General features: G+C 55.6%; 8 protein-coding genes and 1 non-coding gene across 12 annotated transcripts; 5 read left to right on the top strand and 4 right to left on the bottom strand.

Moving 5' to 3' along the window:
• Nucleotides 1-2,648: 2,648 nt before the first annotated feature.
• On the bottom strand, nucleotides 2,649-6,982 carry LOC114484900 (transmembrane protein 143-like; the record flags this gene model as incomplete). The annotated part of the gene is made up of 4 exons (XM_028484245.2): nucleotides 6,910-6,982; nucleotides 6,304-6,544; nucleotides 4,819-4,946; nucleotides 2,649-2,795 (listed from the first exon to the last, which is right to left on the bottom strand). Coding segments are annotated over exons 1-4 (539 nt in total), but the record flags the coding sequence as incomplete, so codon positions are not given.
• On the top strand, nucleotides 6,281-16,407 carry SYNGR4 (synaptogyrin 4). Of its 4 annotated transcripts, XM_028484241.1 has the most exons (6): nucleotides 6,281-6,357; nucleotides 6,915-6,994; nucleotides 8,334-8,534; nucleotides 14,220-14,457; nucleotides 15,740-15,879; nucleotides 16,122-16,407. In XM_028484241.1, the coding sequence occupies exons 2-6, from the start codon at nucleotides 6,947-6,949 to the stop codon at nucleotides 16,347-16,349; spliced, it is 855 nt and encodes a 284-aa protein (XP_028340042.1). In that variant the 5' UTR covers nucleotides 6,281-6,357; nucleotides 6,915-6,946; the 3' UTR covers nucleotides 16,350-16,407. The 4 variants fall into 4 exon arrangements, with proteins under 4 accessions (XP_028340042.1, XP_023988222.1, XP_028340043.1 ...); XM_024132454.2 differs by lacking the exon at nucleotides 6,915-6,994 and having other exon boundaries at nucleotides 6,285-6,357; XM_028484242.1 differs by lacking the exon at nucleotides 6,915-6,994 and having other exon boundaries at nucleotides 6,328-6,405; nucleotides 8,337-8,534.
• Nucleotides 16,408-19,198: 2,791 nt separating this feature from the next.
• KDELR1 (KDEL endoplasmic reticulum protein retention receptor 1) lies at nucleotides 19,199-26,967 on the bottom strand. Its single transcript, XM_007112364.3, has 5 exons — nucleotides 26,667-26,967; nucleotides 25,899-25,999; nucleotides 25,482-25,640; nucleotides 21,009-21,261; nucleotides 19,199-19,957 (listed from the first exon to the last, which is right to left on the bottom strand). The coding sequence occupies exons 1-5, from the start codon at nucleotides 26,755-26,757 to the stop codon at nucleotides 19,923-19,925; spliced, it is 639 nt and encodes a 212-aa protein (XP_007112426.1). The 5' UTR covers nucleotides 26,758-26,967; the 3' UTR covers nucleotides 19,199-19,922.
• Nucleotides 26,968-33,396: 6,429 nt separating this feature from the next.
• On the top strand, nucleotides 33,397-61,482 carry GRIN2D (glutamate ionotropic receptor NMDA type subunit 2D). Its single transcript, XM_024132647.1, has 12 exons — nucleotides 33,397-33,867; nucleotides 37,361-37,980; nucleotides 41,772-41,886; nucleotides 42,286-42,497; nucleotides 42,767-42,935; nucleotides 43,500-43,653; nucleotides 46,106-46,231; nucleotides 46,432-46,661; nucleotides 47,861-48,021; nucleotides 59,374-59,561; nucleotides 59,749-59,981; nucleotides 60,151-61,482. The coding sequence occupies exons 1-12, from the start codon at nucleotides 33,397-33,399 to the stop codon at nucleotides 61,480-61,482; spliced, it is 4,011 nt and encodes a 1,336-aa protein (XP_023988415.1).
• On the bottom strand, nucleotides 41,290-41,362 carry TRNAA-UGC (transfer RNA alanine (anticodon UGC)). Its single transcript has one exon. It is a non-coding gene; the product is annotated as a tRNA-Ala (tRNA).
• A 2,102-nt stretch (nucleotides 61,483-63,584) lies between the features above and the next one.
• GRWD1 (glutamate rich WD repeat containing 1) lies at nucleotides 63,585-69,546 on the top strand. Its single transcript, XM_007112365.4, has 7 exons — nucleotides 63,585-63,790; nucleotides 63,993-64,110; nucleotides 64,264-64,426; nucleotides 66,556-66,769; nucleotides 66,900-67,042; nucleotides 67,197-67,394; nucleotides 68,538-69,546. Exons 1-7 carry the CDS (start codon nucleotides 63,604-63,606, stop codon nucleotides 68,853-68,855), a joined length of 1,341 nt encoding a protein of 446 aa, XP_007112427.2. The 5' UTR covers nucleotides 63,585-63,603; the 3' UTR covers nucleotides 68,856-69,546.
• Nucleotides 69,547-75,733: 6,187 nt separating this feature from the next.
• KCNJ14 (potassium inwardly rectifying channel subfamily J member 14) lies at nucleotides 75,734-78,881 on the top strand. The gene is made up of 2 exons (XM_007112366.3): nucleotides 75,734-76,441; nucleotides 78,233-78,881. Exons 1-2 carry the CDS (start codon nucleotides 75,734-75,736, stop codon nucleotides 78,827-78,829), a joined length of 1,305 nt encoding a protein of 434 aa, XP_007112428.2. The 3' UTR covers nucleotides 78,830-78,881.
• A 3,709-nt stretch (nucleotides 78,882-82,590) lies between these two features.
• CYTH2 (cytohesin 2) lies at nucleotides 82,591-91,556 on the top strand. The gene is made up of 12 exons (XM_007112368.4): nucleotides 82,591-82,815; nucleotides 83,629-83,776; nucleotides 83,875-83,941; nucleotides 84,984-85,102; nucleotides 86,291-86,371; nucleotides 86,851-86,963; nucleotides 87,074-87,222; nucleotides 87,770-87,881; nucleotides 90,690-90,766; nucleotides 90,879-90,950; nucleotides 91,049-91,203; nucleotides 91,293-91,556. The coding sequence occupies exons 1-12, from the start codon at nucleotides 82,797-82,799 to the stop codon at nucleotides 91,378-91,380; spliced, it is 1,200 nt and encodes a 399-aa protein (XP_007112430.1). The 5' UTR covers nucleotides 82,591-82,796; the 3' UTR covers nucleotides 91,381-91,556.
• Nucleotides 91,557-94,612: 3,056 nt separating this feature from the next.
• Nucleotides 94,613-104,336, bottom strand: LMTK3 (lemur tyrosine kinase 3; the record flags this gene model as incomplete). The annotated part of the gene is made up of 5 exons (XM_028484244.1): nucleotides 94,613-95,930; nucleotides 99,237-99,374; nucleotides 99,538-99,673; nucleotides 101,063-101,478; nucleotides 104,201-104,336. Coding segments are annotated over 5 exons (843 nt in total), but the record flags the coding sequence as incomplete, so codon positions are not given.
• Between the last annotated feature and the right edge of the window lie 8 nt (nucleotides 104,337-104,344).

Raw genomic sequence — 104,344 nt, 5'->3', positions numbered from 1 at the left:
GATGGAAACATCTCCATGTGCACCATCCAATAGGTTGCCGCTGGCCACAGATGGCCACTGGGCACTTGAAACGTGGTGAATGTAATTGAGGAATGGGATTTTAAATTGTTATTTAATTTCAATTATCTCAAATTTACACAGCCATGTGTAGATAGCGACTATCATATTAGACAGCCCCAGGCTAGGGTAAGGAGTGCTTTCTTCTAATTTGCACACAGACCCTGGTACAGACATCAAAGTCAGCGTGGACATCCACTCACACAGACCCTCGCCTTCACAGTCTGAATTCATCCCTGCACAGGGGGGAGAGCGTCTGACTCACGACCGTCCCCACCACCCCCCTCTCAAGCCCTCTATGTCCCACACTGGGGTCCTGAAACTCCTCCCCAAGCCTGCTCCCTCCCCAATTCCCCCTCCCACTCCACCCCACGGCGCCCCCCATCTTCTCCATCTCAGAAGAGGCCAAGCCCATCCTTCCAGGTGCTCAGGCCCAAAGCCTTGGGTCATCCTGGACTCCTCTCTTTCTCCAGCCCATCAGCAAATCCTGATGGCACCACATTCGGAATATTGATAGATCCAGCATCTGACCACTTCTCACCCCCTGGACTGCTGTGGTGGCCTCAGCGCGGGACTCCCAGCTCCCAGCTCCCATCCTCACCCCCAGTCTGTTCCCGGTACGGCCACCAGAGGGCGCCTGTTGTCATCGAAATCTGCTCACGCCTATTCTCTGCACAGAACCCTCCCCTCACTGTGTCCCACAAGGCCCTGCAGGATCTGGCCCCGGGTCCCCTCTTTGACTTCATCTTCAGCCCTGTCCCCCTTGGGCACTCAGCTCTAGCCCCACCAGCCACCTTGCTGTTCCTCCTTACACACCATGCACACCCCTGCCACAGGGCCTTTGCACTTACCGTTCCCACAGATCTCCATATGGCTCACTCTAGCCTCCTTCAGGTCGCTACTCAAATGTCACCCCCTCACTGAGGCCTTCCCTGACTACCCTACCTAAAATTGCAAAAATACCTCTGATTTCTTTTTCTTCTTAATTAGGGTTACCAGATTTAGCCAAAAAGAAATAAAATGCAGGACATCAAGTTAAATTGGATTTTCAGATCAACAACAAATAATTTTTTAGTTTAAGTATGTCCTATGCAATATATAAGGATTATATTACATGGACATAATTATACTTAAAAAAAAAACTATTCATAGCTTATCTGAAATTCAAATTTAACTGGGTATAGAAGGTTGAATAGTATCCCCTAAATATTCATGTCCCCTTGGAACCTCAGAATACGACCTTGGGCTTCCCTGGTGGCGCAGTGGTTGAGAATCCGCCTGCCAGTGCAGGGGACACGGGTTTGAGCCCTGGTCTGGGAAGATCCCACATGCCACGGAACAACTAATCCCCTGTGCTACAACTACTGAGCCTGTGCTCCAGAGCCCACGAGCCACAACAACTGAGCCCGCATGCCACAACTACTGAAGCCCGCATGCCTAGAGCCCGTGCTCCGTAACAAGAGAAGCCACAGCAATGAGAAGCCCGCGCACCGCAATGAAGAGTGGCCACCACTCGCCACAGCTAGAGATAGCCCGCATGCGGCAACAAAGACCAAATGCAGCCAAAAATAAAATAAAATAAATTAAAAAAAAAAAAGAATATGACCTCATTTGGAAATAGGGTCTTTGCAGGTATAATTAAGGTAAGGATCAAAGTGAGATCATACTGGATTAGGGTGGGCCCTAAATCCAATGAGAGTGTCCTTATAAGAGACGGAAAAGGACACACAGAGAAGAAGGCAATGTGAAGATGGAGACGGAGATTGGAGTGATGTGTCCACAAGCCAAGGATTGCCGGCACCCACCAGCAGCTGGGAGAGAAGCATAGGATGGTTCCCTTCCTCCAAGCCTCCAGAAGAAACCAACCCTGCCAACGGCTTGATTTTGGACTTCCAGCCTCCTGAGCTCTGAGAGAATAAATCTCTTGTTTTATGCCACCCAGTTGATGGTAATTTGCTATGGCAGCAGTAGGAAATGAGTAAACTGGGCGTTCTGTACTTCATCTGGCACCCCTATCCATGGCACTTAGCACCTCTTAACATATTTTACTTCTTTACCTTGTCAAGAGTCTGTCTCCCTCACTAGAACATGACGCCATGAGGCAGATACACACGTCTCAGGCTCACCGCTGTGTCCTGGGGGCTGGAACCATTCGGGGGACACAGTAGGTGCTCAGTAAATATCTAGTGAGTCAACTCAATGAAAAAATGCGTAGGAGGAAGGAGGAGCAGAGAGGGGTCACCTACCAAGGTCACCCGCATGCCTAGTGAACGACAAAGCTGGCGCCTGAACTGGGGCTCTTCTTGTTCTTTGCCTGGTTCCTCAGCGGACTTAGGTCACCAGCCAAGGGTCACCCAGTGTGTCTCACTCACCTTTGGCGCTTCTACCCAACCCTCTCAGTGTCTCCGTTTAAAATCTGCTGCCTCAGTGAGAATGTCTGTCTTCACTGTATATTCTTTCTGTTTCAATATATTTAGATGTTTATATAGTAATATATTTTTAAATAACTTTAAAAAGTGCCCCAAAGAAGAGCTTGGAGGCCAGGAGGCAGGGGGGTAAATCCTAGCTCTGCCACTTGGGGCCTGTATGACCTTGGGCACATCTGGGCCCTCTTGGAGCTACAGTTTCTGCTTCTGCAAATGGGGCTGGTGGCAGCTGCTCCTTGGTTCTGCAGGAAGGAGTTGATGAGCCTGGCACAGAGGGGCCGATGTTGCCCCTCGTCGAAGCAAAGAGGAGAGCTATGGGGGGCAGGAGCGGTAAAGGGTTAACTCGGCAGGCCTGGGTTGTCCAAACCCTGCACGTTCCAGAGAACTGGTGGGCTCCTGGGAGGGAACCTCTAAGCCCTTGGACTATCCTGCCTGATGAGAGTATCTTGGTTTACCAGGGGCTTGGGCCACATCCGATAGTCTGTGCTAACAATGTGATTCATGGTGGGGCCACGAAGTAGCAGTGTGACCTCTGGAGGGGCTGGAGACTAAGTAACTAAGATCAGCCACGCCTGCCTGACCACCCACCATTAAAAACCCTGGACACCGGGCTTCCCCGGTGGCGCAGTGGCTGCGCGTCCGCCCGCCGATGCAGGGGAACCGGGTTCGCGCCCCGGTCCGGGAGGATCCCGCGTGCCGCGGAGCGGCTGGGCCCGTGAGCCGCGGCCGCTGAGCCTGCGCGTCCGGAGCCTGTGCTCCGCGACGGGAGGGGCCACAACAGAGGGAGGCCCGCGTACCGCAAAAAAAAAAACAAACAACAAAAAACCCTGGACACCAAGGCTCAGGTGAGCTTCCCTGATGGGTGATACCCTGCGTGTTGTCATGCATCACTGATGAATTAAGCACTGTTCCTGTGGCTCTGCTGGGAGAGGACAACCGGAAGCTCTCACCTGGTCTCTCCTGGACCCCGTCCCCTTGCCTTTTTCCTTTGTGATTTTGTCTGTTCTCCTTTTGCTGTAATAAACTAGTACTGGGAGCATAACAGCTTTTCTGAGCTCCGTGAGCCCCTCGTGAAAATCAGTGAATCTGAGGGTGGTCTTGGAGACACCCAACACAAGATCCTGGAGGAGGAGGAGGAGGATGCTGAGAATTTGGCTTCCACCATTTCCTGGAGTTTTACTTCTCTCTCACTGCTCCTTGTCCAGCCCCCTCACTGGTTCCAGTTCCCCTTCCCGACCTCAGGACTGGCACTCACTCCTCAGGACTAATCCCCCTGGTGGTTGCATGTAGTACCATCTAGATGCTTCCAGGGTTATTTCTTAGCCCAGCCCCTTCCCTTGACCTCCAGCCTGTGGACATTCAAGTCCCTCTCTCTACCGGGCTGTCCAATAGGCAGCTCAAATTTCTGAGTCCAAAACTGAGCTCTCAATCTTCCCCACAGACCTGTCTCCTGCCCCCCACTCTGTCTTCCACGTCTCAGTAAGTGGCAGCTGCATCCTTCGGGAGGAGCAGGCCCGAAACGCTGGAGGCCCCCTTGACTCCTCTCTCTCTCAAGGCCCCGCCCACACAGCTGAATGCTGATGCCTTCGGACCATTAGCAGCGTCTGACCACTTTTCACCACTTCCATTGCTATTACCCTTGTGGGAGCTGCCATTATCTCTCACTTGGACAAACATAATAGACTCTTTAATAGATCTCCCTGCCTCTGACCGTCTGTTCCCTACATGGCAGCCAGAAGGATCCTATTGACACCTGAATCAGCTCATGACCCTCCTCTGCTCAGAGCCCACCTGCGGCGGCTCCCAGCTCACTTAGCATAAAAGCCAAGTCCTCTGCATAGCCCACAAGGCCAGGCACAATTTTCCCCCACTTCCTCTCTGCTCTCACCTCCTGCCCTCTCTCCCTCCAGCCAGTGGTCCCATTGCCATTCCCCCAACACTCCAGGCCCTCTCTCACCTCAGGGCCTTTGCACGTGCTTTTCGCTCTGCCTGGAATGTCCTTCCCCAGACACCCATCAGGCTCGCTGCATCGCTTCACTCAGGTCTTAGCTCACCTGTCACCTCCTCAGAGAAGGCTTCCTTGACCACCCTGTCTAAAACAGGTGCCCTTCTCGTCCCTCTCTATTCCACCTTCAGTAGCACTTACAACTCCTGGGTATCATATTTTACAATTATTGATTTCTCATCTCCCCAATTGGAATGTCACCTCCACAAGGGCATGGCTTCATCTGTTCTGCTCACTGCTGCATTGCCAGTGCTTAGAACAGGGCCAGGCTCCAAGTAAGCGCTCAGAGAATTTTTGCTTAATGAATGGATAAGCAAACAAGGATGGCACGGCCAGAGGGACCCTGTCCTCACCTGCAGCTGGGCCAGGATGTGATGGTAGTGGAACAAGGTGCAAAAGTTCACGTGGGTCACGAAGTCCTCCAAAGCCGCCTTCTCTGCAGGACTGGAATGGAACTCCTGTTACCTCGGGAAGCAAAACTTCTCTTTAGGCCTCTCCCTACTTCCTCATGGGGAGGAATTCTTTCCTGGGCAGCCCAGACAGACAATCAGAGCTCTGGGCTCTTTAAAATTTGGGCGTTTTTTAGAAGGGACAAGGGTTGATCAATTTCACTGGCCAAGAAACTGAGGTAGCTCCAGAGAGTGACAAACAGATGACTTGAAGAGCTAGATGTTCAAGTTCCCGCTTTGACACTTACTGGCCAGGAGTCACTCCTTATTTGTGTGCCAGGCACCGTTTGCTGGCATGACATCATCCTCTAGAGGATGCAAGGAGGTTGATGGAATTATAACCCTCATTATTCAGAGGGGACACTTAGATTCAGAGAAGTCACTTGCTGAGGGCTACACTGTCTGTATAAAGAAAAGCTGAGACTCCAATCCAGGCCTATCTGACTCCAGAGCACACATATTTAACCACTTTTTTATGCTTCCTATCTCGGTGCCCGGGGTGAATGTCATCACTTCTCTGAGCCTGTTTCCTTATCGGCAACAGAGGCTCATACCCTCTTTCTCAAAAAAGCAATGGTGAGAATGTGATGTGATTATCTGTGTCCGTATATATACATGTGTGTTTATGTGTTTGTATATATACTTTTCTGTATGGATAAAGCCCAGCACAGGACTTAGTCCATATAGGTGTTTAATCAATAATTATTAAATGAATGAAAGATAATACAGAATAATCACAAGTATGATGGCAATAGCGGGGTAAGCTGTTAGGGTCGAGCAAGTGCCTACTTGCCTCACCCTTGTCCCCACCCTGCTGTGGAGTCAGACCACTTTGGTTCAAATCTGGGCCACTAGTCATGACCTTGGGTGAGTCATTGCCCTTTTCCTGATTCAGTTACCTCATTTGTAAAATGGGAATGATGGTGGTACCTCTCTTACTGGGTTGTTCAATAATTCAGTAATATGTGGGAAATGTGTAGCACAGTGCCATATAATAAGAGCTCTGTGTGTATCATTATAATTATAGCTTCGTGGGTATAATAATTATTATTAGGCAGTAGTAATAGTAATGATGAGGATGATTATTATACCCATTTCGTAGAGGGGAAAACCATGCCCCAGTGAGTGCTTGTTCCAGCCCCAAGAACAAGCTAGAGTCTGGAACTGCTGCTGCATCTATCTGCATCTCAAAGGTCAGTCCCCCGCATTCCGACTCACCCCACGCCCACCCGGGCCTAGAAAGGGAACAGGAACTACAACTCCCAGGGGGCGCCAAGGCATCCCTCTATAGCATGAAGGGCTGTACCGCCGCTAGGCCTGCCGGGATTCGTAGTTCCCAGGCTCTTGGACCCGGGACGGGCGGTACCTTTATCAGGAGGCGGAGCAGCTGCTCTTTGGAGAACGGGATGAACCGCTCGCGGTACTGCTGGGCCCAGTCGCGGGGCTCCGTGGGGTTCCACATCTTGCGGTACTCCCCCATCTTGGCCTCCAGCGATGACAGGGCCCGGGGGTGGCCGAGGAGCGCGGGCAACAGGGGCCGTACTCGGACCCTGGATCCCCAGACCCCTCGGGTCACATGCAGCATGGCCAGACCCTTTCCCCGCAGCCTAAACGAGGGAAATGGGCATAAGTCAAAGTCATCTGGGGGTAAAGGCGCCCTCTCCACCTCCGTGTCCCAACTTCCAGGGGCCGTTTCTACCCCAGGAAGGGCGCAGAGCCCATCCGCCCGCCTCGTAGGCCCTCCTGTCCGTCCCCTCCCACACTGCTCAGTTGGCCTGAGTCCTAGGCAGGGGTCAGAGGTCTTCAAGTCCTGGAGCGTATTGCGGGCCCAGAAGCCCTGTGGTGGCACAACTAGTCTCTGCGGGGTCTGGGCGGCAGGTGGATCTTAAGCGCATAGGATATGCTCGGAAGGCTACATAGGGGTGCAGGGCCGCCCACCCCCGGCCAGGCAATCCTTCACCATTTCCCTCACCTTAGCCAACGTTCGACTGTCATTGAACCTCCTGCGCATGTGCAGAAAAGCGTCCTGGTCCTTCGAGGTTCGGCTTCAGTCCGCAGTAAGACGCATGCGCAATGCCTGGGTCATTGAGCGGGGTCCATTTCCTTCTTCTAACGCCCTGTGTCGACTGCGCACGCGCAATCTGCCTGCCTTGCTCCACAACTCGCTTTCCTTGGACTCGGCGCATGCGCTGCAGAAGTATCTCCTTGTCCAAGCGCTTCAAAGGGAAAGGGGCGGGGCGGACGCCAGACTCCCGGGACTTCTGGGACGGTGCAGGGCTTCCGCGCGCAGCCGGCCAACGGCGGGCGGCCCAACGTCCGCTGAGGCCACGCCCCTGCTCCTGTCAGCTCCAGAGTAGGTGGGGAAAGATAGGGGGCGTGGCTTTGGTGCAGCCAATCAGCTCCAGCAGAGGAGCGAAAAGGCGGGAAAAAGAGGAACCAAAAGGAGGCTGAAGTGGTGCCAGGACCAGGAGGGGAAGGTGGGCCGAAGGAAGAGCGGGCCTCCAGGTGACGTTGACCCGGCCTCCAGAGTAGGGGTGCCGCTTTGTCAAGCAGCATCACCCCCAAGTGTCACCACCCCCATTCCACGTCCTTAAAGGGAAGACCCCGACTCTCTGAAGGTAGCTTAGTGCCGGGGGCACGGCCTCCTCATTCTGAGGGGACAGCTGAGTTCTGAGCCCGTGTTCCCTACACATCTGAGGTCCAGACCCCCGACTTGAGGAAATGCACTTTTATGAAGATGGCCTTGAACTCTAGGGGGAGGCCTTGATTCTAAGGCAATCACCCGCAATCACGAGGACAGCCTAAAATCTACCCTGAGCTGCTTGGGGTCTCCACTACGGGTGGTGTCACCCCAAAGCCTGAAAGGGATTCCGCCTGTTTCAGACCTCCCCGGGGTTCTGATCGCCATTCCAGCACCCCTAGTCCCTCGAAAATCCCATTAACACAGTCCTTAAAATGGGCCCTCTGGCTCCTGTGTCAGGGCATCACCCCGGTATCCTGCCTGCTCCCCGCTCCTTCTCCCTGGCCTGGCATCTCCCCACCCTGCACCTCCACCTCTGGGGCCCTCCTCAGGCTGCATTCCTGACTCCTAGGACCCCAGCAGCTCCCTCCCCCTGTGCCCCTACCTCTGGAATTCTCAGAAGCCCCCTCCCCCGGCACCCCAATTCATGGGACCATCAGCCGCCCTCTCACCCTGCGCCCCCATCTCTAGGACCCCTACCCCAGCATCTCCTTCACCCATGCACCGACTCCTAAGAACCCTCACCCTATATAACCCCATCCTGGGACTACCAGGACCCTCCCATCCCCTGCCCCCTACTCCTGGGACCCCTGGCAGCCCCTTTACCCCGCACCTTGGACTCTAACCATCCCCCCACCATCCCTCTTGTCTCGCAGCAGCTGAGCCCCGGGGTGGGCCTGGCGTCTCCGGACGGCAGTGCCCAGCAGGCAGCTCCCAGCATCCCTGCTCCGGCCTCTCAGGGCCTGGGCAGCAGAACAGCAGTCATGCGAATCCCAGAAAGCCTCCAGGACCTGGCCGACAGTGAAGCCGTGCAGTTTCTCAAGAGGCCAAAGACGATCGTGCGGATCTTTGCAGGGGTGAGGCCCTCCTGTGGCCCGGCTGCCCCATGGGTGACAGGAAACAGGTGTCCCACCTCCCAGACCCAGTGCAGAGAGAGTGGGGGGGGAAAGAAGGGGTCAGATGGGGAAAATGAAGCCAAAGGGAGCTCACAATGGAAGTCACCCTTTACTGAGCGTCTAACTATAGGCCCTGCGCTATTCTGAGCACCTATTAACTCTCCTGGGAAGAAACGACCCTGCAAAGTGGGTGCTATGGAGCCCCATTTTTGAGAGAAGAAAACTGAGGATCAGAGAAAGTTAAATAATTTTTTTAAGGCTGTGCTGTCCAATTTGGTAACCACAAGCCACGTGTGGCTATTCTAATCTAAACTAAATAAAATAAAATATTCAGGGAATTCCCTGGCAGTCCAGTGGTTAGGACTCCACACTTCCACTGCTGCAGGCAGCCCGGGTTCGATCCCTGGTGGAGAAACTAAGATCCCACAAGCTGCATGGTACGGCCAAAAAAAAAAAAAAAAAAGGAATTCATTCCTCAGTCACAGTGGCCACATTTCAGCCTGGCGGCTCTCATATTGGACAGTAAGGATCTAGAACATTTCCATCATGGTGGAAGGTTCCATTGGACAGCATTGGCTAAGGTCACGCAGTAAGAGGCAGGGAATCGGACCGGGGTCTGTGAGATGCCAGAGCCCATTCATTTCCACCTCTCAGACAAGGGACCAGAAGAGGAGCAGGGGCTGGGGCCGCTGGGGGGAAAGATGCACAGAGTTAGGAAGAGAATAATAATATGTAATGTAGACCTCAGATGCCAGAGGGTAGGTGGTCACTATGTGCCAGGCACGGTGCCAAGCAAGGGATTTACCTGCACTCGTTTCGTCATTACCGCTTTCGCAAAGAGTCAAGACACCTGGGGTCAGATCCTCATTCGCCCCCGACTTTGCTGTGTGACCTTGAGCCGATCACTGCTCCTCTCTGGACCTCAGTCCTTGAGGGGTTAAAGCTGTGACTGTGGGCTTTACCCTGTGCAGCCTCCACAGCACTCCTCTGACAGAGTTGGGAACCGAGGCCCAGGGAGATGATGAGATTTGATCGGGGTCAGGAGAGTAGGTGGGATGCCCGGGATTGAATGCAGGGTCCTATTCCAGAAGGATCGATCCGGCCTGACTGAGAATCCTGGTTCGGCCACATGGTCTCCACGTAGAGCGACATCCTCCCCTGCTTGCCTGGGTTGGTCCTGGCGTAATTATCAGCGGCACCTCCTTTGATTCTCAAAAGTGCCCCGTTTTATTTGATAACTTCCCTGGTCACCCCAGGTCTGTGTGACCTTGAGCGAGTGACTTGATGTGTCTGAACCTCCACACCCTCCCACGTGTAGTCCTTCCCGCTCACCAGGAAAGACTGTGTGTGAAAATGAAATCAAGGCCCCTAAACTGATTAGCGTGCGCCTGGCAAGTAGCCATCTTTCCTTCGATAGCGATTATTATTGGGACCAACTTGTGATCGAGGAGAGAGCGATGGGTTTGGGGGGCGTAGGGTGGTGGGGACTCGTGTCCATCTGAAAAACGCATTCCACATCCCAGTTCCAAGCCCCTCGCTGGCCTTCGCTCTTGCACGCCTCACTACGACCCTATGACGTGAGCGTCATTACACCTGTTGGACCCAAGGGGAAACCGAGGCTCACAGAGGTTGAGCGACTTGCCCAAGGACGTCACCCAGCTGGAGAGCGAGTCAGAAGGATGCACGGGCTTGGCTTCCGACGCTTCAGGAGGAAGGGCGGGTGGCGGGGGAGAAGGGGGTGGGGAAGGGCTGGGGGGAAGGGCCTCTGACTGTGCCAGACGTTTCAGTCACGGACCTTGCCTGCCACCTCCCTCCTCCCTTCCGCCCGCCCTCTCCTCCTTCCCCCCTGGCCCAGCTCCTCGGCAGGGAGTCTCGGGGCAGCTGGTCCTCCTGTCCTTCGTCCTTCTCACGGCTGCCTGCCAGCTGGTGCCATAACTAATGAATCTTCACTCCCTCCCTGGGGACAGGCCAGGAGGGGTGTGGAAGGAGATCGGCCTCGGGCTTCAGAGGCTTAGGGTCCCTCCGGCCCAGCCAAGCCCCCTTCTTGCGTGTCCAAGGTTTTTGGGGTCAGTGGACAGACAGCCCGCGGGCCTGGAAGTCAGGGGGGCTGGATTCCAAACCCCTCCCCCCATGACTAACCTTGAGAGGACGCTTCCCCTCTCTGGCCAGTCATGAGAATTACCATCAGGGCCGGGCGTCCGCGTCTTTGCAGCACCGAGGCAGACTGGGAAACTGAGGCTCCAAGAGGTGAGCAGTTTGCCCAAGGCCAGCCACACAGCTGTGGGAGTCAGACGCGGCTGGCTCTTTCCACTGCACAGTCACGGCTTTCGATTTATCACCTGTGAAAGGGCGATGGTTTAGTAACCGCGACCACGCGGGGCCCCCGGGGCTGCAGGGAGGGGGCGCAGGTGAAATGAATCCGGGGTCAAAAATGATCAATGGGCCTTCCCGTCCTTGACCTGGCTCTGCCTTGGACCGGCAGGGCAAGACGCTCCCCTTCTGCAGACTCAGTGCTGCAGCCCTGGAACGGAACGGATGTGAATACCCTCCCTTAATGCTAAAGTGCTGGGACAAAAAGAGGGACTAGTCATTATTATTATTTGTTCTCTTTATTCAGAGAAGGCAATTAAGGCAAAGGAGAGAGGAGAATGGACAGAGGCTGAAGAGTTTAGGGGTCCATCCTCTGCCTCTCCCGTCCCCACTCTGAAGGGCAGGGCAGGAGCAAAGAAGAAGGGCCAAAGTCGTTCACTCTTTCAACACATTCGCAGAGGTCCAGTCTGCTGCTGGGTGCTGGGTGTAGAGAGAAGGGGCCCACATGCACCCTGTCCAGGAGGAGTTCAAATTCTGATGAATTACCTTCCCCTTGTCTCCTCCCTCCCTCCTGTCCCCAACACTACCACGTCCAATCGATCACCAAGTCCAGTGTTGCGTCCTAAATATCGCCGGCTTCCCCGGAGCCCTGGCCTCAGCTTTTCTGCCTGGGCCCTCCCATCCATCATGACCAGGGAGATTTTCTCTAACTCCCTGTCTGACGCTGACCATCCTCTGTTCAGAACCCTTCCATGCATAAAATTAAGTCCAAGCTAGAAAATTAATTTTTGCCAGGGCTCCCAAGTCCAGGCCCCTCGGTGTGGTGTTCAAGGCCTCAGAGGGTCTGGTCCCCGCCTGTGTTTCCAGCCTCACCTCACACCAGATCCCCCAGATGAGGAGCTCCACTCTGCAGCATCTGGCTTCTGCACACATGGTTTGGCCTGCCTGGAATGCCCTTCCTCCTGTCTGCCTGCAAAACTCCTCATTTTTTTTTTTTTAAGTTTTATTGGAGTATAGTTGATTATAGTTGATGTTGTGTTAGTTTCAGGTGTACAGCAAAATGAATCAGTTATACCTATACATATATCCACTCTTTTTTAGATTCTTTTCCCATATAGGCCATTACAGTCTATGAGTAGAGTTCCCTGTGCTATACAATAGGTCCTTATTATCTATTTTATATATAGTAGTGTGTATATGCCAATCCCAAACTCCCAATTTATCACTCCCCAAAACTCCCCCATTCTTTAAGGTACAATTCAGATCTCACCTTACCTCTTCCTAAATCCGGCCTCCTGACTTCAGTTCCTGCTCAAACCTTGACTCTCTCCCTGAGCGTAGGCCCCAGCCTCCTCCCCAGACTCCCAGCCTCCAGTCCACCTCTGCATGGCCCCACAGGGGTCTTCAGAGCTGACCCTGCCCCTCCCCTGCTCTCAGCCATTCCATGGCTCCCTACTGACCCCCAGACTCCCAGTAGCCTGGAAGGCCACTCCGTAGCCTTTCTCACCCTGCAGCGTCCCTTACAGGCCTCACCACATCCAGAAAGCCCTCCTGGACCAGCTCCCACCCCCCATCACATACACACACCGGTTCCTTCCATACCCGGTGTGGCCCCTCCCACGCTGCATTGTGACCATCCGGGACAAATCACTGGGGCTTCAGATCGTCACTGAATCTCATTGATGGGAAGCCCTGCCCTCAGGGCTTCTGGTCCGGCCGGTGGCAGCATATACAGCAGGGGTTAAAGCAGATTCAGGAGCCAGACAACTTGGGTTCAAATCCAGGCACTGCCTCTCACTAGCTGACTGACTTTGGGCCACTCTTCACCCTCTCTGTGCCTCAGCTCCATTATCTAAAAAATCAAGGGTGTTAATAGTGCCCACATCCCAGGGTGGTTGTAAGGATGACACAGGCTAGTGCTTGTGGAGTACATCGGTGGTTTCATAAATGAACAGGGTTAGATGGACAGTGGTACCCCGATGTGCTGTATGCAGTGTGTGCACAGACAAAGGTGACAGGGCTAGCATATCGGTGAGGCTGCATTTGCTTTTTTTTTAAATTTATTTATTTAATTTATTTATTTTTGGCCGTGTTGGGTCTTCGTTGCTGTGTGTGAAGACCTAGTTTCTCTAGTTGTGGAGAGCAGGGGCTACTCTTCGTTGCGGTCACAGGCTTCTCATTGCGGCATCTTCTCTTGTTGCGGAGCCCGGGCTCTAGAGCGCAGGCTCACTAGTTGTGGCGCACGGGCTTAGTTGCTCCACAGCATGTGGGATCTTCCCGGACCAGGGCTCGAACCCGTGTCCCCTGCATTGGCAGGTGGATTCTTAACCACTGTGCCACCAGGGAAACCCTGCATTTGCTTTTTTTTTTTTTCTTTTTTTCTTTTTTTTTTGGCTGCGCCGTGTGGCATGTGGGATCCTAGTTCCCCAACCAGGGATCGAACCCGTGCCCCCTGCAGTGGAAGTGCGGAGTCACCACTGGACTGCCAGGGAAGTCCCAAAGCCTTGGGAGTTCCGTGGTGGCCTAGCGGTTAGAGTTCAGCTCTTTCACTACCGTGGCCCAGGTTTGATCCCTGGTCGGGGAACTGAGAATCCCACAAGCTGTGTGGCGTGGCCAAAATATATTAAAAAAAAAAAAAAAAAAAAGCCTTGAAGCAAAAGGTGAATGTTTGTTAGGTACTGAGTGTTTATTACACTTCTCTCTGTACGTTTCTGTGTCTTTGGAATATTTCACAAATTCCTTTTTTAAAATGGAGAGGAATTAGTGGAGCCGGGAGAGAGGAGGAAGAAGTGGCGGCCACAGGGAAAGACGTGAAGGCAGAGAGAACCAACAGGACAGCAGACACTTATTGCCCTCTCTTCCCGTATCCCGGGCACGGTGCATTTCATATTGGTACTTGGGTTTGGGGGCAGAAGGCGAGCGTGAGCGAGGCAGGGGTGAGGGGGGGGAGATGAGGGGCTGGGACTCTGTCCTGGAGGTGCTAGGGAGCCATGGGGGTGCGGGGCTGGGAGCTGGGAGGGGCAGAGTGTGGAAAGAGCCCCTGGGGGCCGTGTGGGGAGACTTGGAGTCAGGGAGGCCGGGGAAGAGGCTGGGGCAAGGGCCCGGCGGGGAGGACGAGGCCTGAGCCGGGATGGAGGAGAGGGGCCAGGGGGCAGCAGGAGGATGGCTCTGGGAAGCTCTGAGGATGTGACGGGGGGGGAGGGGTCGGAACCACCGGGAGGGTGTACGGCAGGGCCCCCACGCCCAGTGACGGGGACCCGCCCGGGAGGATGAGCCGGTCTGGGGAGACGCTGAGCTCTGCTCCGGCCCCTGGGAACCCCCGTCCTGCACCCACAGGTCTTCTCCCTCATCGTCTTCTCCTCCCTGCTGACTGATGGCTACCAGAACAAGACCAACTCTTCGCAGCTCCACTGCGTCCTCAACGGCAACAACGCGGGCTGCAGCTTCGCCGTGGGAGCCGGCCTCCTGGCCTTCCTCAGCTGCCTGGCCTTCCTCGCCCTGGACGCCCATGAGGGCCGCGTCGCCAGCAGCCGCTTCAGGAGGGCCTTCCAGCTCCTGGACTTCATCCTGGCCGGTGAGCCCCCCGGGCACTGCCCTTGACCACCCAGCCGGCCCCGACCGTCCTCCACAGGTGACCCAAAGCTTCGTCCCTCACTTCTCAAAGCTCTTCTGCGCCCGCTGTTTCCTCCCGGGGAATCATTGCCCATCCCTTAGACTCAGGGTAAGGGTCATCTCTTCTGACCCCCAGACTAATTCTAGAAGCCTCTCTCCTGCCCAGCTTTTTCCTCGCATTCACCTCCCTTCTTCACAACCTTTCTTGAAAAGCCACCGGTGGCAGTGGCCAGAGGTAGGGTGCAGAGCACAGAGTCAGACAGACCCAGGTTTGAAATCTCACCTCTGGCGCCTCCTCAGTGTGTGAGTTTTCTCCCCTCTCTAAGCTTCTGTAGAAGCTGGGATGAAGACTCCCACCTTCAGGGTTTTTCTGAGGAGGAAACTGGAGAAAGGACTCCTGCAGTGATGCTGATATTTCCCGGGCGTATCCCACGTGTCAGGCGCCGCTTCAAGAGGTCCCCATGCCTGTCTCATTTCTTCCTCAGAACCACCCAAGGAGGGAAGTCCTGTTCAGATTCCTATTTCACAGAGGAAACTGAGGCTTGAGGAGGTCGTGTAACGGCTGCCGAGTGGCAGATCCAGGCTTCCAAGCCAGGCCTGGCCTCCTAACCAATGCCGAGCGCCCTAGATAGAGCCCGGCACACAGTAAGCGCCAAATAAATGCTCGTTCCTTTTCCTCAGGCCCCAGGCTCCTTCCTCTCCTTTTCTGCACCTGCCCAGTTCCAGCAACTTAGGGCTGGGAGGGCCCCTAAAGGTCACCGAGTCCAGCGCCGTCCAAGAGAAGGTTCTGTGAGGACGGGAATGTTCTGTGCCTGGACTCCCCAACACGGGAGCCACGGGCCACGTGTGGCCACCGAGCACTTGAAGTGTGGCCAGTGCCACCAAGGGGTGGCATTTTTTTTAATTCTATTTTAATCGATTGGAATTTTTTTTTTTTTTGCGGTACGCGGGCCTCTCACTGCTGTGGCCTCTCCCGTTGTGGAGCACAGGCTCCGGACGCGCAGGCTCAGCGGCCACGGCTCACGGGCCTCGATTGGAGTTTTTGATTGAGTGAAACATAAAAAGCCGCAAGTGGCTGGCGAACCCTGTAGTGGACGGCACACCCCGCTCCACGGGGTGTTTTGCGGCCGGCTGGGAGGGAGAGGCCGCAGCAAGATCCGAGGCCCCGGCCCCAGCCACCCTTCCTGAGCCCTCTCGCCCCACCTCACGCCCCCCAACCCCTCTTCTCTCCCTCGACCCCCCAGTCCTCTGGGCAGGCATTTGGTCCGTGGGATTCTGCTTCCTGGCCAATCAGTGGCAGCGTTCACCGCCCAGACAATTCCTTCTGGGGAGCAGTAGCGCCAAGGCCGCCGTCACCTTCGCTTTCTTCTCCATCCTCGTCTGGGTGAGGAGCCTCCTCCCTGCAGGGCGGGTTGGTGTGAGCTAAGAGGGCTAGAACCTTCCACCCAGCTCCCCAGGGCCTCCGCAAGCCCCTTTCGTGACTTTGGGCAAAGAGGGAAGAAGGCGCCCCTTCCTCCCAGCACACGCAGCCCAGCCGTGGGCGTCATCCAGTGAGCTGTGGCACAGCTCCCGCCCGGGGCCAACCCCACCCAAGCCAGCCTCCAGCTCGCCCTCCTCTGCCCACAGATACTCCAGGCCTACCTGGCCCTCCAGGACCTCCGAAATGATGCTCCAGTCCCCTACAAGCGCTCCCTGGACGAAGGCGGCGTGGCGCTGACCTCCCCGCCGTCCGCCGCCAGCCCTGTCAACACGCCCACCACCGGTCCCCACAGGCTGAGCTACACCAGCTCCGCCCTGTTCCCCCATCTGACCACTCTGAAGGCCCCCCGCCTCACTATGATGCCCAACACCTAGACAGCCTCATCCACACCAGTAAAGAGAGACTCCTCCCTCCAGAAGGGTTTCTGAAAACTGCCCTCTGTCCTTCTCCTATCTGTTTCTCTCCGGTCCCTCGAGTGGCCAGGGGAGGGGGGAAATCCTATGGGGTCTCCTCAGGGGTCTCTGTAGTGGGTCCCATTTCCAGCCCACCTCCTGGATTCTCCCTCTGGGCACCACCTTGATAGCTAGGGGCAGCGACGGAAGGGAAACCCTTTTTTCAGGCCTGTGACACAGCGAGCCCTTTACTCCTTGCACTGGCCGCGGGAGGGAGGCACGAGATGCCCCACTGTACAGCCGAGGAAGCTCAAGTTCAGAGACAAGATGCTTCCGCCCGTGGAGAGGGCTCTAAGGAGAACCAGGGCCAACGCTGGGACCGGCCCTGTCTCCGAGGCCCACATCCTTTAACTCACGCCAGATGACAAGGGACCCACTCAGACCCATGCCGTGGGAGGAGTGGTTAAAGGAACAGGGGATGGCAAGTCCATGACTGAGATCAGGGGAGATCCTTGTCTTCAAATATTTGAAAGCTTGTCTTAGGGAACCCCAGAACTAATCGGGGACTCGTGCTTGGGCCACAGAACGCTCCTGCCTGCAGGGACCCAGCAGGTAACTCCAGTGGGTGAAGTACCCGTGAAGCAAGTGGTGGGGCAGGGGCCGAGTCTGGGAAGGGGTAGCCTTCACTCAGCACCCAGCGTTCAGTACCACAGCCCGGGGGTGTCCAGAGCAGCGCTGTCCAGGACTTTCCTAGTGGCCTGGCGGTTAGGACTCCACGCTTCCACTGCAGGGGGCACAGTTCGATCCCTGGTTGGGGAACTAAGATCCCACATGCCATGATGCAGCCAAAAAAAAAAAAAAAGAAAAATGATAGAGCAGCGCTGTCCAATGGAAACAAAGTATGAGCCATGGGGGGCAGCATTTAAACTTGTCAGCTGGCCACGCGAAGAAAAGTAGAATGAAACAAGTGCAATGAATTCTCATATATTTTATTTAACCCAGTATATCCAAAATAGGATCATTTCAACATGTCATCAGTATAAAAAATTACTAGCCAGGTAGCTTACATTCTACTGCACTAAGTTTTTGAAATCCTTCGCCTATTTTACAAGGACAGCACATCCCCATTTGGGGTCGCCACATTTCAAGTGCTAATGGTCACTGTACTGGATAGGGCCGCTCTAGAACCTTCTAGTTTTTCTAGAACAACCGGACATCCATTTCTTTTTATGTGGAATTAGTTGGCAAGGAATACAAAAAAAAAGCTTAATGTTATGCTGGCCAAACCAGACACACCCACACAGGGGCCACGGTGGCTGCAGAGCATTCATTTCCAAACTGGGAAAAGCAATGTGAGTTGTGGGGAGGCAAATGTGGGCTCCATGGTCCCCTTTTTTGGTTTCCTGTGTGTCAGTGCTCAGTGCTTAGGGTGCAGAAAGAAGTAGGCCGTGGTCCCTGTGGGCACCTGGAGGAAACGGCAGCCATGCGGTGGAGTGGGCAGGTTTCCGGCACGGGAAACGGGAGGACCCAGAGCTCTGGTCCTCACTCCGTCAATAGCTGCATCACCTGGGCCGTGTCACTTAATCTCTCTGGGCCTGAGCGGGGCTGGCTGTCAAACTAGAGACTTGGACCAGATTTAGATTGATGGTTTGAGGGCTGCGGTCAAAGAGGTGCCCCCTCCCGACCCTGAATCAACCCAAGCAGCCCTGCTCCTGCATTTTCCATATGAGGCTTCTGGACAAATTCCTCTAAACAGAAGGTCCGTTGCCTTAGCTTACAAGGAAGAGAGAAAGAAACCTTTGAAAAACCCCACAGCAGTGGCTAAACATACAGGATCCAGCGGCAGGAAGCCAGGGTACCAACCCCACCTCTGGTGCTCACCCGGCTAAGCCTCGATTTCCTAAGCAACGAAGTGAGCGTGCTCTGAGGGTCCCACAAGCTCACCCGTGTAACGCAAATTGCCTGGCGCTTATGAAACGCTCGGAAACGCCAGCTACCTGCCTCCTGAAGCTTCCAGAGCCATCCTACGGGAGAACTGGAGGCGGCTAAGGAAGGTTTCAGCAGACATGTAGGGCATTTGGCGAAATCGGGGCAAAACTCCGAAAGGTTACAAGGGCCAAGCAAGTAAACCAAATGAAGGAAACAGGCCAGGTGTGAAGCCAATCTGGAGGGAAACATGGAAAAGATTTGACTTTCCTTTGAACGTCACAAAACCACAAAACAACAGCGTCAGCCCAGTAAGAGATGGTATCAACCCCTCAGCCAAGTCCTGGGGACTTGGTGGTGGAGGGAGGGGAAGCTCATGTCCCAGCCATTCACTCCAGCCACCTGCTGCCACCCAGACACGAGGACCCGGCATTGTCAGACTGACGGGGTTTTCTTCAAGAGAAGCCAGAAACCCCGATTTTAATGTGAAAATCTGGTTTTTAAAGGCTGGCAACCAATTCCATTTTTTTTTTTTTTTTAAAGAAAACATAAAGCAGTTCAATACAATACAAAATAATGGGGGGTCGGGGGCTGTCCCTTGGTGACTTCCAAATCACAGGCTCTTGGAGGTTGTCCTCTGCAACCCTTAGATTAGGGAGAGTTGTCAGGGAAGTTCTGTGCCAAGATAAGAAGAATCTTCGAGATTTTTTTCCTCCAAAACCTCTTCCCTGGTGGAGTCATGAGGAGTCAGGGTGCAGCTCAGAGTCTCAGGAAGCCCAGTTTCTCATCTTCCTGCTCCTCCCAGGCCTGGATCGCCTGCGGATGGTAGACGGGATAAAGCAGAAGCAGAGAGAGGGGCCGGGGTGCTGGGCGGACCCCACAAACACCAGAGAGAGGGCAAGGAGTAGCAAAAGAGAGGCATCGTTTTCCTCAGTTTATTTCAAGAGAACAAAGAATCAACCATCAATTCTGTACAAAAACGTGACCATAGAGCCACGGTGACCCTCGGGCCAACCCCCTTCCCATGCGCCCCTAAATTGCCAAAAAACAAGGACATGACCAAAAAACCCAAACTCTGGAAAATATTATGAAAAATCAGGGGAGAACTTCCCTCCCCTCTTCCCTCTCCCCAATGCAGAAGTTTGGGGGGGGGATGGGGGTTGTGTCCATGGCAACGGTGGGAGGTCTGGCAGGCGGGTGTCGGCAGATTTAGTGTTTGGCAACGGGTGGGGCTGAGGGGTTAGGATCCAGAAGGAAGCCAAGGGGCTCGGGGGAGGGAAAAGATCTCCAGCCCCGCCGTGCCCCACAGGACACTCGAAAACAGTTTATAAAAATTGGGGGCAGAGAGTAGAAAAGAAAGGAGTCATCAGAATCAAAACCTAAATAGTGGAAAGATTTTTTTTTTTTTTTTCCTTCTCTAAAAGGCAAAAAAACTACAAACAGCCCAGGTCCTGAGCTCCCCCAAGACTTGGGTCCTCCACTGCCCCCTGAAACCCGGCAGGAGCAGGGCTGGGGAGTACCGAGAGGTGGGTTCTTAAAAAAGTTCCCCTGGATGGGAAGGCTCTTCGTCTTTCGTCGCCTTCCTCTGCCTCTCGCAGCTGCCCCGGAGAGGGATGGCGAGGACCAGGGCTACGCCGGCAAACTCAGCTTCTTCCCCTTGAGGACTGGGAGGAGAGAAAGGGGGGTGGGCATGACCAAGGGGTCCCTCGCGGAGGGGACAGCCTCCCACGCCCACAGCAGGGGCTTGGATGCTGGGCTGGGCAGAGATGCAGCGGGGCAGCCCCAGGACTCCGGATTATCAGCTGGGGGTGGGGCCGGGGACCAGGCTCCCGGCCTAGGGGCTGAGCCATGGAGCCCCGGAGGAGGCCCCATTTCTCCTAATGCTGGCTGCTCTTCTTCCACCCTGGAAGGGCTGGAGGCCTTGGCTCTCGGGGCGCGCTGGGGTCAGAGGGCCTGGCAGGGCTGGCTGGGCGAGACCACCCGCTTCTGCCCTCCCAGCCTTAATCCTCAGGGGGCGCGGCTGCCTTCAGGCCTCTGTCCTCCTGTCTCCTCTTCCCTTCACACTGACGGACTGAACTTCAAAGGTCTTTGCTTTTAATCATCATCTCTAAAAGGCCTCCCCCGACCACACCCCCTCCATGTAAAGTAACCCCCTCACCCTCCACCATTGTTCACCAACACATCCCTGGTTTCTTTCTGTCACTGCCCTTCTCACTGTCGGCGATCATCTCTCTAGTTTATTCACCACCTCCCCGACTACAATACAAAGGGAGGGGAGGGCCTTGTCCATCTTTTCTCCGAAGGTTGTATCCCCAGAGCCTAGCCCAGGCCAGGGACATAGAGAGTGCTCCATACATTTGTTGGTTGAATGAATGAATGAATCTTGGTGGGCCTGAGTCCCTGAGGGTAAGGACAGAGGTCCATGAGTAGAGAGGAGGCCCTCCCTTCTCTGAGCGCTGCCGGGGCCTGGGAGACGGGAATTCTGGATCTGTTACGGGTGTGAGACTGAAAGACTGTGGATCTGGAACCTTGGGGCAGGAGGAGGGCTTAGGACACATTCCAAGAGAGGAAAAGTCAGAGGCCACCCCTGCCCCTCTCTTTGTCCTATCTTCCCTCGCGGGATACAGGGCTGGGGAGATGAAGCTGGGGCCCCAGGGAGGGTGGGAGCTGGGGAAGGAGCAGGCTCCCTACCAGCCGGCCCCCCACGCTGGCTACCTTTGGTGATGTAGAGGTAGAAGAAATCACAGTAGAGGACCGTCTGGACCAGGCCTGCCACGATGGCGATGAGGTCGAAGAAGCCTTCGAAGTGGTAGCGCCAGATCCAGTTGAAGAGATAGAGCGTGCGGTAGACACCCAGCGCAAACAAGTAGTGGCTGGTGATGGTCTCCGCCTCGCCTGTCTTGCTCACCATGAACAGCTGCGGCAGGATGGCCACGGACTCCAGGTAGATGGAGAAGGTCCAGAGGATCTGCGGGGAGGCCGGGGCGTGGGAGCAGAGAGCAGGACGAGGCGGGAGGGGACAGGGCAGAAGAGAAGGGTGAGGATGGCAGACATCGTGGTTACAGGCGCAGTGATGTTGGAGAGTGGGTGACAGGTACCACGACGCCTGCCGGGCACTCGCTGTGTGCCAGACGCCGCTTTCCTGCGCCACCTGTACTCTCTCATTTAATCCCCACGATGACCCCATGAGGGAGGTACTGTTATCAGCCTCCCCCTTTTTTTGTTGTTTTGTTTTTTGGTTGTGCCGCAAAGCTTGAGCGATCTTAGTTCCCCGACCAGGGAGGGAACCTGGGCCCCGGCAGTGAAAACACCAAGTCCTCACCACTGGAACACCAGGGAATTCCCAGCATCCCCTTCCACCGATGAGGAAACTGAGGCCCAGAGAGGGTAAGAGACTTGCCCAGGACGTGGCTAGGAGGCGGCAGAGATGGGATTCGAACCAAGGCTTCTGAGCCAGTGTTTGTGAGCACTGTGCAATTACGCCTCTCCCAAGGGCGGCCCAGGTTGGGATCTGGGCTGTGAGATGTCCCTTCTATGAGATCTTGGGCAAGAGACCCAGATTCTCGGAGCCTCTGCTTCCTCATCTCTAAAATGGGGAAGATTTTGGGAATTCCTTGGCGGTCCAGTGGTGAGGGCTCCGTATTTTCACTGCTGAGGGCCCGGGTTCAATCCCCGTTTGGGGAACTAAGATCCCACAAACCACGTGGCACAGCCACCCCCCCCCGCCAAAAAAAGGGATGATTTTCCTGCCCTGGTAGGGGCGACATTCAATGTGCAATCTTTAGAGACAGAAATCAGACTGTGTCACTCCCTGGCTTAAAACCCTCTTGTAGCTACTTCTTATCACATCCAGAATAAAACCCAAGTTCCTAACCTTGGCCTTCAAGGCCCTCCTCGATCCAGCTTCATCTTCTACTCCCTCCCCTCGCCCTCCAGGCTACAACTACCTGGGCCTTCCATCTGGTCCTCCAACACACCATGCTCCTTCCTGCCCCAGGGCCTTTGCACTTGCTGTTCCTTCAGCTCTTCCCCCAGACAGTCACATTCTGCCTCTTCCACCTCCTTCCAACCTCAGCTCATCAGTCGCCTCCTGAGAGAGGTCCTCCCTGACCATCCTTCCCCCTGGATGGTCACATCCCCTGTCTTATCTTCTTCCTGGCAGCTCTGACCAGACTGTGAGCTCCACGAGGCCCAGGAGCCTACATCTTGGGCACCCTGTGGGCCCAGCGCCTGGCACAGTGCCTGGCACATATTCGATGCCTGGATGAATGCATCTGCGATTGGAAGCAAGGTCCCCAAGTGCTTGTCACAGGCCACCATTTAGGGAGCAATAACAAGCATCATTCGTGAGCAGGACAGGGCATCACAGGAGGGAGAGACGAAGAGATGGCAGACAGCTGTCGGCCCCTTTTCAGTCCTCAGCTCCCTGAAAGTCCCACCTGGGGTGACTTGTGATCTGTAGACCCACCGAAACCTCCGCTCAGACAACAAAGCCAGCTGGCAGGTGTGGTTCCTCCTGGGTTGTTTTGGTTTGTGGGAAGGAAGTGGGGACCATCAGGATGTACTCCTAAGAACTGACGTTTATATAGCATTTTTTTTTTTTTTTTTTTTTTTTTTTGGGATGCGGTGCTCCCCCTGCTGCGGGCCCTCCCCTTTCGGAGCACAGGCTCCGGACGCGCAGGCTCAGCGGCCATGGCTCACGGGCCCAGCTGCTCTGCGGCACGTGGGATCTTCCCGTACCGGGGCACGAACCCATGTCCCCTGCATTGGTAGGCGGATTCTCAACCACTGAGCCACCAGGGAAGTCCAAAGATGATTTTTTTTTTTTTTTTGTGTTATGCGGGCCTTCCTTTGTTGTGGCCTCTCCCGTTGCGGAGCACAGGCTCTGGACGCGCAGACCCAGCGGCCATGGCTCACGGGCCCAGCCGCTCCGCGGCACGTGGGATCCTCCCGGACCGGGGCGCGAACCCGGTTCCCCTGCATCGGCAGGCGGACGCGCAACCACTGCGCCACCAGGGAAGCCCCTATATAGCATTTACTACATCCAAGGCACTGTTCTATGCACCTTATGGGTATTAACTGGCTAATGCCTTAACCCTATGAGGTAAGTCCTATTGTTATCCCCCTTATACAGATGAGGAAACTGAGGCCCACGGGATCAGTAACTCGTCCAAGGCCACACAGCTAAGATGTGGGAAACAGATTCCCACCCAGGCAGCTAGACTTCAGGGCTTGTTCCCATAATTACTCAGAATCCACCAGCGAGGTTCTTAGTATATCAGGTTAGTTGAGGCTCTCGGGAAACATACCCATTAAATTGATACATGCTGATTGTTAGCCTTGGGGAGTAGAATCATGACATAAGAGGAGAGAGAAGGTCTGTTGCATTTTACTTTATCTTTTTGTGACGTCTGAATTTTTAAAGAATTGTTTCCTTCTATGATTAAAAAATAATTTTTCAGCATGCACCTATTCATAGCATGGGCTTCGAAAGCAGGCAGACCTGGGTTCAAATTCTGTGAGGTCTCCCCTCTGAGCCTCACCTCAGTCCTCCAAGAAATAGGGATAAGGATGTCCACTTCCCCAGGAGGCCGAGGGATCAGACGGGATGATGACGGATTTGGAATGGCCAGCTCAGAGTAGGACACACAATCGGTGCCAATACTTTGCACAAGTGACCTCCCCCGCTCTGAATGAGGGAACCACACAAGCTGGAGTCAAGAATCTTGGGTCAAAAAAAAAAATAAAAAAATTTAAAAATTTAAAAAATTAAAAAATAAAGAATCTTGGGTCCTGGTCCGGCCTCCTCCACCTGGAGCAAGCCCCACTGCCTTCCCCCAGCCTCGGTCTCCCCATCTGCAAAATGGGCCCAGCTCCGTGGGTGCTCCATGCAAGGTGATGCTGATGATAAATTTGCAAAGTCCAGGCCCTGCAGCCAAGCTTGGGTTTCCTGCCATAGTGCAGTGCAGCCTCCCTCTGACATTTCTGGGACCCCTGCGTCAAAGTCACCCTCAGTCAGATTTGTCTAGCCTGCAGGGTGCTTTTAGAAATAGATCTGGAATCTGTAGCCAAAATTGTAAAGTGAGATCCCTCAGGAAAACTCCTGAATTGTGGCTTGTGTTGAAAACATCATCACATCTGGCTGCTCAGTGGCGGCTTGCAGAATCTTAGTTCCCCGACCAGGGATCGAACCCGTGCCCCCTGCCTTGGAAGTGTGTAGTCTTAATCACTGGACTGCCAGGGAAGTCCCAGGGCCAGCTTCTCACAAGGCAGGAGTGAGTGGTCCTGGGGGAGGAAAGACTGCTCTGAATTTGATTCCTACCAGCCCCAGGAGGCAGATCACAGATTTAGCAAAGGCCCTCTCAAAATTCCTCCCAGGAATTTGTACAGGTCCCACTAAAATGCCATGCGATAAAAACCATGACAGCTAACGTTTAGGAGTAAAAGGATCCACATGGTCCTAAACACTGCAGGCACTGAACAAACAAGGACCGCACTTCCTACTTACTGCCAGACACTGTGCTTTACCAATATTAACCCCTCATCAAAGCCTATGAAGTAGGAACTGATTATCCCCATTTCACAGATGAGAAAACTGAGGCACAGAGAAATTACATGACTTGCCCAAAGTCTCACAGCTGCTAAGTGGGCTTCAAACCCCAGTTCTCTGGTTCTGGAGTCTCTGTGTCTAACCACTGGGTGATGCTCTCTAATCTCAGTAAATCCTCACAGTGACCTGATCTCGACTTTACAAATAGGGAAACTGAGGCACAGAAAGGTCAAGTTCCATGCTCAAGGTCATGTTAATAGAAAGTAACAGATCCAAACCCAAGTAGCCTGGCCCCCCAGAGCCCCGTTCCCAACTCCTGAAACTATTCATTAGGCCAGTGACTTTGGAAGAGTCATTTCAACTCCCTAAGCCTCAGTTTTCTCATCTATAAAATGGGGCTGCTGTGAAAAGTAATGAGTTAATGTATGTGAAATGCTGAGAGCAGCGTCTGGCACATAGTGAGTGCTGCCGCTGTTACATTACTATCATCTGACTCCAGAGCCCCTGTTTTGAACTTTATGTCCTAAAAGAAGGAAGTCTGAGCAAACCCTACAGAAGGAAGCCTCTGAGTGGGTCCACTGTCAGCTGCTGTTCTCCCACAGCCCACCCCACCACTACAGACCCTGCAGGTGGCCTACCTCTAGAGGAGTAAAGTCATGGTTGACCAAGAACGCCAGGATGGCCGTGGGAACAACGAGGAACTCCACTCGGAACGTGTCGTGGTTCCCATCGTAAGTGGCTTTGAACTTGCTGTAAATCATCCAGACCGTGGCGAAAGAACAGGCGATGTAGACCACCTGTCGAAGGGGAGGATGAGGAGGGTGCTTCAGCTCCAAGCACAGGGTCCAAGCCCCCAGTAGACTTAGACCCAGCCCCTCCCCGCCTCAGACCCAGGAGTCCAGGCCCCCAGCCTCTCCTCCCTCAGGCTTAGCAGTCTGGACCCCTAGCCCCCTCCTCCCTCAGACCCAAAAGTCTGGGACCCACATTCCCTCCTCCCTCGGACCCTCCCTGGCTCCCCCCTCAGGAGGGCCCGGCAGGTTAGGAAAAGTCTTTACCTTCATGCACGTGTTGTAGAGAGAGATGTAGTTGGTGAAGAGGTCCAGGTAGCGGGCAGTGAACACCACAGCAAACAGGACCTGGCTCTTCCCCGAAATCCCTGTGGTCCAGAGAAATGGGGATGGGGGAGGCTGAAGGTGGGCTGCACGGCCAATAAACCGAGGCCCAGGGTCCCGGGCGAGCCAGAGGGGTTCTGGAGTGCAGCTGTCCCTGGAGGCCTCCCCAGCCCCGCCGGCCTAAGCAGGGCCCTTTCCCACGGCCCACAGCCAGGGGGCAGCCCGGCCCCAAAGCTACTCCAGCCCGAGGCTCTGTCCCAGGCTAGGCCTCGTGGCCACCTCCGGCCCCCTCAGGGTCCTCCCACAGTCCGGATCCAAGGTGGAGCCTCGAGAGGACCCCACTCGACCTCAGCCCTCCGGAACAGGTCGCCTACCTCCCGCTCCCTTTCTGGCGGCCACAGTCCACGTCACCAACTCCCAGCCGCCTCCCTGCCTGCCACAGCTCCCTGTTGCCAGCCCTGGGAACCCTAAGGCCACCCAGATAGGGGCCGGGGGAGGCTGAATTGGGTTCCTGGAGCCACCCCCACCAAACTGGATGCATCCCCAGTTTGGAGAAAGGAGCTGACCCCCTGGTGACCCCGGACCTGGAAGGGGGATCCCCAGCAAGCAGTGGCGGGGAGGGACCGTCCCCCTATGCCTCCAAACCCTTCCCCGAGTCCTGGAATGTCTCCCGCACTCTCCCCCCTTCTCCGGCCCCGCTGGGCGTCTCACCGGCACACGAGCGGGACTTCCAGATTTTGAGCAGCAGCAAGATGATGGCTAGGAGGTGGGAGAGGTCTCCCAGGAATCGGAAGAGATTCATGGTTGAGGGGATCTGGCAGGGCTGGGCTGGAGGGAGTCAGGCTGGAGGGGGGCTGCCCCCCGGGGCTGCTGTTCTGGCCGGGCGGCTGGGCTGGGGGGCGGGAGAGGTGCCCTCGGGTGGGCTCCGCTCCGGGGAGGGGGCTCTGGGCGGGGGCGCCGAGGCCGGAGCTGGTGACCGAGCCAAAGCTAGGAAGAGGGAGGCGGGTGGGATGGGGAGGAGTCCTGGCGGGAGGCTCCACCCCCGAGGGCGGAGTCCCGGCTCTCCGGCGCCCCCTACCTCGCACCTCCCCGCTTGCAGAGTTGGCTCCGAATTTACCCCCGCAAGGCCGCCTCCTAGGAACTTGCGGGGTCGCTGGGATCGGAAACTCGCAAATCCGGCACCAGTTCCCCCAAGCAGTCTGTGCCTCTGTAAAGGTTGCAGCCCAGCCGCACAGATTCTGCCCTTGACAGCGATTCGGGAGGCAGGTCTCTTAGCTTTAAAAATCCTAGACAGGGACCCAGAGGCTGGCTTTTCAGGGTCCTCCAGCTCCAATCCACTCAAAAGACAAGAGAGCAGCCCCCAGTCCCTCTCTCAGACTCAGAAGTCTGGGTCTCCAGCACCTTCATCCCCCAGGAGTCAGGAGTCCAGGACCTCAACCCCCTCCTCCCCCAGGACCCAGGAGTCCAGGACCCCAGCCCCTCCTCCCTCAGACCCGAGTCTAGCCCCCCTTCCTTGGGACTTAGGGTCCCACGCAACAATCTTGTGTCTCAAGCATCCTAGACCCAGGAAGCTAGATGCACAATCCCTTCCTCCCTCTGGGACCCACAAATTCATGTGCCCAGTCTCTTCTTTTTCAGAAATGTAAGGCTTCACTCCTGCTCTCCCAGACCCTGGAGTCAGCAGCCCACAGCTCTGGCCCCAGCCCCTCCTCCGGAGCTGCCCCCTCACAGGCATACATACACACCCTCAGGAGCCCAGGTGTCCTGCGCCACACTCCACCACAGCACTTTATAGAAGCGCTGGGCTTAGCCTCTCTAGCAGGAAGGGCAGGAGCTGGACAGCTGGCCTTGAGGGCCAGGAACAGGCTCTGTCTGGGGGGGAACAGGCTGTGTCTAGGAGGGGACACACACTGCTTTCCTCCTGGATGTCTGAGTACCCACGGGTGATGGACATCAGGGTCCGTCAGTAAAAGAAGGGGTACAGAGGTATTAGTTTCCTCAGATTGCTGGATGGATTGGGTGCCTGAGGGTGACATCCATCAGTCTTGGATTTGTGGGCCGCTGAGGGTGGTTTGTGTTAAGGGATCAGTTTGTCTGAGTGCCTAAAAGGGACTCAGGCCTGGAGGAGGGGGCCCAGATTACTGGGTAGCAGCGGAGAAGGGAGCTAGGGGCTTGGACTCCTGGGTCTGAGGGAGGAGGGGACTGGGGGCCGGGACTCCTGGGTCCTGGAGGAGAAGGGGGCTGGGGACTTGAATTTCTGGGTCTGAGGGAGGAGGGGGCTGGGAGCCTGGACTCCTGGCTTCATGATGGAGACCTAGTTTGCAGGCCTGGCCTTCCGGGGCAATAGAAGCCAAAAGATGGGTCCTAGCATGGCGGAGACCAAGTCTGGGAATGGCCTCCTGCTTCACAGCCTCAAAGTGGGGAGGGGGCAGAGGGCGGCAGCCCCTGGGCTCTGGAGTCCAGGTCCCAATCTGATGTCTCAGTGTCGGGGCCTGAGTCCCTGCCTGCTCCCCACCCCTTCCTCCCCGTTTTATTTGCAGCCCCTCACTCTCTTGTCCCAGGAGGAAGGCAGAAGCTGGGAGCTGGGGAGGGGGGTGGCCCCCTCCCCCAGCCCTGGCAGGAGGAGGGGTCCCCAGGGAGGCCAAGAGGGGGGGCTGTGGGTCTCCCGGCAGGGGCGGACGGGGACTGAATGTTAATCACATCCCGAGCGGGTGTGTGTGTGTGTGTGTGTGTGTGTGTGTGTGTGTGTGAGAACAGAGCGAGTGTGCGAATCCCTCCCGCTCCAGCTCCTCCAAGCTGTGGCCGCCGCCCTCCGCCCACAGCCTCCCACGGCCACCGGTGCCCAGCTGGTGGGGTGTGGGCCCGGGTGGGTCCGCCCGGCCCCCAGGGATCTCTCGTGCGTCTGGCATCTGCCCGGTGAGGATCTGTGTGTCCGGGTGTCTGGGGCTGGGCTGATGGAGGGGGGGGGTGTGTCTGTAAGGGCTGCGGCGGCTGAGGGAGGGAGGGAGGGGTCTGTCTGTCCGTCTCGACCCTGAGCCACCTGCTTGGGTGTCGCGAGCCCCCCCAGTTTCCTCCCTCCGAGCCCCTCCCCAAACCCGGATGGATGGTGTGTACCTGGGCTCTGTTCCTCCTGCCTTCGTCCGGCCGGGCTTCTGGCGTCCCCGGCTGCCTGTGTCCTCCTGTCTGTCCGAACGGCCCCTGACGGCAGTGGCAGCCCGGCCCCATCAGACCCCCGTGTGTGTGTGTGTGTGGGGTGTGTGTGTGTGTGTGTGTGTGTGTGTGTGTGTGTGTCGCTCCCCAAGCTCCGGGGGTGTTGAGGGGAATCCCAGGGAAGTGAGGTGGTGCGTGTGTGTATGGTGTGTGTTTCTGCCTGTATTTAAGAGTGCGGGAACGGGGGGGTCGTCTGGAGGTGGCCAAGCGAGGAAGGGGCGAGCAGTCCCCCCGACAGGCAGTCTTCCGCCCCTCAGGCGCACACACACACACACACACACACAAGCCACCGGCTTCAGAGGTGACCCAGACAGACAGACAGACAGATACAGAAGCGGGAGGTGGGGAGCGCTAGGGCACAAAGGGGGGGGATGCGAATGAGCCAGGGAGAGGCGGGACCGGACACATGGACGGGGGGGAGGAGCCGGGGCTGAAGCGGCAGAGGGGGGCACCCCGGGTGGGCGGAGGGGGGATCCCCACGGGGTCGGGGCAGCGAGAGGACACCCCGACAGCCTCCGCAATGTCCGGGGCCCAACTTCCAGCGCAACATGTGTAGCAGCGTCCTCGCCTAGTCTGAGTGGCCGCAACCTTGGGGGACAGACAGGGCAGGACGGACCGAAGAAGAGGAGGGAGAACCGGAGCCAGGGACGGGCAGGAGGTCCCCGCCACCGCCGCCGCCCCAGGGCCTGCCCCCCCCCAACCCCCTCCGCGGCTCCCTGAGCCCTCCGCCGAATCTTCGGGTCGCTGGACTCTGGTTCCGTTCCTGGCACCCTCGCAATACCCCCCACAGAACAGGGTCATGAAAAGGTAAGGCTGGGGTAGGGGATGCAGGGGTGGGGGTGGGAACGCGGATCCCCAGATCTAGGACAGAGAAAGTTGGCCAGGGGCCTCCGGGAAGGACGGGGATTGAATGGGGAACAGGGGTCTCTGGGGGGCTCTCTGCCCCCTATCTCCTTCTCCCTCCCTGGGCCCTTTTCCCCAGGTCTCTACACCTCAGGTCTCCTAACCCCCCATTTCTGACACTTTGATCCCTCTCCCAGCCCCACACACCTGACGCCCCATCTCCCTCTCTATCCCCCATCTCTCCATCTCACCTTCCCTCTGGGCCCCAACCCCCGGCCCGCATCAGTCTCCCCCCTCGGCCTGTCCTCCTCCCTCTCTCCTCTCCATCTCCCCTCCCTCCTCGGCTGTGAGTCTGCTATTAATACCTCTGCCAAGGACCTTGAGAGCATCCAGGCCCTGGCACCCCTCGCCCCAAGCTACCATCCCTTCCTCAAGGTTCTGGAATACCCTTCTAGCCTCTTCCAAGCACCAGGATTAGGGTGGGGAGAGAACAGGGGTGGGGGGGGGGAACGGGACGCCGTCTGCAGCACGACGAGAAGGTGGGGGGGCGGGCTGTTGATCGAAGTGGCCTCTCCTCTCTTCTGTGATGGATGGGGGGGGAGTGATGGAGACAGGGACACACCAGGAATCTCTGCACCCTCCTCCTCCTCAGCTGAGGGACAGGCTGTACTGTGCATAGGACCTGAGCGGGGTGACTCGGGGCGACTGGAGCTGGGGGGTGCCCAGGATGCTGGGACAAATGGGGCTTGAGACCAAAAGGGGTCCGTTAAGGGAGGAGAGGGCTATGGGCCCGGATTCCTGGGTCCTGGGCATAAAGGAGGCTGGGCAGCCGGATTCCTGAGTAGGGGGCAGGAGTGAGCTGGGACTCCTGGGTTCTGGGGAAGGAGGGGGCCCAACAGCCAGGACTCCCGAGTCTATGGGAGAAGTTGGAGAATAGGGCTTCTGTGTCTGAGGGAGAAGGGGGCTCGGGGCTCAGTATCCTGAGCCCCTGATGGGGAAGGGATGGTGGTCTGGACTCTTTGGCCCCCTGGGGATGGAAGTGGGGACGGAGACTCATGAGGAGATGGAGATTGGAGGCCCGGACAATGTGATCCCTGGGGGTGTAGGTTTGGGGGGTTGGAACACCAGAGTTCCTCAGTGGCTGGGGATACTGCTTCTCTATCTGTCCCTGGAGGGGTGGGAGACTGCCCTCCCAAATCCCTCACAGGAGAGAACTGGGCATCCAGCCTCCTAAGAAGGGTGGGGCTGGAGCTGCCTTCTTGGGCTTCAGCAGGAATTAGGATCCCGGGGTCCCCAAGGCCAGAGGCCAGGCAGGGGTGAGTCTGAGAGAGGCAGAGGAGGGGCTGAAGGGGTGAGTAGCCACCAGGAAGGGTGGGGAGAGAGTGTGTTATCCTGGGGTGGGGGTGGGGGCGCCAGGCCACAGCTGTGGGTTATTTTGGGGCAGAGGGGGGCTATTCTGAGCACTGATTGAGCCAGCTGCTTGGGGAAGGGCAGCAGAGAGGAGGGGCGAGGGGGAGCCAGGATTGGGGCATGCTGGGAGCCCCTGCCCCCATCCCTAGGGAGACAGTGGCCCAGCCCACCAGGAAGGGGGGGGAGAGAGTGTGTTATCCTGGGGGGGGGGTGGGGGCGCCAGGCCACAGCTGTGGGTTATTTTGGGGCAGAGGGGGGCTATTCTGAGCACTGATTGAGCCAGCTGCTTGGGGAAGGGCAGCAGAGAGGAGGGGCGAGGGGGAGCCAGGATTGGGGCATGCTGGGAGCCCCTGCCCCCATCCCTAGGGAGACAGTGGCCCAGGGTCCCTGGGAAGGCTGGAAGGGTGTGAGGGGTGAGGCCTCTAGGCAGCGGAAGGGGTGTGGGCCTTTCCCCTACCCTAGCTGTCTGTGGGGTGGATAGAGGCCTGTGCTACCATGGCAACCGGACAGGAGCATGATTGACAGTCAAGAGTGAACCCTTCCTTGTCTGGACCCTCACCCCTTCGAGAAGCCCCTTCTGTAGGCTCTAAATCCTGAGGACCAGGAGTTCAGGCCCCCAGTGCCCTCCTCCCTCAGACCCAGGAGCCAGGAGTCTGGGCTCCCAGCCTGACCACCCCAGGCAGCTAGTATTCAACATGGACACAGGAAGAGACGCTGTATTGCCTCTCATTTACTAAACTGCTCTGGGCTGGGAGCCAGGGACCCCCGCTCCCCCCAGCTCTCCACAGCTGTGCCCCCCAACCCCGCAGCTCAGACTGGGCCATGACTCTTTCTAGCTCTCATTGAGAATGGGGCAACAGGGACAGGAATAAGGGGCCAAAAATGTGTTGGGGGTTATGCTCAAATGGAGGGCTAAGGTCGTGGGGGGCATATTCTCTCTGCAGGATGCCCCACTAATTTCTTTTTCTCTCTCTTTCTCTCCCCCCACACACCTGACCCCTTTTCCCTTTCTCTTTTTTTGTTCCCCTTCACTTTTTCTTCCTTTTATTTTTGATCCCTCCTGCCACTCGCCTTCCTGGCCTTCCTTTCATGTCTGTGCTGGGCACCTCCCTGGCGGGGGTCTTGCTCTTTGCCTCGCTATTTCTGTCTTCCTGTGTTTTCTGTCTGCTCTGCCTGCCTCCTCGCGCAATCTCTGATTTTGCCTGTTTCTCCATCTCTTGTGTGCGTGTCTCTTGGTGGCTGTGGGGTCTCTGTCTCCGTCTTCCTGGGTTTCTTTCCATCTTCCTCTCTCTGTCCAACTTTCTCGTTCCTCTTATGTCTCCCACCTTCCTTCATCTATCTCTGCATCTCTCCTGCCTCTCATTCCCTCTCTGTATCTGTCACTCCACCTTCTCCCTCTCTGCCTCTGTTACTCTGAGCCTCTCTATCCCTGTCTGTTTCTCCTTCCATCTCCCTCCTTCTCCCCATCACTCTCTCTCCCTGACCATCTCTCTGTGACTGTTTTCATCTCTTCCTATCTTCCTGGGTCTCTCTCTCTGCTCCTGTTCTGATCCCATTTCTGTGGGTCTGTTTCCCATCTGTCCTGTCTCATTGTCCTTCCCCCTTCCTACCTTGTCTATCTCTTCTCCCTACCACTGTATCTTCTCTGTCCCCATTACCCACCTCCACTCCCCCTGTCTCTGTCTCTCCTTTGCTTCTGTATCTCTGCCTTTGCCTCTGTACCTCTCTGTCCGTGTCTCTCCCTCTATCACCCCAACCTTTCTCACTTCTACCTCTGAGTCCCTGTCTCCTTGTATCTCCCCTTCTCCGTGTATCTCTTCCTATACCTTGTCTCCCTGTCTCTGTCTTTCCATCTCTGTGTCTCTCATTCGTGTCTCTCTCTGCTCCCCGTGTCTCCCCGTCTCTGCGTCCCACCGTCCTCCGTGTCCCTCCCCGCGTGCCTGCGCGCTTAGAGGCCGCCCGGCAGGGCCCGCAGGCGATGCGCGGCGCCGGTGGCCCCCGCGGCCTTCGGGGCCCCGCTAAGATGCTGCTGCTGCTGGCGCTGGCCTGCGCCAGCCCGTTCCCGGAGGTGGGGCCGGGGCCGGGGCCGGGCGGGGCCGGCGGGCCTGGCGGGGGCACCGGCGGGGCGCGACCTCTCAACGTGGCGCTCGTGTTCTCGGGGCCCGCGTACGCGACCGAGGCGGCGCGACTGGGCCCGGCCGTGGCGGCAGCCGTGCGCAGCCCGGGCCTGGACGTGCGGCCGGTGGCGCTGGTGCTCAACGGCTCGGATCCACGCAGCCTCGTGCTGCAGCTCTGCGACCTGCTGTCGGGGCTGAGGGTGCACGGCGTCGTCTTCGAGGACGACTCGCGCGCGCCCGCCGTCGCGCCCATCCTTGACTTCCTGTCGGCGCAGACCTCGCTGCCCATCGTGGCCGTGCACGGCGGCGCCGCGCTCGTGCTCACGCCCAAGGTGCGCGCAACCCGCGGGCGGGGCGGGGGCCGGAGGCTGAGGGGCGGAGCCGGGGCCCGTCGTGGGTGGGCGGGGTTTTAAGGGGGCGGGGCCAGCCCTAAGGGCCAGCATCGGGGATACGGTGGGGACACATGTAAGGGTCAGGTCTAAGAGGCGGGGCTGACTTGGAGGGGCGTGGTCTATAGGAGGAAAGGAGTGTGCCGGGGAATCATCTAGAAGCAGGGTCGGGGTGATCAGGCTATGGGAAGAGTTGAGAGGCTGCGAGAGAGGTGAATCAGGGGAGGGGGTGGGATCTGGGGAAGAGGCGGGGCCGGCCAGTGAGGGGCGGGGACTGGGAACGAGAAGGGACACGCCTGAGATGGCAAGGTCGGAGTGAGGGGTGGGCTCTGGGATCAGCGAGAGGGAGTCAGTTGAAAAGGAATGGGGTTCAGAAAGGGGTGAGGGCTAGAGAAGAGGCGGGAGCCAGGAAGGCAGGAACAGGGACCAGGAAAGAGGGGTATCAGGTACTGAGGGAAAGGGAGATCCCCGGCCAGCTGAGCATGGGGTCTAAAGGTCAACGAAGGAGGACAGAACCATCTGGTGAAAGGACGAGTATTAGAAAGAGAGGTGTCCTAAGTGAGAGGGCGAGGGAGGGGTAGAACCATGCAGCTAGGAAGTGGGGAGAGGCCAGTCAAGGAAGGGGTGAGTCAGGGTACGGGCGGGGCTAGCCGGTGAGGGGGGAGGCCAGGGAGGACAGGACCCCTGCTCTGTACTAAAGGGGCGGAGTCTAGAGAGGAGGACGGTCTGGGAGTGGGCATACCCAACTGTAAGTCTTGGAAAGCAAGAATCCAGGGGGTGGTCCTGGAAAGATGAAGGCCCCCCAAAGAGGTAGGCTCAGCCAATGAGAGGTCAAAGCCAGGAGCCTACAGGGAAGGCAGGGGCAGAGGCTGGAGCTGGCTGTGGCCTAGAGAGAGGCCTACCTTCCGAGGGCACAGGAGGGGCCAGCTGGAGTGGACTTCTGGTAGGGAAGGGCAGAATTTGAACAAGCCTTGTGTGAGGACTAAGAAGTGGTCAGCTAAGAGGAGGTGCCTGAGAAGGGGCGGGGCCTATTCAGAGGTGGAGCCAGTGTAACTGAGAAGTGGGACTCGCCTGAGGATGGGGCCACCTGAGTGGGTGGAGCCTAAGTCTCCACCAATTCCCTGCTGTGGGGGCCGGCGGCTTTGTGACTAGATCACTATTGGAGGCTGGGACTCGTAGTTCTCTCGTCTCCAGAGCACTCTGGGAAAGATCTCTGTCCAACTTTCTTCTTCTCTTTGGCATGGGGTTGTCCAAAGATTTGAAGGCAGATCATCTGCGAGATGAACTTATTACTTCCTGGCTGCCACCTCCTTGGCATATGGAGAGACGTGGTCCCTCGTACCTCCATTGCTGCTTAGAAATGTGTGCCCCTCTGTTTCACTGTCTGCTGGGTGCACACCCGTTGCCTTCTGGGAAATATAGTCCCTTTAGCGTTTCTGAATGGAAGAAAGAGTGGTCCTCACAGCTGCATCTGTGTCCCCATTAAATACTGGGAATGTGGTCCCCTGAGCACAGCTCCACCTGCCAAGGGTGAGGGCCTCTCAGTGCTCTCACGGCATTCTTGGAGGCCTCATCCCCTCAGGACAACAGCCCTAACCAGTGCACATTTAACCACAGGCACATGCTTAGGGAGAAAGTACACTTGCTTGTCTCATCGCATTACTGGAAGATTTATTGGCTGATTCGGTGCCAGGGCTGTTTTAGGTTCTGGGGAATACAGTTATGAAAGGTTAAAAAAAAAAAAAAAAAAAGACAAGGTCCCTGCTTTTACAGAGCTTGCATTTCTAATGGGGAGACAGAAAAAACAAATAACAGAGAGTGAAATCTGTCCTGAAGAAGAGGTAATGACCGAGGACATGGCTTCAATAGGTGGTGGTCAGGGGAGGCCTCCCCAAGGAGGGAAAACTGAGCTGGACCTGAGGACTGAGGAGGGGAGGAGCTGGGGGGAAAAGTGTCCCCGAGAAAGGTGACAGTGAAGGGCAAAGCCCCTGACGCCAGAAGGAACTTGAGGTGTCTGAGGAAGAGCAAAGAGGTTGGGGTGATGGGAGATGAGGTCAGAGAGGCGACGGGGACCAGGTCATGCGGGGCCTTGTGGGCCACAGCGAGGGCTTTGGCTTTGATTCTGATGTAGAATTATTGGAAGGTTTTCAACCAAGAAGGGAGGCAATCCAATTACTATTTTGAAAAGATCACTCTGGCTGCTGTCTGGAGAATGGAAGGTGCGAGAAAGGAAGTCGAGATGGGTTAGGAAGCTGTTGTCGTCTAGGCAAGAGAGTGGTAACAATGAGGGCCGTGACAGGGCCTGTAGTGAGGACTGAACAGCTGGGGGTCATGTTTTGAACAGAGAGCCGAGAAGAGTTGGAGATGCTCTGGCTATGGGCCCGAGGGCTGTCCAATAGAATTCTCTGCAATGATGAAGGTGGTCTTCATCTGCTCTGTCACATGTGATAGCCACAGCCATGTGTAGCTGTTGAGCACTTGACGTGTGGTTAGTGCAACCAGGGAACTAAGTTTTATTTAACTTTAATTGATTTTAATGTGAAGAGTCATGGGCGGCTAGTAGCTACCATATTGGAGAGCACAGGAGGCAGTGTTTAAACCCACGGATTTGGATGAGATCACCAGGGAGAGAGGACAGAAGAAAAGAGGAAACAAGGGCACTCCTATGTTTAGAATTCTGACTGAGGAAGAGAGTCCAGCAAAGGAAACAGAAAAGGAGGGGACAGGAAGGTAGGAAGAAAAGCAGAGAAGGGCAAGTCTACTCAGCAAAGCTTCCTCCAGTTGGGAGAGACTACCTTCAGCACCCTCATGGCCTGCTGGGAGATGTAGTCCCTCTCAGTGGATGCTGGAAACTGTAGTTCCCTTCCAGGATGCTGAGTGTGTTTACTACACTAATGTTAGCTGCTGTAACAGATAAACCCCCACTTCTCAGTGGCTTAACCCAATAGAAGGTTGTTTCTCACTCATATAAAATCCAAACAGGTGTTCTTGATTGGAGTTGGCTCGCCTCCAAGCCGTGACTCAGGGACTCAGTTTCCTCCCGTGCTGTGGCTCTGTAATCCCCTAGGTTTCTCCTCTGGGGCCTCTGCATCTGCCCTCAGACAGGGAAGAGTAAGGTGCATGGGGGGAGAGGTTTTTATGGATGAGCCTAGAACTCAGTCCTGTGGCTAAACATAACCCAGGTCTAGCTCTGTGCCCCAGCAAGGGAAGGAGATGGGTTTGCCGAATGGCTAGTCAGCCTGCCACGTTGAGAGCTGTGAGCTGCCTTTGGCCGTTGGGAGCTGTGATGCCCTTATCAGTTGCCGGGAGGTGAGGTCCCCTTTGGACCCCTGGGAGCTGTGAACCCTTCACTGGCCGCTGAAGGTCCCTTATTGACTGCTGGGAGCTGAGGTCTCCACATGGGGTGGCCTGACATCCTCCTCCTCCTCCCCTGCAGGAGAAGGGTTCCACCTTCCTGCAGCTGGGCTCGTCCACAGAACAGCAGCTTCAGGTCATCTTCGAGGTGCTGGAGGAATACGACTGGACGTCTTTTGTAGCTGTGACCACGCGTGCCCCCGGCCACCGGGCCTTCCTGTCCTACATTGAGGTGCTGACGGATGGCAGCCTGGTGGGCTGGGAGCACCGCGGGGCATTGACGCTGGACCCCGGGGCTGGCGAGGCCGTGCTGGGCGCCCAGCTCCGTAGCGTCAGTGCGCAGATCCGCCTGCTCTTCTGTGCCCGTGAGGAGGCCGAGCCCGTGTTCCGGGCAGCCGAGGAGGCTGGCCTCACTGGGCCTGGCTACGTCTGGTTCATGGTGGGGCCCCAGCTGGCTGGAGGCGGGGGCTCGGGCACCCCTGGGGAGCCCCTTCTTCTGCCAGGAGGCGCCCCACTGCCTGCCGGGCTGTTTGCAGTGCGCTCAGCAGGCTGGAGGGATAATCTGGCCCGGCGTGTGGCAGCTGGCGTGGCCGTAGTGGCCAGAGGTGCCCAGGCCCTGCTGCGTGACTATGGCTTCCTGCCTGAACTTGGCCATGACTGTCGCGCCCAAAACCGCACCCACCGAGGGGAGAGTCTACACAGGTGAGTGGGGCTGGGCTGGGAGGGCTGTGGGAAGTTTCCTGAGCCTGAGTACCTGGGGTACTTGGGCCTGAGTGGCCTCAAATGGGTCACGTCCCCTCTCAGAACGTCAGTCTCCTTCTCTGTAAAACGAGTGTAATTGGGTCTCCTTTCTGGGGTTAAATCAGGTGATTTGGAAAAAAGCACCTGAGATACAGTGAGCGTATTACTATATTTCATGATTCTAGGATGCGCGTTTTTGCATAGCTTAATGTCTTTGAAACCAAGACGTGTCTTACAATTGATAGCCTACCAAGGTTTCATGGGCAGTGCATTTTTTTCCTTTGGGGTACGTAAAAATTGTGACACATCTTCTAGTTGATAGCATCTTAGATTTGGTGAAATACCCTAGTCAGAGTAGGAGTTGAACTTCAGTAACAAAAAGACCCAACAATCCAATGTCCCAAACAAGGTAGAAGTTTGTTCCTCTCTCACTTAACAATCCAGAGATGCACGATTCAGGTTATCAGGAGACTCCATCGCTCCATGTGATCATTCAGGGACTCAGGACCCTCCCACCTTGTTGCTCTGCCATCTCCTTGCCGCACAGTCGAAGCTGGGTTGTAGGGCATGTCTGAATTCTAGCGCATGAAAAGGGGGAAAGTGAGGAGGTGAACAAGCCATTTCCTTTATGGCCAATGAGGTGGAAGGGACGAGTCTTATATCCCATCGGTGAGAAAGTAGTCACTGGGCCAGGACTGACTTATTGGTTGTGTACTGCCGCATCCATGCAGATTGGCTAGACATCGATTCTGATTGGGTGGTGCCTGTGCTGCACTGATTGTTAGAGTTTGAATATCACCCGCCCGTGCCCTGGGCTAGCTGCAAGGAATTTCGGGGAATGTGGGGAATGTCAATTCTAGCTGGGCAGGTGTGTGCCCAGCTGACACATGATTGTTTTAGAAGAGGAGACCAGGATTTGGCGGGAAACAGCATCTCCACCCCAGGAAGCTCTGGGAGTGAGAACTTGATGAGTTTGGTGACAGACAGTGGAAGGAGAGGACTTGAATGCTGAAATGAGGATGAGCTGAGCTTGGGAAGGGGCGACGGGTGGGGAAGAAAGCCTAAGGGAGGAGAATTGAGAAGTGGGGAGGTGGGGAGCTGGGAATCGGGATCCAGGGGCAAGAGGATGAGAAAAGCATCCCTCGTTCATAAATACTTACTGAGCGCCCGCTAGGAACTAGGGCTCATGCTGGGCGCTGCGTACGTAGAGCTGAATGAGACCATGGACTTCTCTTGAAAGAACACAGGGTCCTGTAGGGGTAGCAGACGGGGATGGGATAATGACAACACAGCACGTTATTTGCAATAATGGAGGTTGCACGGACTTTGTGGGAGCACTGGGGAGAGTACTGCAAAGCCAGGACATTTTTGGTTGCAGGAAGCAGTGTCATTCAGGTTTCCTCGGGGAAAAGGGGGTTTATTGGAAAGATAAACATGCACAGAAACGCAGACATCAGGAATTGAGGCCAGTTCCTCAATTCCAGCTACTCTTTCAATTCATTCTGATTCTCTCTCTCTCTCTCTCTCTCTCTGTGTCTGTCTGTCTATCTTTCTCCCTCCCCCTCTCCATCACCATCACCATCTCCATCTTCATCACCACCTCATCTCCATCTCTAACTCTGTCTCAGGCTTGCCACTCCCAGGGGCTGTCCAGTTCTTCTGCTTACCCAGAATTTCTGTTCCTTCATGATACTCATCATTTCAGCCCATCCTGTCCATCACCCATGCCTCCAAATGTCACAGCTAACTTCCTCCCAGGAGAGGAATTGTGTTGGCCCCAGTCAACCTTCCAAACTAGGCTGTACAAGTCATGGGTCAGCCTACGGAGTCAGGGAGGTTTCCAGGAGGAGGTGGTATCTAAGCTGAGACCTGAAGAATAAACTGCTCACTCATTCATCCATTCATTCATTGAAAAGCCCTTTGTCAAGAGTCTGTGGTGTGCCAAGCCCTGCTTTATGAACAGGGTATAATGTTGAACAAGGCCTCTGCTCTCACAGAGCTTACAGTCTCATAGGTGAGACAATCAGTGCACAGACAAGAAAAGAAAGGAAAAAAACATCAGCAGGTAATAACTTCTGAGATGAAAATAAAGCAGGTAGAATGTATAACAAATGTCTGTGGTGCTAGGTTAGGTGAGGTCATCAGGAAAGGCCTTTCCAAGTAGGTGCAATTTGGAGGTAAAAAAAAAAAAAAAAAAAAAAGGATAAAGAGAAAGATCCAAGGGAATTCCCTGGCGGTCCAGTGATTAGGACTTGATGCTCTCACTGCCGAGGACCCAGCTTCCAATCCCTGGTTGGGGAACTAAAATCCCACAAGCCGCACAGCACAGCCAGAAAAAAAAAAAAAAAGAGAGAGAGAGAGAGAGAGAAAGAGCCAACTATCTGAAGATCTGAGTGAAGAGAGGGAGGGGGAACAGCAGGTACAAAGGCCCTGGGGCTGGAATTGCCTGAAATAAAGCCAGTGTGCCTGGAGCACAGTGGGCAAGTGGCAGCGTATGGTGGAGTAACATGGGTCCCAGCTCAGGTAGGGCACTTAGACCAGGTTAGGGGTTTAGATTTGATTGCAAGGGCAGTTGGGAGTCCACCAGAAATAGATAATCCAGGCAGGGGGAAAAGCATTGTGCAAAGGACCAGAGGGGAGAAAAACCTGGGCAGGTTGATGAGACCACAATAGCTCAGGGTGGAGAATTAGGGGTTGGGAATGATGAGGCTGTTTAGGTGGAGAGGCCCAGGCCGCAAGGGCCTTGAATGCCAGGTTGAGAGGCTTGGACTTTGTTCTGGGGCACTGGGGAGCCATGGGTGGGCTATGAGCAGGGGAGAGGTGGAGTCAGTTTGGGGTATAGAAAGACCTCTCCGGGGTGGTGTGGGGACAGACTGGAGGAGAAAGATTGGAGGCTGGAGGCCAAGTAGGAGGCTGGGGTAGGGGTCCAGGAGGCCTGTAAGGACAGAGAGGAGGGGATGGGGCAGAGATATCCCAGGGGCAGAAAGGACGGGGCTTGGGGACTGATGGCCTGGGTGGAGGGGAGCGAGGAGGCAAGGATGGCAGCTGAGGGTCTGGTCCAGTGAGCTGGGTGATGTGACAGGCATTCAGAGCACAGGGTGCCATTGTATAATAGAGATACCTGGGAGTCCAGAGACCCTCCCGGGGATTCTGTCCAGAAGAAGGGACACGTGAGCTGAGTCTTGAACACCTAAGAGCTGGTCAGGATGAGGAGGGAGAGAATAAGGGTTTTTTTCTTTTTGGGGGGCTGTGCTGCACGGCATGTGGAACTTCCCTGACCAGGGATCGAACCCGTACCCACTGCAGTGCAAGCGCAGAGTCTTGACCACTGGACCACCAGGGAAGTCCAAGGGTTTTTTTCTAGGCAGAGAGAAAAGCACCTACAAAGGCCTAGAGATAGAAAACCACTTGATATTTAGGGGGACACCCTGCATTCAGTATTCGTGGGGCAGAAAAAGGGTTTGGGCGGAGAGAGTCTGACGGTGGGCAGTGATCAGAGATCGGGCTGCAGAGGCACGTGGGTCCCCTAGAGCCTCAGACCCAGGCTGAAGGTCTGGGACCCGGTCCTGGAGGCGCCGCGCTGCCAAGGGAGAGTGCCTAGCAGAGGAGAGGCGTATTTGGGTTTTCAAGAACTTAGAGGAGAGATTCAAACTGGGCGCTGGGGTTGGTGAGTAGAAAGGGGAATTTCTCGGCCTTCAGCTGCCAAGGTCCAGTTCAGGTCCCCACGTGTCCCCTCCCTTCCTGCTGGGCAGGTACTTCATGAACATTACCTGGGATAACCGGGATTACTCCTTCAATGAGGATGGCTTCCTGGTGAACCCCTCCCTGGTGGTCATCTCCCTCACCCGAGACAGGACGTGGGAGGTGGTGAGTCCCGGCGCTGACCTCAGGCATGGGAGAGGGCCTGGATTCCTGGGTCCTGGGGAAGAAGCAATGAGGACCTAGACTCCTGGCAGAGGTGGGGGCTGAGGCCCTGGATTCTGGCCTGTGACGGAGGAAGGGGCTGGGAGCCTGGACTTCTAGGTCCTAAGGGGAAGGACTGGGAATCCAGACCCCTGGGTTCTGGTAGAAGAAAGCCCAGACTCGTGGGTCTGAAGGAGGAAAGGGTTTCTGGGTCCAAGGGAGAGGTGGGGGAGGAGGCCCAGACTCCTGGATCTGAGGGAGAAGGAGCTGGGAGCTCGCGGCTACGAGGAAGGCAGGCCATGAAGGCCAGAACATTCTAGAAAGTCCCCCTCAGGAAGCCTGAATCCCCTGCTCTTGGCCAAGGTGGGCAGCTGGGAGCAGCAGACTCTCCGCCTCAAGTACCCGCTGTGGTCCCGCTATGGCCGCTTCCTGCAGCCGGTTGATGACACACAGCACCTCACCGTGGCCACGCTGGAGGAGAGGCCTTTCGTCATCGTGGAGCCCGCCGACCCCATCAGTGGCACCTGCATCCGAGACTCCGTCCCCTGCCGGAGCCAGCTCAACCGCACCCACAGGTGACAGCCCAGGATCCAGAAGTTCAAAGTTCAAAATCCTCTCTTGAAGCCTAGTAGTCCTAGCCCCAGCCCCCTCCTCCCTTGGGACCCAGAAAGCCGTCCAGCTTGGTGACCTTGGACAAGTCACGTAATTCCTTTGAGCCTCAGTTTCCCCAGAAAGCGATGCCCACCATAGTTTTAGCTGCTGCTCGTCCCTCCCTCCATAAGGCCGCGGCGGGGTGGGGGGGGTTGGGATCAGCAACATCCCCAAGACTGCTCGCTCCCCGCAGCCCTCCGCCGGACGCCCCCCGCCCAGAAAAGCGGTGCTGCAAGGGCTTCTGCATCGACATTCTGAAGCGGCTGGCGCAGACCATCGGCTTCAGCTATGACCTCTACCTGGTCACCAACGGCAAGCACGGCAAAAAGATTGATGGTGTCTGGAACGGCATGATCGGGGAGGTGAGGTGGGCGGGGACAGGGTGGGGGCGGGGACAAGACAGGTGGGGGGCGGAGTCGGGACCATGTCAGGGCCGAGAAGCGGCTGGATCAGGGGGCGGAGCCAAGAGGGAGGAATCCTGGCTCTGAGGGGGCGGGACTATGAGGGGAGAACTCTGGGGGGCCGAAGGGGCGTGGCCAAAGGTGAGAAGCCTGGATTTGAAGGGGCGGGGCCACGAGGAGGACCCACCTTGGCGGAGGGGCGGGGCCAGGAAGAAGGACCCTGGGGCGGAGAAGGCGGGGCTCGGAGGGTGGAACTATTAGGGAAAGGGGGCGGGGCCTGGAGGATGGAGCCAAAAACTTACAGAGGCTTGCTGGGGGAGGAGGATGCGGCTGGAGGCCACTTCTTCCCACTCTTGTTCTCGACTCTCACCTCCACCTCTCCTGCCCCATTCTGCCTGCGTCTCCCTCATCCACCCCGCCACCCTCCTAGCCCTTTCTATCATCCTGTCACTGGTCTCCTCCTGGGACCCGTCTTTGTCCTGAGCCAGCTGGGTTCCCTCACTCCCTCCCTGTCCTCACTCCCAGGTATTCTACCAGCGCGCGGACATGGCCATTGGCTCTCTCACCATCAACGAGGAGCGGTCCGAGATAGTGGATTTCTCCGTCCCCTTCGTGGAGACAGGCATCAGCGTTATGGTGGCGCGTAGCAATGGCACTGTGTCCCCCTCGGCCTTTCTCGGTGAGCCCAGGCCCTGGAATGGCAAGGCGTGGGGTTTGGGGGGCAGCTGTGTGTCCATTTCCCATCCTGCTATTGCTTGTACCAGCAGGGTGACTCCGGTGAACTGAGGGCCTCAGTTCCCTAACCTGTAAAATGGGAGAATTTCCCCCACCAGAAGCAATTTTGCCATGAAGCTAAGAAAGTCTGAGCTTCAGGAGCCTTCTCCTTCACAGCCCCTTCAAGGCCCTGTACCTGGTCTTGTATTCATAATTTTATTTTCCTGTTTCTTAAAGGGAACCCTCCAAATTGTATAAGCGGCAGGCCCCACAAAAACCATCTTCCCCTGTATATAAGTATGAGATGAGGAAAAGAGATGAGCATGGGCCCCATCAAACTATGTTTATTGAGCACCTACTATGTGCCAGGCTCTGGGCTGCACAGGAAACCTTGCCCTTTAAGAGCTCTCCCAGGGCCTCATGGGGGAGACAGAAAACAATCTCTTAAAGGGATACATGGGCAAGATCATTTCATATGGTGGTGAATACTACGAGAAATTAAGCTGGGGGAAGAGACAGAGAAGAATAGGATCGGTGTTGCTGTGGGTGGACAGGCAGGTCCCTCTGAGCAGGTGACCCGGTCCTGCATAGATCTGGCTGGAAAAGTGTCCCAAGCAGATGGAACATTAAGGGCAAAGGCCCCAAGGTGGGAATGTTCGTGGGGTATTTGTGAACTATCGGGAGGCCTGTGTGACCTGGGGAGGGGGCAGTGAGTGATCGTGGGAGAGGTGGGAGGTGGGGGCTGAGAGGGAATCAGGTGGTGGATCGAGCAGGGCCTTGGTTGCTATGGTAGGAAGGTTGGGTTTTACTTTTATTGCAATGGCAAGGCTTTTAACTGCAGGAGGTGGTGTGGGGATATACGATCAGATTTAGGCTTTTAAGATATCCCACTAATGGGTCTGAGGATGCAGGAGGCCCATGAGGAGGCTACTGCAGAGGTCCGTGCAGAGTGCGGTTGGGGTGCAGGATAGGAAGATGGCCAAGAGGGTGAGACAAGTAAACTGGCTTAGGATGCGGGTAGAAAGCTGGCACACAGTGGGTTGGTGGCTTTGAGGTATATTGGGTAGAGATCTCATTTACTGAGCTTGGAGAAGACAAAAGGGAAAGCGTACATCAGGCCAAGGGCAGCAGTTCACGTCCGTTCCCTCCTGCTCTCCGAAGTCTGAGCAAAGCTCCTGGGAGGGGGAAGGGCTGAGAGGAGAAGGGACAACCCTTCTTTGGTGTTTTGTTTTCTGTCTATTTCCCCAACGGTGTCTCTTGTGGCCTCCTCTTTGCACCAAGGTCTCTGCAGGGCACCCTGACAGGCACCACGTGGGGCCCCTGCTTTCAGCAAGGGAGTGACAAGGTCATGTTTATGCCCCATCACGTGGCCCAGTGGAGGCGACAGGCGTATCCCCAGATACTGCAGTGACAATCCAGGCTGGTGACCCTACTGTGACAGGGGCAGTCCTGGCAGCTTACACTTGGCCCAGGGAGGTCAAATCTCAGGTACTGATCTCAAGAAAGAGTGATTTGGGTTTGCTGTCAGTGAACTCCCGGAAGCAGTGTGAGGAGGGGATGCAGGAACTCAGGTTTGGCTGATGGACAGGTCAGGGTGGTGCCTCTGGTAGGGGAGCTATTGAGAAAGAGGCAGGGAGGATGTAGCTTGTTTGGGGAACTGTTGAGTTCTGGGTGGTTAAAGCAATGGGTTCTTGAACAAATGATCAGTCCAGAGACGAGAGAGGAAACAAGGCTGAGAGGCAGGGACTTTGTCCTGGGGGGCACTGGGGAGCCACAGAGGGCTGTGAGCTGGGGAGAGGCCAGGTCATCTCTGGGTGTAGAAAGAGCTTCTAGGGCCGTGGTGGGGGGAAGGGCCGGAGAGGAGAGGATGGGGAGATGGTCCGGGGGACAGCATGTGGCCTGAGCCGTGTCGGCAGAGAGAATGGAGAGGAAAGGCCGAGGTGGGGGGGTGGGGGGAGAACAGGAGGATAGTGCTGGGGACTCACAGGATGCTGGTGAGGGGGAGGGAAGGAGGGAGTGAGGGTGGCAAATGAGGGACGGAGGGTCTGGGCGGTGACTGGATGGACGGGGAACTCCCAGGATGGGGAGCCTGGGAGTCGGTGCTGGGCTCTGTGTGGGACATAAATGGCCTGGAAGGATTGCCAGGGGCAGGTGGAGAATCAGGCCTGGGGCTCAGGAAACATATTTAGGAGATAGTTTCTATATGGTGGCTGAAATCACAGAAATGATTGAGATGATTTTCTTTGGGAGAGACTGCCCCGCCACCCCTGCCAGGGGTCTGGGTGGGCATTGAGTCTGTCCCCAAGAAGGGGGCAGAGTAGGACGGGGTCAGATCTGGGCCGTACCTTGTTCACATGTCTGTGGGCGCCCAAGCCTTGGCTTGGCTGAGTCATGGCCACACCCCCCGTTGCCCTCAGAGCCATACAGCCCTGCCGTGTGGGTGATGATGTTCGTCATGTGCCTCACCGTGGTCGCCGTCACCGTTTTCATCTTTGAGTACCTCAGTCCCGTCGGCTACAACCGCAGCCTGGCCACGGGCAAACGTGAGTCCCCTTCCTCCATCACCCTACCTCAGAGTGCCTGGACCACCGATAGAACTATGTTTCCCAACAGCCCCTGGGATAGAGTTATGGTCTCCTGAGGCAACAGGGGCCTCAGGGGCCACTGGGAATTGTAGTTCTTTCTGCTCCCTCATTGAGCATAAGGGATTTGGGGTCCATGTCCCCCTCCTGGCCCCCTGCAGGCCCTGGCGGCTCAACTTTCACCATTGGGAAATCCATCTGGCTGCTCTGGGCCCTCGTGTTCAATAACTCGGTGCCCGTGGAGAACCCCCGGGGGACCACCAGCAAAATCATGGTGCTGGTGTGGGCTTTCTTCGCCGTCATCTTCCTCGCCAGCTACACAGCCAACCTGGCCGCCTTCATGATCCAGGAGGAGTATGTGGATACCGTGTCTGGGCTCAGTGACCGAAAGGTATATGTGTTTGGGGAGGGAGGGAACTGACTGAGGTTGGAGGTGGCAGATGGAGGGGAGCGGGGGGACTCGTGGGGGGTCTCTTCCCCGAAAGAGTCCCAGATTGGTAGAATGGAATATTCTGGAGGAAAATGGTTATGTTTCACGATGAACTATTTAAATATTCCAAGGAGAAGAGAGTATCCCCAAATATTCTAGGGGCAGTAGTGCCAAATGGAATATTCTAGACCAGTGGTTCTCTCAAACTGTGATGAAGGGCTAATTTTTGACATTTCTAATCCAGTGGAGACCAATGCTTTTATAAAATATATTAGAAAGGAATTACTGGAAAAGTAAAATAAAATTTAAAATCAAGACGTGCAAAATTCCAACCCACATCTTTATTTATTCGGTTCAACAGACATAAAATTATTCTGTCAAATAGCTTGAAATGCTCACTCTCTCGGTTTCTGTACTTACCTCATCACGGATCACAGTTCGTTCAGGGACTGGTGGTCTGCACAGCACATTTTGAGACTAACGTGGTTAACTGGGTGTCATGACCTATTAGAAGGTTGAGGAACCAATTCAATGGGTTACAACAGACTTTTTAATGGAATGGATTAGAATAGAATAAAAAATGTTTGACTGCATTTTAGGTAATCAGGGTGAGTATGGTTGTATGAAACTTTTGTTTTAGTCATATAGACACCCGACATTAGGCCAGCACACACCTATCTGGCCGGGTCTGTTGTTAAAATAGTGAACTATTTCTGAACAGATTGGGACCTGTTAGCAACTGCCCCCAGCCGGTGCCATGCCAGCCCCTGCCCCTGGGACCTCTCATGATCCAGCAAGTTAAGGGTTAATGCCTGGCCCATCAAGGGCCTCTGGGACCGGTCTGGAGCTTTGTTGCCCGTGTCTTTTCTGATTGGACCATGATCAGCCCATACTGGGGATCAAATATTTCAATATTACTCCTGACTGTGTGTGCGCATGTGTATGTATACATATCTGCATACATACGTACAGATAACTGCGGATGTATGCGATGGGTGAAGAGTAGCGTTTCCATGGGTCATGGCGAGCAAGTGTGAGAAACACTTCTGGACTGGGGTGTCTGTCTGCCAGTGTCCCCCAGGATGGAGCAGCTGGTTGAGGACATCCTTGACCCAGATGCCCCCTGGGGGGTGCCCTAATGACTCCCCATTCTGCCCCAGTTCCAGCGGCCCCAGGAGCAGTACCCGCCCCTGAAGTTTGGGACGGTGCCCAACGGGTCCACAGAGAAGAACATCCGCAGCAACTACCCCGACATGCACAGTTACATGGTGCGCTACAACCAGCCCCGCGTAGAGGAAGCACTCACTCAGCTCAAGGCAGGGTCAGCGCAGACTGGGGGCCGGGAGGTGAGGGGTGGGGAGTGGGGCTGCTGGGGCCCCTGAGGAGGCTCGGAGATGGCAAGGGGTCAGGGGTTGTTCATCAGCCTCAGAGGTCAGCCCAGGGTGGGTCAGCTTGGAGGGCAGAGATCATTGAGGGTGGAAATGAACTCCCCCTTCTGGGAGTAGAAGCCTTAGAATATTTTCAGAGAGCCAGTGGTTATGAATTATGGAGCCAGACTGCCAGGGTTCAGATCTTGGCTTTGTCCCTTCTTGGCTGTGTGACCTTGGGCAAGTTACTCAACCTCTCTGAGCCTCAGTTTCCTCCTTTGTAAAATGGGGATGACAAGAGAACCCACCTCATAAGTTTTTTATAAGAATTGTTATAGTTATTATTATTAGTTAATATATTATTTAGTCATTATTATTAAATAATATATATTATTATAGCTATTATTATTAGTTAATCCATGCAAAATACTTAGAACAGTGCCTAGCACACTGTAGGTATTTGCTGTTATTATTATTATTATTATTATTATTACTACTACTGCCATCATCATCATCATTAGATCTGAACTCACTGGAATCAATACTTGGAGATATACATATATATATATTTATATATTTTTTTTTTTTTTTTTTCTTTTTTAACATCAGTTTCCCAAATCATGGGGAAGAGTTAAGTTCTGACCCCAAAGTACAGTCCAAGGTTACAACAAAGCTCAGCACAATGACTCTCTCTCCCCGTCCCTCATTGATTTAGTTATTCAGCATGCATTTATTTTCTTAGCCTCGACTCCATGCCTCGCAGTGAACAAACAGATCACAATTCCTGCCCACAGCAAGCTTAAGACCTAGAGGTAGGAAATTAACAAGAAACATGCAAACAGAAAAATCAGCATGATCATTTCAGAAAGTGATTGTTAGCTAGAGTGTGACTGAGCTGGGGTGTGTATTCACCAGGGTGTTGAGGGCAGGCCTCTGGGGGAGGTAACTGGAACAGAGCCCAGAAGGAGGTGAGGGACTCCTCCTTAGCTAGGTGGACTTGCCTAGCCTTGCAGGCAAAGGGTCTGAGCCCCGAGCGGTCTTGGCTTCTTAGAGGAACAGCAAGAAGCCATCATGGCTGAAGGGTGGCGAGCTCAGTTAGAGTCAGTTTAGAGGGTAGATGAGAGTCGAACACAGGGTGTGACCCCTGAGGCCGAGGTCAGCGCTGGGTTTTATTTGAAGGGCAGTGAGAAGCCATGGGAAAGGGGGACTTTAAGTAGGGGAGCAATGTGATCAGATTTCTGTTTGTAAATGCCCCCTCTGGCCTCCATGTGGAGAATGAATGGAGGAGGACATCAGAGGGACCAGTTAGTCAGAAGCTGTATTGCCCTCCTGACACCTTTCCCCCAGGCCCACTCTCTGCTAACCCCTGCAGGTGCCAATTGTAACTGGATCTTTTTTACCCCTCAGTGTTGATTAGAATTGTTGGGACATGTCACGTGGTTCCCTGCTCCACGCAGGTTCTCAACGATGCCCGGGAACCTGTGGGGAACAAAGCCTCGAGCTTGTTTCCAGAACACCCTTCCTCCTGTCTTTCCTTCAGCTGCGAAGCCCGATGGACCCCCTCAGCCCCCTTCCCAGGGCTCCCCTGCCTGGAGGACACCCCCTTTCTCTGTGCCTGGCACCCTTTGCCTTCACATTCCCAATCTTCATGAACGAGGTTTCCCCTTCCCAAATCTCTTTCCCCCTTCTCTTCAAAGGTTTTATTTACCTAACACTTACACTTGTTAAAAATAATAAGGTAAAAAGTGAAGATCTCTCCTCTCCCCCTCCTTATTCATATTTCCAGGCGTTCCCTCCACCTTTTTTCTAGAGCAGAGCTGGGGAGCCACATATGTAATATTTTTCTTTTTTTGGGGGGTGGATGAGTGATTTTATTTTATTTTATTTTATTTTATTTTATTTTATTTTTTTTTTTTTTGTGGTATGCGGGCCTCCCCCTGTTGTGGCCTCTCCCGTTGCGGAGCACAGGCTCCGGACGCGCAGGCCCAGCGGCCATGGCTCACGGGCCCAGCCGCTCCGCGGCATGTGGGATCCTCCCAGACGGGGCGCGAACCCGGTTCCCCTGCATCGGCAGGCGGACGCGCAACCACTGCGCCACCAGGGAAGCCCCGAGTGATTTTATTTTTTTCATTTATGAAACATTTTTAAATTTTATTTATTTTTAAAAACAGGCACATATAGGGAATGGGTTTTTGTTGTTGTTATTTTGGCCACAACACGCGGTATGCGGGATCCTAGTTCCCCAACCGGGGACCGAACCAGTGCGCCCTCAGAGTGGAAGCGCCGAGTCCCAATCACTGGACCGCCAGGGAAATCCCATGAAACATTTTTTTTTTTTTTTTTTTTGCGGTACGCGGGCCTCTCACTGTTGTGGCCTCTCCCCTTGCGGAGCGCAGGCTCCGGACGTGCAAGCTCAGTGGCCATGGCTCACGGGCCCAGCTGCTCTGCGGCATGTGGGATCTTCCCGGACCGGGGCACGAACCCGTGTCCCCTGCATCGGCAGGCGGACTCTCAACCACTGCGCCACCACGGAAGCCCCATGAAACATTTTTTTTAATTGAAGTATAGTTGATTTACAATGTTTCAGACGTACAGCAAAGTGATTCAGTTGTATACACATAACTGAAATATATATATATATACTTTTTCAGATTATTTTCCATTATAGGTTACAATATTGAATATAGTTCCCTGGGCTACATAGTAGGTCCACGTATGTAATGTAAATGTATCCAGGAGCCACACTAAAAGAAACAGGTGATATTAATTCGAATGGTACATTGTATTTAACCCAATAGCTCCAATATATTATCATTTCAATATGTAATATCAAAATTAATGATGGGGAATTCCCTGGCAGTCCAGTGGTTAGGACTCGGCGCTCTCACTGCTGAGGGCCCAGGTTCAATCCCTGGTCGGGGAACTAAAGTCTCACAAGCCGTGTGCCACGGCCAAAAAAAAAAATAATTAAGAGATGTTCCACTGTTTTGGCAGGGGGAGGGTGGGTACTTCAAATGTTATAATCACAGCTCATCTCAATTCAGACTTGGTTGCGTCTGGCTAGTGGCTGTCACATGGAGTTCTAGAACTCTGTCTTTTTACCTCTTTTGTTGTTGTTTCCTTCCTTTCCTCTCTTTTTCTTTTTTCTTCTTTTCCTCCTCTTCTTTCCTTGTCCTTCTTCCACTTCTTAATCCCTTCCTGTAGTTGCCTCGACCCCCAGATGTCATCTGGAGTTTCCCACCCCTTAGCATCTAGATAACCTTTAGCCCCATAACCCCTTTCCTAAAAACTGTGCAAATTCCTGGGCTTCTCAGGGTCACTCTGGCTTCAAGCTCCCCTTTGCCAGATTGAATTCACTTTCTGGACCATCTCACAGGCCCATGTCTTCCAGCTCTGGAGCATATTAACCAAAATTGGAGCCCATCTCTCCCTTAATCTCCACAGAAGCCCAGACCTCAAGCCTATGTGTGCTGGATTTAAGATTGGAAACGTGAAGGGCGTCAGTTTGTCTGCACTGTCCAGCAGAAAGGAAATGCAAGCTACTGTGTAATTCTAAATTGTTAGTAGCCACGTTAAAAGACACAAAAAGAAACAGGTGAAATTCATTTTAATGATGTATTTTACTTAGCCTAGTATATTCAAAATATTATTGCAACACATAATCAGTATAAAAATGGTTGCGACCTTTTACATAATCCACCCCCCCGACCAACACACACACCTTTTGAAATCCAGTGTGCATTTTATACTCACCACACATCTCAGTTCAAACTTGCCACCTTTCAAGCGCTTAAACCAGCCACAGGGACTTGTGTAGATACCAGATTGGGCGGCCCGGGTCTACATCATCTAAATGCCAAAAGTTTCATAGTGAAGGTTATGAACATGAAACATAAAAGGGCTCTGGCCACCTCCCCACCCCCCTGGGAATTTTCCCTTCCTTACTCACCCCCCAGAGTATCCTCCCCAGCCAGCCAGCTGACTCATCCCCGCCCCCCCTACTTCACAAGTACCTAATGCCTTCCTCGGGAGGCAGGGGAATTGCCTTCTTTTTTTTTTTTTTTTTTTTTTAACTTCTACAGGGAATCCTCACATTCCCAGTCTATCTCATCCTTACGTTTGGAGAGCAAGAATTCCAAGACTTGGGTAAGGGTAGCACCCTCATGTCCCACATCTACTTGGTTCCTGACTTTTGGAGAGCAGTGAGAGTGGGACCAGCAAGGGAGACCAGCCCCGTCTCAAAAAAATGAATCCAAATCTATCCCACCCCTGAGTTAAAAGAAGGAGGGATACCTGTATTTTTCTTTTCATCCAAATGTCAGCCACAATCCCAGCCCTTAATAAGAATAGCTTGAGGCTTCATCCCGTGTCTTTTTATATTGCATCTTTTTTTTAATTGAGCTGTAACATACACAGATCTTTTTCTTTTTTTATTAGAGTATAATCGATTTATTTTTTTTAATTTTTTTTTTGTTGGTGAATAAAATTTTATTGGAACACAGCAGAGGCCGTTTCAAGGGGTCCCCAACACACATTCTGAGCACAGAGGAGCCATAGATGCAGGAATTGTAAAAAAAAAAAAAAAAAAAAAATGCCTCTCTGCTAAGCCAAATGTTTCCTTGTAACATGGGGGTTGATCTCATGTTAAAGTGGCCACCATTTCCTCCAAAGGAAATTTGATGTGGTCTCTCTATCTATGTCTTACGTATGTATATAAATATGTATATATACTAGTATAGTTGATTTATAATGTGTTAGTTTCAGGGATATGAAGTGATTCATATATATATATGATTTTTTCAGATTCTTTTCCATTATAGGTTATTACAAGATATGAATATAATTCCTGTGCTATACAGTAGGCCCTTGTTGATCTCTTTTACATATAGTAGTATGTATCTGCTAATCCCAACTCCTAATTTATCCCTCCCCTGCTTTCCGCTTTGGTAACCATAAGTTTATTTTCTATGTCTGTGAGTCTATTTCTAGACTCACAGACATAGAAATAAGTTCAGATGAACTTATTTGTTCAAATAAACAAATAAGTTCATTTGTATTTTTTTTAAAGTTTTTTTGATGTGGACCATTTTTAAAGTCTTTATTGAATTTGTTACAATATTGCTTCTGTTATATGTTTGGTTTTTGGCCTCAAGGCATGTGGGATCTTAGCTTCCCAACCAGGGATTGAACCCGCACCCCCTGCACTGGAAGGCGAAGTCTTAACTACTGGACCGTCAGGGAAGTCCCCTGTATTTTTTTAGTTTCCACATATAAGGGATATCATATGATATTTCCCGTTCTCTGTCTGACTTACTTCACTTATTATGATCATCTCTAGGTCCATCCAAGTTGCTGCAAATGGCATCATTTCATTCTTTTTTATAGCCGAATAATATTCCATTGTGTGTGTGTGTGTGTGTGTGTGTGTGTGTGTGTGTGTGTGTACACACATACATACCACATCTTCTTTATCCATTTATCTGTCGATGAGCATTAGGTTGCTTCCATGTCTTGGCTATTGCTTATAGTGCTGTTGTGAATACTGGAATGCATGTGTCTTTTCAAATTCGAATTTTTGTCTTTTCCGGATATGTGCAAAGGAGTGGGATTGCTGGATCATATGGTAGCTCTGTTTTTAGCTTTTCAAGGAAACTCCATACTGTTCTCTATAGTGGCTGCACCAATTTACATCCCACCATATACAGATCTTAAGTGTGAGGTTCATTGATCAGCTGTACATTCATGTGACCATACCCAGGTTAAGGTATGGAAATTTCTAGTTCCCCGCTGCCCTTCTAGTCACCATAGATTATCATTGTAGATTAGTTTTGCCTGGTTCATTGAATATTACATAAACAGAATCAAACAGTGTATATATAACAGTGTATATAATAGTTTTTGTGTCTAGCTTGCTTCATCCAACGCTACTACCAAGTTTGTTCACTGCAGTATTCCATTGAGTATACCAATAGAGGAATATATCAGAATTCTTCCACTCTCCTGATTGGTGAACATTTGGGTTGTTTCCAGTGTTTGGCCATTGTGAATATTCTACTATGAAGATTCTTGTACAAGTGTTTGGAGGACATATACATTCATTTTTCTTGGGTAAACTCCCACGGGTGGACCTGCTAGGTCATAGGGAGGTGTCTGCTTAGCTTCAAAAGATACTGCCAGACATTTTCCAAAGTGGTTGTACCAGTTTACACTCTCATCGGCAGTGCAGGAACGTTCCATTTGTTCCACATGCTCGCCAAGGCTTGGTATCATTCCCATACCTTTTAAATTTACCATAGTGTTTATTATACATCAAGTTCTGTTCTCATTTAAGTTCATTATTGGGTTGCTAGGGCTACCATAACAAAAATTTATTGTCTCCCAGTTCTGGAGGCTAGAAGTCCTCCTTGGTTCCCTTGGAGGGCTGTGAAGGAAGGATGGGTCCCAGGCCTCTCTCCTTGGCTTTACAGATGGCCATCTTCTTCCTGTGTCTTTTCACATCATCTTCCCTTTGTGCATGTCTCTGTATCTAAATTCCCCCTTTTTATAGGAACACCATGCATACTGGATCAGGGTCCACTTTAATGACCTCATTTTAACTTGATCACCACTGTAAAGACCCTTTCTCTAAGCGCACATTCAAAGGCACTGGATAGGACTTCAATGTATAAATGCTGGGGAACACAATGCCACCCACAACGCTTTAGAGGTGAATATTATTATTCCTATTTTATAGGTGAGAAGACAAACGCAGAGCAAGACCCTACAGCTGGTGAGGGGCAGAGCTAGGGTTTGAACCCTGGCAGTCTAATTCTCAGTCCAACCTCTCACCCACTGTACTACATAACCTCACTCGCCCAGCGAGAAACCCAGAATCACCCTCCTGTGCCCCTCACCCGGAAGCTTTGTAGGTTCCCAAAGGATACCCGTGTTTCTCACTGTCACCTCTTGCTCTGATTTCCTGCTTCTGCTGCATTCTTTTTCTCCCTGGTATTCCTTTTTACATTTTTTTCTAATTTTTCATCCAATTTTTATCAGAGTTATACATCCACATAGTTTGAAGAATCAAATACAAGATTTCTTTACAAAATGAAAACCACCAATGGTCCCCCTTCTCTTTACCCTCCTGTGTCTAGAGCAGCGCTCTCCTACAGCCCCTTCTTTTTTTAAAAATTAATTAATTAATTTATTTATTTATTTATGGCTGTGTTGGGTCCTCATTGCTGAGCGTGGGCTTTCTCTAGTTGTGGCGAGTGGCGGCTTCTCATTGTCGTGGCTTCTCTTGTTGCGGAGCACGGGCTCTAGGCACGCAGGCTTCAGTAGTTGTGGCACGTGGGCTCAGTAGTTGTGGTGCACGGGCTTAGCTGCTCCGCGGCATGTGGGATCTTCCTGGGCCAGGGATCGAACCCGTGTCCCCTGCACTGGCAGGCAGACTCTCAACCACTGCACCACCAGGGAAGCCCTCCTACAGCATCTTCTGCGATGATGGAAATGTTCAAGATCTGAGCAGTCCAATATGGTAGCCAACAGCTCTTGATCACTGGAGATGAGGTTCGTGTAACTACAGAACTGAATTTTAAATTTTAATTAAAATTGGAATTCAAAGAGCCACCTGTGGCTAGTGGCTACCACCTTGGACAACACTAGAAAATTCCATCCTTACAGAGAGGTACAAGGTATTGGCAGCCTCATGGCTTTGGCTAGCTCACATTCCAAATGTGGGCTTACCCTACCACTGAGGGCAAGCAACCTCACAGGAAGAGAAAGGAAATGCATCTCTTAAAAAGAAATAGGGCTTCCCTGGTGGCGCAGTGGCTGCGCGTCCGCCTGCCAATGCAGGGGAACCGGGTTCGCGCCCCGGTCTGGGAGGATCCCACATGCCGCGGAGCGGCTGGGCCCGTGAGCCATGGCCGTTGAGCCTGCGCGTCCCGAGCCTGTGCTCCGCAACGGGAGAGGCCACAACAGAGGGAGGCCCGCATACCACAAAAAAAAAAAAAAAAAAAAAAAAAGAAATAAAGAAACACAGCTTCTCCCAGCCAGTTCTGGAAGCCCATTCCATGAGAGAGGTTCAATTTCTCACTCACTTATGAGGGCCGAAAAGGAAACATCAAGTCCCCTTTCCCTAAAGGAAGCATTATTTTTCATTTTTTTCAGATCAATTCAACCACGTATACACACACATCTTTATACATTCCTCACTGAAAGTACACACTTTTCTCTTGCATTTTCCGTGGAGGAAAGCCTCTTGGCATCTCTTCCCTATTAATGAAATCTTACCTCTCAGCTCCAGTGATTGGCACACAGAATGCTGGTCTCAAACCAGCCTGAATTCATTCATTCAACCCCTCTTTATTAAGCACGTGTTGTATGCCAGGTGCTCTTCTAGACCCTGTGGATACAGCAGTGAGCCCGGCAAACAACGTCTGCTCCTTCACGGAACTTAAATTCCAGTGGGGGAGGGGCGGCGGGGAGATGAATGATAAAGCTAATAACTAAAAACATTTTATAGTTACTAGGAGGTAGGTGCTATGGACAAAAATAGGGCAGGGTGAGAGAGTCTGGGAGACCCAGGAAGCAGGCTACAGGTTGCAGTATTAAACAGCGTACCAGGGAAGGTGCCTTTGGAGCAAACACTTGAAGGAGGTGAGGGGGCCAGCCAGGCGGCTATCTGGGAGAAGGATATTATTCCAGCAGAGAGAATGGCCAGTGCAAAGGCCCCGAGGCAGGAGCAGAGTGGAGCAATCCAGGAACTGCACAAAGCCCAGGGTGGCTGGAGCAGACTTATGAGGGAGGCGTGCATGTGAGACAAGGCAGAGGGGTAAGGAGGGGTGTTGGGGGTGTTTGCTGACAAAGAGCCTGGTGGGGAGTGAAGTGGGGAGCCCGCGAAGCGCAGTGAACTGAGGACGGACGGGAGCCAAGGAGGGACGAGAGCTGCCTCAGATGTCAAGATCCCTCTGGCAACAGGGTGGGAATTTTTATTTTTCCCACAAAAAGGCTGGCGGACATGGCTGAGTTTTACTAGAGGTTTAGGATCAATGCGGGTGTAGGGCGTAAGGAGGTGAGGAAAGAGGCAGGCATTACATCCCAGAAAAACTGAGCAAACGATTAACTTCAAAGCAGATTCTCAGCTCCCCTCTTCCTGAAAGCCCTGCTCACCTTCCCACCACTGGAAGTCTTGATTGTTGGCTCTAAAATACTTCTCCGTTCTTTCCTCCCACAACTCTCCCTTGTACACGCCTCCCTCCCAGGACCCCTGAAGACCCTCCTTCCATCTAGTCCCCAGCGCCTCCATCCCTCCTCTTTGGCCTGACTCAGGACACTCCGAGTTCTTCCCACTTAAACACCTTAAACAATTCACCTTTCGCCCCCAAGGACATTTTCCTAAACAAAGAGACACCTGGAGAGAAATTACAGTTTGCCTACAAGGCAGCAGTGCCCGCAGGTAGTGCGGTATCCTTCTCGCCTATGTACTGTGTATGTTTCCAGATGTCAGCTGGGCTCTCCCTGCCTGTTAGGATCTGTATAAGGTGAATTCAAACCCCATTCTCCAACTACCGGGTGGCGAATGCCCTCCCCACGTTCCAGAGCTTTGAATTCTTTGCCCCACCCCAAGTTTTGCTTCAGCTGGATCCATTCTATCTGGGGAATCCTCTCTCTGTCTCCCCCTTTGGGGTGCAAGGACTAAGTCTGTCCTTTTCCTTAATTTCTATGCAACCAACCATGCACACAAGGCATTTATATGCGCTTATGTGAGTGTGTGGACAGGGCTTCACTGAAAGTTTGGGGACACAGAGGTATTTACATCAACAGATAGGCAAACAACTCAAGACTCCAGGTGATGTATTCATGTCAGGAAGACCCTTTGCCTTCTCCTCACTAAGCATCCAGCCACATGCCTTGATGTCTCTTGTTTTCCCCAGACCTGAGCTGTCCAAGATTATTTAAATTTAAATTAGGGACTTCCCTGGAGGTCCAGTGGTTGAGACTCCGTGCTTCCAATATGCAGGGGGCACGGGTTCAATCTCTGGTCGGAGAACTAAGATCCCACATGCCTTGGTGTGGCAAAAAATAAATAATAATAATAATAATTTAATTAATTAAAATTAAATACAATTTAAAGTTACATCTCTTTGTCATACTGATCACATTTCAAGTGCTCCAGAGCCATGGGTGGCTGGTGGCTGCCATGTTGGGCTGCGCAGATGGAACATTTCCATCATTCCAGAATGTTCTTTTGGACAATGTTGGACTAGAAAAGACAGATACCTCCCTCTAAGAACTAGTCTGGTGTCTACAATTAAGATGACCAAAATTTCACCCCACAAAATAACTATAGAGCTATATTCTATCTAGGATTCCAGGACTAGTGGGTTTTTTTCTTTTTCATTAATACGCCCTGGACATCTTCACAGGTCAGATCATGAGTACTTATCTTATGTCACAGGATAATTACACAGTGTGTAATCCACAGAAGTGTGGATTCCTTTATCCATTCATTCATTTACTCCGCAAATATTTACGACCACCCTGAATGTGTCAGGAACTGCTGGGTCACAGCCTAGAACGTGACGACTTGGATCCTGCCCTAGAGGGGCTTGCATTCTGGTAGGAGAGGCTGAGATTAATCAAATCATCACAGAGATAAATGCAAAATGGCAGCAGTTGGGAAGGAAGTGACATGTGGCAAGTGCCACAATGTATTCATCAGTGAGAACTACTAATTCTATATCCGTACTTACCTTCCCACCAAATTGTAGAAATTAGGGAGGGCCTAGAGGGAGAAAACCCAAGCAAATTAAGATGCATGTCTGAGCCTGCGTTTCCCCAGTCTGAATAATGGAGATCATAGTTTCTACCTCATAGGAGTGTTGAGAGAATGGAGTTATTACGGTAGATAGAACAGTGCCTGGAACAACAGAAGTCATCATTAATACTATTATTATTTGTATGATTCTCCTTTCTGAGTTCTCCTCTTTAAAATGGAGGAGTATACGGGACCTTCTCTGGAAGGTTCCAGTAAGGATTGAACCAGTAGTTATTTCATGAACAGTCACAGCTAACACTTCTCTGGCACTTCCTTTGCTCCCTTCCGAGGGCTATCCGCGCAACAACGTTGGAAGGGAGGTATTGCCGCTGTCCCCATTTGACAGATGTTTAAACAGAGGCACAAAAAGGTGCGGTGACTTACTGAGAAGTTCACCACTAGTTAGAATCTGGAGCAGTTGGAGGTTAGGAGGTAGAGGGACTCTGGTCTGCCCATTCGGGCATCTGGGTGGAACTGACCCTGCCCTTCACGCCCCTGCCGGCAGGAAGCTGGATGCCTTCATCTACGACGCGGCTGTGCTCAACTACATGGCCCGCAAAGATGAGGGCTGCAAGCTCGTCACCATCGGCTCGGGCAAGGTCTTTGCCACCACAGGCTACGGCATCGCCCTGCACAAGGGTTCCCGCTGGAAGCGGCCCATCGACCTGGCGCTGCTGCAGTTCCTGGGGGATGGTGCGGCTGCACGCAGAGATGCCTACAGGGGGGTGGGGAAGGGAGGGGAGGCAGAGACCCCTGGGAACTGGGGAAGGAGGGGATGAGGACCCGGACACCAGGGTCTGAGGACCTAGACTCCTGTATCAGAGAGGAGGGTCCTCAGAGGGTGCCCACGGAAGGTGACCTCCCACCTTCCTGTCCCCAGATGAGATCGAGATGCTGGAGCGGCTGTGGCTCTCTGGGATCTGCCACAATGACAAAATCGAGGTGATGAGCAGCAAGCTGGACATCGACAACATGGCGGGCGTCTTCTACATGCTGCTGGTGGCCATGGGCCTCTCCCTGCTGGTCTTCGCCTGGGAGCACCTGGTGTACTGGCGCCTGCGGCATTGCCTGGGGCCCACCCACCGCATGGATTTCCTGCTGGCCTTCTCCAGGGTATGGGGGAGAGAGGGAGGCGGAGGGGGACAGATGGGAGGAAGCAGGCAGGGAGGCCTAGGAACGGAAGGGAGCTGGCTCGGGGTGCTGGAGAGGAGGGAGGGACGGAGGGAAGGCCGGTGGTCCGCAGCGTCCCACGCTGACTGGGCTTCTGCCGCGACCCCCGCAGGGCATGTACAGCTGCTGCAGCGCGGAGGCTGCCCCGCCGCCCGCCAAGCCGCCGCCGCCGCCGCAGCCGCTGCCCAGCCCGGTGTACCCGGCGGCGAGGCCCGCTCCCGGCCCCGCGCCCTTCATTCCCCGCGAGCGCGCCACTGTGGACCGCTGGCGCCGCGCCAAAGGTGCAGGGCCGCCGGGGGCCGCGAGCTTGGCCGACGGCTTCCACCGCTACTACGGCCCCATCGAGCCGCAGGGCCTGGGCGTGGGCGAGGCGCGCGCCGCGCCCCGGGGCGCAACCGGGCGCCCGCTATCTCCGCCGGCTACGCAGCCCCCGCAGAAGCCGCCGCCCTCCTACTTCGCCATCGTGCGCGACAAAGAGCCGGCCGAGCCGCCCGCCGGCGCCTTCCCTGGCTTCCCGTCGCCGCCCGCGCCCCCGGCCGCCGCGGCCACGGCCGTCGGGCCGCCGCTCTGCCGCCTGGCCTTCGAGGACGAGAGCCCGCCGGCGCCCACGCGCTGGCCGCGCTCGGACCCCGAGAGCCAGCCCCTGTTGGGCCCCGGCGCGGGGGGCGCGGGCGGTGCGGGGGGCGCGGGCGGCGGAGCCCAGGCCGCGCCACCCCCGTGCCGCGCCGCGCCGCCCCCCTGTCCTTACCTTGACCTAGAGCCGTCGCCGTCGGACTCGGAGGACTCGGAGAGCCTGGGCGGCGCGTCGCTGGGCGGCCTGGAGCCCTGGTGGTTCGCCGACTTCCCCTACCCGTACGCCGAGCGCCTCGGGCCGCCGCCTGGCCGCTACTGGTCGGTCGACAAGCTCGGGGGCTGGCGCGCCGGCAGCTGGGACTACCTGCCCCCGCGCAGCGGCCCCGCCGCCTGGCACTGTCGCCACTGCGCTAGCCTGGAGCTGCTGCCGCCGCCGCGCCATCTCAGCTGCTCACACGACGGCCTGGACGGCGGCTGGTGGGCGCCGCCGCCCCCGCCCTGGGCCGCGGGGCCCCCGCCCCGGCGCCGGGCCCGCTGCGGGTGTCCGCGGTCGCATCCTCACCGCCCGCGGGCCTCGCACCGCGCGCCCGCAGCTGCCGCGCCGCACCACCACCGGCACCGGCGCGCCGCGGGGGGCTGGGACCTCCCGCCGCCCGCGCCCACCTCGCGATCGCTCGAGGACCTCAGCTCGTGTCCCCGCGCCGCCCCCGCGCGCAGGCTCACCGGGCCCTCCCGCCACGCGCGCCGGTGCCCGCACGCCGCGCACTGGGGGCCGCCGCTGCCCGCCGCGCCCCACCGGAGACACCGGGGCGGGGACCTGGGTACCCGCCGGGGCTCGGCGCACTTTTCCAGCCTCGAGTCCGAGGTATGACGCGGCCTGGGGGGCCCCGCCGCCCCCTCGGTCAGCGCAGGCCACAGCCCGAGGGGGCACGCGCGGTGGACAGGACCCGCACGGGTTGGGAAGGAAGGAAATGGAACTGGCCGGACCCCGCCTGGAGCAGCGTCCTGCGCCCCTCGCTATGGGGGCACCTCGAGCCGGGGGAGATTTGGTCCCTCAAATCTCACCCAGCCTGGGAGCAAGGGGATAGGGGTCTCGGAGCCCACTGGACTTTTTTTTTAACCCGACAAGGGCTTTTTAACGTCACCAGATGGGGCAGGAGGTGGTGGGGTCACGCCACGCCCGCGTCCCTCCCCCACGCCTGGGGCCGTGGCCCCCACATCACTGTGCAGCTCCCCGGCCCCAGCCACGCCTCCGGGGAAGCCCGTTTTTAACCTTTCATCCATCGGGACTCAAAACTGTGAGACGCGTTCGCCAAACTGTGACCCCAGACCTTGGCCCCCGCCACACAGAAACCCCTGACCCCAGACTGTGACTTCCGACCCCTAAAAATGGTCATCCGACCCCAGACTGTGACCCCTGACCCCAAACTGTGACCCGAGCCCCAGACCGTTCCCCGACCAGACTCTGCCCCTCGACGTCAAACCGTGACACCCCCTCCTCCTTTTCCACCCGCGGTAGCTTTCCCCTCTTTCTCGACCTAGCACACGCCCCCAACGGAAGCCCCGCCTCCACTGCCCCAGCGTTGATCCCAACCTCCGTCAGGCCAAAACTTCCCACCCTGTCGCACCTCACTACCAGCCCCAGGTGCCACTAATCACATGCTCTCCAAATCCAACCCTTATTTGTGACCTTTCAGTGAAGACCCAGCAGACCCTCAAAAGCCTCCTCTTCCCAGATCTCCAGCCGGGTCTGGAGCTGGGTTGTGGAAGAGAGGGGTCTGGGAGTCCATACTCATCACCAACCTCCCTTCCCACTCTCCTGTCCCATATTGCAGTGTTTGGAATAAACCATGTTTTTATGCCTCCTCAAGCCCAGTGTGAGCTCCGTGTCTGTCTCTTAGTCCCCCTCAAGCTTCTCTGGAGGAAATAAAAACAGAAAAGTCCCACAGAGGAAGAGGGGGCAGAAAGAGAATTCCAGCAAGAACAGAGACCCTGGAGGGATGTGGGAGGTAAAGACTCAAAGAGGAGGTGAGAAAAGACCCTAAGAAGAGGAGGGCTGAGAAGGGGTTGGGGTGGAAGGAGAAGGGGGACAGAGAACTCAAGAAAGATCTGGGATCAAAACTTTTTTAGGATCAAGTCTAGGGTCCCATACCTATGGCAACAGGTTAATGAGGCTTGCTAGGTTCTTAATATCCTGTTCATGCAAGCGAGGAGAGTGTCTATTATACCCCAGCCAATCCACGTATCTTGCATTCCGTTCATCTCACCAATGAGAACCTATTTCTAACATTTCATTATGCCAATTAGCCAAACCTCTGGTGGTGCTGGGCAATAAAAAAAAGCGGAAGCACTTGTAATAGCTGCCTCCAGAGGGTGGACTTTCTGATTAAGTGCTTGCTGACCAGAGCTGCAAGGTGAACGCCTGGTTAGGCAACTGACTGCCCCTAGAGGGTAGATTCAACCAGCTAATTTACACATATCATCCTGTCTACACTTAACCATTTTGAAGTAAATTAAAGCCTTCATAACAAGGCGGGGAGAAGAAACCGGCTTTATGGGTCCTCAGGGAGCAGAAACCTAGTCTCTTTGCCAGTAAGGGATCTTATTTGCATGGACGAATAATTAATTAAGTGGAAAGAAGGGACTGGGAATCAAAGGTGGAAGAGAGAGTCGGGGCTTGGAGCTCCTCTAGTTGATGGAGAAAACAGGCCTCCTGCAGAACTACAACTCCCAGGAGGCCTTGCCGCTGCTGTGCGGCAGAGCGCCCCAAAGTCATGGGGAGGGTATAGTTTACCCGGATCTGCAGGCCTCGCTAGCCAGGCCAGGACGCAGTTACCTTAGCTCTCCTTCACCCCTCTCCCCATTGCCCTCTCTAATTGGTGAACGAGGAGGTTTCCAAGGTAACCGCGCAGTAGGGAGGATCCTCACAAGAAGGGAAGCGAGACCCGGAAGTGACGCTCTTACCTCGCGCCGGCGGCGGGAGGCTCCAAAGATGGCTGCGCGCAAGGGTCGGCGGGGCGCGTGTGAAACCGGGGAGCCTATGGACGCCGAGTCCCACGACGCAGGGTCCAAGGGCCCGGCCCAGGTCTACCTACCCGGCCGGGGATCCCCGCTGCGGGAAGGAGAGGAGCTGGTCATGGACGAGGAGGCCTACGTGCTGTACCACCGAGCACAGACTGGTAGGCCTGGGCACCTGGACTCCTGGGTCCTGAGGAAGGAGGGGACTGGAATCCTGGGTTCTGAGGGGGGAGTTGGTCCTGAGCCTTTAACTTAAGAGGCACTCTGAGAGAGAAGATTGGGGTGTAAGAGGGTTGACATCACACTCAAGAGGACTGAGATCCCTCTGTTCCATGCTAATTTTCCAACTCCTTCCATCCCCAGGCGCCCCGTGTCTCAGCTTCGACATAGTCCGGGATCAGCTGGGAGACAACCGGACCGAGCTTCCTCTTACACTTTATCTGTGTGCTGGGACCCAGGCCGAGAGCGCCCAAAGCAACAGGTGAGTAAGAACTGACTCTTCCCCAGGACCAGGGACCTGAGCCTCCAGCTCCCTCTTCCTCGGGACCTAGAAGTCGGGGTTTCCAGCCTCCTCCCACCCTCCTTACTGAGGATCCTGGCACCCGGTGCTTCATTCATGCCACACCGCCCCCAGATTCATGATGCTTCGGATGCACAATCTGCACGGGACAAAGCCCCCGCCATCCGAGAGCAGTGACGAGGAGGAGGAGGAGGAGGATGAAGAGGATGAAGAAGAGCGGAAGCCTCAGCTGGAGCTGGCGATGGTGCCCCATTATGGCGGCATCAATAGAGTTCGGGTAAATACAGCACGAGCAGCCTGCCCTGTGTTCTCTGGAGCACACGCCCCCACCCCCGCACCCACGCCCTTCAGCCTTTAGAAAAGCACCTGGCACATAGTTTTATATATTATGGTAGTGGTCATTATGTGCTAGATGCTATAGGGTTTGGTTTTTTTTTTCAGCAAGCATCATTTGTACCAAATTTATTATTTATTTATTTATTTACTCATTTATTTGGCTGTGTTGGGTCTTAGTTGCGGCACACGGGATCCTTCATTGCGGCGCGAGGGCCTCTCTCTAGTTGTGGCGCGGGCTGTAGAGCACGCGGGCTCAGTAGTTGCGGCAGGCGGGCTCTCTAGTTGAGGCGTGTGGGCTCTATGGAGCAAGCGCGGGGGCTTAGTTGCCCCGCGGCACGGGGATCTTAGTTCCCCAACCAGGGATCGAACCTGCGTCCCCTGCATTGGAAGGCGGATTCTTAATAGAGGGGTATTTTTTAATGTTCTTTCCTCTTCTGTAAAACGGTGAGAGTCACAAAGCTTACCTGATGGGGCCGGTGTGAGGATAAACTGAAATGACATAAAGCGTTATTTCAATAACTGAAAGTTACTCAGGTGTCTAGAAACAGCACTTGGCTGTAACTTGAGATATGTGTTTTCTGTTATTACTCAGGGACTCTTGTGGGCTGGGGGGTTACTTTTGTGCTTCAGAGTTACGGCCCCTTCTAATCAGGTTGATGTGAGAATTAAATGAGATGCTGTGTGTATAGTACTTGGAGCAGTGTTTGGCTCATAGTTCTTGAGAAGTATTTCCGTTAAAGTATTACCGTGTCTCGGGTACTGTTTTAGACCGTGGGGAGTTAACAGGGTGCAAAAGGTCTCTGGCTCCTTGAAGCTTACATACCAGTGGGAAAGGGAACAAGAAGAAACTAAGCATATGTGTATATGTCCAAAGATGCTGAATGTTGTGGAGAAAAATGAAACAAGGTAAGGGAGTTAGGGTCTTCTGGAGTGGGGTTGCCTCTTTAAATAGTGTGGTCAAGGAAGCATTCACTGATAAGGTGCCATTTGAACAGAGACCCGCAGGAATGAGGGAGTGAGGCAAGGATATCTGTGGGAAGAGGTTTGCGGGCAAGGAAATAACAAGTGCAAAGGCCCTGGGGCAAACTGAGGAGTTTTGACGGAAGCTGGGGAGAACAGTGCTGAACGGATGAGGGGGAGAGTGACAGGGTTTGGCAGGTGGGCACGGAGGAGACATTGTTTAGGGCCTTGTAGGCCAGTGTAAGGACTTGGCTTTTACTTGGGGAGAGATTGGGAACCGTTGGAGGGTTTAGAGTGAAGGATGGCAGGGATCTGACTTGTGTTTTAAAGGGATCCCTCTTACTGCTGTATTGAGAATAGACTGCAGGGAAGCAAGGGCAGAAGGACAGTCCTGTGAGGAGGCCAGCACAGGAATGCAGGGAAGGGTGACTTCGGTAGTAACACGAGTGACAGCAGCAGAGGTACTGAGAAAGGATTGGAAGTGTGGCATTTTGGGTGGAGCCAGCATAGGTGGTGGGTGTGAGGAAGGAGAGACAAGTGGGGAATGAGTCCTGCCGTTTGGGGCCCAAGGTGGGACCTCCAGGGAGGAGTAGGTGGCAGTGGGCGATTAGGAACTTGGCTTTGACCTTGTGATGTCTAAACAGTCAGTTCGTTGTGAGCCTGGAGTTGAGGAGAGAGGTCAGGGCTAGGGGCTACTGGAAACCTTGAGGCTGAACAGGATCTCCTAGTGAGCAAAGGTACACAGGCAGAGAGATCCGGAGACAGGCCTGTGAGCAGCCTACATTTAGACAGTTACAGAGACCAGGAGCCTGAACACACTTCTAGGGGCTGGTGGAATAACAGCCTCGATTCCTGGGAGTCCGGAAGGAGTTTTGTCCTCCCCCCACCATCATCTCTACCGCAGGGTGGGGAGTTGTCCCGGGTACCAAGCTGCTCTTGCAGGCCGTGATTCCATTCCCGCAAAGGTTTCTGGGAGTTGTAGTCCCAGCCCTGGGTGGGGGGCGGGTCTGAGGAGCTGCAGTTCTGGTTCTGGGGGATGCTAGGGGCTGTGGTCGCCACCTGGAGCCTCCTGTCCCTCTCACCTCCGCTCCCCTTCTCCCTCCCCTCCAGGTGTCATGGCTGGGTGAGGAGCCAGTGGCTGGGGTGTGGTCAGAGAAGGGCCAGGTGGAGGTGTTTGCACTGCGGCGGCTTCTGCAGGTGGTGGATGACCCCCAGGCCCTAGCGACCTTCCTCCGGGATGAGCAGGCCCGTGTGAAGCCCATCTTCGCCTTCTCTGGCCACATGGGCGAGGGCTTTGCACTCGACTGGTCCCCTCGTGTGCCCGGTGAGTCCCTGGGGTGTGCAGTTAGCCCTGAGGGCTGGGTAGGAGCAGGGTCTACAGCAGGGGTGGCTGCTAAGTTGGGAGTGAGCTGTGGCCAGGCGGGACAGGGTCGTGTCCTGATTCCCCTTCGCAGGGCGCCTGCTGACCGGTGACTGTCAGAAGAACATCCACCTCTGGACCCCTGTGGACGGCGGTTCCTGGCATGTGGACCAGCGGCCCTTCGTGGGCCACACACGCTCCGTGGAGGACCTGCAGTGGTCTCCAGCCGAGGACACGGTGAGGGAGGGCTGGGGGTCCGGACTCCTGGGGTGGGGAGGGGGGCAGGTCCTAATGAGGGGGTCACTAACAGAGAGGGTAGCCCGCCACTGGACCCCGGTCTCCAGAGTGGGGCGGGGGTACACCAGGCTGCCTCAGACTCTGCCTCGTCCAGGTATTTGCCTCTTGCTCAGCTGATGCCTCCATCCGCATCTGGGACATCCGGGCAGCCCCCAGCAAGGCCTGCATGCTCACCACCGCCACCGCCCACGATGGGGATGTCAACGTCATCAACTGGAGCCGCCGGGAGCCCTTCCTGCTCAGCGGCGGGGATGACGGAGCCCTCAAGGTCTGGGACCTGCGGCAGTTCAAGGTACTGTCCCAGCTGCACACCTGGGGCGGGAGAAGCTCCTGCTACCGGAGGCCACTAGGATTTGTGGGTTGTCCCTCCTGAGATGGTTTATACACCAGAACTGGGAAGGCCCCGTGAATTGGGGTCCAGGTGAGGAAACAGGCTCAGCGAGAGGAAGGCTTGGGGCTGCTGTGGGGTCGCTTCCTCTACCATCTGGAGATCTGACACGAGGGAAGGGGCTGGGTGGCGGAGACTACGGCTCTCATCTGCCCGCGGGGAGCCATGCGCCGGCTGTGCTGCCCAGGGGCTCAAGGGCTTCAGAAGACGGTCGTTTTTCTTTCCGTGGATTTTATAGACTCAGCTGAGAACAGAGCCCAGCTCACTCATTTTGGGAGGGGGAACTGAGGGCCAGAAGGGACAGGAGCAGATAGGATGTGACCACCCAGCTAAGCGTTGACTCTGCAGAGCTGAGAGGGTCTCCAGGCAGGAGAAGTTGCAGCTCCTGGCCTCCCTCTGGACAAAGCCGTGACTTCATACACCTCTGGGCCTTCCCGGGATCGTCTTTTTACTCCCCCCAGTGTAATGAGTTCTACAGAGTCAGCCCTGGGGAAGCCTCTAGAAATGGATTCCAGCCCCCCAGGCAGGTGCATGGCCAGGTCACAGGGCCAAAGTGGATTGGCCACTGGAACGTTGGAACCACTTCTCCAAATGAGAGAGACGCCAATCCCCACCAGCACCTTCGCTTTAGTAAAAGTGTCGTTCTTTGCCTCAGCTCTCTCTGGAGCCTGGGAGTCACGCCGCTGCCCCCTTTCAGGCCTTCTAGAACCAGCGGGCAGAGCACTTGCGGAACCACGCCTTCCTTTTATAGGGAAGGAAACTGAGGCAGGCCCAGGGAGGAGCAAGGGTTGGGGTTTTGTGGCCTGGAGCTGGGAGGGGCTTCTTTGCAGGTGAAATCACAACTCCCAGCAGCCCCTGGGACATCACACCTTTCTTACCAGCTGTACTTTGTGCTCTGCCCCTTTCAGAGGACCTGGGTTTGTGGGGGGCACAAGGGGTGGAGCCCTGGTTGGACCCTAAGGCTGGAGAGGGGTGGGGGTCTCTGCCTGGGTCACCCCAGGCGTCAGGCTGAGGGGCTCAGAGGCCCTGACTCCCATCTTCCCGTAGTCTGGCTCCCCGGTGGCCACCTTCAAGCAGCATGTGGCCCCCGTGACCTCCGTCGAGTGGCACCCCCAGGACAGTGGGGTCTTCGCGGCCTCGGGTGCAGACGACCAGATCACACAGTGGGACCTGGCAGTGGAGCGGGACCCCGAGGCCGGCGACGCGGAGACTGACCCTGCGCTGGCAGACCTCCCCCAGCAGCTGTTGTTCGTGCACCAGGGCGAGACAGCCCTGAAGGAGCTGCACTGGCACCCGCAGTGCCCCGGGCTCCTGGTCAGCACCGCCCTGTCAGGCTTCACCGTCTTCCGCACCATCAGCGTCTGAGGCCGGCCGGGCTGCATCTATCTGGCCCTCCACTTGGGGACTGAAGTTGAAGTTCATTCCCCTGGAAGGGACTCGTTCAGATCTGTTGGCCAGCGCTTCTCCAGGAGGACTTAGTTTGGCCCATTGGCTGCCGTGATGGATTCTGTTTGACTGATTGTTCTTTGAAAGGACTCGGTTTGGCCCGATGCCCCCCTTGCCGAAGGATATGCTTTGATCCGTGGCTCTAAAACTAGGGTTTGGATTGCTCCCACGACTCCTCCAGCCAAAGGACTGGGTTTGACCCATGGCCCTATAAGACCAGTGGGCTTGACTCTGGTGACCCCTCTTGCCCAAAACCTTGGTTTAGCCCAGTGACCCCCTCCCCGGCACCTGTCAGAAGACTCCATTGGCTTTTTCCCTGACGGGCCTGGCGTGGCCTGCGTTGCTGTGGACGCTTTGTCAGCTGCCGCACTTGGCGTGACCCTTTGACCTCTCTGCCACTGGCCTCCCCCAGGGAACTCAGGTGCTTTACAGTGGCTGGACCAAATTCGAGGAGTGGGTTCCTCCAGCAGATTTGGCTCTTGTCTTCCTGCCAGCTGGGTTTGGCCACGACTTCCCAGGGAGAGGCTGCGTGGGGCCTTCTCCCCTCCCAAAGGCAGGCACCGTGTGGGGGGGAGTCGGGGGCTCCTGAGGGGCAATAAAGGACCAGAATGAGGCCTGGAGTGTGTGAGACTCGTCCTTCTGGCCGCTGCCTCAGGAGGAGGAGGGAGGGCCTGGCACCCGGCTGTCCCTAGGCCACTGGGTCTGACCCCCAGCCCATTGGGTGCTATCCGGTCCTGCCTTCCCGATGTCTTATTCCGTCTGGAACTCACTCTAGGTCTCGGGGGGGGATCTCAGGTGTGCCTCCCAACCTTTTAAGGCTTCACCTCAGGCGGAACCGGGGGGCCCCCTTTGTCTCTTGTCTTTTCACCGCTGCCCTCATGATCGCTTTCTCACCATCTCTTTGTTCCCTCACCTGTGTCCCCATCTTCCCACATCTCCTGGCCCCCAGGCTCTGTGTCCACGCCCCCTCCCGCCGTGTCTTTGCTCCGCCACCGCCTCCTCTCCAGCCTGCTTGGGCCGAGGCCCAGCCGCCCTGCCTGGCCCTCCTCCCTGGCTCCCCCTCTGCGGCTTGGAGCTGGCCCCACCCCCTGCCCCCCCTCGGGCCAGGCCTCTGATCCTCCTGTGGACACAGAGGTCGGGCGCCCTGCACAAGGCCCCTGGGGCCGAGGACAGGCTGCAGCACCTCAGCACCCACAGAGGCCTCGCGTCGGCCCGAACAGAGGATCCCCCGGCAGAGGGCATGGGGGTGGGCTGCCCCACCAGGTACGTGTCTCCGCGCAGAGCCCCAGGGCCGGGGTCCTGGCCCGGAGGGCCGTCCCCCAGCCCCCACCTTCCTTGCTCAGGGGTCTGCCCCGGCACCTGCAGCCCATCCTCGCCGTTCCCTGCTCAGTGACACGTTCCGGCCCCAGAGTGATCTCCCCCGCCCAGCTTCACTCCCCCCAGCTCTGAGCCCACCTCCGTTCTCTGCCTGTTTTCACGGTCTCCCCCGTCCCCCCATCCTGCGTCTCGTCTCGTCCCATCTCTGTCCCCCATCTGGCTCTGTCACCACAGCCTCCGTCTCTCCACTGGCTAAGATGTGATCTCCACTCCTCTTTGCTCGGCTGCTCCTAGTCTGCCTGCCTCTTTTCTGTCCCCCTCTCTCTCCGGGCCTCTGTCCCCTCTGGGTTCTTGTGACCCCCTGCGGGGGGGGGGTCTCTGTCCTTCCCTCCATCTCAGGGCTGCCGCTCCACACGCGCTCTCCCTGCCCGTCTCTGAGCCTCTGTGCCCTCGTCTCTCTTCAGTCTCCACACCACATCCCCTCCTGTCGATCTCTGCCCTCCAACCTGCTGCCCAGACCCCTCTAGTGAGCGCGGGGGGTTTGTGAGGGGACAGCCAGGGTCTCAGGGAGCGTGTGAAAGCGCTTCTGGGCGGAGTGGGGGTGGCACCTGGGGCGAGGCTTCTCGGCCCCAGATTAGACAGTGACTTTGACATGAAGTTGATGCACCTTAAGCCCCGTGTCGCCTTTATATGGAAACATTAAGCTGCTCTCCCAGGTCAGGGGGAGGTGGGGGGGAGGACTTCAGGCTCTGGATCCTCTTCGCTGGGGTCCTGCCGTTGCTGGTGGGAGGTGTGTGTGCCCTGAGGCCGAGTCCCATGTGCTGCCTGTGAACTGGGCCGCGTTGGATGCAGACGGGACCCCCCCGGAGGTGAAGGCCCCTCCTGTCTGCTTTATGAAATGGACAAGATCACATCTGCCTCACGGGGCTGAGGGTGGCACAGGAGGATTTAGGAAAGCAGAATCCTGGGTTGGAAAGGCTCAGGACCCAAAGCAGCAGCCCACCCCTGGCACTTCGTGGGTCTGGCCAGGTCTCTGAGCCCACTCCCCAACCTGTGAACCGGAGTGATGATCTTGACCTCCCAGCATCCTGAGCAGCCACGGTGAGCGGCGGGGTCTGGTGGCGTTCAGTGGGCGGGCCGCAGACATCTGGTGAGCTTGGCAAGGCCCGGGACATCGGTGCTCGGGAAATAGGAGCGCGCGATTAGGTTGTCTGTGGTCCGGTCTGTCATTCAGGCTTTGGCACCAAGAAGGCTGGCTGGGAGTTCAGGGTTTGCTGTTCCTTGGCTGAGGGACCTGGGACAAGGGATGGACCTCAGCGCCTCAGTTTGCTTTACTGTGAGAAGCAAAGTCCCCGCCTCCAAGGGTTGTGGTCAGAGATGGGTGACGGCGTGTGAGGAGGTCCCGCCGGTCCCCCGCGGCCCCTGCCCCGTCATGTCATCAGGTGGCCCCTGAGAGGAGACGAGTGTATAGTGGGGACCTCCAGGCAGGAGCGGGCTGCGAATGTCGAGGTCAGAGCCTGGATTCTGACCTCACACCTGCCCCCCTCAGCGACGAGCCTCGGTTTCCCCTTTTTGGAAGAACAATCTCTAACGCCCAGAATAGTTGAGGCTGAAAAAACGAGAGTTGGGGCACATCGTGGCGTTGAACACAGCCAGGCGTGGTCTCCACTCTGACGTGAGCCTCAGCTTTGCCTCTGCAGAATGGGCCTAAGAAAATCCCACGTGGTGGAGCTGTCTGGGTGGTCAAGGACAGCAGGTGCAGAGCTCTGGGGGCGGCGGGCGGGGCAGGGGAGTGGGTACCTGTCGATGTTGAACTTGACATCAACTAACAACTCGCTCTCCTTGGAGTGAGTGCCCCCAGCCCTGCTGAGAAGCCCATGAGGGCCCCTAGAGCCTGGCACAGGGGGCTTATAGTACCTAGGTGCTTGGTAGGTACTGATGGAACTGATGTGCAAAACATTTAACCCCTAGCCCAGACAGGTCCCGGAAGTCCCTCCACCGCAGGGCCAGATGTTAACCCTGCAGCTGCTGGAGGGCAACGAGGTCTGCAGGTCCATGCCTGGCCCCTCCCCTCTTCCTCTCCCTCCCCCTAGTTCAGCTGCTAAGAGTCCCTCCATTTCTCAGATGAGGGGACTGAGGCTCAGAGAGGGATGTGACTTGCCACCAGTCACATAGCTAGTAAGTGCCCGAGCTGGGATTCAAAAGCCCGAGTTCTTTCTTCTGGATTCCTCTTCCTTTCAAGGTGTTTTTGGTTTTTTTTTTTTTAAATCCCCATTCCACAGATGAGCAAACTGAGGCTCCAGAAAATGAAGCCGGTGGTCCCAAGGCACACAGCGGGTCAGCAACTGAGCCAAGATTGGGCCCTGGGTCTATATGACTGAAAGACCCTTCCTGACCTTGACGAAATCCAATTTCCCCATTTTACAGCTGAGGAAACTGAGGTTTAGAAAGGTTTCCCCATGATCTGAGAGTCAGGGCCAAGCCTGGGTTTTATCGTATGTTTTTGTTTTTTTGTAACAGCTTCATTGAAATATAACCCACATACCATACAATTCACATATTAAAGTATACAATTCAGTGTTTTCTGCTATATTCAGAGTTGTGCAACCATCACCACAATCAATTTTAGAACGTTTTCATCACCCCTCTAAGAAACCCCATTCCTCTGGCTATCGCTCCCCCATCCCCCTATCTCCCCAGTCCTGGGCACCACTAGTCTTCTCTCAGTTTACAGATTTGCCCATTTTGGATATTTCATATAAATGGAATTACACAATATATGGTCTTTAGTGACTGGCTTCTTTCACTTTGCATGGTGTTTTCAAGGTTCATCCATGTTGTAGCATCTATCATGTCATTTTTTTTTTTTTTAGATGTTGGGGGTAGGAGTTTATTAATTAATGTATTTATTTTTGCCGTGTTGGGTCTTCGTTTCTGTGCGAGGGCTCTCTCTAGCTGTGGCGAGCGGGGGCCACTCCTCATCGCGGTGCGCGGGCCTCTCACTATCGCGGCCTCTCTTGTTGCGGAGCACAGGCTCCAGACGCGCAGGCTCAGTAGTTGTGGCTCACGGGCCTAGTTGCTCCGCGGCATGTGGGATCCTCCCAGACCAGGGCTCGAACCCGTGTCCCCTGCATTGGCAGGCAGACTCTCAACCACTGCGCCACCAGGGAAGCCCCGTGTCATTTTTTTTTTTAATTAATGGGTAGTATTCCACTGTGTGGATAGACCACATTTTATTTATTCATTCATCGATTGATGGATGTTTGGGTGTCTCCATCTTTTGGCTATCGTGAATGATACTGCTATGAATATCTGTGAACAGTGTTTGTGTGGACACTTTGTTGTTCTGGTTTTTATTCTTAATTTTTGGCTGCACTGCACGGCATGCGGGATCCTAGTTCCCCAACCAGGGATCGAACTTGAGCCCCCTGCAGTGGAAGCACAGTCCCAACCACTGGACCGCCAGGGAAGTCCCCTGGACACTTATTTTTAATTCTCTTCGGTAGATACTTAGGCGTGGAATCGGTAACTCTATGTTCAACCATTTAAGGAACTGCCACACTATTTTCCACACCAGCTGTGTAATTTTACGTTCCACCAGTAGCACAGGAAGGTGCCAATTTCTCCACATCTTTGTTAATGCTTTTCTGGTTTTGTTTTTTCTAATTTTTATAGCCATCCTAAGTGGGTGTGAAGTGGTATCTCACTGTGGTTTTGATTTGCATTTCCCTGATGGCATAATGTTGTCAAGTACCTTTTCCTATACTATTGACTATTTGTACAGTTGACCCTTGAAAAACATGGAGGTTAGGGGTTTCTACTGTGCAGAGGCACAGTAGAAAATATGAGTATAACTTTAGAGTTGGTCCTCTGTATCCATGCTTCTGAATCCAAGGATTCAACAAACTGCAGACCATGTAGTACTACTGTAGTATTTACTGAAAAAAAATCTGTGTATAAGTGGACCCTTGCAGTTCAAACCCATGTTGTTCAAGGGTCAACTGTATATCTTTTTGGAGAAATGCCTATTCAGATCCTTTGCCCATTTTAAAATTGGGCTGTCTTTTTCTTATTGAGTCATAAGGGCTCTTTATATGTTTTAGATACAAATTTCTTAGATACGATTTGCAACTATTTTTTCCCATTTGTGGGTTGTCTTTTCACTTTCATCGTAGCGTCCTTGGAAGCACAAGAGTTTTAAATTTTGATGAAGCTCAAGTTATCTTTTTTTTCCCCTTCTGGTGCTTGTGCCTTCTGAGCTTTTGAACTATAGGTGACCTCAGAGCCCGGGCTCATCTCTCCAAGCTGGAGTCACAGCAGCAGTTACCACTTAGTCTTTTTTTTTTTTTTATTTTTTAAATTTTTATTGCAGTATAGTTGATTTACAATATTGTGCTAGTTTCAGGTGTACAGCTGTGATTCGGTTATATATGTATACTTTTGCAGATTCTTTTCCATTGTAGGTTATTATAAGATATTGAATATAGTTCCCTGTGCTATATAGTAGGTCCTTGTTGTTTATCTCACTGTATTGACATTTATAAACTGTGTTCCTTTCTTTTCCATCTGTGATTATAGAGGCGTCCCTTGGTATCTGTGGAGGACTGGTTCTGAGACCCAAATCAGTGGATGCTCAAGTCCCTCTATTTTTTCAGTTATACGTATATATATATATTTCAGATTCTTTTCTATTATAGGTTATTATAAGATATTGAATATAGTTCCCTGTGCTATATAGTAGGTCCTTGTTGTTTATCTCTTTTATATACAGTAGTGTGTATCTGCTAATCCCAAACTCCTGTTTTATCCACCACCCCCCACCCGCCCCTTTCCCCTTTGGTAACCGTAAGGTTTGTTTTCTTTGTGACCGCTTAGTCTTTATTTTATGAGCATGGACTCCGGAGCTGGACTCCTAGCTTCAAATCCCAGCTTAGTTCTGTACCTCTGTTTCCTCATCTGTAAAATGGGGGTGATAACATCTACACTGTTGAGGTTCAAATATCTAGATTTATGTGAAGTGCTCAGCACAGTGTCTGGCGCTGTATAAATGTCCTCTCTAGTTACTGTAGTGCTTGCTGTAACACAGTACTGCTGCTATGGCTATGGCTGTGTTCCTGTTGTTGCTACACAACCATCTCCTATAGTATTACCATCAGTGTTTTTGTTTGTTCGTTTTGGCCGCGCTGTGCGGCCTGCGGGATCCTAGTTCCTCGACCAGGGATGGCACCTGCGCCCTTGGCAGTGAAGGCGCACGGTCCTAACCACTGGACTGCCAGGGAATTCCCCCACCACTGTTGTTGATGCTGTACTGTTCTGATTTTGCACCCATTTGCCAGATGAGGCCACTAAGGCCCAGGGAGCATGCTGGCCAATGAGCTCCCCCATTTCCGGCAGCCCTGACGTGGCTGCCCGTTTCTTGTCCCCGCAGGTTCGGGGCGCCCGCCCCCCGCTAGGCCAAGTGGAGGGGGTGTCCCCGCCCAATGGGCCTGGCCGGGGCCCTGCGCCGCCTGAGCGGCGCCCTGGAGTCGGCGAACAATCGGGCGGGAGATGAGGAGCAGGCCGGGCCGGAGTTGTGCCGCAACGGGTGGGCGCCAGCACAGTCGCCAGTGGGGCGGCGCCGCGGGCGCTTCGTCAAGAAGGACGGGCACTGCAACGTGCGCTTCGTGAACCTGGGCGGCCAGGGCGCGCGCTACCTGAGCGACCTGTTCACCACGTGCGTGGACGTGCGCTGGCGCTGGATGTGCCTGCTCTTCTCCTGCTCCTTCCTCGCCTCCTGGCTGCTCTTCGGCCTGGCCTTCTGGCTCATCGCCTCCCTGCACGGCGACCTGGCTGCCCCGCCGCCAACCGCCCCCTGCTTCTCGCAGGTGGCTAGCTTCCTGGCCGCCTTCCTCTTCGCGCTGGAGACGCAGACGTCCATTGGCTACGGCGTGCGCAGCGTCACCGAGGAGTGTCCGGCCGCCGTGGCCGCTGTGGTGCTGCAGTGCATCGCCGGCTGCGTGCTGGACGCCTTTGTCGTGGGCGCCGTTATGGCCAAGATGGCCAAGCCCAAGAAGCGCAACGAGACGCTGATCTTCAGCGAGAACGCCGTCGTGGCGCTGCGCGACCGCCGCCTCTGCCTCATGTGGCGCGTCGGCAACCTGCGCCGCAGCCACCTCGTCGAGGCCCACGTGCGGGCCCAGCTGCTGCAGGTGCGGGACCATCCCGGCGGGAGACCACGCCTCCTGGTGGGAGGGCTCTTTCACGAGGTCGGGGAGTAGGTGTCCTGGGGGATGGTGGGAGTTGTAGGTCTAAGGGACAGGTGTGCGTGGAGCCTGGAGGGGATCTGGACTACAATTCCCAGCAGTCTCCCGGGGCAGGGCCCCTTCCGCCCCACCTTGTGGGCTGAGGATGGCTCCCCGAGCTGTTGTAGATGTAAACCCAAGAGAAAGGTCTCCGATCATTTCTTCCTGGAGGCCTAGACCTCAGACAGATTTTGAGACTTACGGAGCTCCCTGTGGCTTGAGGATGGGCCCTCTATCGAATTGTGGGAAATCCAGACCTGCGAGGTCCACGCCTGGCCGGTAAAGGCTCTGAACTACAATTCCCAGAAGCCTCTGGGGGCAGGGAAATTGCCCACCTGGGGGGGGAGTCTGAGGAGGCGTTGTAGTTTTGTGGGTGGTGTAAACCACGGCTCAGGTTTACGATTCTCAGCAGATATTGTGGTACAGAGAGAGACCTGTGACTGAGGCCAGACCCCTACGGGCTTGTTAGAGATGTAGGCCCGAGGATGGGGTGCAACTCACCTCAAACCTGCAGAGTCAGGGAACACAATTCTCCATGGCCTCTGGGCAGCATTTGTGAGAGACTTCATTACCCACCTCAGGGACCCAGACTCTCCCACCAGCCTCCTGCTCAGAGAAGTACAGGGCAGTGTTTGGGAAACTCTTGAATTTTAGCGTCTCACCAAACAAACAAAAAAACCAAAACAAACAAAAAACAACTACAATTCCCATTGGCCCCTGGGGCAGCGGCTCCTTCCAGCGACCTGATTAAGGCGCCTTAGAATTGTGGTCAAACTGCCCAAGCAAATTCTGGGGCAGCAGCTGCCCTTGCCTTGCAAGTAAAGACACTTAAGAACTCTGGTCTGGGGCCCGACTGGGGTGAGAGGGAGGACGGGGTCGTGGTGGGAACTACAACTCCCAGCAGCCTCTGGGGCTCTCGGAGACAGTGGCAAGAGAATGCGTCCCCAGCTCCCCCACCTCTGTCTCCTGCTTGACTGAAACACCAGGATTCACGACCAGGAGGGACGCTGTCTCTCCCAGAAGTCTTTGGGGGTGCTGACATGGCCTGGGAGGTGGGTATGGAACCAATGGGTAGATGGGGTGAAACTGCCAATACCTGGCCTGGGCTTAGGCCCCCACCCCACACAAATACGCAGACACACAAGGGGATGGAAGTAGTTGGTTTGGGGGTGTGGGTAGATAGCCCAGAGGCCAGCCTGAGGCAGTGGTGAAACATAGGCTGTTGGACCTAGATTGCCATCCTGGTTTATCTTTCTCTGGCCATATATTGAAAGCCATTTTTCTACCCCTCTCCTCCTTCTCCAATTGCTGCTTGGATGTCATTCTTATCTTCTGTTGTCTCTTTAACTCCGTTTCTGTCTTGCTGATTTCTGTGGCTCTATGTGAATGTCACTCTGTCCCTCTCTTTTTCTCTCCCCTGTCTTTCTCGGATTTCTTTCCTCAATCCCTCTCTGAGTCTCTGGGCCTCCGTCCTCTCCTCCCTGGACTTCCATCTCCCTCTCTCTGGGTCTCTGTCCCTCTCTCTTTCTGGCTTACCATCCCCCTCTCTCTGGGTCCATGTTCTTCCCACACCCCAACACCTACTGGTCTCTGCCCTCCTCTTTCTCTGCATCTCTCTTCCCTCGTCTCGCTGTCTCTGTCTCCATTTATTTCTCTGCTCCCTGATGTCTGTCTTTGGCTACTCGCCTTTTGCTACAGCCTCGCGTGACTCCAGAGGGTGAGTACATACCGCTGGACCACCAGGATGTGGACGTGGGCTTTGATGATGGCACCGATCGCATCTTCCTTGTGTCTCCCATCACCATCGTGCATGAGATCGACTCCGCCAGTCCTCTGTATGAACTAGGACGCGCCGAGCTGGCCCGGGCTGACTTTGAGCTGGTGGTCATTCTCGAGGGCATGGTCGAGGCCACAGCTATGACCACACAGTGTCGCTCTTCCTACCTCCCTGGTGAGCTGCTCTGGGGACATCGTTTTGAGCCGGTCCTCTTCCAGCGTGGCTCCCAGTACGAGGTTGACTATCGCCACTTCCATCGCACTTACGAGGTCCCAGGGACACCCGTCTGCAGCGCCAAGGAGCTGGACGAACGGGCAGAGCGTGCTTCCCACAGCCCCAAGTCTGGCTTCCCCGGCTCTCTGGCAGCATTTTGCTATGAGAATGAACTTGCTCTGAGTTGCTGCCAGGAGGAAGAGGAGGAAGAGGAGGAAGAGGAGGGGGATGCGACAGAGGCAGAAGACAGGGCTGCCAGCCCCCGAGGACTCACACCAACCCTGGCGCTGACCTTGCCCCCATGATACAAGCTGGTACCCCCTATTTGTACCCCTTTCCCAGAGGTAGCAAGATGGAGAGATTGGGCCCTCTCCTGGGATGAGGGCAGGTGTTTCCTAAGACCAACAGGCCTGCTGGGTAAATTATTAGCTGGTGATGTTCTGCCACGTCTAGTGGACCTACCAGTGAACATACTGGACCTTAATTCCTCTGAATTCTGTGCTCCCTCCTGAGACCCCTTTGTCAGCCCAATTCCTGAGTCTCCCCAGAGATAAGGGATCCAGAATTCTGGACCACCCAAGAGGCAAGGACTGGTATTTCTAGATTCCTCTAGGTGGCTGGTTTGGTTTGTTAAGCAGGATCATGAAATGATCGTATAGCCCACCTCCAAGGGAAGAAGTCATCTGTTCTCAAGCAGCAGCAGAGATGAAGAATTTGTTGGTCTGAATTGACCTAAGATTCAAGGGGCTGTTTCTTCTCGACTCAGCCAACCACATAGCAAATCATCTTTTCTAGACGACCTAAGGAGGGAAAGTTATGGAATGCCCCAAGAATTCAAGACTATATTGATTGACCAATGACAAGGAATGTTGACTACAAGTCAGGAAAAGACTTTGCGGTTCCAGAAAACCCCAGTGTTGAGATTCTGTAAATCCAGATTGACCACAGAGGCAAGCACTGGGGATTCTAGAACAGCTGTGACCAGAGATTGGACTACTCCAGAAACTAAAGAGTTATGTTTCTAGAATGCACAAAACCATTGGAGAGTCTGTGGGTCTAGAAGGACTAAAGTGACGGATTGGGAGTTCTTGATAGGCGATAACTCCAGACCACTGGCTCTAGAACATCAAACCGAGGGGGAGAATCAACGCTCTACATGATCAACAGGCTTTGTGTCTTTTTAAAGTGCCATTCTAGAATGTCCAAAGGAATCAAGATTCTGTGGCTCTAGATCGATCACAGAGTCAGGGGAGGATTGGCAATTCTGATGTCTGAGGTGTGCTGGTTGCAGTTTGCCCAGTGGAGTGGAGACTGTCAATGAGGATAGATGACTTCTTTGTGGTTCTGTAATGCCAAAAGGAATAAAGGCTCCAGGGATCCAGAGTTGTCCGTTATCAAAACCCGGAAGTTCGGGCTTCCCTGGTGGCGCAGTGGTTGAGAATCCGCCTGCCGATGCAGGGGACACGGGTTCGTGCCCCGGTCCGGGAAGATCCCACGTGCCGCGGAGCGGCTGGGCCCGTGAGCCATGGCCGCTGGGCCTGCGCGTCCGGAGCCTGTGCTCCGCAACGGGAGAGGCCACAACAGTGAGAGGCCCGCGTACCGGGAAAAAAAAAAAAAAAAACCTGGAAGTTCTAATCAGCTCCTAGAACTTGGCAGTTTGAGGAGGTGTACTCGGGACTTGACAGGCAGCATTGCTGGGCTGACCTAGAAGGTGAGGGCTCGGGTGAGACCCTGTGGGTGACAGGGCTAGTTATTGGGCAAGGGAAGGGAGAGGCCCAAGGCTGGTGAGTCTACAGTGCTCTGGAATCTTCCACCTAGTGATGTGTGTCTATTTCTTAAAGATGTTATACATATGTGTATTATATATATATAATATAAATAAAGATATCTATCTATTTTTTCCTGTGTTCCTACAGTAGGGTTGGAAATTGAGCTTGAGTTAGTGGAATGGAGTGCTTTACAAGGATCCAGGAAGCTTTGCTCTAGACCCCAGCTCTGCCTCAACTGACTCTGTGACTTTGAGCAAATCACGCCCTTCTCCTCATCTCAGTTTCCCCATCTGTAAAAACGGGGTATTGGAACTTGAAGTTCTCCAAGGGCCTTTCCACGAGGATGATTCCTCACTTCACTGAGGGTTGGATGGGGGTGAGGGTCCTGGAGATACCCCAGCTCTCCCTGGTGCTGGAATGCCAGGTCTTCTGGGGGCAACAGGGATGGGTGATGCTCTCAGAGGCCAGGTCTGAACCTGGATGTCTGAATGACAGGGCAGGCAAGGGGGAGTGAGGGTTGTGGCTCAGGGCCAGAATCAGCTCCTCTCGGTCCAGCTTGGGGGCAGGGGAAGGACAAGGTACCTCTGAATGTCAGGGGAATGTATGTGTTTAGGGGGGAGACTTGTCCCCCAGATTAGATCATTGGGAGCCCTGTGATGGAATGGTGTGTCTGGGAGTGTGCTTCTGGGGTACATACAGGTCCTTGGATCTGGCCCCTGCCCATGCTGCTATCTACCTAAGTGCCCAGCAGGCTAGAAGCCAGCCGCAGAAGGAGCCAGTGCCAGGGAGGACACGTTCCCACCCGTGTCCCGGGATTGAGGGCAGGCACTGTCATTACCCATCAGCCTGCCCCAGTGCTGCATCAACCCAGGTCCCCCCTTCTGGTTTCCCCACCTCCCTTTATCCTGCAGAATCCTCACATAATAACCGGATGGGATTAATTAGCTGGCTGCTACCCCAGCTCAGGGTGGCTGGGGTAGGTATCGGGCGCAAAGAAAACCCAGGCATGAAGAAGGGTGTTAAGTTGGGGGTTTCAAGGGACAGGAAAAGGGTTCTGTTTGGAAGGAGAGAGAGTGGGGTCAGGGCTGGTGCAACTTGGGTTTCTGCTAGGGAGGGCAGAGCTTGAGCCACTCATAAAGGTCACTGAGGGGATTAGGAGGCTCCGTGGCTAATCTGTCAGCTTAACCAGGTCCTGGCCCGGAATCTGTCCCCACCTGCCTAGCTCAGGGAAGGCGAGTGAGGACCAGGCCCAGACACCACCTCAGACCCGATAAGGGACATGCCCGTTTTGGGGGTGCCCAGTATCTCCATCCGAGCCAGGCCCCTGCACCCGCTTTGCCTGCAAGGAATGGGAATGAAAGGTGGGGGAAGGGAAATGTCCTCAGATGCGAGAGAACTTGGAGAAGAGGGAGGATTTTAAGAAGAGCAAGAGTATGAGAGGAGGGGGAAGCGAGTCACAGAAGACAGAAAGGACTCTGAGAAGGGGGTAGGATTCAGAGGTGGGAGGATGCTGAGGAAAGGGGACTTGTCGTAGCGAAGAAGGATGCTAAAATAAGGGGAGGACTTTTGGGGAGAGAGGGAGGAGACTGAGAGGCAGCCTGAGGCAGGAAGGCGGAGCCTGTGCTTTCACTGTATTTGGCCTTCCTCTATTGTCCCATTCTCCACGACAGAGACTAAAAAGCGCAGCATTTGGAAGAAAAAAATAAGCCTTTTGTTTCACCACTCCTTGACTCTGAAGAGGCTGAGGTGGATGGGGAGGGCAAGGGAGAGGGTAAGGAATGAGTCTGGAGATCGGAGGGGCCAGTACCCGGAGGAAGGAAGCCAAAAAAAGGCTGAGCCAAAGCTACTCCCGGTTGCGTGGCAACCGCTGCAGTCAAAAGCCAGCTGGGCCGGCTAGGAGGTGCGGCTCACGGAAATAACCAAGGGTTGTGGCCCCGCCCCCTAGCAACAACCCCAACAAGGGACCGCCCCCTAGCAACGTATCGCTCGAGGCGGGGTTCGGTTGACCCGGTATCCTAGGGCCCAGAGCCCTTGCGCAGGCGTAGTCCTCTCTGCTTTTGCTTAGTCCCACCTCCATGCAACTCCTTTCCGAGGCTTCTCATTGGTGAGCAAGCCAGCCAAGAGCCTTCTTTAGTTTCGGAGGCGGAGCGCGGCCCCGGCTCGCACTTCGATTGGCCCCACAGACCGTCTACCTCCGGCCGGACATTGCTACGTCTACTCCTTGCGCGTCTATTGGCCCTGGAGGGCGATTCTTCGGTATCGGAGGCGGAGCAGACGAGAGGGCCCGCCGTGGATTTGGCGGTGTCAAAACGAGGGGCGGTCCCTACTGGCGGGGCGGTTGGGAGGCGAAGGGAGAGTCTTTTCAGCGCTGAGGACTGGCGCTGAGGAGGCGGCGGTGGCTCCCGGGGCGTTTGAGCGGGCTCACCCGAGCCCGCGGGCCAACGCGGATCCAGGCCCGACCGGCGGGACCGCCCCGGACTCCCCGCGGGCCTTCCTAGCCGCCATGGAGGACGGTGTCTATGGTAAGTCGGGGAGGGGCGGGGCCGTCTGGGAGCGGATGGAGCGTTTCGGCCCCAGCGTTCTGCCGCGAGCGTTCTTCCCGGCGCGCGCCCTGCGAAGCTGTTCGGCTCCGTCGTCGCTTCGCTTCTGTGGGGCACGGGACGGGCTTCCGGCGGGGCAGGAGAGTGGGGCGTTCCAGGCCATTGTTTGGGCCGAGCCTGTTTCCGGTGGCAGCGGGAGGGGGTGGGAGCGGCGGAGGCGAGTCCGGGGAGGAAGCATTCCCTCTGGAGGGGCCGGGCGAGCCCAGTGCCTGCTGGGAGAGGGGAGGGGGCTTTTGGGGACGGTGGGGTGAGGAGAGATCTTGGGGGCTACAGATTCCGCTAAGGCGGGGACGGGGGCCTTCGATGCCCCGCCCCCTTCCTCAACTCTTGCAAGCTGTCATCAGCTTCGCCTGCCATAGTTACTTTCCATGGACCCAGGAGTCCGGACACCCAGACCCACAGCTACTTCGCCAAGAATGGAGGCAGAAAACCAAGGCCTCAGCCTCCTTTCAAGTAATGGACCGAAGTTCAAGCTTCCAGCCCTTTTTTCCCCACAGACCTAAGAGTTCAGGCTCCCAGTCCCCTTCTCCCCCAGGACTAAAGAGTCTAGATTCCTAGCCCTTCCTCCCCTGGACTGAGGAATCTAGGCCCTAGCCCCTTCTTCCAGTAGACAGGAGGCTGGACTCTCATCCTCCTCCGCCCCCTGAACCTAGGAGCCCTGTCCTCCCCCAGATTTCAGAAATCCACGCTCCCAGTCCCCAGAACTGACCTCCCACCCCTGATCCCCTCCCCCAGAACCCCCAGACCTGACTCCGGAGGAGCGGATGGAGCTGGAGAACATCCGGCGGCGGAAGCAGGAGCTGCTGGTGGAGATCCAGCGCCTGCGCGAGGAGCTCAGCGAAGCCATGAGCGAGGTGGAGGGTCTGGAGGCCAATGAGGGCAGGTGAGGGCTGGGGCAGGGAACCTGGGGGTCATGAGGCCAGGCCAGGGCCAGGGATGCCCAGGCATTGACCCTCCACCCTCCGTTCTCTGTCCCTGCAGCAAGACCTTGCAACGGAACCGGAAAATGGCAATGGGCAGGAAGAAGTTCAATATGGACCCCAAAAAGGTGCTTGGGGCCACAGGGCTGGGATCAGCCAGGCAGACGTCCAGACGCGGGATTCTGGCATCTCTCTGTTCCAGAAGTATGGTGGTTAAAGGTCTACCTTGGGTGGACAGACTTGGTCCTGATCCCTGGATTCAGATATTGGCTGCATTGGTTCCTGGGCTGGAACTTCTGCCCGGGAGGCCTTCTTCCCCTTTTTGCTCATATTTTAGGGCCCACTTCTGTTGTCACCTAGAGTCCCCAGGTGGAGCTCGATTGAGTCTGGTAGGGAATATGGACAGTGACGTGTACAGAAGAGGGTTGACAAGTGCCATGACAGAGAGAGAGAGAGAGAGAGAGGTACCAGGGCTGTGGACACTCAGAGGAGCAAGCCTGGTGGCATCAAGGAGGGCTTCCCTGAGGAGGGTATGTTCGGGTCAGGTTCGAAGGATGAGTTAGGGTTCACCAGGTGGAGGAGAGATGTTTGTTTGTTCATTCAGTCATTCATTTTACACCCATTTCCTGAGGCCTCCCTCGGGCCTGCCCCTCTGCTAGGCAATGCTGAGGACCCAGAGAAGAGTTTGACCCTGCCTTGCCCTCAGGGAGCCCTTAGACATGGATACCATGATCCAGAGTGAGATATAGCTACAGTGGTGGTCCTCGTGGCATCAGGAGAGCCTGAGAAAGCCTTAGTCCAGCCTGAGGCTTGGCCCTCACAGCCCTTGATGGACTGCTGTCTGCTAACAGTTTCCCACTTTATTCTTCTTGTCCAAAGCAATGGTAGTTTGTTCAGTCATTCAGCAAACATTCACGGAGCTCCTGTTCGTTGCCAGACCCTGCTTCCAGGGGGCTGGAATTAACCAGGCAAAGGCAGAGGGAACAGTAGATGCAAAGGCTAGGATGTGGGACAGATGGTATTTAAGGACCTGGGAAAAGCCTGAAAGTAAAACTCGGCCCTACTCCGTTGAGGGTGGGGGTGGGTTAGGAGGCTCTGGTTCCTGAGGATGTGGGGGGAGGGGCGTGGCTTTCTGAGTACCCAGCCCTGAGACCCAGCTCCGCCCCGCAGGGGATCCAGTTCCTGGTGGAGAATGAACTTCTGCAGAACACACCCGAGGAGATCGCCCGCTTCCTGTACAAGGGCGAAGGCCTGAACAAGACGGCCATCGGGGACTACCTGGGGGAGAGGTGAGAGCCGCCCCTGCCCCCCGCCGCCTCCCGCCTGGCCTCTCGCCTCGGCCCCTTGCACCCAGCTCCTCCCGAGAAGAGGCCCTGGTAGATCAGCCTTGTGACTGGATTTTGACCGAGTGGGCTGACAGGAGTCTGGGGGAGCCGGGCACCATCTGTGAGCATCTGGGGGGTGGGGGACCTTTGTGGGCGTCTGGGCAATGTGGGCACCATCCATTTAGGTCTGCGGACCGTGGAGAACATCTGGGGCTGGCGTGGGAGCCTGAGAATGGTGTCTGGACAACTGGTGTGCGTGGGAATGATGTGGGCCGCCCGGAAGTGGGGGGTCACCAGTGGATTTCTGGGGGGCACAGGGGGCCCATGGACATCTGAGAGCATGAGGGCCATCTGTGGCCGTCCAGGGTGTGTGGGGGCCGCCTAGAGGTGTAGGGTGCCTGAGACTGGATGTTGGGAGCGTATGGGGGCCAACTGTGGCTGTCCGGGGGTACCTAGGGGCTTATGGACGTCTGGGGTGCGTGGAGATCATCTGTGGCTGTTGGGACTGCGCGGGGGCCGTCTGGACATCCGGGGTGCGTGAGGACCTCCTGTGAGCGTCTGGGCTGTGTAGAGACCGCCTGAACGTCTGAGGTGCACAGGGCCATCTGTGGACGTTTGGGATGCTTAGGGATTGTGTGGACATCTAGGGTGTTTGGAACTTTCTGGATATCCGCAGTACAGAGGCCGTCTGGGGGCATCTGGGGTGCATAGGGACCGTCTGGGGAGTCTGGGGATGTGGGGGGGCATCTGTAGATTTCTGGGGATTGTCTGTGGACATCTGGGGTGCACTGGGATTGTCCATGGACCTATGGGGGGTGGGGGGCCATCTCCACAGGGCATCTGTGGAACCTGGGGCTCATCGGAGAGAGGTGATGGCCAGCAGAGCACGTGTTTGCTGCGTTTCTCCCCACTGAATAGAGGTCCAGCCACACCAGGGTTCTCGAGGCAGACAGTCCTCCCAAGAGCCTTCTGAGTATCCCTGCCCTGGTGCCAGGCCTGTGATGGGGGCTTGGCCAAAACTTTCACCGGCTCCAGGGGTAGCCTCTGTGCGGGAGAGGGGGCGCAGCCCCCCCACTCCTTCGCCTCCTGTCCACTCCCACGCCCACCTCCCCAAGGCCCTTCCTGCGCGTGACTTTGTCCCTGTCCTCCCAGGGAAGAGCTGAACCTGGCAGTGCTCCACGCCTTCGTGGATCTCCATGAGTTCACCGACCTCAATCTGGTGCAGGCCCTCAGGTGAGAGGGACGAGGTTGGAGGGGCAGGAAGGTACCTGTCAGGGCTTTCTTTACAAGCGACGATCCCTACTCAAAACAAAACAGCAACAACAGTTAGGGCATGGACTGCCTTCACATGACACCGAAGTCCACGGTGGGGCGTCCTCCCGGCATACCTGTACCCAGGTGCTCAAATGGTGTCAGAAGGACAACTTTCTCTTTCTCTTGCTTGTGCTCGCCATGGTGTGGGCATTGCTCGCTGCAGACCCTCCTCCCACGTGATAGCAGACGCCCCTAGCAACCGTCAGACCCGTTCAGCAACCTTAGTAGAAAGGAGGGTGTTTCCGTGTAAATCCACCAAAAGTCTCATGGCCGATGCTCAGTGGTCGGATTGGCCACAAGCGTGGAGCTCTCATTGGCCAGTTCCTGTCACAGGGATTGAGAGTGGGGAGGGGGTCCTGCCAGTCCTGGCATCGACACCCGGCCCCTCTATGACGCAGGCAGTTCCTCTGGAGCTTCCGCCTCCCTGGAGAAGCCCAGAAGATTGACCGGATGATGGAAGCCTTTGCCCAGCGCTACTGCCTATGCAACCCCGGGGTTTTCCAGTCCACAGGTGGGGGCCCAGGCTCCTGGGTCCTGGGGAAGGAGGGAGCTGGGGGCTTGACCTCTTGGGTCCTGGGGGCCAATATGCCCAAGTCATCACCCCCTGACTGTCCAATGCAGACACGTGCTACGTGCTGTCCTTCGCCGTGATCATGCTGAACACCAGCCTTCACAACCCCAACGTCCGGGACAAGCCGGGCCTGGAGCGCTTCGTGGCCATGAACCGGGGCATCAATGAGGGCGGGGACCTGCCTGAGGAGCTGCTCAGGGTCAGGCCCCCCCTCTCCCCCAGCCCCCTCAGCCCTGTCCCTCTTCCTGCCGCAGACCCTCCTTCCTGCGGGTCTCCCAGTGCCTGAGCTCCCCACCGGGATCATCGCCTCGCCCGTGGATGGCGTGGTCACACCAGCATGTCCATTTCTTTCCTCTTTCTCTCTCTCTGGCTGCCTGTCCTGTCTCTCTCTCTCTCTCTCTTTTCTGTCTCTCTCTGGCTCTGACTCTTTCAGGGTCTTGGTCTGTCCCATTCTCCACCTGCCTGTCGGTCTCTCACAGAACGTAGGAGCTCTTCCTATGTCTGTGTTTCCACATATTTTTTAATCTTTCCTCCTCTCTCTCCTCCCTGGGGCTCTCTCCACTCTTCTGCCTTCTGCTTCCCTTTTCTCCCGGCCTCCTCCCTCCCTCCCTCCCTGCACCGTCCCATCTGCCGTCCCACCCATGGTCTCATTGGCTCCCTGGTTGCTGGAGCCCCCTCCCCACTGCCAAGTAGCCTTGGGAGGGTCCCAGGAGCCTGGAAGTGCTGACCACGCCTTCGCCCCGCAGAACCTCTATGACAGCATCCGAAATGAGCCCTTCAAGATTCCTGAGGATGACGGGAATGATCTGACCCACACCTTCTTCAACCCGGACCGGGAGGGCTGGCTCCTTAAGCTGGGTACGTCCCTTGCTGACTCTGCTGGCTGCCTCTGCAGGGGGGAGGTTAGTGGGCCCCAGGCTCTGGACTCAGCTTTCTCACGTACCCGCTATGTGACCTTAGGCCAGCGATTCCACCCCTCTGAACCTCAGTTTCCACATCTGAAAAATGGGCCGAAAACGAGTTCAGCCCTGTGTGCCGGGCCCAAGCCCGGCGCCGGGCTTGTATTCAGTGCTCCCTAACCCCTTCTGTTCACCCATACGTATTTACGGAACCCCTTCTTTGTGCCAGGCCCTGGTTTAGGCACTGAGGACACAGCCAAGAACCAGATTGCCCAGTCCCCATCTGGGGGGAGAGTGTTCACTCAGGATGCTCTCATCTGTAGTGAACAGAAAATAGCCCAAGGGATTGGGATGCCTGGGAGCCTGTTACCTCACTTGGAGGGAACTCTTGGGGGTCCGAGGCAGACCGAGTATGAGGCTCTTGGCATTTATCCCCATGGTATGTTACCTCCTCATCAGCCCAGTAGTGTGGTGGCTGTTCTAGGGGCGTCGTACCTCCCCAGAACATCTCCTTTAGGCAGAAAAGAGCCTGCAGAAATGAGGAAACGGGTCTCAGAATACCCCGGTGGAATTATCAGCTGGTTGGATTGGTTCCTGGTGGGGAGTGGGGGAAGCACCCTGGCTGGCCTAGGTGAATCGGGAGCCCCTGGCCACGATGGGATGGATGCGGCAGGGGCCGGTGACCCTTAGAACGCGTGGCACCAGCACATTCGGGGTTAGTTAGCAGAGGTCTGACGGGTACAGCTGGCTGAGGACTGGAGTGGTTCTCAATCCCGGCTGCCCAGAGATTCACCCGAAAACCGCAATGGCCAGTCCACAGGCTTGTGAAGTCGGGTCGCTTGCGGGCAAGATAGGCCATCAGTCATATTGAAAGCTCTCCAGGTGGTTCCAATGCATGGCCCAGGTTGAGAGCCGTTGGCTCATAGCTGGGCCTGGTGGTAGTAGGTGCCCTGGGAGGGTCAGCGGTGGCTTTGTTTTTTTTTTTTTTTGGCTGCGCCAGGTCTTAGTTGTCGCAGGCTAGCTCCTTAGTTGCGGCATGCACGTGGGATCTAGTTCCCTGACCAGGGATGGAACCCGGGCCCCATGCATTGGGAGCACGGAGTCTTATCCACTGCACCACCAGGGAAGTCCCAGCGGTGGCTTTTTAATGGAGGAGCAGTGAGTGGCTGCCCCAGGGAGACAGAGAATCTGGTGAGGAATTATAGTCCTGCTTGGACAGTGAAGGCAGCCCGGACAGTGGGAGGGCCCAGAGGAAGCTTCCAGCCTGGCACAGGGTCAAGGCACGGCTTTGCTCCGTTCACGTCTCATCATTCACCCTGCCCGCCGCACCCCCCCCCCCCCCCCCCGCCATGGAATTCTGCTCCTAAATGGAGGAATCGCTTCTCCAGCCACAGTAGCAGGTCCCTGGTGCATAAAAAATGCAAATCACTCCTTCCAGACAACTAGCTGGGGTGGATGGGTTCCTGCATCAGCTCCGAGGGAGGGAGGCTGACGGGTCTGCGGGGTCTGGGAGGAATTTAGATGATTCAAGGAAGGCCAAATGGTGCCCCTGGCAGTGAGTGGGTGTGAAAGAAAAGCAGGAGGGGCAGCTTCCTGAGGAACTGGTTCTCTTCCAAACCGCGCCCACCAGTAGGAGAAGGATTCCTTCCCATTTCTTGGATGAGGAGATTGAGGCTCGGTCACTGTCCAGCAGCCACTGGGCAGAGGTGGCCTTGGACCCAGATCTCTGGCCAGAGCACATCACAAGGTCATTAGAAAGAGGCACCTCTTAAACACTGGAGTACAGGAAAGGGAATCTGTGGTGGGGGTTATATTCACAAAGATGGTTAATAAAAGTCAGTATTACTGCAATTTAAGCCTTGCAGGATCACAGGGAGCCCAGAAGCAGGTCACTTTGAAGCAGGAAGGCGTGGGCTGGGGTGGGTCTCCAGACTGGAGTCCACAGAGGGCCAGGGGTTGTCCCGAGGTCACACAGCCAGTTTGGACTGGTTCTCACGTGACTCCCGTGCCCACCTTGGCCCAGCGACTGGGGCTTTTGTCTGCTGCCTTGTGGGGATGACTTCCCTATAGAGACATCTTCGCCGAGGCAGTGGAAGGCCCTCCTGGCCTGGGGTACATCCTAGGGGCCGGGCTGGAGCCGGGCCCTGGCGCGCCGCCTCAGGGCGGCTCAGGATCCTCAGCCTCCCGGGTGGGAGAGGGTCAGGCCGTTCCTCCCTCATGTGGATGTAACTGGTTTTCTTCCCTCTCTCTCCCTCCCGCCCTCCTTCTCTGCGTGTTTCTCTCTGCTGTTTCTGTCAATCTCCGTGCCACCCCCTGCGCATCCCTTCCCTCCCCAACCCTGCGGCTCTCGGGGGCACCCCATTCTCGCGCCTTCCCTTCTCGCCTGGTCCTGCCTGCTTTCTCGCTGTCTGCCCCAGGAGGTAGGTACAAGGCCGGCCCCGTCCTTGCTCCCCGACATGACACAAGGGGAGGGGGCTGCCCTGGCCTCGGGCCCATAGCAGGGGGGTTGGGGGCCCTGACCCGAGTCGACAGACAGGCTTAGAGAGTGTAGAGCCGCACGCTGCGGGTGGACCGGTTCCCGGGGCCCAGACACCACGCCTGGTCCTGCTCGGCTGTCTCCCCACGCATGGCTCTGTCCGAGGCCCTGACAGCCCCGCCTTCCCTGCGCTCGCTCTGTCTCTCACCGCCCCCCGCCCCCCCTCCCCGCCCTCCCAGAGGCTCCCGTCCCCCTGTTGAGCCCAGGCCCCCTACCCCCCTTCCCTTCCAGGGGGCCGGGTGAAGACGTGGAAGCGGCGCTGGTTTATCCTCACGGACAACTGCCTCTACTATTTTGAGTACACGACGGTGAGGGCGGGGCCGAGGGGCAGGGGGCCGGACTCCTGAGTCTGCGGGAGGCAGGGGCTGGGGGGTGGGGGGGAGACTGGAAGTCTGAATCCGGTCAAACGCGTTCTCTCAGGACAAGGAGCCCCGAGGAATCATCCCCCTGGAGAATCTGAGCATCCGCGAGGTGGACGACCCCCGGAAACCAGTAAGACCCTCCCTGTACCCCGTCCTGCCGTGTCGGGGGGTCTCCCCTGGCCCCAGGGCTGGCTCTTCCCAGCTGTCCGTCGTCTCGTGTCTACCCAGAACTGCTTCGAGCTCTACATCCGCAACAACAAGGGGCAGCTCATCAAAGCCTGCAAGACGGAGGCAGATGGCCGGGTGGTCGAGGGGAACCACATGGTGTACCGGATCTCGGCCCCCACGCAGGAGGAGAAGGACGAGTGGATCAAGTCCATCCAGTGAGCCTGCGCCCCGGAGTCCTTCGGGAGGGGGTGGCCGGGGGCCCAGGCCCCTCGGCCCTCACCCTGGGATCCCGCCCCTCCTGCAGGGCCGCCGTGAGCGTGGACCCGTTCTATGAGATGTTGGCCGCGAGGAAGAAGCGGATTTCTGTCAAGAAGAAGCAGGAGCAGCCCTGACCCCCTGCCCCCAACTCCATTATTTATTACGGAGCTGCCCTGCCCGGGTGGCCGGACCCCCGGGCCCTGGGGCTGTGGATCCTGGTTCCCCATTTGGAAAACTCATCTCCTCTAGCTCCTCCCTCATTATTTGTAATTAACACGCTGTTGGTAATCTTATGAATTATTTAACCACTCGCGGCCTGTGGACCCCCTCGTCCCTTGGGGTTGGTGGAGCTGAGGTGCTTGGTGGAGCCGGCCTGGTAACGCGTGAAGAAAGGGTGCTGTCCGTGCAGCTGAACGAACCGGGCATCTCCTGGATGGCTCAGTTCTGGTTTCACGCATAGCCCGCGGGGGTGGAGTAAAGGAAGAAGTTTAACTGGGTTGGAGTTAGCGTTGCATTCAAACTGAAGGGTGCTGAGAATGCAGGTATGCAGAGCTTCTGGGACGAGGTCTACCATTCATTCTAGACATTACCTGACAGCCAGGCGCCAGGCAGACACTTATCCCACCTTTGCTCTCGGGCTTGTGGTCTTTGAGGGGCAACAGATAATATCTGATCGGCTGGGCTAGAGGTCAGTGGTGCCGGGAATAGGTTGGGACCAGTGTAGGTGGGGCGGGGCTTTGGGGCCAAGAGGGTGGGACTGTGGGCCAATTGAACCGGTTTTCTCAGCCACTAGAGGATCATCCTTTGGAAGACATTTTACACCAAGCAGGGGTAGTGCTGAGAACCGGCATTTTGATAACATCTCCTTTCCCGGGAATCTGACAGCTTACAGAAGTGTAAGGACCGCATTCTTTGAGGGTGAAACCTTGGGGGGGTGGGGTACTCCTGAGCCCCAGGTCCAGGCTTGTCCCCCTTTGCCTTCCAGCTTGGGGTGTGCGTGGTGTCCCCAAGGAACAAAAGCACGTGGATCCCGAGAGGGGTTTCGGGAGACCCCGTCTCTCTCCTACGTCCAGATCTGCAGCTGAGGAGGATTTAGTACGAGAAACCACAACTCCAGACAGGCCCAGGACCAAGCCCCTGCTGGAAGGGAAGCTTGTCGTCCCAGGGCGTGCCTGAACTGCAGCTATCCTCCGTGTCCCCAAGGGATCTAACTCCTAATTGTTGAGTGCTGCCAGTGGGGTGTGGAAGATCCCGGGTCTCGGGCCTTGACCCGGCCCCGCCCTTGGCCACAGACATCCGCGGGTGTGAAGGCTCCTAATCACTGTAACAACTCCAAGGTGGTGCACCCATCCCTCCCGGGAGACTGCCGGACTACAATTCCCAGCAAGCTATGCGGCGCTGGCCGCCCCACTGTCGGGAGAGCCATTCTGGAGGTCTCCTGGGGAATGTAGTTTCTTAGGACTCCGCTGTTGGGTTTCCCTTAGGCTGATTACCCTGCCCCCCACTTCCTCCGGTTGGGAAACAAGGCTCTGCCTGACCGCTTCCGCCCCAGGGGCTGATGGGGAATGGAGTTCCCAAATGAGGAAGTGGAATTCCCAACACCTCTCAAAAATTCCACGGAAATGGAGTCATTGACCCAAGAAAGTCATGGGAAATGAGGTCCCTGGGTCGATGGAGGGTCCCACCACTGTCTCCCCCTGTGTTGCTCTCCTCCACGGAATGAACCCATAGGTACCGAGTGCCTATTGTGGGTAAGTAGCTGGCTCAGTGGAGACGCCCCAGAAGAGCATTCCAGGCAAAGGGAACAGCATGTGCCAAGGCAGGAAAAGGCACATTGTGTTGGAGTAACTGACAGCATGTTGGTGTGCCTGTACGGTGTTGGTGGAGTGGGGATGGGGCGATGGGAAATGGAGGAAATGCCTGGGCCCGATCATCTGGGGCCTGGACAGCCATGTTAGGACTTTGAATGTACTCTTAGCTGATGGGAGGCCATCCAAGGTCATGACACAGGAGAGTGATGTATTTGGGTTGATGTTGCAGGAGGGGGCCTTTGGCTGTTGCAGGCGAGTAATTTGGAGGTGAGCAGTAATTAGGAGGCTGTGCTGCCATTCTGGTGTAAGAGGGCGTGGCCACACACTTGGAGAGACCCGGACCCGCATGAGTCCTTTGGGAAGAGGAGCCAGCAAGACTTGCTGAGGGCTGGGTCGACTCTGGGATTCTAGCTTGAGCAGCTGGTGAATGGCAATGTCATTTACTGAGATGGCTAAAGAGGGGATTTATGGGGGGAGAAATCAGTGGTTCTGTTTTAGCAAAATTAAGCTGGAGATGCCTGTGGAACATTAAAATCAGACTCCAGTCACCTCAGAATTGTCCTTCAGTTTTGCCCCCCAATCCATCTTCTCCCCAAGGATGGAGAATCCTGGCTTTCAGCTCCCTCCTCTCCCAGGACCCCATACTCCCAACCCCCTTGTTACGGGTTAAACCGTGTCCCCCACAAATCCATATATTGAAGTCCTAACTCCCAAAACCTCAAAATGTGATCTTATTCCAAAATAGGATCATTGCAGATACAATTAGTTAAGATGAGGTCACTAGTGTGGGCCCTAATCCAATTTGACTGGTGTCCTTATACAAAGGGACATTTTGGACACAGAGACACACATGCAAGGAGAGAAGGCCATGTGATGATGAAGGCAGAGATCGGGGTGATGCTTCTGCAAGCCAAGGAACACCAAAGATTGCCAGACGACCACTGGAAGCTAGGAGACAGGCCTGGAACAGATTCTCCCTTAGAAGGAACCAACTCTGCCGACACCCTGATCTTGGACATCTAGCCTCCGGAACTGAGACAATAAATGTCTGGTTTAAGCCACTCAATTTGTGGAACTTTGTTACAGCAGCCCTAGTGAGCTAATACACCCCTTCACCCTCAGACCCGGGAGTCCAGGCCCCCAGCCCCCTCCTCCCTCAGACCCAGGAGCCTAGGCTCTCACTGCCTAACCTGGCTGGGTTCCATGCAGCACCCACCCTGGGCAGACATGTTACAAGATCAGTTCAAGAACCACCAGATCTATCAGAAGTGGCAGTAGGGGACAGAGGCAAAACCTAATCCTCTCATTTGCTCTTTCTCCATCGCCCACAACTTACATGTGGCCCTAATGCTCTCATCATCTTAATTCCTAAGCCAGGAGTCCACACAGCATCCCGGCTGGGTCCCCACTCCTGACCCCTTCCTCCCTCATCCAAACTGCTTCCTTCATGTACACAAATGAATCTGGTACCAAGGTGACGGCGGGTGGGGGTGGGGGGAAGACAGGTTGAAGCCAGGAGATCAGAGATGCAAAGACAGACCCAGTCAGAAGAAAAAAAGACAAAGATGGAGACAGAATCAGTCAAGAGACCAGGACAAACTGAGAAAAAGAAATCGAGACAAAAGCCCGTGGCAGAAGGACATAATAGAGACAGGAAGGTGACGGGGACACACAGACAAGGAGAAAGAAGTAGAGATGGGGTGATACTCAGACGAAGAAATAGATGAGAAGAAAGAGGCTGAAGACATGGGATGGGAAAACAAAGAACTGGGACCGGGTGAAAGAGGGAACTAAAGGGACAAAAAACAAAAAGAGAGAAATTTGAATGGAGAGGTTCGATTAGGGGAAAGGCAAGAGAATGTCAGAGAGGTGGGTGGTCACATGGAGAAACAGGTAAACTGAGGCAGTTACCATGGGCAGGGAGATAGATTCTGACCCTCGAGGCACAGGCAGTGCCATTCTGAGATGTGTGGGTTGTGGCCATGATCCAGTGTGGGTGCTGGCAGGTCATTTCCGAGCATTTTCCTCACCAGCCCTGGCCCCGGGACAGCTTCTGGCCACCTTGCAGAAACCCAGCTCTGACCATAACCTGCCACCTTCCCGAACGCTCGCCGGCTCCTCGTCACCTCCTGAACTGTAAGTTGAGGCTGCAGCAGAAGTCGGTGATGCCGACACCAGACTGAGATCCAGAGAAGTGGAGAAGCCGGGGGTCTTGCTGCCACACAGGCATTTCTGCCTTTCTGAGCCTTGATGTTCCTGTCAGATGGGGCTGTGAGGATGGCCGTATCTCCTGGACAGCACCTGCTCCCTGCAGCCTCCCCTCTTCATCTCCCGAAACACACACACGCCCCACGTTCCTCCAAAAAGTTGTTTTTTGTCTTTTTTAAATAATGTGAAAATGCCACGCGAAGGTTTCAACCAGAGGCCCCTCCAGGGGCCAGGCTGGGCTGGGAAAGGGGAGACGCGAGATGGGGGGCGGGGTCCAGGTCCCTGAAGCCTTCGGCCCCTGTCTGGGGCTGGGAGTGGGTGAGGAGGGGCCTCCGCTGTGCAGAGGGGCTCCAGGCCCTAAAGAGTTCAGTTCAGTTCCGAGAAAGGCGGCTCTCCAGGGAGGGGTGAGGGGCTTCCTGCCTCATTTGGCACCGAGGGGGTCAGGGGGCTCAGGGGAGCCGTCCGGGGGGCTGGGGGGCGGAGGGCCAGGGCCTCCCGTTTGGCACATGGTGGGGGAGGGGGAGGGCCCGGTCTCGGGGGCCTCCCCGGAGGCGGCGTCTGTGGTGGTGGCAGTGGCTCCATCGTCCACAGAGGATTCTACTCTCAACCCCTCTTCTGGGGGTGGAGGGGGGTCAGGTCTTCGGGGAGTCAGTTCTCCACGGGGCCTGAGGATGGAGGGAGAGGAGAGAGAAATGGAATTACCGGGCAGAAAGGCTCATGGCTTCTGGCTTGCCGATCGGAGTGAAAACCACGTCCTCACCATGGGGAGGGCCCCACCTGATCTGCTCTGTCCTTTTTCTGTCCTCATTTACTCCCGCCCCCGACTCACTCTGCGCCAGCCACAGTGGTCTGCTTCCTTGCTGTTCCTCCAAGCACAGTCCTACCCCAGGGCCTTTGCACTGGCTGTTCCAACTGCCTGGCATGCCCTTAGCCCTTCCCATAGAACTCAGGCCTCCGTCGCCATGCCCCCTCTTCAGGGGTCTTCTCCGGGCCATTCTCAGTCAAGCAGTCGTCCCCCTCACCCCCCAAGGTCATTCTATCTCACTGCACTATAGTGGGGGTTTTTTTTTTGGTTTGTTTTTTTGGTTTTCTTTTTTTTTTGGTGGTGCCGCATGGCTTGTGGGATCTTAGTTCCCCGACCAGGGATTTCACCTCGGCCGTAAAATCACTGAGTCTAACCACTGGACCGCCAGGGAATTCCCTTCCACTATGCTTATTCTCTTTCACATTTCTCCTCTGGGATAATCTCAGTCATTGTCAAAGAGCTAGCTTCCTGTCTGCTTGCCCCTCTAGGCTGGAAGATCAGAGAGGATGCGACTGCATTTCATCACTGCTGCATCCCCAGCATCCAGTAGAGGCCCTGCACAAAGTGCCGTCCCACCAGACTTTCCCACCATGATCCCTTCTCTCCCAGCGGAAGGAGAGCCTCCCACCCATACAACAGATCCAGAAAACCAGGGTCTGTGGGATGGAGACTCTCAGCCAGGGCTACCCACCGGGCACCCTCCCGCTCCACCTCACACTTCTCACCTGAGTGGCCTGGGTCAAGTCATTGCCCTCTCTTCCAGTCCCTGAGCCTCGGTTTCCCTCTCTTTAAATGGGGAGCATGACCCTCGTGTCCTTTTCAAAGGAGGAGGGAAACTCTGAGATTCCTGGCAGCACTCAGCACCCAGGGAACGTGTGTGAAGTGGGCAGAGCCACGCCGAGCACAGGGGTCTGAGGAAGAAGGGGGCTCCGCCTGCCTCACCCCCCCACCCCCCAGCCGTGGTCTCGAAACCGGCTCAGCAGCTTCCCAGCCCAGTTGCGGAATAGCTAAGGATTGAGTAAAGGGATTTGGGGTTTTGTGTGATCGGGCCCTCCCTCTCCTCTCCAGGTGAATAAAGGTGAAGTCATCCTGGATTGCTGGCCCGATGGGCCTCAGCCCTGACTCAACACTTGGCTGGTGTCCCCAAGCCCTGGAACCCACTTCACCCTGTCCTCTTGGGGGCCTCCAAGAAGACCTCTGGGAGGAGTGACATTTGGGGGTGAAATCTGAGGATGTTGCCAAGTGAAGGGTCAACCCTCAGCCCATCCCTCCTGCCCTTGACGCTGTATGTCCTCTGCTCTCCCCCCTGGAGCCTTGCCTGGCCTCCTCCCCAGCCTCCCTGCCTCCACTGGCCCCCACAAGGCCCGGGAGAAGTCTTCCTACACCCGGGGCTGATGCTGCCCCTCCCCAGCTCACAGTCCTCGTGGCTCCCTAGCGCCCGCAGGACAAAGTCCCCGCCCCTCAGCTTACCCTCAAGCCCTGTGGGGTCTGTCCTGCTCTCTCTCACTTCCCACACCCACCCCCCTCCACCCAACTCTGCAAGTAACCTCCAGACACACCCGCTTCCCTTCTGTTCCATGAATCAGCCAAGCTCTCTCCTGCCTCAGGCCCTCTGCAAGCTGTCCCGTCTGCTAGCACGCTGTCCCCTTCCCCTTCACCTAGTTAACCACCACCAGCCCTTCAAGTCCCTGGTTAAAGGACCCTTCCATCACCGAGGACACAAAGCCCTTTCCTCTTGTCATCTGCTTTCTCAGCAACCCTGAGTTGGCACTTATTCACTTACTGTGGGACTGTGGGCAGTGCTGTGAGTAGGGCGGAGGGGGGCTCCCTGATCTTGCCCACCACGGAATCCCCCAGCCCAGTTCAGCGGATTCTCAGTAAGCATCTACTTCATTAAACGCAGGAACAGCTACCAGTTAAAGACCACTGCTGCGTGCAAGGGGAGGATTAAGCCATTTAATCCCCTTAACAAACTTAGGAGTTAGATCCTGTTATCCTCCTCGTTCTACAGAAACTGAGGTACAGAGAGGGAAAGCGACTTGCCCTAGGTCACCCAGCCAAGAAGTGGCAGGGCCAACAGCTGAACTCAGGCACAGTGTAGGGGAGCAGGTATGGAGTCCCCCCTGAAAAGAGCCAGTTGCACCTTCCCCCTACTTAGTTCTGTCCTCTGGGAACACCTCCACCTGCCTGGCCCAGTGCAAGCCCTGTATGCAGGGATGTTCTCCCAAGGTGGTGGTGAGGATTGACATTATGGCATAAGTGAAACGCAAGAAAGGTACCTGACAAATGCTGACTACTGGAGTGGACACAGACTCAGAGGCCAGGCAGCCAGGGTTTGTGCCCCAGCTCCTCATGCCTCTCTGTGCCTCAGTTTTCTCTTCTGTAAAATGGGAATGAGACTAGAATACACCCCATGGGATCATAGGGAGGATTAAATGGGGTAAGATGTTGCAAGCACATTCTAGGGTCTATGGGAGTGCTTGCTGTTATTGCTATGGGGCTCCCTGGCCGTGTGCTCTCTGCTCTGGTTCATACTAACCAGCTTTGAGCCCCCTGGTTTCCTCTGGCTTCTTGTCTGCCTCTGATCAACCTATGCCCCCTGAAGGAGATGGGATCAAGATCCACCAAGTACCAGACAGGAATCTTAGCACAAAGATGGGGCAAAGATGGGAAAGAAAAAGAAAGAAAGAGAGGGAGGGAGGGAGGGAGAGAGAGAGAGAGAGAGAGAGAAAGAAAGAAAGAAAGGGAGAAAGAAAGAGAGAAGGAAAGAAAGAAATGATTTGGGGCTTCCCTGGCGGTCCAGTAGGTTAAGGGGGCGCGGGTTCCATCCCTGGTCGGCAAACTAAGATCCCACATGCCAAGCGGCGCGGCCAAAAAAAAAAAAAAAAAATACGGGCAAGACTCAGAGGGGATCCTTACAGAAGGGAAACTGAGGCTCAGGGTAGGGCGCGATTGCCCAAGCCCATCTGATGGACACCTCTTGGTCTGAGCGGGCTCCAGAGGTGGGTGGGGTTTCACTGGTGAGCAGCCAGACTGAGAGAGGGGAAGGAAGAAACTGGGAGAGAGGCAAAGAAATTCAGAGAGATGGGGACAAGAAAGTGGGAGAGACAGATGGGGACAGAGATTGGCAGACGTGGGGCAGGGCCAAGGGTCTGAAGCACGATACCTGCGGGCCGGGCGTCGGGGGCCCGGGCGGGGGGCCCCGGGGTCTCCAGCGCAGGCGAGACGGAGAAGCGGGAGAAGCACAGGGGGGGGCCTGGAGGGGGGAGGAGGGGGAAATCCTCCGCCCACTCGAAACTGCCTCCTAGCGTTGGGGGCGGGGTGGGGTGAGGAGGGAGAGGAGAGAGGACGCGGTCAGACCCTCAGTCACTTCTTCAGCCCTCCAACCCCGCCCCTCAGCAGGCCCCGCCCCGCCGCTGCCCTTCCCATGGACCCCGCCCCCAACTCTGCCCCGCCCCGCCCCTCACCAAAGCCGCTGTCGTTGCTGGGAAACCCATCTCCGGGGGTGGCGGGGTGGGGAAGCGTCGGGGGCGCTGGGGGCGTTGACGGGTCCGTGTCCCCCTCGGGGGGGCCCTGGACACTCAGCTCGTTGGTTGGCGTCTCCTGTGAAGGCATATTAGGGGAGGCAAGAGGGGGCGAACCGTCACATCCCACTCACTACATCCCAACAAGCAACAAACCCCGCTAACATTTCTGGGGCTTCAGGCATCCCAATTTACAATCGCTCTCTCTGGAGATCCCCTAATCTGCCTTCGAAGCCTCAGGCCAGCTTTAACCTCCCCCGGCCTGAAGCTCCTCCCCCGACCACGGACTCCCGCCCACAGCTAAGCAGTCCACTGCAGGAATTCTCTCCCGGCTCCTTAACGCGCTGCCTCCACGGAAGTGCCTAACCCAGGACTATCTCCGTAAGTCCCGTCCCGTCTCCGTGACCCTTACTCACGTCCTAGATCTCGGCCACAGGCGTCCAAGTGCGGGCCCCACAACTACCTGCTCCTATGGTCCTCCAAACCCCTAACCCATTTTGAGCATCTCCGGACCCTCCCGCGAGCTCCTAGGCCCCGCCCTCTGAAGAGGCCCCGCTCCAGTTTGTTTCAGTGTCCTAGGCCTCAGCTCTTGACCCTGTTCTCACTCATCTCAGGACCTTAGTATGTCCCGCCCCGGGTTCATCTAGACACGGCCCCAGTCCACAAGCACCACACCGCCCTGTTTTTCTCTTCAACACTAACCTCCCAGGCTAGTTACTTTTAACACATTCCTCAACCCATCTCTCTTAGCCCCGCCCCAGTTCATTAGCTCTGTCCCATCCCTGAACCCACTACTGCACTTAGTATCTTAACACTACAAGCAGCATCTCTTTAAGCCCTACCTGCAGCGCCTCCATGGCCCACCCCTAGTGGATAAGATCCCCTCCATCCTGAGCCGGCCCCTCGGCCTCCACAACATTAGAGCGCTGGTGCAGAAACCCCATCCCGAACTTCACTAGGCTCCGCCCCCACCTTACAGACCACGCCCTAATCCTCTCACTTTCTCCTTAGCCTCTGACTACCAGGTACCGCGCTTTCCTTCCGGATCCGTTCTCATCTCCAGGCCTCTCCCTAGCCCTCCAGCACCCTCCCCCACCCCAGGCCCCACCTCTGCTCTGGAGTCGGCCCTTCCCCTGGCCCCGCCCCATCCCCAGGCCCCTCCCACACACTCAAGGACTCCTCCGGCCCTATTTCCCTAGCCAGTCTCTCCCCAGGCTCCGCCCTCACCCTTCAGGCCCCGCCCCCACTTGAGGCGCGGCCTTCCTCCAGGCCCAGCCCCATTCCCAGGCCCCGCCCTTACACTCAAGGCCTCATCTTCTGGTCCTTCAAGTCCCGCCCCATTCCCTGGCCCGCTCTCCCACGCCCCGCCCGCACCCTGCAGACCCCGCCCCCAATCTAGGCGCGGTCTTCATCCAGGCCCCGCCCCTCCCTAGACCCAGCCCCGGGGTCCTGCGCAGGGGCAGCCCACCTGGTCGAAGAGGTAGACGGTCACGTCCCCGTGGAAGGAGACCATCTTGCGCTTCCTCTCCAGCTCGCTGTCCTCGGGTTCGTCGGCCCCGCGTGGAGACTTGAGCAGCCCCCGCAACGGGCGGGCCGCGTCCGCGTCGGCGCTGCTCACCACGACGGGCACCGGGGCTGCCCGCGCTCTCCCGGGGCACCGCGGTCCCACAAGCGCGCCCGCCGCCGCCACCTCCTCGTCCTCCTCCTCGTCCTCGTCCTCGTCCTCCCCGTCCTCCTCCGACGGCCCCGACGCCCCCGCCCCGCCGGCCTCCCCGCCAGCCGCCCCGGCGTCCACGCCCTCCCACGGGGGTCGCCGCGGGCCCGGCCCCGGGAACGGCGTGAGCGTGAGCGGCGGCAGCGCCAGCGAGAGCCGCGAGAGCTTGGCTGCGAGGGGAGACACCCGGTGAGCTCCTGTTCCTGGGGAAACTGAGGCATGCCCTCCCGCCTAACTCTGTGTCCTCAGGTAATCTCAGCCACAGTCTGGGCCTGTTTCCACCCTTGTGAACCAAAAGGCTGCACTGGGGGTCTCCAAGCAGAAGGGTAGCGGTCTTCCCCCTACTCCAGTGCTTAACCCTCTCTGTGGCTCCCCAGTGCCCACAGCACAAAGCCCCAGTTTCTCCCGGGGCCACCAGGCCCGAGTGCCCTGGCTCTGCTGACCTCTCCTGGTTCTGTCCCCACCTCATTCTGGCTTGACCTCCATCCAACCACATGGGCCACATCCCCATTCCTCCCACCTCTGAGCCTTTGCACAGGCTGTTCCCTCTGCCTGGAACTTCCTTATCTAACTCAAGTCCTATTCATTGTCCAGCTCTGTCTGGACTTTCAAAGCCTTTGGAGATCTCCCAAGAGGTCTGGCCAGGTGCAACCCGCTCTGCACCCCATAGTACCAAGCACCTCGCCTTCCCAAAAGTTGATCTCAGTATAGAACTGTAATTCTGTGGCAGTGTGATTAATGTTTGCCTTGCCACAGAACAGAGACTGAGTTGGGCTCATTCTGGCTGCGTCCCCAAACCCCAAGCACATAGAAGTACTCAGTCAATATTTGTGGGATTAGTGAATAAATGTTCCCTGCTACACAATGTTGACCAAGGTACTTTCTTTCCCTTTTTGGCCCTCAATCGCCAGAAAATTGGGGTGTCTAGCCATCTCCAGGTCCTTTCCCTGCCCTAAGACTCCGTGATCTCAGCCTGCTGGGAGGGAAGAGGAAACCTCACTTCAAATCCCAAGCCTACCCTGCTCTCTTGCTGTGTGTCCCTGGGCAAGCAGATCCACCTCTCTGAGCCTCTGTTTCCTCACTGGTAAATGGAGGGGCCACTCATTCCTCCATTACTGCATAAGTGAGCTGTGTGCCAGGCCCTGTGGGGGGGCGATGGTGGGGATGAGAAGAGGGTCAGGGCAGGGCAAGGAGAAAGATGGATGTGGACCGAGTCACTCTCCACCCCTCATTCACTCAACTCCAGCTTCACCAGCCTTTTGCTATTCCCTGAACGTGCCAAGTTAATGCCCATCTCAGTGTCCTCTACCTGAAACATCCTTCTCCCAGATGTCCACCTGGCTCACTTCCTTCATGTCTGCTCAGAAGTCACCTCCTCATTGAGGCCTTCCCTGACCACCCATCTCAAGGTGATGGGGTGGAGTGGGGCTTTATAGAGGAAGCTATCAAGGGCTGTGGATACCCAGAGGAAAGACAGGGTGACAGTCTTTCAAAATCAGGAAGGCTTCCCAGGGAAGGGGGAATTTGAGTGGGGTCATGAAGGATGAGTAGGAGTTCACTGGATTTAAAAAAAAAAAAAGAAAAGCATGCTATTCCCAGTCTCTTCGCACCCAACAACACCGACCACTGCCCCCTCCCCCCGCCGCCGCCTCAGATCCTCTGAGGCATCTTAGTTGCTCATCCCCTGTCATTTTCATGCTGCCCAGGGTCTTTCCTGACACAGCTGGTTGCAAACTCCCCACAACAACCTTGAGGAAGTGGTAGTGTTCTAATGCCGTGGGTTTGAGGAAGGAAGGTTCTGTGCTCAGTCCCCTTCCTGACCTTTCCCTCTTGAGCCTCAGGCTCCTCTGGCAAACAGAGATAATAACCCTTCCCTCAAGTGTGGCTGTGAGGTTGCCAATATAAAGGAGGCCCAGTCATTTATAACTTTCATACCAGTATTTAAGGAGATCAGACCTCTGGATGATTCCAGTGGAACCACAGTCCCTATGTCCACATCTAAACAGGGGCTGTTTATTATACTCTCCATTTATCTTCTCTTAAATTGTCCCCTCTCTATGACAAACTATTTCCTGTGTTCCTATCAAAACTCAGTTTCCAGAAAAGGCCTTTCTACTAGGCTTTCAAGCCACCAGTACTGCGGTGGGCAGGGCAGGGTCTGAGGCTCCCTGGGTCTCAGCCCTGGACAGCTCAGGGCCTGGCGCACAGGAGGCCTGGCACAATGAATAGATGCCTCAGCTTGTTGGAAAATTTAAACCAGAGATCACGCACTGGCAGCCCAGCCCGCAGAAAGGCTTCTTTTGAATTGGTTTCAACCATTCAAACACCCAGAACTCTGGCTTAAAGGGGGAAAGCAGCAGATTTGGCAACACCAGGTGGCCATTCCTGAATGGAGCTGAGAAGTGGCTGCATTTCCTCCCCAACTCCTACCCCACGTCTCCCAGCTCTCATTCATTCATTCATTCCCACCTGTCATTCATTCCCTTATATTGTCTGACCCCCTGTGGGCATCTGAGTTTGCAACCTCTAGTTGACGTGAATTGTGATATAACAGCAGGTGCTTAGAAGTGCCAGGCATTGGACCAAAGGCTTTGGAAGTCTTAACTCATTTAACCCTCACAATCCTATTAGGTAGGCGCTATCCTTGTCATCCGTTTTTGGCAGATGGGGAAACTGAGGCACAGAGAAGGTCATCTGTCCAAGATCACAGCTAGGAAGGGGCAAAGCCAGGATTTGAGCCCAGGGAGTGTGGCTCTAGGGTCTGCACTTGTCACCATCAGGCTGACCTGTCTGGTACCTGGGAGCCTGAGCTTCTCAACTGCACCCTACATCTTGGAAGGAGCTGGGCCTCGGCCCCCAACCGCGCTCCCGTGCTCCCAGCAGCCTCCTCACCTTTGATCTGCTCGCTGTTCCCCTGAGGGGGTCCCAAGTCCAAGAACAGTCGTGGCATCTCGGGGCCCTTCCTCTCGGGCTTGGGGGGGTCCCCGTCTTCGTTGGGTGCTGTGTCTCCGCCGGCTCTGCTGTCTGGGACCCCGG

This window comes from Physeter macrocephalus, unplaced genomic scaffold (assembly GCF_002837175.3).
Source record: "Physeter macrocephalus isolate SW-GA unplaced genomic scaffold, ASM283717v5 random_150, whole genome shotgun sequence".
Taxonomy (NCBI): Eukaryota; Metazoa; Chordata; class Mammalia; order Artiodactyla; family Physeteridae; genus Physeter; species Physeter macrocephalus.
The sequence above is the reverse complement of the archived record's forward strand: the minus strand, read 5'-3'. Positions and strand labels throughout refer to the sequence as shown.

What these genes read in the sequence shown, in the direction of transcription:
- KCNJ14 (XM_007112366.3), top strand. Translation starts at nt 75,734, where the DNA reads ATGGGCCTGGCCGGGGCCCTGCGCCGCCTGAGCGGCGCCCTGGAGTCG. An exon ending in TGCGGGCCCAGCTGCTGCAG is followed by an intron (nt 76,442 to 78,232) that starts GTGCGGGACCAT and finishes CTTTTGCTACAG; the next exon opens with CCTCGCGTGACTCCAGAGGG.
- SYNGR4 (XM_028484241.1), top strand. Translation starts at nt 6,947, where the DNA reads ATGTGCAGAAAAGCGTCCTGGTCCTTCGAGGTTCGGCTTCAGTCCGCA. An exon ending in TCGTGCGGATCTTTGCAGGG is followed by an intron (nt 8,535 to 14,219) that starts GTGAGGCCCTCC and finishes CTGCACCCACAG; the next exon opens with GTCTTCTCCCTCATCGTCTT. An exon ending in CCTGGACTTCATCCTGGCCG is followed by an intron (nt 14,458 to 15,739) that starts GTGAGCCCCCCG and finishes TCGACCCCCCAG; the next exon opens with TCCTCTGGGCAGGCATTTGG.
- CYTH2 (XM_007112368.4), top strand. An exon ending in AATCTGGTGCAGGCCCTCAG is followed by an intron (nt 86,372 to 86,850) that starts GTGAGAGGGACG and finishes TCTATGACGCAG; the next exon opens with GCAGTTCCTCTGGAGCTTCC. An exon ending in TGCCTGAGGAGCTGCTCAGG is followed by an intron (nt 87,223 to 87,769) that starts GTCAGGCCCCCC and finishes TTCGCCCCGCAG; the next exon opens with AACCTCTATGACAGCATCCG.
- KDELR1 (XM_007112364.3), bottom strand. Translation starts at nt 26,757, where the DNA reads ATGAATCTCTTCCGATTCCTGGGAGACCTCTCCCACCTCCTAGCCATC. An exon ending in TCTACAACACGTGCATGAAG is followed by an intron (nt 25,641 to 25,898) that starts GTAAAGACTTTT and finishes CCCCTTCGACAG; the next exon opens with GTGGTCTACATCGCCTGTTC. An exon ending in CTACCTCTACATCACCAAAG is followed by an intron (nt 19,958 to 21,008) that starts GTAGCCAGCGTG and finishes CTCTCCTCCCAG; the next exon opens with TCCTCAAGGGGAAGAAGCTG.
- GRWD1 (XM_007112365.4), top strand. Translation starts at nt 63,604, where the DNA reads ATGGCTGCGCGCAAGGGTCGGCGGGGCGCGTGTGAAACCGGGGAGCCT. An exon ending in GCGGCATCAATAGAGTTCGG is followed by an intron (nt 64,427 to 66,555) that starts GTAAATACAGCA and finishes CCTCCCCTCCAG; the next exon opens with GTGTCATGGCTGGGTGAGGA. An exon ending in CTGGTCCCCTCGTGTGCCCG is followed by an intron (nt 66,770 to 66,899) that starts GTGAGTCCCTGG and finishes TCCCCTTCGCAG; the next exon opens with GGCGCCTGCTGACCGGTGAC.
- GRIN2D (XM_024132647.1), top strand. Translation starts at nt 33,397, where the DNA reads ATGCGCGGCGCCGGTGGCCCCCGCGGCCTTCGGGGCCCCGCTAAGATG. An exon ending in GAGACAGGACGTGGGAGGTG is followed by an intron (nt 41,887 to 42,285) that starts GTGAGTCCCGGC and finishes CTCTTGGCCAAG; the next exon opens with GTGGGCAGCTGGGAGCAGCA. An exon ending in GCTGCAGTTCCTGGGGGATG is followed by an intron (nt 59,562 to 59,748) that starts GTGCGGCTGCAC and finishes TCCTGTCCCCAG; the next exon opens with ATGAGATCGAGATGCTGGAG.